This window comes from Chiroxiphia lanceolata, chromosome 3 (genome assembly GCF_009829145.1).
Source record: "Chiroxiphia lanceolata isolate bChiLan1 chromosome 3, bChiLan1.pri, whole genome shotgun sequence".
NCBI classification, from domain to species: Eukaryota; Metazoa; Chordata; class Aves; order Passeriformes; family Pipridae; genus Chiroxiphia; species Chiroxiphia lanceolata.
In genome coordinates this window covers 17459521-17581416 of record NC_045639.1, presented here as the reverse complement: position 1 = coordinate 17581416, position 121896 = coordinate 17459521, and the positions used below count along the sequence as shown (strand labels likewise).

General features: G+C 42.0%; 4 protein-coding genes and 2 long non-coding RNA genes across 14 annotated transcripts; 4 read left to right on the top strand and 2 right to left on the bottom strand.

Moving 5' to 3' along the window:
* Nucleotides 1–9870: 9870 nt before the first annotated feature.
* On the bottom strand, nucleotides 9871–10308 carry LOC116785037. Its single transcript, XR_004356355.1, has 2 exons — nucleotides 10127–10308; nucleotides 9871–10052 (listed from the first exon to the last, which is right to left on the bottom strand). It is a non-coding gene; the product is annotated as an uncharacterized LOC116785037 (long non-coding RNA).
* A 138-nt stretch (nucleotides 10309–10446) lies between these two features.
* Nucleotides 10447–17748, top strand: SRP9 (signal recognition particle 9). The gene is made up of 3 exons (XM_032683723.1): nucleotides 10447–10576; nucleotides 13297–13365; nucleotides 15226–17748. Exons 1-3 carry the CDS (start codon nucleotides 10505–10507, stop codon nucleotides 15343–15345), a joined length of 261 nt encoding a protein of 86 aa, XP_032539614.1. The 5' UTR covers nucleotides 10447–10504; the 3' UTR covers nucleotides 15346–17748.
* Nucleotides 17749–26028: 8280 nt separating this feature from the next.
* Nucleotides 26029–51760, top strand: EPHX1 (epoxide hydrolase 1). Of its 5 annotated transcripts, none has more exons than XM_032683243.1 (9): nucleotides 26029–26149; nucleotides 39251–39435; nucleotides 41268–41448; nucleotides 43603–43830; nucleotides 44872–45001; nucleotides 45708–45922; nucleotides 48022–48130; nucleotides 49090–49215; nucleotides 50658–51760. In XM_032683243.1, exons 2-9 carry the CDS (start codon nucleotides 39256–39258, stop codon nucleotides 50881–50883), a joined length of 1395 nt encoding a protein of 464 aa, XP_032539134.1. In that variant the 5' UTR covers nucleotides 26029–26149; nucleotides 39251–39255; the 3' UTR covers nucleotides 50884–51760. The 5 variants fall into 5 exon arrangements, with proteins under 5 accessions (XP_032539134.1, XP_032539137.1, XP_032539138.1 ...); XM_032683246.1 differs by having other exon boundaries at nucleotides 26148–26308; XM_032683244.1 differs by lacking the exon at nucleotides 26029–26149 and adding an exon at nucleotides 38671–38739.
* A 9575-nt stretch (nucleotides 51761–61335) lies between these two features.
* On the bottom strand, nucleotides 61336–94704 carry TMEM63A (transmembrane protein 63A). 5 transcript variants are annotated; one of them, XM_032683193.1, is made up of 24 exons: nucleotides 94620–94704; nucleotides 93388–93726; nucleotides 92507–92703; nucleotides 90197–90276; nucleotides 88609–88672; nucleotides 87189–87226; nucleotides 85924–86066; nucleotides 83400–83451; nucleotides 82128–82236; nucleotides 81674–81744; nucleotides 80823–80903; nucleotides 80048–80171; nucleotides 79544–79677; nucleotides 77216–77353; nucleotides 75269–75422; nucleotides 74400–74506; nucleotides 72596–72682; nucleotides 71905–71967; nucleotides 70831–70993; nucleotides 69614–69719; nucleotides 67574–67741; nucleotides 64073–64188; nucleotides 63047–63109; nucleotides 61336–62443 (listed from the first exon to the last, which is right to left on the bottom strand). In XM_032683193.1, exons 3-24 carry the CDS (start codon nucleotides 92690–92692, stop codon nucleotides 62273–62275), a joined length of 2418 nt encoding a protein of 805 aa, XP_032539084.1. In that variant the 5' UTR covers nucleotides 92693–92703; nucleotides 93388–93726; nucleotides 94620–94704; the 3' UTR covers nucleotides 61336–62272. The 5 variants fall into 5 exon arrangements, with proteins under 5 accessions (XP_032539084.1, XP_032539087.1, XP_032539083.1 ...); XM_032683196.1 differs by having other exon boundaries at nucleotides 63040–63109; nucleotides 94526–94627; XM_032683192.1 differs by having other exon boundaries at nucleotides 94526–94627.
* A 932-nt stretch (nucleotides 94705–95636) lies between these two features.
* On the top strand, nucleotides 95637–96924 carry LOC116784499. The gene is made up of 2 exons (XR_004356096.1): nucleotides 95637–95815; nucleotides 96653–96924. It is a non-coding gene; the product is annotated as an uncharacterized LOC116784499 (long non-coding RNA).
* Nucleotides 96925–110934: 14010 nt separating this feature from the next.
* On the top strand, nucleotides 110935–115223 carry LOC116784498 (left-right determination factor 2-like). Its single transcript, XM_032683197.1, has 4 exons — nucleotides 110935–111473; nucleotides 112391–112637; nucleotides 113445–113684; nucleotides 114001–115223. Exons 1-4 carry the CDS (start codon nucleotides 111209–111211, stop codon nucleotides 114338–114340), a joined length of 1092 nt encoding a protein of 363 aa, XP_032539088.1. The 5' UTR covers nucleotides 110935–111208; the 3' UTR covers nucleotides 114341–115223.
* Nucleotides 115224–121896: the final 6673 nt, after the last annotated feature.

The window sequence follows — 121896 nt, the reverse complement described above, 5'->3', positions numbered from 1 at the left end:
AGCCAGATAACAGCCAGGGGACATCAGAGTGCCATGAAAGTTGCTGAGGATGTAGGAAGTCTGTGTAGTGCTGTGGGACATAAGGGAAGTTGAATAAGATATGTATGTCAAGAAACGTCCCAGGGTGATACAAAAAACCAGAGGACACATCATCATGACAGAGTTGTCTGAGAAAGCCTCACAGTGCTATGAGATGTAAGCCTCAGGATGATGATGATGAAAACCAGAGAAGGCTGAGAATTGATGGGGACACAAAAGACAGTCAGCTAACACGAGGGAGTGTTACTGAATGCAATCACATCAAGAAGGGCTAAAACTGTTGGGTATAACCACAAGAATGTCAAAGTCAGAGTGTCCATATTTTATGAGGAATAACACATGCTGCTGGAGATCGGGGACCTATAAAGGTAAATGAAGAAGCAATTATAAATATGCCAAGGAAAAACACATCATATCACAAAATGGGGGGAAAAAATTTCATTGCTAGAGAGCATAAGGGAGAATCTGAAAAATGTTTTCAGCAAAAAGCTCCGAAGCCTTAGGAACCTTCTTGGAGCAGCTGCTGAGCCTGAAGAAGGCTATAGAATGTTAGGGAATGAGAGAGCAACCGTAAGATGCCAGAAAGAGTGAAGCAGATTGTGAGTTGAATGACAAATGTGTAAGCTGCTGGTTGCTATAAAGGGCCACAGTGTCAGGAAATGTTGGAGCCTGCTGTACTGCTTCTGGAGGCATCCAGGAAGAATGCAAGTTGAAAGAACACTATATAGGTTGAATAGCATCAAGAAACATTGGAGAAGGCTGTGAATACCTTTAAGCCTGTTCAGCAGAGGGATCCAGACTAAGGCAGTGAATTATTGGAGTGGTTAGCTATGCAGCCACATAGAAACCAAGGCGAGGCTCTGATCTCCCAAAGGCCCAAGATACCAGAAAAAAGCTTCAATAAGAATGCAGATTGTCAGGGGGACTGAAGAATCCTGCATATAAAGCAGGGACAACTGAAAAGCTGTGAGATCTGTCAGGAAGCACAGGGTAAGGTCACAGACTGAAACAACTCAGATGTCTGGTTTCACCATTCGACTAATAGAAGAAAGATGTGACCCAAGATAATCCTGCCTGCTGCTCTTTTGGAGTGCAGAACAGAATCCCTTTCAGTACTGTCTTAAAGCAATGAATGCTTCCTGCTGAACAACCAAGGCCATGTATGGAAAATAGCTATCTATCCTATGTCATTGTATGTTTAAACATGGGCCTTGGAAACCACATGAGGCTAGGAGAGGAAAATAACCTCTTTAGGACAAGGAAAACTCTTGAAGGGCTAAGTTGTGCTTAATGCAAGGTGCAGGGAGCCCTTCTACCCTTCTCAGTACAGTTAAAAGCAGGTAAATATCACTGGTCTTTCATCCTGAGTTAATAAAATGCTGATAGCAGAAAAATCAGTATGGAATATATGTTTTATTCATGCAACATCCAGCTCCAGAGCACGAGTCCTAAATGGAGTAACATGGCCAACGTGTTTATAATTCACAGTGCCAACCGGCTCTGGAGCAATGCCTTGCTGGAGCCTGGACAGAGCGAGGGCCTCGGCCCCCATCTGGCAACCTGGTTTTGCAGAGGAAACACTCTATCTGAAACCTGCCCCCTGCTGCACATCTTCCCCAGGGAATGATGGTCGGCACCAGCACTTCAGCAGCACATCTCCTCCCTTCCTCTAGCACAGCTCAGCCTCAGGAGAGCCATTCTGCAGCCTGCGTTTGGATGGGGGGGGCAAGGGGGAAGAAGACAAAGAGTTATTTTTCATGAGATCTGCTGCAGAAAGCTGAAAACAACCAGGCTTCCAACCTCTTCCCTTTGTTTGCCTTAGGTCTCTCGGTTTCTATAACAGGCTCTGGTTCAGCTTCCATTAGCTCTTCCTCATCAACATCATTAACAATGGTTTCCTCACTGAGGGTATCACTAGGATTATACTTAGTGCCAGAATCCTCTGGCACAAAATCACTGTCTGAGTCAGAGCAGAGAAATAATTAACCCTCATGATACTTCTCTGAAGAATGAACAGAATACCTAATAAGATTTGTGGGGCATCAAACTGATCCCGCTCCTAAGGGGAAAAGCATCCACTTGCTGAAGTTAACATCGCCACCAAGGTGTGAGGAGGTTCCTGTGTCAACCAGGAGACATCTTCACCTCACCTGTAAGCGACCTGCATTACCTTAATTGCTTTAGTTACCTTATATGCCTAAACAACAAACCACTTGTTTACTGCTCTGGCCCTGGATTAGATCATGGTTTCATTACCCAAAAAAACTATCAGTGTCAACAGATTCTCAGCTTCTGTGAAACTGGTCAGGCTGGAGTCAGGTAGGGCAAGACTTATCCTCCCAGAAATTACCAGCATTTGATTTGCAAACAGCCTTCAAACACTACTGATCATATTCTTGGTCTATAAGACTAGATTTGTCATTCAGCCTGCAACTCCAGAACTGAAATGGAATTGCTGGAAAAATTTGCCCACATATGGAGAAACGTGTTGCCCCACAGAAGAGAAATAAGCATCAAAATCTACACAAATTCACATGCTTTTGAGGTTTTCAGCTCGAGAGACGAGTTTTCCTTACCTCCAAAAAGTAATCAGTCACTTCAGTGGCAGATATCTGTAAGCAAAACTAATTAACTTTCTAGGTCCAGAAGAATCCCCTCCCAAAAGCTGTCTCAGTGGGACTGGAGAAGGATAGTACAGTCCTAGCTGACTGGGAAGGATCTCTGGAGAAGTACATATGATGCAGATTTCTGTCTGCAAAAAAAACAGTAGTCTGCTAAGATCTGGAAGCCTCAAAATCCTTTCACTTCTGCTGGGAATTTAGTTCAAAGCAGCTGCATGTAAATGTTGCATAGCAAATGCTATGCTGGCAAACCTTTCTCATGATTCTTGTTTTTAAATCAACAAGAGTAAGCTATATAGAAGATGAGCTAGCTTTAGGGCAGCCAGATTTACCCTGTTTTAAAATAAAAGTGAAAACAACCCTACAGAAAAAAAAAAAAGAAAGAGATTTGAAATATGTATGAGCAGCCTCAATGCCCTGCCTCATCTCTTTGTGCTGCATAAAGGGGACACAGATTGGCTGAATCCTTTATACATAGAGATGTGGTACAGAGATTCATCAGAAAACATGCAGCTACCATTTCCAGTTCCTCTCCCTCCCAACCAGGAGTGGGTAAGAGGTAGGGAGACAAAGCAGGAGGGTCAGCAGCAGGCTGGGAATTACCTGAAGGCCCCTCATCTTTCTCCGGGCCCTGAAACGGTGAGAGCAGTGAGCGTTTCCTCCTTCATTCACATCCACTGCCTGTGTGTTCCTGGTATCTGTGCGACCTCTCAACTTTTGTCTCATCTAAAAGAAAGGAGAATTTTGTCATTAATTCCTGAAAGAGGAAGAACACTTCAACCTTTGACCAACTTAGTGTTAAGAAAAATGAGATCAGTAGAAGTTGCTCATGGAGAGAAAAAAACACCGCAGCATGAATGCAATGGTTAGGGCACATTTCAAATCTTATTAGTGGTTATCCCTTCAACATAAAGTCACAGCCATAGAGTGTAATTTATATAGATATTCTCCCTGCCTCCACTCCTAAACACCACCTAGAACTCCTTTCATATATTTAATCTACTCCAAATCTTATGAAAATGCTAAACTTAGAGATTTGAGGTTAAAATTCCTCTGCAGATCCAAACCAACCAAAGGGTCAGGTAAATACTTGCAACCTCTGTGACAAGGATCTTAACAGCAGCACCATGTTGGAAATACGGAAGCTCTTCTCAGCACAGATCCTAGTTCTTACATATGTTTCATGTGGGCCTGCAAGCCCAATAGCTACACAAGGTCTGTATCAGACATCTTTTATAGAAAGCTGCCATACTGCAGACATCAAAGGAATGTGTGTGCTTGTAGCTGTTCCAGGAACTGGCAACACTAGAATTCACTTTGACACTAATTTGACCATAATTTGAACCTCCATCTCCACCAATGTTTGACCAAGGACAAAGACTCGGACGGGAGAGCTTGAGGAGCTTGCAGAAGCTCTATTCTGCTGTGCATTCTTGGCCACAGCTGCTTGGTACAAAGTTCTTCTACTGTTGTAACCATGGGAAGGGGTGTATGGGAGAACAGCTGCACTGCTGTGGCTTCCCAAGTTCCACCTGCCTGCCAAGCTGTCCAACAGTCCTGTGTGGGCGCAGCTGGTGTCCTCCTCTGCCTGCAGCCAAAGGATGGGAGAAGCTGCTGATTCAGATCCACTACCCCTGCTCAGCCCGTCCTGCTTCTTGTGCAAATTACTACCTCTTCGGATCTGCCTGCAGAGTAGGCTCGTGTGGACACCCCCTAACCTACTTTGGTCAACCTGAGCCAGACTTAGCTTAAATGGATTAAGTAGGAGGTTTTTGCTAACTCAGTTTGATTGAAGTGGGTTAAGGGGCACTCACACAAGCATCTCTGCAAACACCCCATGAGAAGGCATTAATTCCTGGGGAAAGGCAACAACAAGTGACTGGGACTACCAGCCTCTTTTACTAACACAGCTAAACCAAGAGTCCGCTGAACTAGGTCTTGCGACTTCAGGGACAGGCGTGAATTTACTTTGTAAACAGTAAAAGTTACTGTTTCCCACCAGCTTCAGGTTGCTTCCGCTTGCCGCAGCAGGGGGGAAGGGGGAGCGGGTTACTCTAACTTAAGCAAGGAGTTGGCAGGGTTCACTTGCCAGGAAAGTCCGGGCTTTAGCATTACAGCAGGCTAGGAACTGCTCATGTCTCCCTTTCTGCAGACTGAACTAAGAAGGAAGCAATTTCCATTTGATCTGGGCTGAGACATGTAGTTTAGAATTAGAAGCCAACTTAGTTAAAAAGTCCAAAAGCCTTTCCACCCCAGCTGCAGTTACACTGCTCCAGAGGCCTTGGGAAGGTATCGCTACAAGCATTTAATCTCACTTGTCTGTTCTGGTTGTTTGTACTCTTCAGTTACGTCAGCCACGGCAGTACGAACAGCACAGGTAAACCAGCCTTAAGTCATGCCTATCAAATAAAAAGCTTTTCTACTTAAAGATTAATGTAAGAAATCAATGTGCTTCCAGTGTGTGCCAGCAGATGATCTAACCCCGTCTTAAGCAGGCTCAGAAAATCCACGTAATGGTGATACAAAATCTATGAGTGGTTAATGCTGAGAGTGTCTGTCTGCTTCCAGAGCGCTTCCAATGCCGGTTCATGAGCTGGCTACCAGATGTGCTCCTCTTTTCCCCGAAGGCCATCCCGAGGAGTGCTATTTCATTCTCAAACCTCAACAGGCAGTGAGTGTTGTGACAATATAGAGTCTGCTATCTAGCATATGTCTCTTGCACGACACCACATTCATTTGAATATGTTATTATGCTGAAGGGACTAAACTGACCACTTAACAGGAAGGGATGAATCTTCCTAGCTATCAAAACCAAGCAGCTTAACAAGAACACTGTCAGAATAGCATCCAAAAATGAAAGGGCAGTTTTCTGCTAAGGGTAGAAAATAGCCACATGCAGGAACGGCTCTCTTGCTACAGTAATGGCTATTGACATCCACACATATAAACTCCCTGACAGAAAGTAAGATCAGATTAGACCATATTAAACGACATTTTCTTTTCTAATAGTTAAAGCAAACCAGGAAACAATGCTGCCTTGGGCAAGGTCATCGCTAAAAGGCATGGTAAGTGTGTGAGGCTGTGGGCTCCCCAGTGGCCCTGGTCAAGGACATGTTTGGAGTGTGCTTCCTTTCAAAAGAGCAAGGGCACTGAGGAAAAGGAATGAGGATAGCAACAGGCATCCAGGTCTCACCCTGTCTTTAAGCTGTGACTTGGCCGTGACAGACACCAGGATAGGGCCCCAGGATCCTGCTGTCCACATACAGCCTTAACTGTCGTGAACTGTCTTTTAACAACAAAGTGACACCACTATTGTATTACCCTGTTATGACAGTATGAGCCTGAATCACTCAGTAAGTGCAAAAGAAATAGAAAACTAGCACTGATGTAATTAACTGTGTATGGCTCAACCTGGCAAAACCATTAGCCAAGCTGTGTAAAACATAAAACCCACAGAAAGGAGACTCGTGTTTTGTGCTCCTTCAAGAGCTGTGGAGTGAAACCTGCGGCTCAGTTCGGCAAGTTATAACCCATCCAGAAGCAAATCCAAACTGCTTCTGACTGCAGGCTTGGTTCTCATGGGCACTGAGATGCAGAAGCCGGTGAGATGTCAAAGACCTTGGATCTTAGTGTATTCAAGATTTATCTGCACCCCTATGCACATAAATGCCCTTTCAAAGCAAAAAATAACCCCGTGTGATTGAAGTCTGCATCAGTACAAATCCCAGGCTGGTTCAGACACACAAGAATGGAATGTATAATCACAATGCTCGGGATTCTCCTCAACTTTACTGAGGGCTGGGTTGAAGCTATTTTGAAAGAAGCAACTATATCTCCTTTAAGCACTAAGCATTCCTGGCAGTAGTAATTGCCTTGTAACTAACTCCTCATTAACACTCTCTTAGACCTGAATGATTGCACTGACTTTCTGTTGCTCCTAGTCCAAGAACAGGATTAACATCTCAGCACCAAAGTCTGCTCTTAATTACACTGTTAAAGACACACGCACACAAAAAGCCAATCAAATAAACGGAATAACTCTGGATTTACAGCAGCATTACTGAGATCATGCTATTGTTTCCCATCAAATCCATAATTTAGCTTGATAAAGCCCGGTGTTCTATACACACCTTCTTTTATCTGGGCAGACCAGCTAAAAGCTTTTTATACCCATGGTGATAGATAACTATTTTAATGAATTTAATACTCTTATCTTAGTTCCTTATCCAGGAAAGAAAAGTAGTTTTGCAAATAAGAATATGGCACCTGCTTTGGATCGAATAAATACATGAATGTGAAGAACAAGAAACCAAATGTCTGACCCTGAGTGACGCTGAGCAGCTGTAACTTCCACAAACTTTGTAGGAGTTGCAAGAACTCAAGATCTCCTTGGATGATATTTTAAGATATGATGCAAGGTCTTTTTCTGCTCTTTTATTTCAGTTTGTCATTTATGCAAAGGAAGATTCTAGATAAAAAACCTAAAGAAATCACCATGTGAAGTCCAGATGCCTAAATGTTACTTTACGAAGCAAAACTTGCAGTGGCAATGCATGTAGAAGCTTGATCAAAGAGAGGTCATTAATCATGTACATACAGGTTGGATGAGGGGAAAAGGCCTGAGGAAAAACCACATGAAAAATCTTCATCACACAAGTACTTACGTTATTGCTTCATAGCTTTTTATGGTCTTAAATCCAAGCAAAAAAAGAAATTATCTAGGGTGGTCTAGGGAATACAGCAAGGATATACAATGAGAGACTGAGGAAAGGGTAAATGAGGTTTTATAGCATTCCAGATTTCACTTGCAAGTGATGGAATGGCCATTAAGACCGTTGGAATGATTTCTTGCATGGCAGAAAGTAGAAACTCAAGAAAAGAAAGCAAGATAAGTATGTATGTTTTAGCAGAATTCTTACTAACTACTAAATTATTATTGGCTGCATACCAAACACTCCACACAGTGATAAACAACTGTTCATTTTATTTCACTAAACAGAAAGCCCATTGAAAGATTTCTACTATTACTGCATTCACTGGAGCTCACTTGAAAAATACAGTTTTGGACATACATCAAGTACAACTTACAGCTGAATAACTGCAGTGGTCTAACTTACTTTCCAAACATGTCAAGAAAATGTTCTGTTCTCCAGGCAAGAGGAGAACAACAGAGCAAAGCAGCACACTAACTACAGGTATGAGACATTCCCCGAGGCTCAGAAATAGCTTCTCTAGTTAATTGCTGAGATTTCAGCAACTGGCCTTGCTTTCAGGATAACCGGGAGTGGGGGTGGTTTCACATACAGTCCCTCTTTTTTGGTGGCAAGCCAGCAAAAACAGTAGGAATTCCCATATCCTGTCTTGCCACCAAAAAAAGGTACGTTTTCAACAGCTGTGTCAGCACAGCAGTATGTAAGGCCACACAGTAAACTGGAAAAACGAAGTGATCTCAGTTAAAAAACCGTGTTGCTAAAAACGGTGCTGCTTTTAATCCCAGCACTGGTTTGATCCCCAGTGCAGTTACAAACAACTGTGGCAGCGCAATGTGAGGCCATAGGTGGTGGTGGCAGTGGCAGGGAAGACAAAATCCTTAAGATCTGCAGCCAGGAACCAGCTATGCAGCACTGTGTATTAGGCTGTATATAACTGTCATAGTGACACATCACATTTTCCTCAGAGGCAAGGCCAATTACAAAATCCCTCTCTCTGTTCCTTGCCCTGGCTGGTGCAGTTTGTCACCTGCAAAGTTGTGCATACAGAACAGTTTTAGAAGCTGCATCCTGAAATGGATCACAGAAATAACCTAGGTTAAGGAAAAAAAATACCAAAATGGATTTGGATTTGTTTTTTAATCTTGCTCTGTTGCATTAGCTCAGCTGCAGACATGGTGAATTACAGGGCTAATGACTGGACATTGGCAAGATCCTAAGACAGCTCTGTATCAACACATAAAAGATCCTGAATGTTTAAGTCAAAACTGAAATCCTCCAAAAAGCAACTCTGAAGTGCTTATGACTGGACAGCCCAAAACTGAGACTCTTTTTTCAGAAAGAATATCCCTCTCCCACTGGAAAACCTGAATCCAAATTTGGTGAACAATGGTTCTGTAAAAAGTTATACCTGTTACAGGTTTGTGCTCCCCTACATCTTTCATTTTCACATATTTGCATCTTCTACATGTTTGTAAACCTCTACCAAACAGAATTCCCATTTTGTTGTTATAAATAGCTACCCAAAACCTAATGTAGTGAAGAAACACTCCCTCCAGTGCTTCCAGTGTTTGGGCTGATTGCTTTAGGCTCTGTCAATGCCTCTATCACCTGAATGAGATCTGTTGATTATCAGCATCTCTGAAAGACAACTCTTATATTTCTACAGCTGAGTTCTCAGACACAAAAGCATCTAAACTTTGTGAGCTAATCTAGAAAGAAAAAAACCCCCAAATTCTTAAATCTTTCCACTCTCCATAACCTCCACTCATTGGTGCAAAGCCCTTTAACAGAATTGTTTAGGCCACAGAACACCCACAAGTTGCAATTTATGAAGTTTGGCAGCCTAATCGCTGCAGACTTTTTCAGAGTTGATCCCCACAGTAACAATTATTTTCTGCTTTACTGACTCAGGGAAATTCATTCTAGTTTTTCTCCCCTTACCTCCCATCCGCCCTTTTATTTCTATGCCACATTTCTTCGTTTTCTCTTGGGCCTATTGTGCCTTTTGTGGTCAAAAAAAACCTCCAGCTATAGTATTTCCCCATGTTGCTAGTGGAGACTGCAACAGCCTGCATAATTCGTCCCCTCACATGCAGATCTACCCTAAACCTTCCAGTTTGTTTGTTTGGCCACACTGCTGAGGTTTGAGGCATTCAGTAAAACTAAATTGAAGTTGTGAGTCATTATCAGGAGCTTTTGGGTTCTCAGTGTGTCCCCATGAAACAGAGAATAGAGACTGCAAGTTTTACGTGTTTATTGTCATCGCAGCAGTTACACAAGCTGTGTGACATGATCAGAACTTAGCTCTGTGGCTGGCTACAAGCTTTGTGCTACGAAGGCACAAAAATCACTTCAGGAAATGGAATTTTAAAATATAATGGGAGAAATCTTGGAATTTTTTTCCCTCTCCCTCATTTCCCTTTTGAAATGAATTTTAGTAAGTTTTATGTAAATGCTTTACACACACACACACACAGTTGAAAAGCAGAGCTCCCCAAGACCTTATTTCATAATTTTATTTTATGCCGTTGAGCCTCTTTCCCAAACCAGCAGCTTTAGTTCCAGTGCAATCCCTTCCTGAGCACCTCTCAGCCAGGACCAGGGAAACCTGCGAGGGCTCCTAAATACCCTTTTTGTTCCATACGAAGCCAACATCCAATCTCAGAAAGGACCTCGCAGCCTGGGAAAACCCGGGAATTGATGCAGTTGCGAGGGCCGGCCGAGCTCACACACGGCCCGGGGCCCTGCGCTCACCTCCCGTCATAACCTCCAGGCTCCACGCCGGCTCACCCGTGTGTCCGCCGCCTCCGTGGGCTCAGGGTGGGAGGCTGAGGTGGACAGAGCCCGCACCTGGCCTGGCCTGGCCTGGCCGAGACCCACAGGTCCGGCCCCGGGCAGCCGCTCCACCGGTGGCGGGGCTCGAACCCGGATCCCGAGGCCGGCAGCCCTCCCGCTGCCGCCATGCCGCCGCGCCTCCAAGGGGCGCTGTGGCGAAGAGCGTCGAGTCACGAGCATCGCGATTGGGCGGTGCTTTCCCGCGGGCCAATGGGAGGTGCCGTCTCACGCGGCCGCCCCCCCTCCCCGCCCCGGGCGCCATCTTTCCGCGGCCGCGGGAGCGGAGTTGGCCCGGCCATGCCGCACTTCCAGGCCTGGGAGGAGTTCACCCGCGCCGCCGAGAAGCTCTACCTCGCCGACCCCATGAAGGTGGGACAGCCCGGGTCGCGAAGGGAGGAGCGCGTCCCGGCCGCGGGAGCGGCGCTCCGTATGCGGCCCCGGCTGCGCGCAGCTCGGCGGGGGCGGCGGGCGATGTCGGGCTCGGGGGGGATTTCTGTGGTACAGGGCTGGTGAAGGCACGGAGGAGGCAGAAACACAGAATCACAGGATGAATTAGGTTGGAAAAGACCTCTGAGATCATCGAGTCTAACCTATGGCCTAACACACCACCACGTCAACCAGACCGTGGCACTCAGTGCCACGTCCAGTCTTTCCTTAAACTCTTCCAGGGACGGTGACTCCACCACCTCACTGGGCAGCCTGTTCCAATGTCTAATCACACTTTCTGTGAAGAAATTTCTTCTGATGTCCAACCTAAATCTCCCCTAGTGTAGCTCGAGGCCGTGTGTTCTCCTCCTGTCACTGGTTGCTTGGGAGAATAGACCGACTCCCACCTGGCTACAGTCTCCTTTCAGGCAGTCGTAGAGAGCGATAAGGTCACCCTTGAGTGTTCTCCAGGCTGAACACCCCTGATTCCCTGCGCCTCGTAAGACTTGTGCTCCAGACCCTTCACCAGCGGTGTTGCCCTTCTGTGGACTCAGTTCATCACATCAATGTCCTTCCTGAATTGAGGAACCCAGAACTGGGCACAGCTCCGGAGGTGTGGCCTCACCAGTGCTGAGTACGGGGGGAAAAGCAGCTCCAGGGACAGGTTACTTGCTGGTGTTACACCTGACTGTCCTTTTCTATGAAACGCAGGGCGGTTCTCATTTATCACCCCAAAAACGTGTTTTGGGTGGTGGTGTCAGCAACTGGGATGAACCTTGAGAGCCTAACTTCAGAGCCATTGTGCTTCTTCGCAGTGTACCTGTGTGATAGAAACCGAGGTTCAGTTCTGCTGAATGAAGAGCGAATCGAGAATTGGTTTGTTTTATGAGTTCGCGTTTAAGACTGTATCATTTGAATTTGTCTTCCTGAAAAAGTTAAAAGAAAGCTTTCATTAGCTCTTACATGGCGTTGTTGCCTGCAGTGTTTCAGACTGGAAGGTGTTTGCTTCCCAAAGAGGAATTGCTCAAGGATTTAACTTCTTGGTATATATGACTGCTGCTTGTTTTCAGTGACTTTTTCTGGAGTACTGTTTTTATGCAAATATTAAAAGTAACCTCAGTCTTCAGAAAAGGCATTATAATTCAGCTACAAAGGAGCACAAAAATGTAATGTGGAATTCACACCTGAGAAAACTTCAGTAAAAAAGGCCTAGTTTCCTTCACCAAAAATAGGTGATGTGGAGTAACCTTCAGAAGATTAAATTACCATCTGATGATTTAAGGCAGATGAACATATGCCTTTTAATTAGCACAGAGACACCATATGTAATTGCCACCCATCTGTGATAATAAAATTGCCCAGTTTTGCCTTCTTGTGCTCTCTGACATTCGATTAAGTGAAAGAGGAGGGATGTCTCTTCAGCCAGGAGTTGCTCTTCCCCTTTTCTTAAAGGAAATCTCTTTTCATCCATGGCAATAAACTCATCTATTTACAAATGAGTTTATGCGGGCCCCAGAGTCATAACACAAGTACCCTCCTTTTAATTTGGCAAAGGATTAGCCTGAGGAGCTTTTGTATGTAATTGAGCTTGCTGGGAAACAGAAGGAAGAAGAGCTGGGGGAGGTGGGTGAGTGTTCTCCACCCAGGCAGTGAGTGGTCTTGCCTTTGGGGTGAGCAAGTTCTCATTGTATCAACTCTGTGCCTGCTGCTTGTGGCAGCCTCTCCTGTGTATTAGGGCCTGCTCAGCAGGGATGTGTGCTGTGGTCAGAAGGTGACAGCTTGTTAAACAGAAAGGGTACATCTGTGATGAGATCCATCCTGGAGCAGGAATTTCCAAATGTGTTTTACAGTGAAGGAGCTGGTTGACTATTAGCACGAGTCACTCCGTACAGCAGAGTCCTGTTAACAGTGTGAGTTCAGAATGTTCTCAAAGGCCACCTTGCTTTGTTTCTGGTTACTGGTGCTAGCTGAGGCTAGAAACAATAGATACAAAGTCTCTGTGGCTGTCTGCTCAAGAGGAAGCATCAGTCAGAATCTGAGGGTATGGATTTTTATCGCTGTGGCTTTGGGAACTTTGGTGATTTGAGGGTCCAGAGGGACTGGGTAGGTTTGGGCTCAGGGCAGGTGGCTGCAGGAGGAACTGTGATAACAGTTCAGGTACTGTAGAAAAGTGGTGATGTTGAGCTTACCTCAGTCAGTTAATCCCTTTCAGGTCTTCATGAAGAGGTACTTTTTTTTTTTTTTTGGAAGTATTTCAAGTTTATAAACACAAGCTTCCAGTTAGTTTTTCTGAAGTGCAATACATAGCGAGGGGGTGTCTTGTATTGACTGGCTCTCACAGTTTATCCTGCCTGTCACTGAGGTCTCTGCAACTGCCCTTGCTGTTTTGACTGTGCTTTTGAATGTGCCCAATGTTAACTTTGCTGATGCTGCTATAAAACCAGTTTAAGGCTTTAGGCAGGGAAATGTGATGGCTCAACTTCCACCCCACCTTGGCTGTAGGGTTAGTGGCCACCAGAGCTGAGGACCACCATAGAGGTGGTGAAAACAGGAAGTAGTACATAATTATAATAAAGATAGTCTGAATGTGGGCAGATTTCCTTCAATATGTTCTGAAGATTGTTAGCTCTAGGTGCTAATTCTTGAAGTGTTTGTCATTTCAGGTGCGGGTTGTTCTGAAATACCGACATTGTGATGGGAACCTCTGCATCAAAGTAACAGATGACGTAGCTGTAAGTACAGAAACATTCCTCTTTCAGGGTTTGTTGTACTCTTATAGACTTGCATTTTGCTGTCAGTCAACTTGGGAGCTCTTAGCCACTGCCTTGGGAGTGCCTGACAGTTTTCTAAAACCTTTTGCTCAACCTTCCCTAGTTGCTGTGTTTGTGATTGACACTGACCTGTGGTTCAACTCTGTGCAGTCCAGGAAAAGTTCTAACACTTCAGTGTTCTTTATGGATTTCAACAGAATTATTGTAGGATTCTGTCAAATCAAGGAAAACGAGCGCTACAGAAATCTTGGACTCACTCCATCTGAACTTGCTTCATGGAACAACATTGGTAGCTTCTACTGAAGCAATTCAGGAGCATTTTCAAACATATGTTTACTTGTGTGAGTGTGGGCCTTATTTGCTTAGAGTGGTGACAGCTTCCAACCACAGGTTCAGCTCCTTCTTTGTGATTTCGAGACTGACCAACAGCGGTGTTATAGCTGAGGAGCTGTTTTCTGCAGTCCAGGGTGGGCAGCAGTATTCTGCCCTTCTCTTCAGACTTGGAAAAAATCAGGTTTCTTCTTTCCTTGAAAAGTAGTCTGGCATTGGTATTTCAAGTGCCTGGGAGAGATGTGAAACTACAGTAATGGCACTTCTTGGTAGGGTAATAGGACTTAATGTGGGAGAGATGTGGAGTGTGGGGTGCTGATAATGGGGGAAAGTGAAGGGCAATTTTGTCGAAATCTTCCATAGGGGAAGTTGGAGTCAGGTGATTCACAAATGTGAACTCTTCTGGGGTATATAAGGCTACCTTACCTGCTTCCAGTCACAGATGTTACACTGGGTGGGGGGAAATGGGGCTTGGTTTTGGTTTTTTGGCTTGTTGGGGTTTTTTTTTGGTTGGTTGGTTGGTTGGTTGGGGTTTTTTGTGGTGGCTTTGGTGTTTTTTTTGTTGTTGTCTTTTTTGGGAGGGGGGTTGTTTTGGTTTTTTTGTGTTTTGTTGTGGGGGTTTTTTCTAAAGGTGGTAAAGGAAGTTTCCTCGATGCTCAATCTGTAGAACTAATATAGCTGAAGGAAAAATAAACTGTTTCCTTCTGTCTTCCTCTGAATTAAAATAGGAATTCAATGCTGACAAAAGTCGCTGAAGAATGGAGTATTCTGGGTGGTTTGGGTTTTTTGCTACATCAGCCTGGGCAGTCATATTCATGCTGTACAGGTATAAGGAATTGCTTAGTCTCCAAGCAAAAAACAAACTACCACAGTCTTTCTGTGATAAGTCACTGGCATATTACCCTTGTTCCTTGCTATTAAAGGCTTGTCACATGAAGGAGTTTCTTTTTATCCTAATCAGATGCTATGTTCCTTATTTAGGCTGTCTTAGAAACAGATCTTGCTTGAGGGAGGGGATCCCTTTCAGTGGGAAATACTATCTGATTTTATGTCCCTGGCAGTGTAACATTGAGGACTGTGAAAGGCAAAATGAACTTGCTTTCAGAATACAGAGAATAGGGCAGTAACTTCAGTTTTAAAATCTGGCTCGATGTTTAGACAACACAAAGAGGAGTGTCTTTAAAGACAGCTTTAAACCCCAATCTTTTAACAGTTTTTTTGAGCTAGAAGAAATTAGTATAAATTATGAGCTTCCCTGTTTTCAAAATGGAAGGCATGAATGTTTAGGAGAAACTGAAATGTGAACACTGATAATGTGTATATTTTGAAACAGCGTGGATGTGTTGCTGCTGCCTCATGGTAACAACATACCACAAGTGAACGTTTAAGTGCTCTCCTTGTTTTGTGTGTTCTAAGCACAAATGTGTTGCGACTATAAACAAGATAAAACAGTTCAAGTGAAATCTGATACTCAGCAACTTTCTCTTGCAGTGTTTGCTGTACAGAACAGACCAGGCACAAGACGTAAAGAAGATCGAGAAATTCCACAGTCAGCTCATGCGGCTCATGGTGGCCAAGGAATCCCGCAGTGCTGCCATGGAAACAGACTGAATTGCTGCAAATAAAATGAGTGCTCCGGTCGTATTTCACTGGAAGAAAATATCTCTTGGATTTGAACGAATGCTGGGACAGGAGATGCTTTTATGTACTGAAGTGGACCGATGACGTGTCTGAAGCGTTTTCGCCCCTCAGGCTCCGCTTTGGAAAACTCGGAAAATAAATGCTTTCAGTTGAAAGCTTATATTTATTTTTGGGTATCAAACAAGCAGCTATTCTTACACATTAGGTATGCTAAGAAGACAAGTAAATATTTTAAATCTGCAGTATGTTAGTATGAATTTGATGGGCCACAAGCGTATCTCTGTAAAGATACTATAAAAGTTCATATAGATTTCATTGTGTTCATACCTTATGCTGGTATATTCTTACAGTGAGACGGTTTATTAACCTAATACTGTAGCATGATGACTGGACTTAATAAATATTTGCATAAATTATATTAGTTGGTGGAGTTTAGAGGGACAGATGTTTTCTGAACTGAAGTGGTGAAATTGCCAATCTGTATTACCACAGTCACTAGCAACATTTTAGCTTTTAGTATTGCTCTTGATCATAAGTTGTGCAGCATTATCTGTGATGCAGTTTACAGAACTGTTACATTGGCTAAATAATTAAACTTCTGTATTTTAAAAATTAAAGTAGAACTTCACTTGAATATTGCTAGAGATGGGTGAGAAACTGAAAGGGGTTTTTTTCTGCTTATGCAAATACTGTTACTAAAAAAATAGTCAGTTGCTTTTTAACATACTTGAACTATTTTGTACTAGCAGGGGTACCTTTTCCCATCCTTGCTTCAGGCAGGATTGAAGTGTATCAGCAAGATAAATTCCAGAAGCTCTTGCCTATTATGTTAATAGAAAGAAATCCAACCAAATGCTATCCAGATTCCTTAGTTAAGCAGCTTGTTAATTGCATTTTCAAATGTTACATGTGGCAGATGGATGTCAGCCAACTGAATAAATGGATGAAAACCAGCTTAATAAATACTTAAATACCACTGTCAAAAATAGACCAATGCTCCTGTGGCTTAGACTTGTTTCTCATACTTACCTCTGGTAGGGTGATGGAAGCCTTAATTGTCTCTTGCAAAGGCTTTTTGCTTCACAACCCAGTAGCTAAAATTGATACTTGCTTTGACTACTTAAGACCAGATGAACACTGTCATGTAATGAGGCCATTGGTATAACTAGATGTTTTCAGAACTAATGTTTTGGCTTAAACCAAGCCATGAAAGTAAAGCAGAGCCATACATGTAGTGGCATTTATATATAACAAAACAATCTATTTAAGTAGCTACCTGCTGGCACTTACATAAAAATAATGGAGCTACTCAGAAGTAGTGCTCCATGTGGAGTTTCCACATTTGCCAAAGGCTTGGAAAAAACCCCAGGCTGGAATATTGCATTAGAGTACCCTTTTAGCTGAACGTAAAATGTTGCACGTTGTTGGAAAACACTGCAGTGCTAAATTCCCAGTGACTACTCAAGTTCTAGTCTACAGGAGTGACTGGTATGTATGTAACATTTTTGTATAGGCTTTTGAAATGCAAATAAATCCAGAGAGAAGGCTGGACTGTGTTCACTGTTAAACTTTTATTAAGATACTATAATTCTGATTTTTTTCCTTGATGGTCCAAATTACTTTCTTAACATTTTCGATATAGTATATGAAGTACTTAAACCACTTTTGTCTAAAGCACTGTTCTGCAGTATAAGTGGTTGCTACACAAAGTCACAAAAGTGGAGCTGTTAAATTGGCAGATGAAAAGGCTGCAGCAATTTTAGTGTAACTTCTGGACCTGTCCTGTAAATTGGTTTGGCAGGTTAATGTGTGAGCTGAGATACAGGAAGCCTTCAGTGGTATTGCTTCTGCACAGAGGATCAAATAGAGACGAGACTGTGGACAGGCTTGGTGTACCAAGTGGCTGAAAGGCTTAAGCTTTATACTTAAGCAGGTTTTAGAGAGGGGCAATTACAATACTATTTAGCAAAACAGGCAAAGAAGTATATTTCTAGTTTTCTAAATTGAGAAATTATTTCCATAAAGCCATAAGGAAATATTGATGCTATTTCTGTAAGAGTATGTGTTGTTAAGCTTGTTCTTCGTATACTGACAGAAAAATTAGAGTGGTTCTGTGCCATCAGAATACACAAGAAAATACGATAAAGCTGCTGCTTAAAAAAAAATAAATGTTTTGGAAACTTCTTTAGGAACAGACAGGTGCTTCTTTACTTTGTCCTGGAATTTTCAGCAACTTCAGTACTGTGTTCATGGAGCAGTGGAGAAGCTCCAAACTCCAAGCTCTGTCTTTTCATGCTTAAACTGTTGTTGAGAGTGTGCTCGTGCTTTTGTACACAGATCGCTGTCCTAATAAACACTCAATGAGTTAGTCCATCACATTGCCAACTACTTGAATGTATCCCCTGGTATGTGATAAAAAAATCAGTTTAATGTGGCTGCTGCTCCGAAGGGGTGCTTGAATGCCTGTGTTGGGCGGCCCAGCATGTCAGCGAATGCTTCTGATCACCAGCCAGGAGCTGGTGCCAGTTCCAGGCTGCAAACAGGCAGTGCTGGAGCAGATGGGCAACCTGTGCAGTTACAGACAGGTGACCTTGGCAGAAGTGAAATGTTGTTGAAAAAAGTGGGACACTTTCCTCTGCTGTAGCTCGTTTTGTTGCTGCATGTTAGTTATCTTCAGCAATTGTTCTGTTTTGTAGGGATAGTTTAACAAAAAAATACAGGCATTGTTATTGTGCAAAGGAATTGGGTTAGTTTACCCATGGAATTTATTCTGTTTTTCTGGTGTTCTCATTTCCTGGATTCTCTGAGCATTTTGGTTTCAATTCTTCCTTTGTGCACAGTGCTTAAGCTGACTTTGTGTCTGAGCTCTCTCTTATGTGCAACTACACCACTTCTGTTTTCCATTTTAGGGTTCTGAACCCTGAGCTTCTCTGTATACAGTCTGTTGTGGAAATGTATTCTGGATTACAGGAAGATTTAAAAATTATTTGTAGAAGTGGGAATTTGGTCTCAGGTCTTTTGTCTGAGAGCCTTATGAAAGAGACCTTTCCAGTAAAGTCCTGACTTAACACTTTTAGGAGTCTGTCAAAATGGGAAATGGAACTGAAGCCAAGCAGGGGCTTTTAAAAGTGTTTTAACATGTCAAAAGAATTATATTTCATCTCAGTAAGTTCCTTCCTGCAGTATAAAAGTGGGTAATATTCAAAGTGAAGAAACTCTGGTTTCTGCCAGGTGCGGTCAGTAGGACTTGGATGATGACTTATTCCCATAGGCTGATCTTAAAGAATTAGGTCATCTGAAAAGTGTGTTTGCTTCCTGCTATAGGCAGAATGACTCCCCTCACTTCAATTACCTGGAGGAAGGATGGCGACACAGTTATCCCCAATACACCTGGGCTTTTTTCTCTTCTGGCTTAGGGGAAGACAAAACTAAACCATGGAAATTATACTGTAACCACCTTTTAAATGAAGTTTGAGATCTGAATTGGACCAGATCTCCCCCCACCATAGCAAATAGGTGAGGGTTTTTTCTGTAAATTTACCTAGTGTGCAGATTATGCACAAGTCCAGTTTCTTTCAGGAGTCTGTGAGCATTAGCATGTGTCCTCAGGGAGGAGGAGCAGCTTAGCTGAAAACTATTTTTCTTTGTACAGAGCTCTGTGTTGAGGTAACTTCTAATTGACTGAAACAAAGCAATTTTGATCAAACAAATCTAAGGAGTCCTTTTGATAGATTACTTTCTTAAAGGTTCTTCACTTTTTTTTTTAATAGGAAACTAGTCTGTGAAGAACTATATCTAGATTTTTTGCTTAGGAGTGATTTGCTTTTCAAGACATGGGGGTGTCTATTCTGAAATGTCAATACTCCTTTAAAGGTGGATGCTGCATGACTCAGATGTTTGTTTATAAAGATACTATCTTTTAGGAAGGCTTTGAGAGTTCAAGGATTGTTTAAGTACTAGCAGCAGTTGAATTGTCTTTGTTGCTGGGGAGGACATAAAAACACGCCTTTCATCTCTTACTACTTTTACATAAGTAGATCTTTAGACTAAGTAGACTCTTTAGACAGGCTTCCAGATAAACATCCCCACCATGGTGCTGGGCTGAAGTATTTAATTTGAATCACTGCAGACTGGAGGCAGATGTGGGCTTTTTAGACTATAGAAATATTATCTTCGAGATGAGAATGATGCCACAGTATTTTAGAAGCGGATTAGTTACTCGGCAGAATACAAAGCGTGGTAGTTTGTTAGCCCCTGCTTACTGTGCAAACCTATGTGTGTGTCCTGTAACTATTCTACTGGACTAAATGCTCTCAGGAGAATGTGGGCTTAAATTGGACCATGTGAAACTGAAGTCTGTGGGAACTGAACAAATAAAAGCATGGTCATACCACGATAGCAGAATTAACTGCCTTCATGCAAGTACAGGCCCATGTCTATGTTGAACATAGTCTTTGTTCCTGGTGTGTAAGTCCTTATTTTCTTACACTGTGCCAAAGTTAGTTACAAGGGTGTGTTCTCGGAGTCCTGTAATGGGAACGCAATTACTCTCTGCCATTCTAGAAGCATCTTAAGTTCTGAGTGCCATCTCTGAGTGCCCTTACGTGGAAATGGCCAATCTTCTAGCAAAAACCAGTGTACTTGACCCATTATTACTCCTCAGACAGTTTCTAGGTGTTGTGAATATTGGTATTATAAAACTAAAAGTATAGTGTTTCTCTTAAACTGCACAATATGTTGGTATTTCTGAAAGTGTTTTCTATTTAAATCAAGACCAGCTCTGATGATATTTTGCTTTTTTAGCAAGTTTTGATTTTGTGCTCACATTCTTCTGTCTCTCTTTTTTTTTTTTTTTTTTCTTTTTGTGGTAAGTCTGACTAATTTCTTTTGAAACTTAAAATATCAGGCATACCAAGAGGTCCAGGACAGATTGATCTTTTTATTTCCTTTGAAGTTGTATTTGCCTGCTGGGTTCATTTTTTGTCTAGAAGTGATATCTGTTCATAAAAGGACTAGTCTGCATTGTTCTGCTTCTACTGAGCAGAACCTTCCTGAGTACAGGCAAGTGTTCATAGCAAGATTTCAAAGACTGGTTTTGGGGAGAGGGGTTTGAGTTTTCTGAACACCTACTGAACGGCTGTGCTGGCTGGTAGTGAGCAAAGGAGAGTTTGCTGGTGCTTTGGCCAGCAAAAATACGCATTTTAACCGGATTGCTCATGCATGTAAATACAGCCACCTCTAATGCAGTTCTGCTATCATTATGTGGCTGAAAGATGAAAGGCTTGCCTCGGGGCGCTGACAAATGAGCTCTGGCAAACGGTGTGTGGCTTAAAGATGTTACTTTCCAAAGGCATCTGCTCCGTTAAGGAGTCAGCAGGCAGGAGGGTGAACTAATGCCTCAGACATGCCCGTGTGAAATTCAGTGTCTTATTTTAAATTAACTTAAAAGATAGTTTTTAAATCTGGGGTCAGGAGGGAAACTGACCTTTTCAATGAGCGATTGACAGCTGGGGAGGTGTTATTTATTTTTTGAGCACATTTTCTGTGGCAGTGCTACCATATAGCTGAGGGCAGTAACCAAAGAAATAAACAAGTTTCATCGGGAATTGTTCGTTTGTGCCCAGAGGCAAACCTTCTGTGCTTGGTCACACAGCAGACCCAGGTAACACGTGAGTAAAAACGTGCAAATGACCAACCATAATTTTTAGCAGAGCAAACAGCTGCTTTGCAAATAGCTTCATAACCACCGCAGATGTTGATCATCTAATAAATGTGCAGACTGGGATTCCACACCAGCCTTGGTCAGTATAACAGCTGGCTCCTGATTCCTGTTGCCCCTTGCATGGATTCCAGTGTGCCTCAGAGCCTCAGCTGAACCATTTCTATTTACCCGTGCATCAGAAAACTCCTCCATGTTCTGAGGAGCTGCTGGTTTGGTATTCTGCCTGGTTAGCGTGCTGAAATGGCTTCACAAAAGGTCAACTGAGTGCTGCAGGGAGTGAATGTTGAGAGCTCCCAAGAGGGGTGAGGAGAATGATGGGAGTAAAAGAACCAGCAGTTAGATTGGCTTGGGCTGCCATGGAACCACAACCTAAATAACTTGCACTTTAGAGTTTCTCTCACTTGCTCGTAAAAACCTCCCATCTGTCCCATTACATACCCTGTAATGTTCATGCTATACAATATTAACCTAAAAACTAGATATATCTGAATTGATTTCTGTATTGTTCTAGTTGGTATGGATGATACAGAAAGTGTGGAGCCAAAGGTTGTAGATTTTATTCTTCCTAAAAGCCTCTAACACCCTGGTAGTCTCTCAAACAGAGTAGCCACAACTGAACACGATACAAGATGAAAATTATATCATGGATTTATCAAACTGAGTTTTAATTCTTAACATTCTTAAAGTGCCTATGTTGGGGCAGGGGTTTGAGAAGGGATCAGCATGTTTAAAGGCTTAAGTGATTCCAACAGTAATGGTTCAGTGAGCTGTAGCTGCTCCAAACCAATAAATTCTTAAGATGCCTCCAGAACACATCCAGGTGGCCAACCCTTGAAACACAAATCCTGAAACACCTCGTGGATAGGATTTCAGTGGTGGTGAGAACAGACTATTCTGATTTCACAGAAAAGAGTTTTTCTTTACTCATTCTTTTGACTTCTGTATTAAGCTTCCTTCTTTTCTGATTCTTCAGTACTTTCTTCATTTTCATTTGTTTTAAACTTATTCTTTCTCTTTAGATCTTTCACGCTCCTCTTATTTTCCTCTATATGGTTGATGATAGTGCCTTTTTAGTTGGCTTAGGAGAAGAGGATTCTTACACAGTTGCATCTTTACCACTTTCTACTTGTGGGTTCTAACAGAAGATTTCATTCTCAAAGCTGATCTTCAGTAGAGGGAGATTCTGCATTGTCACACTTGTGAAGAGCATGTGTGTAGGTGTCACAGAAACATTAATAGTAAACAGGATGACCACCTTCCTTATCCAATAATAGTATAAGAAAATAGTTTTTCTGGATATAAACAAACAACACTTGGACATTAGCAAATAAAAAGATCCTTCAGCTCACATGATGTGTTGGAGAATCTACCTAGATTGTAGCAGTTCATTTACTTTGCTCTAATGCAAATTGCATACTTTACTGGGCATTATTTTATTTGTCTGATGACTGTCCACCGGTCTACAACTTGTAATGATTAGATATCAGCACTTCTCCATAATAATTTCTCATCAATATCTGTCTCACAATATAAGGAATGATTTTAGAGATAAAAACTCTTCTCCAGCCGCATCTGTTGTTGTCAGTTTCTCTGTGCTTATATGAATCTTTGTTTGAACTCCCTGCAGTTCCCCTCACACCAGCAGTCCCATAAGGTTCTATAATGGCCACATCCTGCCCTTAATTTCTGTAACAAACTCCAGCTGCGCTAAAGGTGGATATAATGCCGTGTATTGTTGCTCTACCTCAGCTCGACTCTAAAGCAAAAATAACTTTGAGGAATGCCAGACCATGGAGTTGCTAATGTTTTCCATTTCTGTTATTTACAATAACAGAATATCTCAAGTTGGAAGGAACCCATAAGGATCATTGAGTCCAACTCCCTGCTCCTCCCAGGACTACCTAAAACTAAACCATATGACTCAGAGCATTGTCCAGATGGTCCTTGAGCTCTGGCAGGCTGGGTGCCATGGCCACTTCCCTAGGGATCCTGTTTCAGTGGTTGACTACTCTGTGAAGAATCTTTTCCTAATGTCCAGTCTGAACTTCTCCTGATGCAGCTTCATTCCATTTCCTTTTGTCCTACTGCTGATCACCAGAGAGAGGAGATCAGCACCTCCCTCTCCACTGTTTCCTGTGAGGGAGTTGTTCGATTGTGATGAGGTCATCCCTCAGACTTCTCTTCCCCAAGCTGAACAAACCAAGTGACCTCAGCTGCTCCTACTAAGTCTTCCCCCTGAGGGCTTTCACCAGGGTGGTCACCCTCCTCTGGACACACTCTTAGTTTTACGCCGTGGTGCCCAAAGTTGCACACACTATTCAAGGTGAGGCCACACCAGTGCAGAGCAGAGTGGGACAATCACCTCCCTCGACTGGCTGGTGATGCTGATGACTGGCTGGTGACTGGCTGATGCCCCCCAGGACATGGTTTGTCACTTTGGCTTTAGCGGCATTTGCATCTCTGTGTTTTCCTCTGATAGGCTGTAGGAGTTGTACAATTTTCACAACGAGCAGCCCAACTAGTTCCAGCTAGGAGGAATGCATGTAGGAACTAAACCTTATATAATCTTCCTCCGTTCTCACTGTGTTTGAGGTACCAACTTTGCTCATTGCTCCTTACTGCTGCTACTGCTATAGGGAATCATAGAATTTTTTGGGTTGGAAAAGGCATCTAAGATCGTGAAGTCAAGCCATTAACCTAGCACTGCCGAGCCCACCACTAAACCATCTCTCTAAGTGTTCGGTCCTGTTAAAGCACAGAAAAAAACTAATATTAAGTGAATTGGCAATTTACCAGGGTGGGCACCCACAGGAAGATGTGTCAGAGGGATATCTGCACAATACGTACTTTAGGTACTTTGATTGACCCTGTCCACTTCAAAAAAGGAAGAACTGTAAGGCCATCAGAGGTAACAGGGTACCTTTCTGGATAACTGAAGACACCTGTTTCCAGAACATGGGACAGCCTGGATAAATATATGGCACTACCTCTTCAGCAACCTGCAGAGGCTGGAGTTACTGGCTAACTAGAGATTGGAATTGGCATCTTTATAACAAATAGGGGATAGAAGAAATGCAATTTTTCAGTAGTTAAAACAGTGCAATAGAATATTGTGCTGGTTTTGGCTGGGGTAATTTTCTTCACAGTAGCTAGTATGGAGTTTTGTTTTGGATTTGTGCTGGAAACAGTGTTGATAACATAGAGATGTTTTTGTTATTGTTGAGCAGTGTTTGCACAGCATGAAGGCCTTTTCTGCTTCTCACACCATCTTACCAGTGAGGAGGCTGGAAGTGCACAAGGAGTTTGGAGGGGACACAGCCAGGCCAGCTGATCCCCACTGACCAAAGGGATATTCCACACCAAATGGCATCGTGCTCAGCATATAAAGTTGGGGGAAGGAGGAGGAAGGGAGGGGCATTTGGAATTACTGTTTTCCCAGTAACTGTTACATGTGATAGAGCCCTGCTTTCCTGGAGAGGACTGAACACCTGCCTGCCTATGGGAAGCAGTTAATTAGTTTTTTGTCTTGCTTTTCTTCTGTGTGCAGCTTTTGCTTTACCTCTTAAAGTGTCTTTATTTCAATCCGTAAGTTTTCTGACTTCTCCTGGTCTGATTCTCTCCCTGATCCTGCTGGTGGGGGAGTGAGTAGCTGCATGGTGCTTGGTTGCCAGCTGGAGTTTAAACCATGACAAGTATCTATACAGTAGCTGTAATAAAGTTTAATGACAGTGGCACATAATCCAGTTGCATTTTTATCTGTCATCCCATAAAAGTTATGTTTACTGTGAAATTCAACATAGTCTTATTTGTATGTTTGTGAAATCCCTGTAGTCCCACAGAAGAAAGATGGATTACTACTAGCGCTTTTGGTGTCTCAAGAAAAGTAGTATGGAGCTGCTTGTGAAGACAGATGCCCCAGAAGGGCAGAACTCAGCCAGCACATTTGGTGTGGAAGAAGAAAACAAAAAAAAGGGACAAACTTTACTTGCAGAACAGTTTAGGCACAGGTTACTTTTTAAATTTAGCTACTGTTGCTGCTCATAGCAAAAGATCATGAGAACTACACCCAATACTCTGGGCAAAGGACTACTTGAGCAGACTGGGATGATTGGATACAAGAGGTTGAAAAAGATGTGAAAGGAATCATTATCTGTGATCACAAGTCCATCTGTTGAGCCTTCCACAATACAAACAAGAAAACTGAGATGACATGGAGGTGATGAAAAGAGGAAGATTGGAACTTAGGAGCGAAATGACAGATGAAAACTGAGATTGAATGGAAAACCCTTGAAGAGTCAACCAAGAATTTAACATTTTCTTGTTATGTTTTTACTGATAGGCTTAGTTGCTACAGCTTGACCTTCTGAGGCTTGCTGAGATCTCTCTGACCAAGTTTGGAAGACAGGCCTTGAACAGTACAGGTTCAGAAAAAACCCACCCCTGTCAGATGCATTCTCGGTGTGTTTTCTGTTGGGCACGTAGTCATGCTGCACAGCACAGGAGCTGGGGAGGTGCAGCAGTCTAAAACGTGATTCTCTCAGTCAGCCCTACTACAACAGTCTAAAATGCGATTCTCTCAGTCGGCTCTACTCCAGCGCACCGGGCGCGGGTGAGATTGGCTGGGAGGCCATTTAGGAAGCTCACAGGTGGTACCACTTGATGGCTGCCCGGCCGTGCCCCAACCCCGGCATTGCAATGGTAGGTCAGTGTTTGCTGGGCTGGACTCTCTAACCCGCCGTGAGCCCTGTGCTCCGGAGGCCAGGCTGAGCTCCCAGCTGCCTGAGCGCTCCAGGGATCCACCAGCGCGGTGGACAAAAGGGGACAAAGCCTTCGCATCCCTGGGCTCGTCCGGGCGCAGCTGCGGCGGCGGTGGCCGAGAAGAGTCCCGGTCAGTGCCCGGGTCGCCCCGGAGCTCCCGCCCCCGGGGCAGGACTACATCTCCCGGCGGGCCCGGCCAGGGCCGTGCCCCTCTCCCGGCGTGCCGGGGGCGGCCCTGGCGGCAGCGAAGGGAGGCGAGGGGAGGAGTGGGAAGTGCGGTCCCGACCGCGGCAGGTGAGAGCGGGCGGGTCCCGGTGTCCCCCCGGGGCGGGTCCCGTTATATCCCTGGGCTGGGAGCGGGGGGGTCCCCGCGCTGCTGCGGGGGTTGTGAAGTTCCCAAACGGGAGGTGAACGGTGTCCCGGCAGGCGGAAGAGCCTAAAACTTCCCATCCAGTAAGTGGGATTACTTTTCCAAGCGATTCCGCGTGCCGAAGCCTGCGGGCATCGAGCTGCGGGAGAGCGGGCGCTGCGCCTGCGTGCCGAAAATGCCAGTGTTTTGGAAAGCGAAGCATCCAAAGCATTAACATATCCACGCATTAACAGTGCGAATTACTAAAGTCTGGATAACGCCGGGGGGGGATACTTAGGTTGATTTGGGAACAGGAGGGCCCTAATCTGCGTTTCTGTGGGGGGCGTAGATGTGACATTCCCGAGGGCTTGCTGCAGCCAGGGATGCTTGTCCAGGTAAAGGTTCCTGATAAGCTGGCCTTAATGCTGACACTGCTTACGGCAGCAACGATTTTATTTAACATTCTTTGGGAATGCGGCCTGGTTTCCCAGTTTAGTTAGAGTAAGTTGCTTAAACTGTTGGCATATAAGTGGGTTTGGTTTGGTTTTGTTGCTCATCTCAAAATGGGGATATGAAATTGAACTTTTATTTATTTATTTTGTTTATGGGTAATTTGCCAAACCTGAAAATTGTTTGACTGAGTACTGTATACATAGTTCCCTTTGCTGAGCAAGGCTTTTAGGGATGAGAAGAAAACCTTTTAAGTTTAATGAGCATATTTTGTTGCCTAACTGAGCAATCTGCAAAGACTAAGCAAATGATGTACTCCCCTCAAGTTTGGCTCAGTTTGTCAGAATTCAGTTGAGATTTTGACTGCCCAGCAATTATAACATACCATAATCAAGTACATTGCTTAATTTTCTGACTCTGTTGAATTAAGGTGCTCTCTCTTCTCTCTTCTCTTCTTAGCAAAGCTTTATCAAAACTAAGACAACTTGCCTAGTTATTGTAGGTGAACCCACAAGATAGGATCAGTTTTAGAGGCCGGTGTCTCAAGTTTACTTACAGAGCGACAAGTGCAGGGTTAATATTTTGATTGGCATTGCTCCTTGGAGAAGCCATGCCTCTCCCCTGAAGCGGATATTACTCCTGTGTGAAGTAAGCTAAAACTGAGACTTGAGTGCACAAATTGCTAATGGTTACTGAAAATCGATGGAAGATAGGCCCCAAAAGCAATTAAGCAGCTTTGAAAATCAATGCACAGTTGAAGTTGTCCAAGGACAAGGATTAGATCTTTGTCAGGGCTGAAGTCCTTGTGGGGAAGGTCCTGGCACAGTGTCAAGTTCGTGGCTCTTTGTTCTACATCTTTTCCAGTCTGAATTCATATATAATAATGTGCGTGTGATCTGCTTAAACTCTGCTTCGTTGTTTTTTCTTCCAGAGTTTGTTATTTTTTTCATAAGTGTAATCCTGGTGTTGAAGTAAAGAATTTGAAATAGAGCACAGTTGGTAATAACCAGTGCGGCCAAAATCCACATGCAATTTGTCTGTATGAATTGTCCAAAATAGATTTTTGATTACTGGATGTTTTAAAAGGCCTTTTTCCCCTCCCCTGTTGGTCTGCTGTACTTTATATATTTGATCATTCTGTAGGGCAATACCTTGCTTTCAGCCTGTTTGTTTATTTGGGTTTCAGCAAAACCTTCAGACTTACCTAGTATTTTTAGGCATAAAATGGCAATGTTTTAATCTGGTAAGCACTGTGAAAGAAGCTCAGGCTCCTTAGTAGAATATACATGGCCAATTTGTTCTGAGTAATTACAACGGGTAAATAAAAGGTTTGGGGTAATAATTCTGGAATGGTAATACTCCCAGAAATTCTTGTTGCTTCAGTAATAGTTTGTCAAGTAATTTGTCAGTGGAGAAGTAATAAAGCAGGGATGGGGGTGGTAGGTGAAGTACAGCTTATAGCTCTAGGCAAAATGAATTGATTATCTCACATTTTCCTATGCACATTTCATGTATTTTAGTTGGAGTAGTCAAATTTTGTGGCCCTATGAGCAGAGGTAAAGCCTTACCTTTGTGGCAGAGTGTGCACTGCTTCATTGGGCTTGCAAGAGTATTTTCTTCATGCAATGCACAATCTCAGAACCAGGGCAGTCTTCTTTAAAGTACAAGTTCCGAATGTGGCAAATACTTCTCTAATTACTGTGTGAGTCCCTAAAGAAAAGTCACTTGGAAAGTAGAGCATCTTGCTTCTCTCTGAAGAGCTTTGGTCTGCTTGTAATTAATGTTGAAAATACTTTTTTCCCTTCTGAATACTACTACTGGAAAAGTCCTGGATTTTTCCTCTGAACACATTATTTTTAATTAAAAGCATCATTGTGTGTGTAAATGGGTATTTACATAAATAGTAAAGCACAAAAAATCTACCTCCAAAATGACATTTGCTTTAATATCTTGGTCACGCTAGACATAGCAGGATGGCTGACAGTGATTTGAATATACCCTGGGGTTTATGGTTGTTTTTCTAAAGCAGCATTATCAGCTTTTATATATATATTTAAGCATGTTGTTATTGATTAAATGCTTTCTGACTGGCAGGGCTGGGAATATTTCTGTGGGAATTGCGGTAGCCATGCTTTTTTAAGGTGCTTTTTTCGATAGTGTATTTGCCAGAATGTTTATGAAGAGATCATAAATGTTTATGAAGGGATCCTGCTGGGTTAAAGAAGAGGAGCTGTTTTCTGTGTTTCTTCTCTGAAAGAAACATTTTTTGGAACGTCCCTGTTGGAGATTATTAGGTGTAACCCACAACACAAGTAAATGCTCAGCAAACTTTTTTTTTTGTTGTTTCTTTATCTCAAGCAATTCTTCTCATATTTATTACGCCCAGCAGTAAAATTTTTTAATCTTGTGAATTCTGTATTGAAGACACATAATTATTGCTCTCCCAGTTTTTTCTGTGTCTGTAGCCTGTGTATGTTTTGCTCTCTGATAGAGGACAACTCTTTCTCAGGTTAAATGGTAATGCATTATGAATCAAAACCAAAGCTCTGTTGAAGGACCTAGTATTCTTGGTTGCTTCATCAAGAGTGTTAATTGCTCTAATCTGGTGGGTACAGGTAGTGCACTATTCTAGATGAAGCCAGTAAATCCAAAAAGAACTTAAATATTTAGTTGTTATTAAGAGAGAGATAAAGTAGCAAGAATTTTTCTTGTTACATGTTTACTCTGGCACATCCTTTTGGTGTTGCAGTTATTTGACAGAAAATGATGACTACCATCTGTTCCCCTCCTCTGTCATCATTCAGAGTTCCTTTTCTCATTGAGAATGAAGTCTTCATAGAGAGATAACAAATTTTGATCTCTTCCTGTTTCCATAGACACAATTAATAATTTTTTTCTTTTTACACTTATACCTCTGGGCAAAACGAATTGATTATTTTACATATTCTTATGTACATTTCTTGTATTATAGTTGGAATATTCAAATTTTCTGGCCAGGGAGTCTGACATTCTAGAAAAAGAGGAAATCAGAAATAATAGAGGAAGGAAGGAGTCTCATCATAGAGATAAGAGGAAGTCTGGAATCATGAAGGAAGGAGAGAGACTGTCATTGTAGATGCATGAAGGAGTGTGGCATCATAGTGGAAAGAAAGAGTTGGCATCATAAAGGAAACAGGCAGTCTGGCATCCAAGAGAAAAAGGAGGAAATCTGGAAAAACAGATGAAGGAAGGAGTCTCATCATAGATGTAAGAGAGACTGTGGCATAAAGGAAGAAGAAAGTCTGGCATCCAAGAGGAATAAGCAAGTCTGGCATCACTGAGGGAAGGAGGGAGTCTGTTGTGATAGAGATAATAGGTTGCCTGGCATCACAAAGGAAAGAAGGAGTCCAGCACCACAGAGAAAGAAAGGAGTATGACATCACAGAATTATTAGGAAATCTGTCTTCATAGAGGAAGGAGGAAATCTGGAAAAATAGAGGAAGGAAGAAGTCTCATCACAGAGTTAAGAATGATTATGGCATCGTGAAGGAAGGAGAGACTCTGACATCCAAGAGGAAGAAGAGAGTCTGGTATCACTGAGGAAGAAAGGAGTCTATCATCACGGAGGAAGTAGGGATTGTGGCATCACAGATGTAAGAGGGAATCTGGCATCATAAAGAAAGGAGTGAGTCTGGCATGATTGAGGAAGGAAGCAAGAAAGGAAGGAATCCGTAATAATAGAGGAAAGAGGGAGTCTAGCATCATAAAAAAAGGAGGAAATCTGGAAAAATGGAGGAAGGAGGGAGTCTCATCACAGAGGTGGGACAGAGTCTGGCATCATGAGAAAGGAGAGAGTCTGGCATGATTGAGGAAAGGAAGGAAGGAGTCTGACATCAAAGAGGACAGAGGGAGCACGGCATCATAGAGGTAAGAGAGAGTCTGGAATTATAGTGGAAAGAAGGAGACTTAGAAAGGTAAGAGGGATTGTGGCATCATGAAGGAAGGAGAGAATCTGGCATGCAAGAGGAAGAAGAGAGTCTGGCATCATTGAGAAAGGAAGGAGGCTATCACAGAGATAATAGGTTGTCTGGCATCATAGAGGAAGGAGGGAGTCTGGAATTGGAGAGGAAGGAGGGAGGCTGGAATCACAGAGATAAGAGGGATTGTGGCATCATGAAGGAAGGAAATGAGTCTGGGATCAGAAAGGAAGAAGATAGTCTGGCATCATCTAAAGAAGGGAGAAGTTGGTCATCGTACAGGTAAGAGAGAGTCTGGCATCATAGAGGCAGGAGGGAGTCTTGTGTCAAAGAGGGAGGAGGGAGTGGCATCAAACAGAAGGGAGAAGTGTGGGATCATGGAGGTGGGAAGGAGTCTCATCATAGAGGTAAGAGGCATTGTGGTGTCATGAAGGAAGAAGAGAGTCTGGCATCACTGAGGAAGGAGGGAAGGAAGGAGTTTATCATAATACATGTAAGAGGGAGTCTGGCATCAGAGAGGATGTAGGGAACCAGCCATCACACAGACAAGGTGTTTCTGGAATCATGAAGGAAAGAGAGGTTCTGGCATCATAGAGGAAGGAGGGAATCTTATCATAGAGGTAAGAGGTCCCTGGAGATTTTTAAGATGAGACTGGATGTGTTACTTAGTGCCATGGTCTAGTAACCACGGCGGTGTTGGATCAAGGGTTGGACTTGATGATCTCAGAGGTCTTTTCCAACCTGTTTGATTCTATGATTCTATGAAAGAGTCTGGCATCATAGAAAAATGAGGAAATCTGGAAAAATAGAGCAAGGAAGGAATCTAATTTAAGAGGGATTGTGGCATCCTGAAGGAAGGAGAAAGTCTGGCAGCCAAGAGGAAGGAGTGAGAGTCTGGCATCACTGAGGAAGGAGGAAAGGAAGGAAGGAAGGAGTCTGACATGACAGAGAATGGAGGGAGTCTGGCATCATACAGATAAGAGGTATTCTGGAATCATGAAGGAAATGGGATCCTGGCATTATGAAGTAAGGTAAGAGTGTGTCATCATAGATGTACAAGGGAGTCTGGTGTCGTAGGGGAAAGAGAGTCTGGCATTGTAGAAAAAGAAGGAAATGGGGGGAAAAAGAGGAAGGAAGGAGTCTCATCATAGAAGTAAGAGAGTTCGTGGCATCAAGAAGGAAGGAGAGGATCTGGTTTCCAAGAGGAATAGGAGAGTCTGGCATCATTAAGGAAGGAAGGAGTCTATCATCATAGAGGTAATGGGATGTCTGGCATCATAGAGGATCAGGGGAGTCCGGTATCATAGAAGTAGTAGGAAGTCTGAAATTGTAGAGTAATGAGAGGGAGTCTGGCATCATAGAGGGAGGAGGGAGTCTGGTATCTTAGAGGGTAGAGGTCATTTTTCATCACACAGGAATGATTGAGTTTGGCTTCAATGAGGGTGGAGGTAATTTGGCATCACAGAGGTATCAGGGTGTCTGGCATCATGAAGGAGGAATCTGGCATCACTGTGGAAGGAGTCATGGAAGGAATCCCATCATAAAGGTAAGTAGGAGACTGGTATGATAGAGGTGAGAGAAAGTCTGGCATCATAGAAGAAGGATAGAGTTTGACGTCATAAACGTCAGAGGGAGTCTTGCATCATGGGGGAAGGAGCACGTTTTCATTCATTCTGCTCTTTCTACCTGGAGTCATGATCCTCATTTAAATTCGCAGTGTGCACCTCATCTGTTTTGCCTGTTGCCAGAAAATTCCTCTGACAGTCTTTATATTCATCGTTTCCATCTCCACACCTTCTTTTAACTGAAAGATTGTCATGTACTTTCTTGTTATGTACTTCAAACTACTTGCACTCTTCCCCCCCCCCGCCAAAGCACCACATATACGTCAATTCTGCATGTTTTAATAATTGAAGGTTTTAGTAACACAGTTTTCTAACAGTTCTAATTCAAAAAGCTTGTAGATCTGCCAGTTAAAAAAGATCTTTCCCTCTCTAATTTCATGGAAGAATCTTAAGATACTTAGACTAATGGAAAATCCTGCAGGAAACAGGAGGACATGTGCTGTGCTGTACCACAGCGGTGCGGGATGAAACTGAATCTTATCTAGAGATCAGACTGGGCAAAACATTAGCAATAATACCATGGCAGGGAAGGAAGGTAACCTTTTACTCTTCAGTTCTGGACGATTTGGTGAAGCTAAAAATAGAGCCCTTATTTGCCTTAAGGCCTGAAGAACAATTACCTCGATCTCATTTCCTTATCTGTAATATCTTAGCTCTTTTGGTTCATCTGAGATTTTTTTTTTTTTTTCCTACCCTCACTGTAAAATGCAGATACTGGCATAGGATGAGGAGGTTAACCTCAGTATTGCTAGAAACTCTAGTGGAAAGCAAAACAGAACAATGTGTTATTCATCATTTCTTTTAAGACATTAGGTATGAAATGTTGAAGTAAAGCTCAAAATGTGTTTTGGACTCTATTTTGCTGGACTGTGTCATTTAGTTGGCTGGATACTGGCTAAGAACTGTTTTAAAAACTTCTTACTGGCATGATATCCTTCCCTTTTTTAACTGTAACATGCAATTTGAGAGAGCACTCTGTCTTGGAGACCTGGCTTTCAGCTGTGTCCACCCTCCAGTTGTATGCCAGGCTTCTGTGGCTTCTTTGCATGGATGCTAAAAACCTGTTCTTGTTGGAATATGAGGGACATGGAATAGAGTAAACGCTGAATATGAAAAATAGGATAAAATCTTTGCATGATCTAACCTTAATGCATTATTATGGTAGTTTAAACTACCATTGTTGTTTCATTCTGAATACATGTTCAGGGCATTCACATGGATTATCGTGACTGAACTGTGGTGATTTAAGAATCCTGTTGTTGCCTTTCTGTCTTAAACAGAAATTACTGCGGATGGAGAGTAGATCTCCTTTCCTCTGAATCATGCACAGTCATTAGGTCACAATAACAGGCATCACACAGATCCCAAGTTGGATTCTGCCAGTTTGCTTTTCTGTAACCCAGAGGCTTTTTTTATACTCTTGGAAGGAAGTGGGTTTGTTGAAGCATAATAGAAGCGAAATAAGGAAAATTGAGATAAACAAGACGTGTTTTTAAGCAGCGCAGAAGAATGTGTTGGGCATGGCTTTGAAAGAGCAAGTAATGTTGCTAAAATAAGTGTTCTTGTAAACTGAGTTTTTTCCTCTTAAAAATGTGGCATGCAGTATTTTAAATTATGATTGTGATATGAGCTTTGACCGGCCAGTGGTTACATAAATATGCTGACTCTGGGTGAGGCAAAGTGGATAACAGTGAACTTAGTCCCATACTACTTTTCTTTCATGCTTAGCTGGGTCTTGGTGCCTGTCAGCTTTCAGTGTAGTACTGGGGAGTTAACAATTGTCACAGGATCATAGGAATATATTGTCTAAGGTGCTCAACTACTCCCCTGGAATGATGTGCCTCAGGCACTAACTACCCTAAGTAAAACTTCGGGTTATGCATATGGGAACCTCCGGACCCTAAACTGGCTCTGTTGATTGTTCCTGTTGTCCAAGGGACAAAGCAGTGAAGAGCTGGCAGAGAGCAGTGCCTCAGTGCCACAGGTGTGGGGTGTTCCTCAGCAGCGATGGAAGTGTACCCCTGACCCTGTCCTGGGAGCAGCATACCCTGCTCCTGGGAGAGGCCTGACAGACTGTGGTTTCCCCTGTTTTGGGAAGGTGACCTCATTCCTTGCTTGTAGCCTTCTAATTAGGTTGCTACTGTACTGGCTAATTTCTGATTGTGAACGGTCTAGAAAAAGACTGTAAAATAGAATGATATCATCTCTTCCTGCTGTTTTGGAGATAGCATTGTGTGCCACCTCCCTATGGCAATAAAAAATGTAAATGCTAAATTTCTTATCAAGACAAGGCAGCAACTCTGTTGGATTTGTACTTCCTGTCTTTGATTCACTTCCCAGCGTAGGATGCTTTATTTCATCTGATGCCTACCTCTCCTCCTTTCCTACAGTGTTAATGTATCATTTTATGCTCACCTGGGAGATGTTATCAGTTGTATGCAAAACAATTTCTGTGTTGCTAAGCTATTTTGAAGCTTGTCATAATGCTCCATAAACTACAGAAATAGTAAGCTTTTCTTATACAAATGTCTTGACTTGATGATTTTCTGTCTGTTCCTGGTGCTACATAATGACAAAAACGTGATGCCTGGAGATGGTAGCAGATAGACTGAGGGTGAAGCTTTGGGGCCTGTGCCATGTGTTAGTCCCTTTCAAGCTGTCAGTGCTAAGGGGCCCTGTTACAGGTGCCATGGACTTTTGAAGTCCTTCAGTGGGTTGTTTTTCCTTCAGATCTCTTGAGAAGAGTAACCTGCAACTGCTGCTCTTCAGGCAAACCAATGTGTAAACAAACATGCTGCAGCAAAGAGTTGCCTTTTCGGTAAAACCTAATGGGGGGACTTTATGTAACAGAACAAAAATAAGCAGAAACATCACTTCTAAACTGAGCTGTTATTTCTCCTGCAGAGTAATTATTAATCAATAAACCTTGTGTCTGACAGCATCAGAGCGTGCCAAGTGCTCTGAGCTACCTTGCAGTCTGCTAGTAAACCAACCCTGGAGAGAAAATATTATTAACCTTAAGCCGTGATTACCTCTGGCATGTCTGAACGCAGCGTGGTCTCTCGTGTCTTTTGCTTCACCCACACCCCACTCCCAGGGTTTGATAGCACCACTTGGAGTTGTGGGTATCGTGCATCATTCAGGCCGTGGTAGCTGGGTTGCAAAATGGGTTTCCAGTGTTAGATTGAAAGTCTGCACAGTTGCTTATTTCTCCAGTAACACGTTTCAGATGTATTCTAATGCTGCAAGGCAAAGATGGATGGTTACCAGTAGGATGAGATGGGGATTTTACCTTTAAGCTATTTCAGAGGTGACATCTCCAAAGATAAATAGCACTGTTCTCTGGGGCATCTGCTGCTGGGTACTGATGAAGACAAGGTGTGAGACGGGACGTAGCTTTGATGTAAATAATAATTGCTCTGTTCTGTGGAGCTCGTAGCTCTGCTGTTAATGCGCGAACAGAGGACAGTGCAAATCAAAATGCAAAAAAGTGCTGAAAACTAAGAGTGTTTTCAAGAGGCAGCAGGATCTTTAGTATAAGAAAGTTTAGGGGTTTTCTTGCAAACGCATTTCTTGAGAAGCACTTGGCCTTCTTCAAGAGGAGCTAGTTTTTAGGCTATATACTGAACCCCTCGCATTTCAACATTTTTCTTTTAAAACATGTTTTTAAAGCAGCAAACCAAAAGCATTCTTCCTTGAACTCTTTAGGATAAAAGTACTGTCTAAGGTATTTAAGGGCTGTCTATAAACAATATCTACCCTGGGGTACAGCAAAGTCTCAGACCTAAGTACTTGACCATGGAATAAATGGAAATATTTTGTTCTAAGGTTTTGCCTTTGGTTGCATAAAAAGAGGAAAAAGCCAAACCAAAACATGAACTCCCTTTGAAGTACTCAGCTATAAAGGCAACATGCCAGTGTGGTTGCATGAAGAGACTTCAGAAAATAAAAACACCAGCACTTTGTTGTTGACATCTCTGAAAACTGTGAATATAGAAAAGTGTTATTGTACCTGTTTGTCCTTCCACATTTGCGGTTGCTGCTGTGTTGCTGCACCTTGGAACAAGTGTAAGGAGCTAATAACTTCCATTTCACAACAGATCTCAGTAATGATTAGCAGAGGAAATTCTAGTGCAGATGCATCACGACTGAGGCTGCTTTATGCCGTTCAAATAACACACAAGAGTTTTAGAGAACCAGCTTGAATAGCAGACTTGGGAAATCACCGAGTGCATTTGCTCTGAGTGGTCTCCTCTGGGCACAGGCTGGAGCGGTTGGTAGGAACATGCTGCGTTCCAGCAACTCATCACCAGCAAAACAATCCCTTTGAGTGTGCTGTGAACTGGTGCAAGTCAAAATACTGCTGACGCACTTGGCCCTTTTCTTCCTGTGCGCTCGGAAAAAGATGTAGCGTAGTTGGAGCTCTAGGCCCCTGTGCTTGTTCTAATCAGGAATTTTACAGGCGCTTTCAAGGGAAGTGAGGTTGGATATAGAGGGTCTCTCTGTTAGCAAAAAATAATCCAACCAATATCGGAGGCAGCTTCTTCAAGTCAAAATGACATCTCATGCAAATCAATTTGTCACCAGTCCCAATTCTCTGCAATAGGAGACAGAATTGTTGTGAGACCTGAAGATGATTTTGGCACTTATTGCTGGTTTGTAAACAAGCTCATCCTCAAGTCTGTTTGGAATTAATTGCAAAAATGGGTGTCTGTTCACACAGTGAATTCTTTCCACACAAGGTCCAGGGTGAATGCAAAATAAACATATTTGCATGCAATTCCTCCCATATCTTCTGCTGCAAAAATTCTGGTTTCTCAAGTATCCTTGAGAGCAGATGGGGGAAGCAGAAATGTTTCTGTAGCTCTGAGGATTCCGGTGACTTAGGATATAAGAGTTTCTTGCTAGAGAATGGGCTGAGATTCTGTTCTTGGGCAGTTCTGCATTAGGTGCTGTGCCTCTGTCACCGTGTTGGCATCAGCCAGGAGAAAGAATCCTCTGTTTTTCTAGGTACCCCAACCATTCTGCCTGAACAACAGGGCTGGCACTGACAGCAGCTTTTTTGTTTGTTGTGGGGCTTTGTAAACATCTTGAAGTTGGCCAAGAGTCTGAATTTTTCTGTGCGGTGTTTACAAAGTTATGCTGGTGAACCCTTGTAGTCTAGACATGGCCTGAGTTCTGTTGTGATTTCAGGGAAGTTGCTGTTTTTCTCTGTGAAGACTTAGTAGTAGAAATGTCATTAAATACTGTAGTAGGTATCATTTCTATGTGAAGTGCTTTGATGTTTCTAGAAGCCCCTCCAGTTGTTCTTTGCAGTAAAATTTAATTGTGCTCAGGATGTTCCTAGGCTACACTGGTTTATGTGTTGAGGCAAGCTGAAACTGGATAAACTTTTTAATTCTGGGGTAAGTTACAGCCTGAGTATGGTAGAGGTGGGAAAAGAGTGTTGTCTTGTGCTCCAGAGAACAGAGTGAAGAAAAACAAGCAACAGAAATTATGGAAGCACCAGTGAAACAAGTAAACATTAAGTTTTCTCAGTGCCCATCATTTCCAATAGCTCCAGCCTCTGAGGATTCAGGCACTATTCAAGGGTGAAGCACTTGCATATATAAGCAATAGATTTTTCTGTAGCTTACTGTCCTATCTGCACAGTTCCTGACTTCTGTGCAGATGTTTTAGTGGGTGCTTATTTTTACCAGTTATTAATTTGTTGTCAGCCATAAGAAAATTAAAGCCAAGAAGTTGACTAAAATGTGTCCTGTCACATAAAGGCACTTAACACACAGGTCAGCTTCATTCCTGCTATAATCCTGTGAACTCCCATTAACTTGTGTTAAAATTTCTGTTTTGATCCAGGAGTAAATTTGGTGCATTCTTGATGACTCTTTGAGCCACTTCAGAGCATCAAATTACTCTGCAGCAGTAAAACCAACAAAACCTTCTGGCTCTAGAGAGAATGAAGACATTCTGGGTCATAAAAAATCCTTGCCCTACAGAAGTTTTGAAATACTTCATGTCTCAGCAATTCCCCAGCAAATGAATGTTTGAAACACAACATTCTTTAAAATTATGCATTAAAATGATGACAGTACTGTTCCCCAAACCACTTTATAAATGTTTCTTACACTTAAAGGCATGCTTGAAAACATTAATTATTAAAGACTCTGAATATTTTTTTCTACTTGCAGCATAAACCCGTTCAAATATATTTAAAAGGGACTATTTTCTTTTTGCTAAGGTGTTCTGTTTGACTGAAGCACAACAGCCCTGCAGCTGGCTTATGCAGATGTGTTGTGAAATCAAGTTCTTCTTCACTTTGACAGAATTTTATCACTTGGGGAAGTGATCGTATTCTAGAGCCAGGAGAGCATGCATGTGCTTTTCTCTTTAAAACAGTTCAGAGGGAGAAAGAAAGGGAAGGTCCTATTACCCTTTGCACTGGTGTTCAAAGGTTATGCAAATATATCCCTGCCCCACTCTCCCAGGTTGACTGGGAGGTACAAGGTGGCTGCCTTCACGCTCTTCACTTTTTATTCTGTATATATATATATATATCTTGTTTTTCTTTCCCTACAGATTTATAGCAGTAGATATATAACCCTTACTGAAGAGATGCTCTGCATTTGAGTTTGTGGGAAGTATAGAGCTTCAGAGGAAGAGAAAGCATTAAACCTCCTTTACCGTTGAAGCTTAACTGCAGTTGTGGACCACTGAGGAAGCCAATGTGGCATGTTTCATCAGTGAACTATTTAATTATGAAGCCATCTCTTGACTTGCTTTGAGTTCTGTTTTTGTTATATGCGTTTTATTTAAAACAATTCTTCCCCACTTGAGTTGCGTGGGCTAAAACATTCTATTTCTGAAATTCTGCAGAAGTGTTGATACACTGTGAGTGACAGAACTTCATGTAGATGGAATCTTGTCTAAAAAGGGAATAACCTTCTATAGTCTTTACAAAGTATGTGTGTATTTATTAACTGATTAGGTTTATCCCAGTTCTGTTCTTCTCTTGCAGGCATTATGCTGCTTGAAGTATTCCTGGTTCTGGGGACAGTCATTATCTACTACTTATTTTCCAAGAAGAAAGAAGAGACATTGCCCTTCAAAGATGGATGGTGGGGCAAGGGACAAAAGCCTGACACTGAAGAAGATACAACTATTCGGCCTTTTAAGGTGGAAACTACAGAAGAAGAGCTGAGCGTAAGCAAATCTCTGGGCTGGGGAGAGAGAAATAAGAAATGGCCAAATAAATGCAGAACTTGCTTGGAAGTAATTTTTAAATTGAACCAATAGTTACACTTGTGAGAATGAGCAATGATGTCCAGGTCTTGGGGGAAGGGACTTCTAGTACTTCAGAAAATTGGTATGGATAGGCAGATTTTATACACTGCTGTACAATTCTGTTCTCAGCTGGCTGTAGCAAGATTGCTGGTAAATAAACCTACTCTGCAGAGCCTAATAAACATAAAAATCATATTACAGATTACTCAACTCTTGTTTTTCTGTTTGTGCACTTTGCTCAGTTTGTGTAGATGAGAATAAGAACAATGTCTTTTTTTTTTTTCTTTCTTTCTTTCCAAAGCAATTACAAATACCTCATTTTCTTGACTGCTTTATGTTTGCAGCTGTGTTGGATGCTGATTCTTCTGTAATTAATAGTCTACTTTGGTCAACACTAAATTACTGTGGTAATTACAGTAAACATACGTTGCAGAATTTGTTGGATAGAAAGATTTTGATTGTGTGTGTTTAAGCCAGGGATTGAACAATTTCATAGATCTGTGTGGAGTCATGGTTTAAACAATACTCATGGGATTGCTCATATTATTCATTTACAATAGCTTCCTAATTTCTCAGAAAGTCCTGGTTTTTTTTAACACTTTGCTTGCCCTTCATAGTAATATCAGTGGACATTGATCTCCATTATGTTTTCCCTTTACACTGCAGACATTAAGCTAGATAATTTCTAACTTACAAATATTTTTGAAACATGCCATTCTGTATTGTGACAGCTCTTGCAACATAATCCATCGGTAGAAAACTCTGGTTTTAAATATAAACTAGGAGTTACAGTTATGCTAGTGCATGTTACTAAAACATTTTAAAAGGTGTTGAGCATAGACAAAAAGCATGTATGTAAAGACACATTAAAAACTCCATTTAGAAATCCATACTTTCTGTACATGGATTTCAAAAGAGTGAGTTTACATTCTGACATCTTGCCTAGGCTGAGACTGCCTGTTCAGTGAGGCGTGAGCCAGTGCTTACATTTAACTCCTCTTGGTCAGAGTGGGAGTTATCTCTGTTGCTTTATTGGAAAATGCTGTTCAGGTTTAAACCCCATGGAGGTTTGAGCAGCATTAGATTTCCAGACCTGCCTTCCACCCTCAACTGCTCTGTTCACAGTAGGAAGGGGCTCTGGGCTGTCCTTCCCTGTGGAGTGATTTTGGACTGATTTTTGTCAGCATCCCATGTAACCTTGAAGTGCAGTGGGAAGGTCACTTTCATAGTTATTCCAGACTGGGAAACTTTAATTTCAGTCTAGTTTCACCAGCTTTGTGTCCATGCAAAATCCCTCAGAGTGTTTCCCGATGAAAACATCTCACCCCTTGATTTGGGAAGGAAAACAAAAGGTTTGGGCCAGATCCTTGCCTTGATTGTGGCGTTGGGCTCACAGGTAACCTAGGGAACAAAGCACCCTGGAAAGGCAACAAGACTTAAACTGGGAAGCCACAGTAGTGTCAGCAGAGCATATTGCCCTCTGTGGTTATCAGCCTGGCAAACAGGTTATCCAGCCCTGCAGAACAAAGGCAGAGTGTTAAGAACAGCTGTAAATGGAAGAGGAAGGAGGCCATCTGGAGGAGGAAAAGAACTGGAACAGCTGATGGAGCATCAGCAAAAGGCACAGGTGTCTAATTAGAGATGTTATTTTCATTGTTCTCATTTCTCTTGGGAATTACTAGAAACCGTGCACAGGAGAGCCCAAGACAGCAGACACAAGTGTTTTAATGTCTCTTTCTTTTTCCCTGTAGGACTTATTTAGGAGACTTGACCAGGCTCGGTTCACTGAGCCACTGGAGAACAGTTGCTTCCATTATGGGATTAACTCAGTGTATCTCAAGAAGGTTGTCTCCTACTGGAAAAACCAGTTCAATTGGAAGAAACAAGTTGAAGTCCTCAACAAGTACCCACATTTCAAAACAAAGATTCAAGGTGTGTAGCTTTTCCCCTTAAAAAGTAAACAGTAATACTTAATCTTATCTGCAAGGGATCTTGGTGGTGAGAATGCTCTCGTTCTGTTGGATGGGCCTTCCCTCCCTGGCCGCCCTAGCATGGATCACTGGCATCACTGCTGAAGCAGCAAGAAATTCCTTCATTGTAACTGAAGCCTTTAGGACAAGGAATGACAAATGGAATTCCCTATGCATGAGTGGGTTGTCAGCTGGTGTTAACAGGAGCCAGGCACGGGCATTTGGAAGCAGAACTGGATCTTAAGACGTACACATGTTCCCTGACTTGCATGCAGTCATGCAAAAATACCCACAGATGTCTCCTCATGCTCCGTGTAGTTCCCCAGCTGCCGCTGTCGCAGTGATGCCTTCAGCCTGGCAGCTTCCTCAGCTGGGTGTGCTGGCCACTCAGGTTTGTCCCTGCTTGGCAGGGCAGATGTGCTCTGCTGCACCATTTCAAGCATTCGTGGACTAGGAATGCAGAATGCCTTTCCCTTGGGGTTGAAGTGCTGCCAGGTGTGAGAGAATGGTTTGTCTTTTTATTCAGAGCACACACACGTGTTGGAAGAGGTTGTTCAGGTAAGGTCTGCTGGTGCTGGAGCTTGGTCAAACTGGACATTTTAAGATGTTTGATTTAGGGTTGTGCTTGGGTCATTTGGGAGTGCAGCTGTAGACCTAGAGCACAGCAGGCAATTGTCTCACATGATGGCAAAATTCAAGCTTAAGAGTATGTTGTACACTTTTGCATCCATGATTTTGTATGTTATTTCAAGTAGTGCAGTTTGCCATAATATTTAAAATGGATTTGGGACAATAAAAGGTTGTTACATAGTGGTTAGATCATAAAGCTTTTATTTAAATGTATACAACATGGTTACTGCTGTAAAAGATATAACAAAAAAAGTTTTCCCTTAAAAAAGGAAAAAATAATATCTGAGACAAGAAAGGGAGAAGCAGCTAAGGACATTGCACTATGTATAGCAATGGGAAGAGCAATTTCAGTGTTAGGAAAGATTACAGAGAGGAGACATGAAAAGACAAGGTCAAACATGCTGTATATCAGATTCCTACCTTCTGTCATCACTTGAAAGTTCTTCAGAGAATACAGAGATTCACAGAATTGTCAAGGATGGGGAAATCTCAGTCAGTGAAAGAAGGTGGGATCACTTGTGAACTGGAGTTGATGTGAGTAAAACGTGCTTAAATACATCAATCAAATTACTGTTTCTTGGAAAGCAAAGCCCTGAATGGGGCTTTGGGAAGAGCAGTTCACCTGAAGCACATAGTGCAATGCTGTGTGAAGCCTACTGCTTACATAGAGAAAGGATCACAGAGGAAACTGGACTGCAATTTTTACCTTTTTACTTAACCAGGAAGAGACTGCTACTAGAACACAGTCTCCTGTTATGGTTTACACACTGAGAGATACTGAAAGCTTTGGACAAAAGATAGAAAAGAACTACAAAAATTAACTCTCTTTTAGGAAGGCGTTTTGTCAAGTCTTTGATTTGGCATGATTGGTTTATCTGGCTTGATTACAGGAGGCCTCCAAAGACAGAGAATTCCTTTTGCTGTAACATTTAGGATCAGTGGCTGGAGACAGAAGCCAGACACGTTCAAGTGTAAAGTAAGGCATGCACAAAACAAGGAAAGTGATTAACACCCCCACACAAACAGCTGCTAGTTGAGATGGATTCCCTATCTCTTGGTGCCTTCAAGTTGCAATTTATGCCTTCGGGAAGAAAAATCTGTGGTTGACTGGAGCCTATCCCGTGCCATATAGGGACATTTGGGTAAAATTTAAGGGCACTTGGACGAAATGATGTAATTGTCTCTTCTGCCTTTAAGCTGTGTGAGTCACTGTGTTACCGTTAGTAGATTGCTTCACTGCTATGTCTTAATTTGCCAATTTATTTTAAAACAGAAATACACCAACCTCATTTGGCTGCTGTGATGCTTAATTACCCATCATAAAGTACTCTAAGGTCCTTGGATATATGTATCCAGAGAAGTGCAGCGTGTTTGCATCCTCACCAAAAAAAGGACTTCAGAAAAGCTTTATTCTTAATCTATTCTGTGAATAGTTTCAGTGCCGTGGTAAATTTGAGCATGCTAATTAATTATTTTATTTTTACAGGCATTGATATCCATTTTGTTCATGTAAAGCCTCCTCGTTTGTCTGAAGGCCAGTCTGCAAAGCCATTATTAATGGTTCATGGTTGGCCTGGCTCATTTTATGAGTTTTACAAAATTATCCCTCTCCTGACGGATCCTGCAAGCCATGGCCTCAGTGATGAACACGTTTTTGAAGTCATTTGCCCATCTATCCCTGGTTATGGTTTCTCAGAAGCACCCCACAAAAAAGGTATGATGCATGAGAAGAAACTGAGCTACCACAAACTCAGACTCACAGTGAGATAGCCCCTGCTAGCAGCACAGTAACTCCTCTTACACACTTTTTGTTTTCCCACTGTAGAAACAGAGATCGTGTGTGTCATGTGGGAAGAGGGAGATAAGAGGGTGACTTTAGGTGACATCACTGAGTTGTTTCTGGAGCAACATATAGATAAGTGTAAAAGAACTATAAAAAGCTATGAAGTGACAACTCAGGAATTGTAATTGAGTCCATGAATTGTCTGTGAGTGAGCCGGCAGAGTAAATTTAATTTATTACTGTTCCTTTTGGGTGTTTTGAATTCAGCGTTATATTCAACAGTGTTATACAAGTAGGTGAGAAGCATCAGTTGAAACAAATCAGTTCATATTATCTACAAGGCAGACTGCAGCCTGCTCGTTCAGCTTGTGCTTTCAGTTATACAAACACAAGCTGCATCAAATTGAAGCAAGGTAGTATTTAAAGTCATACTGAGTTTTGTATTTAATTATGTGTGCAGGTGAATGATGTGGGGAAGGTTGGTTTTGCTTTTCTCTACTTCTCTGTTTACAGTTTATGTCGTCAGTGTCTAATGAAGTGGAGAACTGCATTACTAGTGGAAACTTAAGAGTTTCCAACTGTCATTAAGAGGAGAGTGTGCTCACAGTAGACAAAATAGAAACACACTCCCTGGGCAATGCTCTGTGCTTCTGATGGGGCTCAGCTGGAGTATGACCACAGTTTAGTTTAAAGGGAGTCTGGCAACCCGTTGGTGGGGTGAGTGCATGGGCAAGTGGTGGGATTAGAAGAACACTAGTCTGCAACAAAGGCTGGACTTGGTCCTTTCTGCTTGCTCTCTAGACCTTGCCTAGATGGTGTGCAAAGGCTTCCATATAGTCTGTGGGACAGGCAAGGAGAAACGGACTCGTAGCTTTTTAGGAACTTGAATGTTGCCTTTATGTGGAGAATAAATGCTGCAGGGTGAGCAGTGTAGGTGGAATTAATACAACAGTGTTCTTTTCTTTTAATGCAGACTTTAATTCTGTAAGTGCTGCTTCTGTTTTTTATGAACTGATGCTCAGACTGGGATTCAACGAGTTCTATGCCCAAGGTGGTGACTGGGGCTGGCTCATCTGCACCAACCTGGCCCAGATAGCTCCCAAGTGAGTACCTCTTTGGTGGAGCACTGCAAAGCTGTTTTATTCTGTGAGTAGTTATTTCTTGTGCACTTGAAAGTTCCTGTCCAAGTCCTCACACGAGCACTGCGTAATTTCTTTCATTGCTGCTCAGTGTTCAGCAGTGATCCAAAATTACATACCTTAATTTATATTATATACCTGTTCTTTCAAACTGTTGTGCAGTAGTTTTGTAATGGCCCCGCTGATGTCTGGAGTGGGATAAGTGCTTGTAAGTGGGGAAAAAAAAAAAAAAAAAAAGAGGATTTGTGGCTTAATGCCCAGGAGTGTGTGCTGATTACTGACTGTTGTCCCTTTGACTTGTCATTTTTGTGTGAAAAGCCACACTGGAAAGTACAGCTGAGGTCATGGTGTAATTAGCAGGTTGGAATTTAAGGGCACGCATTTTTGTTAATAACATTTTAAATGTCAGTGGTCACAGCACCAAGCCTGCCAGAGTTCAAGAAACATTTGGACAACACTGCCAGGCACATGGTGGGATTTTGGTTTGTTTAGTTGGTTGGTTGTTTTTTTTTGGTGTCATCCTGTGCAAGGCCAGGAGTTGGACTTCAGTGATCTTTGTGGGTCCCTTCCAACTCAGGATATTCTATGATTCTCTGATTCTAAATGTAACAACTTTGAATCCCGTTTTATTTTTGTTAATTTGGGGGGCTTTTTCTGTTTTTCTTTTTAGCCATATGAAAGGTCTCCATTTAAATCTAGCCTCAGTTACAAAGATGGGATTCACTCACCTGCTCTCCGTTCTGCTGGGCCGCTACTTTCCAGGGCTCTTCGGTTTCCAGGAGGAAGATATTAGGCGGATGTTTCCCTTCTTGGAAAAAGGGCTCTACAGGATCTTGTCGGAGTCTGGCTATGCTCACATACAGGCTACAAAGCCGGATACTGCTGGTAAAACAAACAAGCAAAACCCCAACCTTTTGAGCTCAGAATACTTAGTGTGTTCATTTTAGCTGTACTTCTGTAGAAACAAAATGTCCCATTTAAAATACGCAGAAAATATTTTTTTTTTTCTTTGAAATGGGAAGGTTGGAGTTTTTAAAAGGTGGGCTCCTTTTCTCTATCCAAGTCAGAAAGGGTTACATATGGGTATATAGCATTACACTCACTTCTGCATGCAGAAGCATCGTATCTGCACATCAAAACTGAGCATGCTCTAAGTGCCACTGACCTCATTTCTAGTTTTCATAAATAAAATAGATTGTTTAATACTTTTCCACTTCTGCTGCCACTGGGGACTGTAATTCCATTTCAAACACAGCTAGACTGAGAGCAAGAGTTTCTTCGCAGAGAATGGATCACATTCAAATGATGTAAACTATGAGAAGCTTTTAGCTATCTCAATACACAGTGTAACTTATTTACTATAGAGATAAGTAATACCTGAGAAGTGAAATCACATTTCATTTTCACTCATTGTTCTGAATCACTTGCAGACTTTCAAGGAAAAAAAAAAGTGCGGCTATGAATGTTCTTTCTAGATGAACTAGTCACTCTGATTGCTTAACTACTTTAAGTATCTGGGTATTAAGTGTTTCTATTTTAAAAATATCTTTTGTGGCTGAATTGGACAACTGAGTCAAGAATACTGACTACATTTTAGTTTAGTGCAGGACCAATTCACTCATGGATTTTACTAAAAACATAGCTAAGGAAAATATTTCTTAATGGTCTTCCATAAGCTTACCTACAGAGGCAGGTATGTTCTTAAAATGTGTAGGCAAAATGGTAATTTTATGGATTTAAAATAATTTTGCTTCCACTGAGTTTTGGTTTCTAAAACTTGCTAGTCTTTTGTACTTTAGGAAAGAGGGGGAAGCTGACAGCCATGCTCCCTCTGCTGTGCTTTTTTGGCTGATTCTTGTCCCTACCAGTAGTGTGTGATCTGTCAGAGCAGTCTGGGAACCAGCAGCCACTTCATGCTTTGGGAGCTGGAGCATTCCTGCAATTCTGAGGACAAAGGAGAGAGGAGTTGTCTGCAGTGGCAGGTTCCTGTAAGGAGGAAAACACTCTGAGGAAGGAGATGTAAGGTTGCTGGAAGAAGCTCTTTGGGAAACCTGCATGTCGAGTGGTTTCATTTTCAATTGAGGGAAATAGGCAGCACCTGTATTCCAAGTGCTGTTAGGATCAATGCTAGTTTTTCCTATATGTAAACAGATGTCCTCTTCTTTACTCACAGGCTATTGCTTTTTAGTTCAGCAGATCTGGAACACATGCTAAATAGAACTTTTTCAAATGCTTGCTATTTCAATTATCAATATTGGTTGTTTGGTAACTGAAATTTCACTGTCATGTTTAAATAGCAATTACTGATGACATTGTGCCAGCTGCAGTATTAGGCATCTTTCAGGAAGGTTCAAATATATTGCTGTTCCTTGGGAACAGCTTTTTCTTAGGTTTTACTGAGCAGCTCGGAGAGTTTATGGTCCCTGTATTTCACAGCACTAGACTGTGTGAGCAGAGTTCCAGGAGCAGGTGTGTTTTTTCTGTCCAAGCAAAACAAATTATAAAAACTATATTAATGCTTGTTCTACATGAAGGCAGTTGTTGCTAATTCAGAAGATGGACTTTTAGTCAAGTCTTGCTCTTCCTTAATGACTTTCTAATAATCCTTAAAATGTTTTTGCTGTTAGGTAATGCTGCAAATCCTCCTGGTCATGTGTAGGCATGTGGGGTTTGGCCCTACAATACTGTTTAATACATGACAACTTCCAGATTAATGGAAGCAAACCCTACTTGGCGCATAGAGCTTAATCTTATTAGCTTACAAGAAAAAATAAAAAGCCAGCAGAAATCCAGTACTGTTACATCAGTTCAGGATTAAGTGGTTCCAACTCATTGCACTGTTTTATTTATTTATTTAAGAACACAGCTGCTGGAAGACCTTTGTAAAGTTACATCTGCTGTATTGTAACAGGCTGCTTCTATAATAGTCTGAGTTCAGTAGCTGGATATCACAATTTCAGTTAATTTTTCCTCCTCCTTTTCAGGCTGTGGTTTGAATGACTCTCCTGTAGGACTGGCTGCATATATCCTGGAGAAGTTTTCTTCCTGGACTGATATGGAATTCCAGAATTTAGAGGATGGAGGACTAGAGAGGTAAGCCTTTTCTCTTATGCCATTTTGGATGAGGTGACTCAGCCCCAAGTCATAGCTAAAGAGGTTTGTCTGATTGCCTCATCACAGGGAGCCTGTGATGACCACAGATGGTGCAGGGCTGTACTACAGCATGCAGAGAAGCAAATAGGCCATGGAGTCTGATGTATTCCCTTCCCACTTTGATCTCCTAGAAAAGAAATACACCCTGCAACTTCGGGATATTAAAAACTGACTTAGGGAGAAGAATCTCATTAGGATGAAAAATCCAAAAGTTTAACTTACATTAAGATGCTGGGAAACAAAACTCTTGATTTATGTTAATACTAATAATTAACTCTCTATGAATTTGCTTTGGATTGATTGGTTTTGCTTCATCTACCTGCCATTTGCTAATACAGGACCACTCTTAGTGTGCAGCAGAAATCCAAGATGAAATCCCATTTGAGAACTACCTGGCAGGAATGGAGCGAAGTGGCATGTTATGAAAAGGCCCATTTGAATGGAATGTTTGCACTTCATACAGCTAATAATTATATATGAAACATGCACTGTTTACAGCACATGTTGGTGTGTGATGGCTCTGTTGAAGGCTCACGGTAGCATTTCACATTATCATTAATAAATGGCACAAGCTGTTCCATGTGCTCCCACCCTCCCAGTCTATGGACAGGATAGACAGCTATGCTGGAGCATAAGGTGCTCATTGGAGTCTGCCTTCCGTGTAGGAGTTAAAATGTCACTTCCCAGTTTGTGTCTGAAAGCCTTTAACATCCTTAACTGGTCACTGACAGACAGAGGGGGAGTAGTACACTTCACCTCTCCACTCTTAACCAAGTTAATTGTTTTTTTTTTCCTGTAACGTTTTTTTTCTTGCAACCAAACCAAAGTCAAGCCCCTACTAAAGTAATGCAAATTGATATTCAGTTCTAACTAAGCAACCTCTGGGCTTACCTATTCAGGAAGTTTAACCTGGATGATCTGCTCACCAATATCATGATCTACTGGGTGTCAGGCTGTATAGTCTCCTCAATGCGTTTCTACAAAGAAAACTTGCAGAAGGGGATAGGCACACAGAAACATGAAAAGTAAGTGGTTTTTTTTTTTCTCTTTAAATATTTTGCCCTGATCTTAATTTTATGGTTGCAGACAGACTGTTGCCTTATAGATGCTGCAGGTTTTTGAATGTATCACAGTGTTCCTCTGCAGGACAGGCCTGGTAGTTGATGAACTGTGTTGTGCTTGGAAAATGCAGTAATTAGGTAGGAATCCTGAACCATCAGTAAGAACACCTGAGTGGAAGTGCTGCTTGAGGTCCTCCCATTCATGGTGGATCCATGTACTTCCAGATTTTATTTCAGCTACTAAATTAGCCTGTGACTGAGTCATGCAGTCAGTTTTGTTTAGTTTGTTTGGTTTGTAGTTTTAGTACTTTTCTGGACACACTTTGCCTATTTCTGCAAAAGTCTTAAGTCCTGCCTTTGGAAGCAACTTCAGCATACTGACAAAAGGGGTAAGTCAGAAGTCAGTAAGACTGATGTGCCTGCTCCACAGACACTAAAGACAGCAGCTTGGTTGCATATACTTGTGTCAGCTTGAGTATTAGTGAAGGCTTAAACCTGCCCTGAGGTACTTGCACCGACAGCTTACTGCTATGGGATTCATTTAGCTGTGAAATGATGCTCTCAGGAAGCTGACTCAGTTCTTGGAGCTGTAGTGGCTACACTCTGAGCAGTATCTTGCTCTGGTTCTGCCTCCATGAGATGATGGATATGAGCTTCTATGTGCCTAGAGGACAGAGTCTCAAAGTCTTGTGTAAAATTAGGCACTCTGATCTCAGGCTTCTAGGGGTTATGTGCCCAACACTGTTTGTATCGACATTTTAAAGTCTGTCACTTCTGACAGTGCAGATGTGGCTCTTCTTATAACAAGCACACATCGTTTCCCTTTCTAAGAGACTCTTCCCCTCAAATCCATTTGCCTTCTTACACTTCCTAATGCCCTGAATGTTTTGTAGAGTGCATTTGTGCCACTTAAAAGCAAGAGCTACTTTACAGGGTCTCACATTCAGAAGCATTTCTTCTGATTTAGTCTAGATTTACTCTCTATTTTCTTCTCCTCCCTTCCACTTTGCAGCACTTTGAAGTAATTCTTCCCCTGCCTACCCTCCAAGTTGTCCTGCCAGGGTCAACATGTTTGAGTTGTAATCTTCACTGTAAATCTCTTGAGCATGAGTGCAGCATGAAGAAATTTGCTGCCCACCACCTCCTAGAGCTCTCTTCTCCATTTCCATGCTTTTAACTCTCATGCCCTTGAAAAATTGCCTTAATGTAAATGTATGCAAAAAAAAAATATTTTTTTTCCCTTCAGGAATTACAGTCTTGTCTTCAATTTTAGGATCTGGAAGTCAAATTTTAATTGTCTAACAACAGTGTGCCCAGCTGTTTAAGAACAACATTTTCTTGGGACTTTTCACTTCTTGCAGATTTAAGTGTTTGAAAGATTAAAACTATTTTCTCTCCTCTCTCAGGCTCACAGTACAAGTACCTACTGGTATTGCCTCCTTCCCTAATGAAATCATGCACACACCCCAGGCTTGGGCCCAGAAGAAATACACCAATATAGTTTCCTTCCATTTCATGCCTCGAGGGGGCCATTTCGCAGCTTTGGAGGAACCTGAACTTCTTGCTAAGGATATTCTGCAATTTGTTGGGAAAGTAGAGAAAGAGCAACTTTGGAAAAAGAAAAGGGAATAACTTCCCATACAAACAGCAGGGTAATTACTTTTAGCTTAGCACACATACAGGGCTTACTAAGACTACTGTAATCCATGTAATTAGATCTTATTACTGACCAGACATGAGAGAGGACAGCAAGAAAAATGGAGTATATCTCCATGAGATACTGCCATAGGGGCCTACTGATTTTGGTTGGGGTTTTTTTGTTTTGGTTTGGTTTGATTTGGTTTTTTTTTGTTGTTGTTTTGTTTTGGTTTTGTTTAGCTAGGCTAGGAAAGTAGCAGGAAGATTATTTGGCTATCTTGTAAAATGTGTTCTGTAGTATTCCTGCCTCTTGCTTTGGGATTAAAATATAGACCTTACAACATAACTAACAACAGTTTAATTGCTATGAAAGGCTTTTTTTTTTTTTTCATGGCAGCAGTAAAACTTGAGTTGCTGTAAGCATGAAGTTCCTCACATAAAGAATGGGGAGCAGCCTAGCAAGACTTAACTTGCATGAGTGCATCAGGTAATCAGCATCAATGATCTACAGTACCTTTAAATGAGCCCCTTGCCTACTGCTGGCTGCCTTTCTCTTCCAGCCTGGGCTGTTAAGCAGCTTCCTGGCTGTGAAGAAGCTCAGCTCCTCTGTGCCAGGCTCCTGGGATAGCACCATGCAAAGAGCAGCTGGAACACACAGGTGCCTGTAGGTCGGACCAAAAGGAGGGGCTGGGTAGGAGTAATTATAGCCCAAGCTACCTCTGCACTGAGTTCGTGCTCGTAACTTAAATCATAGCCCAGGGTAAGCTCAACACACTGTGGTTTTGCACTGCTTTTGCAAGGCATTGTAAATACTCTTAGTGAAGAATAAAAATTTGGTTAATTTGAAATTAAAAGAAATTTGCATTAAAAATTTGAATAATTTCTGTGTGTTTTTCTTGGAAATTTTTAATAACTGAGATTTTTTTTTGGTACCACCTAAGAGTAGCATCAGTTCAGAACCAATCAATTCTGTACTGCATCTGCCACAAAGATCAGATAGAAGGTAAACTACTTGAACTTGAAGAGCTGTATGGTTTTACCAGCAACTGTCCTTAGTGTGTGCAGGTGAGCTTTGAAGAGTCTTAAACCATATCCAGATGACTGATTTCAGTTTGGTTTTGTTCTGCAGTCACTTCTGATGTATTTCTCTACTTCTGCAAGCACAGGGAAATACAGTTTACTGATAACACTTGCATGGATTAGCATTATTTCACAATATGAATTGTAATGGAAGCTGTTAAATAAGAGCTGCTCCAGCAGAGCCCTGCTCCATCCCACAGGGCTTTTGACTCAAGCATGCCATGTAGTTTGTTTCACAGAAGGCCAGTGGAGACTCCTGCTGGACACATTCAAATCCTAGTGCTGAAAGCCACCATCAGCTAAGACAGAAAATTGTTAGGACAGACGGGTTATGTACCAGCCTGGATCAGTTTTCTGAGCAGAGAGGAGACCTCTTTTGCTCCCCTTCCTCTGCCTGCTGCACCTAGGTGCCCACAGAGCAAGGCAGAGGAGCTCTCAGGTCTCCCTATTGGTTTTAACCCTCAAGCTGTACTTGAATTCTTTAAGACTTCACCTGCTTCCAGATTAGTAGTGAGCACTAATTCTATGTTTACTTGTAAATGCTTTCATTAGTCAAAATATGTGTTCTCACTTGCAAAATATTGCGTGATTCAGTCCAGTCTGTTTTGAATAGTCAGGAAAAAAAACACAAAATCATTCACTTTGAAGTAGACTCTTCTCAGAGAAGAGCCATCCCCAGACTTGTTTCAGGTGCTGTATATTGAGAGAAGGTTGCTTATTCAGGAGGAATCAGCTCACCTCTGACTACGCCATCTGTTTACAGGCACCACTATGCACCCTCCTGCACAAGTCCTGATCTTTGACCATTTGGTTTTGCCTTTCCTCTGTCCCCTGTGCGGCCTTACATTTCAGAGCTGGAGACCATCCCCTCTCATCTTTAATGCACGTGCAGACATCTGCTGTGGTGCGAGGGAGCTCTGCCATATACTGATATAACTGAACACTTCCCCAGGGGCTGCTCAGTCACAGTGCAGATAAAGGAAGTGGGAAGGAAGCTTGCTATGTGATACCTGCCAAACCGATTTTCAGATGTGAGTCGAAGGCTCGAAGCGTTTTCTCTCTCCCTTCTGGAGCAGATCTGCTTGAAGGGGCCCAGCCTCAATGAGAGGAGGCACATCAGGATTCTCTTTTGTGATCTTATGTTACAGCAGCTCATCCAGGCTCAGTCAGTCATCAATGAGAGCTGGACAAAAAAACAACTGCCTGTAGAACCTTTCTATTTTTAAATATGCCTCTCAGTGCTCAGCACTGAGACAATGATAATGAACAGAGGCAGTACATAAGCATGTCCTTCCCCTGCTCTGCACACCAGGTAAGGGAACTTCAGCCAACTACAAACACGAGCTGTCCACACTGTTGGTATAACTGGGTACAGGAGATAGGCACCAAGGCACTTAAATCCAGCACAAAAATGGGTTTGATTAGCTACTGTCTGAGAGAGAAAAAATCTGGACCTAAAAGGTGTAGACTTTAGAAGCTTAAAAATTATAATTAAACACCTGATATAGAGCAAAGTTTGTTCTGAATTCTTACATTGCACTTCTGAAACCTTAAGCCCACAGCTATCAGCAGCTGTAGCTCTTCACCTGCTTACCTAACTTAGATACAAAGATACAGTGAAATACTATGACAGTGTGAAAAAGTGTAAAATTCAGCTGTGTGGCAGCTGTAAAACCTGCCATCAATTCCTCTCCCCTTTTCAAAGTAATCCTCTGGTTTTAGCACAACAGCCAATCCCACCACCTGTAGTGCAAGGTTTAATAGTAATGAAGTGTCTGTGGGCTAGTGAGAGCATCTGCATCTTGTCCTGTAGCGAGCAACTCTCCCAAGAGCCTGAGATTTGGATTTGACAACCACCTTGAGTGAATCCAGATTCACTCTGGTATTGCTAACAGGCAGTTATTTGGTACAGATAATCAAAAATAGTTTTAACATTTCTGTTAGCAAGTAACTGCATATCAGGTTACTGCAATAGCAATAAGCAGTACAAAAGGACTCCCCGCTCTGTTACAATTGTTCTTATTTATGTGAGCCAGCTGAGTACCTGCCGTTCAGACAGGGAGTTTTCTCTAACAAGGCTAAATGTGCTGCTGTTGGGCTGGCTCTGAGCTGTTTCTTGGGAATAAGGCTCTGAAAGAGTTGGTATAGCCTTCAAGAGAACCCAGAGACACTTTGACACTCAAAACATTTTGTTTTGCTCCAGAGCCATTTCTTAGTGAAGCTTCCATTTCTGGACCAAAGTTGCCCCCAAGTCCCTGCCCAAAGAAATTGCTGTCCTAAAAGCCATGCCATGTTAAGTTGCTCCAAAACATGCATTTATCCCACACTGAAACCAGAAGTAGCTGACTCATACTCTGATTTTTAATTACCCAGTTACAGTCCATGAAAGGTCTAGATAAGGGGTTTGGAACCATGGAGATGTCACTTAAAATAAACAAACTTGTACTCTGTCTCCCCAGCTGAAGTGCTTTGGAAAGTATCTGCTTCTGGTATGGAAAAACACAAGTAAGGTCATAATGCTCTCATACAGCTCCAGCTAAACTAACTTCCACTACACCCAAATTGGACTTCTGATTTTTAAACTACAAATCATAATGTTCTGAAAAATCCAAGCCACTGTATGCAGCCTTTGGACATCTTACACAACTACACAAGATAAGGCTTCATGTACATTAAACAAAAAAGTCAGGCATTACTCAAATTATAAATGAAAGAAATATGAATAGAAATCACACTTTCATATGAGAAAGGAAGTTAAACCATCATTTAGTGAAAAATAGAATCTGTTAAGCGTAGCATCAGCATTAGCTCTAGATCCATGAGAAGCACTATTCATCACCACTGAGTCAGCTGCAATTGCTTGGGGGCAGGACTGGGGTTCAAGAGAGTCAATCGAATATAAATTCTGGTTTACAGCAGGTACAATACATAATATGCATTAAATGAAGACACACGTTTGTCAGAAAGAGGAATGGAAAAATCCTTCTGGATACTGTGGAAAGAGACAAGGAATAAATCCATATTGATTTCAGGGTAGCTTATTTTAAAACACTGAGAAATGATGCCACTTGTTTTACTTGCTGTAATAGCACTTCAAGGAACATAATTCACACTAAAACCGTCTTGCTAAGGATTAGTTTTCTTTCATGGAAGAAATATCCTGTGCAGCGCCAGACAGCCCTGATGGTGTTATGCCAATGCTGGTAGAAGAATTAGCCCCATTACAATTGTCAGTTGTCTTCTGGAGAACAGTATTTATAAACAGATCTGTGCTGAGTGACAGCTCTTTCCCCTTGCTAGATGTAGTCCAACCATCAGTCTTTGAAATACCTCCCTGACTGGATTTAAAGATGCTGAGGATGCTCATGTTCTCCCCGTGTTTAATAACTGAATGTCTGCAGTTTTGAGGATATGATGAACAATAAAAGAGATTTAAATGATGTTTCCATCTTCTTAAATGAAAGATAATCCTCCTTTGCAGCAGTAGTTCAAACCACTGCAGATGATCAGTGTGGAGGGAGCACAGTAGAGGGAGGAGGTGAACAGAAACATGAAAAGACAAAATGTCCCTCAAGCTCCTAGTACTGAGTCACAGATACCAACATGACAAACATTAACTGTGTGTGAACAGTGACTCGTGACTGTTTGAGCAGCAGAGAGAGGTGCAAGGAGGGAGGCTGACTGCTCCACCTGGCCTGTGCTGCCCCTCCCAGCAGCTGCAAGGGGCCCAGCATCCTGCCTGGCCCCCAAGCCTCCTGCCCCCAGCCCAGCTGCGTGTCCATCACAGCACCAGCAGCTGCCACCTGCTCTGGGCCCAGGAAGGGCCCAGCCCTGAGGGCAGGTGAAAAGAGAAGACATACCTTTAGCTCTGAAACTCTTGCCAGATCCTGACTTGCCCCCCTCTGGTATCCACTCCACAGCCAAGGCAAAAACACCTTTTGCCCATCCTGCTGATACTGGCTTCCTGATAATACCCCATCCTTCCTTCTTAACCTGATCCACCTACTGTTCCTTCATTCCTAGTTGTCCACTGCAGAAGGGAACATGGATGTGTCCCACCTGAGGCATTCAGATAAGTGATGGGTGTAAACAACTTCCCTCTGCATAGGGGAAAGGCCTAGCCCAACTAACATTGTTCCCACTGTGCCTGTATGGCATTCCTTGCTCAGGACGATTTCCTGAGCTTGGGTTATAGCTCTGCTCCAGCTGTGCCAAAGTAGTCCCACTCACTTTTGGACTATGGCCATTGCTGCCTTGTAGGATCTCTTCTCTGCTCAGTAACCTTTCAACTTCCCCAAAGGCAGAAAAGTCTGAGAATAGCTTTATTTTCAGCGGTTCTTAAATTCTTTTGCAGCCAAGCCTGCATTGTTGGGGTGGTTTTGAATGCAAACAGATTTGTACCTCTTGAGTTCTAGGAATTCTTGTACGGACCCAAGGGAACTGAGGTCCACCCCTGCATTTTTGTCTCAATGGAAATTTTCTCGTTTCACTCCAAATCTTTCGTGGCTGATAAAGTCTTTTGCAGTGATCAGAAGATATTCATATTCTCAATTTTTGCCCTTTTTTTCCCATCAAATTCTGATTTCTCATCTCAGAAGGGAATGAATTTTTCTTATTTTATGAACATTTTTGAAGTTACAGATGTCAAATATAAAAGAATAAGAAAACCCTACTTCATTTTCTAATGAATCCTGTCATAAAAAAATTCAATGCCTGCAACCAAATTATGGTACTTAGCAATTCTTTAAATCACTTCTTTTTCCATTTCCATCAATGGAGATAGCTGCTGGTTTTATTTCTCTATGTCTATGGATGGAGGGAAAAAATACCAATAATTTGCCTTAGGAAAAAAACCCTATTTAGAATTAAAAATAAGTTTTGACGTGGAACATCTTCACTTGAAAGAAGCAACTTGGTGCTTTACATTTCAGGAGAGCAGGCTATAAAAAAAGCTAATCAGTCTGAAAAGCCAAGTATAAACCACCACCAAATGCATGAAACATCTTCATACAGAAGGAAGGCGAGCTGTGTACAAAAATACATCTCTCTTACGTTCCCTCAGCTCTCAGTCTTCCTCCTGTACTGCAACTTTTTTTAAAAAATGTCAATAAAGATCTGAGAAGCACAACAGATAGATACCTTTCAAAACCAGTCACTAACTTCCATCACAAACTTTTGCCCTTTTGTGTCACTACATAAAAATGGGAGGTTCACAACCACACAGCAGTAATGATATGAGACAGCAACAAATTCTGGCTCCTATTTTATTCAGGAGTACCTTATGACATACCATACATTGGACTTCCAGAACTCTATCTTCAACATCACTTTTGAGAAGAGTGCCTTCATTAATTATTAACCAGCACTTAGTTAACCACTGAGTCTAGGAGCAGATACAAAAATTTCCCCCTCTCCTTAGCTATTTACAGTTCCATTTCCACTTGAATATCACACATAAATCTAGGAGAGAACATTCAAGGATATCAGATCTTGAAACCACTGTTCTGTGACTTCTCAGAAAAAGCTATTTTATTTCAAGATCTAAACTTAATCATCAGTCTGGAAGATTAAAAGTGTTTTAATGCGTAAAACAACACTATCATGTCTGTGTTACATGTATCACATATAATTTCCCTAAGATGTGATAGATAAGATAGGATGAAGCTCAGGACTGCTGTAGAGCAGAAACTTTGTATCAGTAGACATTTCCGAACCACAACTTTAAACAGACAGAGAACGCCATCCCAAACTGAAGCTGGAAATATATTTAGCTCATTAAGTTAGTGAAATTCTTACTTAACACACAGAACATTACCTTCCACTAGCCATAAAAGTTGCAAGTCATGAGGTGGGACTTTCAATCCATTCAAAAGTGAGAAGATCAGATTCCTGTTACACTGGAACACACCTAGGAAGGCAGGAAATAAGCTGCTACAGAAGGGAAGCAATGTTTCTGTTCAACCAGGAGTCCAGAGTCAAGCTGTAATGGAGGCTGCAGGCTCCTGGTTGGAAGAGATTAGTAATAGAGGCACACTGAGTAGGGAGAAGCAGGTTTTTATACTATATCAGTTAACTTGTGGGGTCACATTCATTGTTTCGTCAAAAGAATTAAAAGCTAACTGTGGTACATATTCTAAAAAGGCAGCTGATCTTGATATATATTCTCCCCAAGCTACAAATGGTTAGACTCTTCTGACAAAGAAAGGTGAGGATAACTTAGGAGCTCTGTGTTTGAGCACAGAAAACTTGTGAAGTTGCCCCTGCTGCAGTTGAGATGCTACGTTCTAACCAACAGGATGTGTGATACAAAGCAAGAGCCAGGAGTTAACCCAAGAGCAAAAAGTAAAGGGAAGAATGTTCCATTATAACGACCCAATTTTCAGTCTCTACGCTTTGGTCATTTCCTTTCTGTTTTTATCCGTCAGACAGCTGGCCTCAGAAAGAAAGAAACCCAAATTCTATACCTCTGAAATATGTGAAACAAGCACTTGCAGCTGTTGCAGACAGGTGACAAGCAGAATCATTCAAGAAGTTTGTCTAGATAAGACAGAGAAGGAATTTGCAAGACCAGTTTAAGAAAATAAGACACATGACCCTGGCCATCATTTGGAGTTGAAATTGTGTATTTCCTTATATTATTGCAGCTTACAGACAATAAAGTGTCTTTTCTCTGTACTCAATAGACTTGGGTTTATGTTAGTGACTGAAAAAGATCCCTCCTCCCCAAATCTTCCCATGCCTCTCACCTCACTTTGGCTAAGACCCAGGGGAAAACTCTTGTGGTCCACAGCTTCTAAGACAAGCCCACCTTCTTGAAGACAAGAACAGTAAAAGACTTCCAAACACTCATAAACAAATTATTCGTAGAACAGACACAAGAAAGCTTTCAGTTGTGATGCCAGCATCTGTGGGTAAGCAGAGCTGGGAACTGGATTTCTGTGAAGAGACAGAAAGAACACGGTCTAGTGCTACACTAGAGCATTTGGAAACTTAGCCAGCACAAAGATCTGTTTTTGGCTCAGGATATGGGAAAAGCCCAAAGGAAAACAAAGCATGAACATGTGCACCTAATGCAAATGAGAAATTGCAATAATTTGGGTGTTGAGGATGTGTTGTAACAAGGCTGGAGGTGAGCCAGGTTGGCCTCGCATACAGAATAGGCTCTAACTGGCACAGGGCTCCGTATATCTAAACAAGCCAAGGTTTTTGAGTCTCAGAATACCATGTAGCATTTCCTTCACTATAGAAGAAATTCATCTTTACTGAAGCCTTTGCAGAAGAGTACTGAATTGTACAATATCAAATGAGCTCCATTCTTCAAACTGCAAGAGGTTGCCCCCTCAGCTGTGTCACAGAGAATCCTATCACAGACCATGCTGTAGGGCTGATTCATGCTTGAGTGTCAGACTTGTCCGGGATTCCTGCTCCCCAGGAGCACTGCTGGTGGCGGCTGCTAAAATGCAGGAAGGACTTAGCAAGGAGCGAGGTGGGGGAGGCGTTGTTCCAACTGAGCAATGCAAGGCAAGCAGCAGGCGCTGGATCTCAACAAATATGGCTTCTGGGAGCTACAATCAGTAACTCCAGCTGGGCCATTTGCTTAGGCTTCCTGCCAAAAGGTTTATAAAAAGAACAGTAAAGAATGTGCCATGGCTTTAAATATGAATTTCAAATACAGTGCAGCCAATATCCACATTTGTTGAGGCTTCCATCCCTCAGCTTTTCTCTAAGGCTCAGTAAGGAATGCAGGGAGTTTCTTGGGCTGATCTAATTTTATCCTCTCAGAGATATCCACCAGCATGGAGGAATGAATTAGAGCCAGTGCAGTTTCCTAATTACTTCCAGCTCTCAGAGAGAGACCCAAAAGGTACTAGGGAAGCAAGCACAACACAGCAAAGATGATAAACCAGCCTGTAATTTGTGTTGCTATACACTGAGATGTTGTGATAATTTACTAATAGGTGACCCCAGCCTCTTCTCCAACTGGTGCATGTCCTAATATCATAGACATTTCTATGAGCTTAACTGCAACAGAGTACAGTGGCAAGCAAGAATGGCTGCTACATGATAAGTGAAATAGGCAGGTGGTTTCCCCATCAGACATAAGAACTGGTTCCTCAAATGCCAACAATGACTATTTAGCAAGATGTAACGTTCCATTACCTGGTAGGTTTTCCATATTCTATATATGAAGTGCCTTAGCATGACTGGAGGTGGGTTTATTCAAGTTCACAGGAGAGATGGCCCTGCCTGTACTGAACTCGTGCCAGCCACAAGGAGCTTCATTATCACAAAAAGGAAATCAAATCATTCAAGGAGCTTCTGTCCTCAATATGACACATAGAACCTCACAGAGAATATCAAAAGTCATATCAAAAAGTAAGTTATATCACAGGGCATAAAAATCCCACAGTGTCAGCAAAGTAAACAGGTCAAGTGTGCTAGCTGAATCATTTATTTGTTTCCTCAATTAGTACACACACAAGCATCCACTGCTGCTGCAGACAGCTGTATGAGATGGGGTACTGCAGCTAGAAATGAGATGGAACAATTACAGACTTCTGATCTAATTAACACAATGCACTGCCTCTTCCTTCTGACCTCACATCTGTATGAGAAAGTCTGAGCCGAGTAAAGAATGTGGAATCTGTTGGTTTTCTTTTTTCTTAGTTTGAATATCAACCTTGAATTGCAATGTGTACCCAAGGTACACACCATCTCTATTAGCATCATGATTGCTAAAAATCAAAAGGCACACTCATATGCCCAATCCCCCAACTAAAATGCATCACTGAAGGGAGAGTATAAAGTAGTCTGTCACAAATCCATGACCCCCACTAAACAAGGCTCCTCACTTGCCTTTTAATAACCAGGAATTACGTGTACCTTCAAGTAAAAGATGGGCTTGTCATCAGGGGGATTGGAGCTCTGCAGGGTCCTTCTTCCAGTGGGGCAGATCTCATGCTCAGCATTTGTCCAGAGTGCTGGTCTCAGGAAGCTGGAGCCAGTTCTGCAAGACACTGAACATCTGCACACTCTTATTTATGGCACAGTCTCCTTCAGTCTCATGAAGGAAAGATGTTGCTGCTTCACAAACATGCTAGAAAAGGTCAAGTTCAGGAACTAACAGTTTAACGACGAGCAGGCAAACAGAGGGCTTGGCAGGGTCAAAACCTTCTCTTACAGAAAGGTCACCAAGATTCATCCCCTAGAGAAATTTAAAAGGATTCATATTTCTCATGGGATGAACTGTCATTCTAAGGCTCATGGCAGAGCTTTTATGAACAGTTCACGACCATGCTGTGAGGCAGATAGCAAAGACTGTTTCAACACACAGAGAAAAGAATAAATAAATCAAGACAGCCTGAATTTTTTCTGAACTCAGTGTTTTATTGCTCAGTGAGTATTAGTTACACTTTGACACATTGCACTTTAGAATAAATTGGCACCTATGACATAATTTAAAAACCTAGTATCTTACAACTCATATAATTGCCACTATAGAGAAAACCCAGAGATCTGTCATTTTGACCCAAGATTAAAAGAAAGATAAAATGTTTACATCCTTTGCTGTTGGCAGGTGAACTTGCATTGTAGAAGGCCCTTAAAAATAGTGAAGAGAAACTAACAACCTAAATGCCCTCCAAAAAAATTTATAAAAACAGTATCAGATAAATCACTCCCTTCTTTACACCAGTATTTTTGCTTTAGTACTTTTAGTACCCAAGTGCACAGTAATTCCCTCATTTCTTTCAAGGAAAAAAGTAACATGCTCAAGTCTATGCTGACTACTTTGGGTGACGAGAAACTCCCACACACCATTCTCAGAGCCCATGCAAACAGCATTTTCATCAAAAGTGACATTGTCTCAGGATTTAACACATCCCAAGAGGTTTATAAATAATAAATGTTGGGGTTTTTTTTAAAAAAAGGAAGAATTACTTTGAATAAATAAATGACAGCCATAATAGCTGCATTTGCTTTGGTGACCACTTATCTATATGCAGCATAAGTTATTTTCATAAGGCAAGTGATGAGATAGCATAAGTGAAGTCCCTGAGGATTGGCATCTCCCTGTTCAACACATTTGTTTCACAACACGTGTAGACAGTCTGGAAAACAATCAGTCCCAAGGCATCTGCTTTTTAATCTCTGAGCACAGCTGCAGACCACACAATGAATTATTTCTGTACCTCTTCTGCAGGCAGGAATACGTAAATAAAACAGAATACTTAGTAGGTGGTGGCAGGGAATCAGTTCTCCTAAAGCTGGACCAAGTGCTCCACCTTGTGTTAGTCCTCGGCGCTCAAAGCGAACCTCTCGACGCCTGCTCGATAATTGAAGGTTCAGCGGAAGAGTTTATGTCTCCTTCTGCCTGGGAACAAGTGTTGTCCATGGTGCCATAAGACTGCTGCTCCTTGTGGGCAAGCACCGTCCTTTCTGTAGGGTGAGGACGCAAAACTTGGGGGACGTACATCTGAAATCACAAGCGTTAAGGATTTTAGTCATCTCTCAAAGTATAATGCTGGGATAATTCACCCAGGGTAATTTTTCCCCTTGACACTCTTCCTTTCATCCTTTTCCCATTCTTCACTTTAACACCTGAGGCCTTTTGCACCCTGATGGAGGCTTCCTGGTGCAACACTCACCTGGCACTTGAGGACTGTGGCACTAAGGCCTTTCCTTCTACCTCCGTCCTACATCCTTTTCAGTGACATGGCAAGTAAGACCTGTTTAACGTCACAACTTTGAAAATCAAAGCAGTGGAACCCGACTGCATTTGGCAGCTGTCCAGATGTGAGGCTCTGTCTGGTGCAAGGCACAGAACACAGCATACAGAGCTGCTGGAAGGAGCGTGTCTCGACTACTCCTGAAAAGTCAGCTGAAGGTACTTCTGGAACACCACCTGGGAACAGTCAAGGAGCCCAGCTGCAGAACTCTCAGGTCCCACATGCACATATGGGAAAACACACAGTCCATTCAGCCTTATATGTCCTACACAAGCTCTTTGGTAAGTAGGGTGAGCAATTAAGTTTTTCTAGGAAATATAAGAGAATACTAGTAACTTTTAACTTCTTACAGAAGATGTTGGGACGGTTGGTACATCTGGGTCACTTCCTTTTTCACTTTGTGTGTCTTCTATCTGTAACCAGCAATGGGCAGAGAAAGGAAGAGAGACAATATCAAATTAGTGAGAGAAAGTAATACAAAGGATTATAAGTACCTAAAAACCTGCACAGACAGACCAGTGCTGGTACTCTCTCCTCCAATCCTCTTACTAAGAATCATAGAATGGTTTGAGTTGGAAGGGACCTTAAAGACCATCTATTTCCAACCTCTCAACCATGGGCAGGGACACCTTCCACTAGACCAGGTTGCTCAAAGCGCAGTCCAACCTGAGCAGGAACAATTCCAGGGATGGGGCATCCACAGCTTCTCTGGGCACCCTCTTCCAGTGTCTCAACACCCTCATAAGAAGAGGATTTCTTCCTAATATCTAATCCAAACCTACTCTCTTTCAGTTTGAACCCAATCCCCCTTGTCCTGTCATTACATGCTCTTGTGAACAGTCTCTCTCCATCTTTCTTGTAGCCTCCCTTTAGGTACTGGAAGGCTGCAATTAGGTCACCCCTAAGCCTTCTTTTTTTCCAGGCTGAACAAACCCAATTCTCTCAGCCTTTCCTCATAGGAGAGGTGCTCCATCCCTCTAATCAACTTGGTGGCCCTCCTCTGGGCTCACTCTGACAGGTCCATGTCCTTCCTGTGCTGGGGACCCCAGAGCTGGAGGTGAGGTCCCACCAGAGTGGAATAGAGGGGCAGAATCACCTCCCTTGACTGCTCATCACACCACACTGCTTTGGATGCAGCCCAAGATACTTCCATGGTTCTCTTTGCTCTCAAATTCAGTTCCTGCAGACACTGACAGACTTTCCACTGTGCTACGCAGCCCACCCCTACTACAAGCCCTCTTTAGCCATCCTACCAGATGGACCTTTGTGAACACAGACATTACCAGAGAGAAGGCATGGACAACCCAGCAGGAACAGCTGGTGCTACATCAAGCACAGAGGTAGGTGCTGAAAGGCATCAGGCATCCATCACTTACCTTATAATTCAGTGGACTCAGGTACTTGAAACAGCCAAAACAAGTGTAAGCCAAGCAAATAACAATTGTGATGTTGACAACGAGGAAGGTAAACATGGTCGTAGGTGCTTTAAAGCCTAGAAAAAATATCCAAAGAATACAATATAAAAATATATAGCAGAAAAAACCCCAACAAACCCAAAACAAACCTGTATTTATCCTCCCCATTTTCACAAGACTTGTGGATTTTTTTTGTCCTTGTAGGACTGGGCAGCCCACTTCCAGCCACAAACATGAGAACCTCACTAGGCATGAAGCTCCTCGACTGGTAAAACTGCCAAGCAAGGTGTTCTCCCAGCTTTCTTAGAGGCCAAGAAAGGCTGCTGCAATCCTTGAACCATAAACAAGACACAGAGCGATTTTTCTCCTCCTCTCAGTGATCCATTCTGGACCCACTTCTAAAATACTTTCATAAATGATCCGTGAGATGTAATATTAATTACATTTATTAATAATGATGACAGCACCAAACTGGATGGCTTGCAAACAGCTCAAAGGGCGGGGGGAAAGAATCAGAATGATCTTGGTAGATAAGACCACCCCACCTCCTTTCAAGGATCAAAACAAATAACAAACAGTAACATAAAAGTATATGTAGAAAACTGCAAATAACTACAATTTGGAAGGAAAAATGAAATGTAGGTGTGAGGGATAACAATCCTGTAGTGCTGCAGAATACAATTAATGATTACAAGCTAGAAAGCAGTCAACAGTGTGATGTGATCACAGAACATGGGAAGAGAAGAAAATGAAAAAAAAAACAACAACAAAAAAAACCAACCTCCCCCCACAAGTCCCTGGTACCTATAGAAAATAATTTGATGCCACCGAGCCTTCAACTTGAGCAGCCTTGTCTACAATAAAATATGAACAGAACTAGAAAGAATCCAAGGAAAATGAACAAGAGCAGAAACTAAGTAAATACGAACTAAACTGAAAGGTAAGTTTCAGTTCAGAGAGACTGCAATAAAACTATAGGAGAGGGCATGGTTGCAGCCTCTAGTATGGAAAAAGCTACAATGACTTCTTATTCTCCAGATTCACTATGGAAATATTCTGAAAAAATTAATCTCATTTTGCAGCAAAGATGACTTGAATAAGATATTAGGGAAAAATAAACACCACCACAAAACCTAGCTGTTTCCAAGCTTCTTCAGTCAAAAGACACAACACCAAGCATCAAACATTTTTGTGGCAATCCCAGCATATGCAGTGACACAGAACAGACAAGTTTTACATTTCAGCAGATTATATAAGCCCTGCACAGGTCCGTTCACCAGAGGAAAAACACCATGCACATGTGAAAAACATAACAAAAAAACCCCCTACAAACATGTCACTCTTCAAGTCAAAAACAGAAATGAAAAAACTTCCCTACAGGTATTCTGGAATGTCCTTCAGAGGAGGTTGTTTTTATAAGCATAGGTAACACCAGTATTTACCAGCTGGTGAGGCGTGTCTACATCCAAGCCAAAGTACAGTGTGAACCACAAGGCAAATAGCAGAGATCAGGGAAGAAAAAGTCTCCAAGATCAGTTTTTCCTGCCCTGGATCCTCAGGGTTCTTCCCTGCCAACAGCTCTAGAGAACACGAGACTCAAGTGACTAATCCCAGGAGACAGGGGTTGAACTGCAGATAGTACTGTTGCCTCCTCTGTTGTGAGAGGCCCAGTGGTGCTGCAGGTGTTGGATGGATGGATGGATGGAATGAGAGCCAAGGAAGAAAACAGTAACTGAGAAGGAAATAAATGACACCAGTAGAGCCTATCACCTTCTGCATGTAGTCAAGTGGTATTTGATCCTGACTGAGAACTGGGAGAAGGGTCTTTCCAGCTTTATGTTGATATCAGGAGTGAGAAAACAGAGTATCGTCACTGGACTCTGCAGCCAGACTGAAACACCCATATCAGGCAAACTATAAAAGTCAATGACTAAGCAATCAAGCTTTACACCATAAACTGATCTATTTTGCAGATAAAGAAGCAGAGCACTCTTACCCTTCCTTCCTTCTCTTTGGCACAAGAAGCAGCAATGAAATCAATGGCAATGAAATAAAAATATCAAGTTCCTCCCTCTCAGACTGCCCTGTACACTGACAAACCACCAAACAACACACTGTAAACAGGATCTTCTACACTGACCAAGCCAAAAGTGATAATCCAGACTGTATTTTCCATTATTAAGGTGTGTGACAAATGATGGTTTTACCACAGATGCAGAACTAGAAAACATTATTATAAAGATTTAATTTTTACCACACCAGGATTTCCTTCATTATAATTAGAGGTGCATCAGTTGCTGTGTGTTTGGAGTTGATTTTTCTAAAGCATGCTCTAGAAATTCTCCTGTCAGAGGACACAGATTTGTTGGTCTTCCTGGTTTCAAAGGCAGCTTTGAAAACAAGGGAAAAAACAAGCTCTCAAACATACCAGTAATGCAGGAACATCTGCTTAAACCTAAGGACAGCCCAAAGCAGTAGTTCCAAACAACTTTCACATCCACAGGGAGCTTTCCCTATAGCTTTAGCTATCCCTAAAGTTAGATGACAGCCTGCCAACAATACCTTTCTGACTACTGGCATGCTAGAAAAACACAATGCATGGTCATTTGTCATCAGGGCACAATATGATTAGATATCAGGAGCTTCCTTCCCAAGAAGGGAAACTCAATTCCTTCCAGCACCACTGACATCCCCGTTCCATGCCAAATGCTTCCTCCTGTATCATGGATAAAAAGCCATAAGCTGTCTCCTACCTTTCTCTGACATTAAAGCTGTTAATACACCACAGCCAATAAAATCAATGCCAAGTATTTGCAAAATACACAATGTCCCTATTTTTAAAATAAACTTCACACAAAACACAAGTTTAAACTACAATATGGGGAAAAGAGTCACCATCTCACTGCAGTCTTCCATGTAAAGTTTGATGGATGATGTAGAACACTGTATGACTAGCAATAGGAAGAAAAAATGCTAAAATGTTGGCTAAGTGACACAGCTGTACAACCAAGGCAGTAGCCAATTTGCACAGGGCAAATTAAACTTATGCACAGGCATAAGTAGTACAAATGCAGGTAGTGAAGCCAGAGGCCATCCTACTACAAAGAGCTAATTCCGAACAGATTTTTTAGTTTATGTAGTGATTTTTACTGTCTGTCACTCCAAAGCCCAACTGGCCAATTCCAACTCAACAGATTTAAGGAATCTCCTGCAAACTGAAGAAACAGGGAGCTCCACACTAACAGTTTAAGTTAACATATCAGCCATCTCCACCAAAGGATCTTATGCAAACTACTGTAAGCTGCAAGTCTTGTATAGTTCAGTGACACAGGTAACACCATGAATTCCCCTTTATGGAAGCAAAAAGAAAAGCCCAGAAAGCTTCTGAAACTGCACATCTAATTTAGGGGGGCTGGCAAGAGAGCTGGGAGCAGCTTCTAGGTGGAAAAAGGTAATACTTACCTAGCCGCAAAAATGAATAAAAATAGAGCCAGAAAAGGCAAAGAATTGGAGCTGCAAGGGCCTGATTCACAGCTGCAAAGTGCATCTTCTTCTCCAGCTTGGCAGGGAGATATGCATAGTAAAGGTTATGGCGGTCAACCATGTGCTTCAGGAGTATGTATATTAAACCTGGAAGGGAAAATGGGAGAGCCAAGGAAAGGTTGTTGGAAACTTTACAAAAAGCAGCAATTCTGTGAGGAGATCTACATTAACCAAGTGACTGAAAAATCTAGATACCAGTGGTGGATACAGCCCAAATATGAATGGGGTACAGCTGCATGACAGCACATGCTCCTCAGGTTGTTGCATCCCCATCCCTCCCCTCCCCACACACTTCTCTGTGGCGCCTCTTGTGCTCCCAGGGAGAACCCAGAGCTCCTTTCTAGTGCTGGCACATGAGGCCAAGCCAGTAGGGAAGACTTGCTAACTCCTCTATCCCTGTAGTGGTAAGGAAGAAAGGTCTGTCAGTGGCTTAACTTGCCACTCAGCCTTCAGCACTTTCAAGTCAGTTATTCCTTATCCCAAAAAACAGCCAGCAACTGCTGTGGCAGCTATGAATTGCAAGAGCTCTGGTATGCAGTAGCACATTCAGATATTTACAACTGCACACAAAATGAAATGTAAGTAAATATCAATTACATTTGTTACATAAAAATTGGCCACATTCTCCCCATAATAAGGTTGTTGATTAAACCAGTTCTGAACAATATCTAATTTAGATAATTATCTTGTATCTAGCTCTGTGAAGATTTGAATTAGAAAACAAAAATACCAACTATATAAAATTATTTAGTACTACTTATGTCTGATAAACAGATCTCAAGTGGAAATATCTGTAGCTGTTGAAATGATTCTTTATACGTAATTCTTATGACAGTCTGTAATCTCTGTGAATGAAAGGCGAATGAAAATAAGACATAGCTCATGTCACAGTCACTGAAGATGGACAATTGTACACGAGTTCTAGACAGATGGCTAAGTTTCTTGCATACCCATACAGCATTTAATGGCTGATACAGGAAGAAGGAGGTAATCAAAGCCAGATATATAGGCAACTTGAGGCAGAAATGTTGTTTCACTCATGGGGCAGAGATAAACCAACTGAATAACTAGAAAAAGGTCTGTGACTCAGATCTGGAGACCTTCTCAAGGTCCTACAGGACTGTAGCACCATCTACACCACAGGGCAGCTGTGTTCCACCCATGTGCCCTGAACCCCAAGTTAACTGGTTTTCTAAGCCAGGAAATGTACCAGAGTGTCCAGCATTTCCTTTTTGGTCAAAGGGCAGCTATGGGGTTCACCTAGACCATGTCCCAGCAAAGCAGCCAGCAAGTTGTTAGGTCACATCCCCGTGGTCAGCACCATGGATCATACAGCTGTCCACAGCACAGTGATGACCACAGCCTCTTTCCTCATTCTCATTCAGAATGTGGAATTTTAGATAAATGGTTTGCAACACAGAAGAGCTGCAGTAGTGTAAAGAACAGGTAGCTTTCTATTCTGTTGGTGCTGGACCAACACACTTATTTTTGTGTGTTGGTCCAGCTGTGATGTACATACATCAGACAAACTTTAGGACAAAAGCTTAAAGGATTTGGGGATCAGAATGACTTGAGTCAAGTTTGGCTGTTTAGAGTGGACTTCCAGGCTCGGTATCCTCTGCAGCTTGAGGTCTCCCAGACCTCAAGAACCCAGAGCTAAAAATAATTCCCTCATCCCCAAACCTACCTAAACCCCTAAACACCACCACAGCCAATACATTCAAATTTGAGAAATAAAATAAACATCTAATAGACATTAAATACACTCTCAGCTTCTAAAGAGCTATGTAATTCACCATCTTCTGCACTCTTTTTCCACAAGAAAGGAAGGAAACTTGGATCCAAGTCCTAAGCATTATCAGTATTTGAACTGGAGCAAGAATGCAGAGCTGGGCCTTGCAAAACTCCCACATGCCCCATCTCACTCCCACAGTGCCCACAGCTCATCAGAAAACTTACCAAATGGGACAATGATGGGACACGTGATGCTATAGGCCATGATGACAGTGAACACACACAGCATCCAGGCATACATTGCTCCAAATTCATATTCAAAAGCTTGTTGCTAGGAACACAAACAAAACACCCAAAACTCTCAAGTAATCCATCAATGTGTCAGGAGTTAAGAATAGATTCACTAACACAACAATTCACCTTCTCTTATTCTCTCTCTGCAAGAGATCAGTTATCTCCCTAAGAGGCATAAATTACATAATAAGATGAAGTATTATGCATTTTTAAGTATCTGCACATACAGAAAAGACGCTGCTTCTTCAAATGCCTTAAAGTAATTCCTCAGGTAATCTGTTTGCATCTACAAGAAGCAACTCCTTAAAACCACAAGGCAGAAAATAATAGTGCCAAACTCAGAACTTTCTTCTCATGGCAGATTCCACTGAAACTGTATTGTTCCTTGCAGTAGGGAAAGCTCAAGATATCAAAGCTTTAGTGTGGTAGTATTCCCACTTTCTCCTCTTGGGATGAGGAAATCAGTGTAAGCCATTTCAACCAGAGTAAGGGTTAACATGGAACAGAAGTGAATGTTTAAAAGAATCTTTTAAAAATGGAACCCACCAATCCATTAAAAAAAAAAAAGAAAAAAGAAAAAAACAAGGAAATAAGAAAAGGAAGAAGAACAGGGGCAGCTGTATACATATTTAAGTTCCCATTGTAACACCTGGAATTTCAAGCTGCAAGATGACACATCACCTGGAAGTGAAAGTCCACCACTTAAAATGGAATATAGGCAATAAGTATTTAGTTTGCTAGGTGTATGTTCAGATAAAGGTTGTACACACCTGCGGGCTGAAGAAGAAACGAACTACAGACAGATTTGAAATAAAAAACTCCCCGAAGTTTAGACTGTAAGATAAAATCAGAATCATCCTATAAAATCCAAATCATAAACTCTGACTTAGGGCTATGAAGAGAATAATATCTGAAGTTCAGAGCTTGGGCTTTGATTTTTAACCATCTCTGACTTGAATAAATACCTCCCCATTATCTGTGCTGCAAATGAAGGGAATATGAACCTGCCATGGATAAGCGAAACAAAGGCCAAAAAACCCCCCAAACAACTGTCAGGAGGTGAGAATTAATGTTATGAAGGATGGGGGCTCCCACTGTTTCTGATAAGGATCAAGCCTTTCATTTTCTCTAAGGAGGGGCTCTCATACCTGTTTAATATTTTTCCTTTCTGCTGTGGACTTGGCCATTATCATGCGTATGGTGTAAAGGATGAGGCCGGGCAGGCGCAGCAGCTCCATCCCATTGCCAACGAAAGCAGAGGCAATGACATAGTTCACAAAGAAGGCTCCCTGGTCAGGCAGAAAGACACACCTGCAAGGAAAGACATCAGACAGTGAATGGAAAGCAAACAAGCAAACATAACGTGTGCAATGGAGCCCTAAGCACTAGACACTATAGAAAGTGGCTAGAAGACTTCTGATAATCTTGGGATTATCAGAAAGATTGGGAAAGATTACTGCACAGCTATAAATACAGTGAGTGTAGTATGTAAGAGCCTAGTTGAGTTGCAGTTCAGGTGAGGAATAAACTGTTCACAAGAAGATTTAGCAGTCTGATGGGTGGCTGATAACAGATGAGTATTATTTGATGTCTGCAACAGCAACCTAACACAAGATGAGATAAGACTGCAATAGAATAATTGTCTCTCCTAACTTAGTCTCTCCTATTTGTCTTCCTGTTACTGATTTTGCAACAGCATTTGGAAACCTATGGCCTATTAGTTGCATTCTATTCTTTCCCTCCAGCCACAGTCACAAGAGCTTAAAATAACCAGTATCTGCAAATTCTCAATGCTGGTGTAAAAACATACATGTTTGTTAAAATCAAGAGCCATTTGGCTTCAGAAAGAGAACTGCTGCAGCTATTCAGTCTCATTGTAATCCTTGGGAAGATCCCCTGTCCATGATATGCAACAATCCTCAGTACAATTTCTGGTCCCCTCTCACTTGCATCATACCATCCCATCCTTTTCTGTCACCTACTAAATTTGTAAAGTTTTGGGAAAATAACTGTCTCTTTATCGAACGTTTGCATAAATTTGGTAGCAGGAAAAAAGTATGGATTTTTGCATAGCAAAACCACTTGCATTCTCTTCCCCTTATTCAGAAGCTCAGCATCATCCCACAGAGTAGCAACCTTGAGTAAATCTGAACAAACACTAACTAAGGCTAGTTAACAGCAAAAAAATTAAAAGTTCTAAGTGAAGAATTGCTAATACTTACTCCAGCCTAACTGCAGAATCAGATGATTCTCTGTCAAACAGCCAGCGGAAAAAAAAATCAAGGCTGAAAGAAAGATGATTATTGTAATTCAGTCTCCAACAGATTAACACTGCATAAAATTGCTTCTCTTTTTAAGTAGTTAAAATCAAGATAGTGCATAGAGAGAATTTAATCAAATCATCTGAACACTACTTTAGCTTTATCACAGTTACTGATTGCTAGAGATAAGAAAAAAGATACAGAATCAAGCAGAACAAAAATATCTACTTCATACTAAAGTTCTAATAAGTCTTTTTTAGCAATTATTATACAGATAGGACAAATACATGTCACCCAGTTGGGCAGGGAAACAGTCTAGAGGTGGAACAGTGTAGAGGTGGAAAGAAAAGGACAACTCTAACTCAAAGACACAGTCAGGAAACCGGGTTCTCAGCTATGATGGTGAGTACAGGCAACTTTCAATTATTCACTGAGCTTACAAGTCTCACATTTCTTTGTAAAAAGTCAGGCTTTGGGAACTTTAGGTGCTCTGATGTAAAATGAATTGAAATCTAATGCATAATGACAATATAACCACATGCAACTGGAGGGGAGTGGAGGTACATCAACTATACCTCAACTAGAAAACACAAGTAAGATGCCTCATAATAAAAATATTCAACCATTACTTTGTTGAACTACAATTCTTTACCTGGTCAGACCAAGGGAGGGCAGAATCAATACCATGAAGATCAAAAATATGTAGACTTTATGCATCATTATTCTGTTCTCTGCAGATCTACCAACATAAAAAGTCACTGAGTAAGAAACTCACATGAAACACTTCCACATATGAAGGATCTTGCCCAGAGAATGTCAGCACCTGTCAGACTTCCAGCTCCCCTTACCATATCACATTGCTACAACATGCTCACAAAAGAAACATCTTTTGAGATATTCCCCAATTTGGACCAAGCAGACTTTCAGTATCTTCTTGAACATTAAACTGGACTCTGGATTAGCACCACTACAGGTCCGTACCACAAGCGCGGGGATGTGCGACAGCCACAGCTGGTCTCTTGTCCACAGAAACTCAATCCTGCAGCAGCTTGTAAACAAACAGCTCTTCAAGTGTCATGCCAAGAGGGATTAGGCAGTTCATAGAAGGGCACCACTGCCAAGAAACCAGACACTTACACAACCTACTTAACTGTCCTTGCCAAGTGGCAAGTCTTCAGGAACAACATGACACTGCTCAAGCTATACCCCTACTACAGTAGCAGGAACATCGATCTGGTGACACACTGTTGCCACAAAAGTGGAGCCATCACTATAAACAATTCAGACTGTTGAAGGTGGAATCTGATAGGGCTTTAAACCACAGAGGTTTTGTTATAGGATCATGTAGCCCTTGGGCACTGCGAGCCGTGTCAGTGTAATTATACCAATGCTGGAAATCAAATCTGTGATCACAGATGACAAATTTTAATAAAGTCACTAGTGACTTTGGAAAACTATTTTAACTGATTGAGAAGGGCTCAAAGTTCATGTGTGTAATGTAACTACCCCCCCAAAAAAAAAACCAATTTCATGAAGAGCATACAACTGTGATGAATAAAAGTAGATTCTGGACACTATGTCTTAGAAAGGAATGGTACAAAAAGTTCAAAAGTGAAAAATAATTGACCTTAGAATATAAAAACAAACCAAAGAAATGGCTACAAGCTTTGTGGATAAAGATTGAGTGAAGTTTGAGTGAAGCAGGGATTCAATGTGCAGTACCATGCTTTATCTGACTGCAGGTAAACTGGGCATCAAATCCAGTATTCCAAACCAAGCTGTGCTGAGTATTCCAAGTTAGCAGCACATCAGTGGGCTTAATGTCTCCGGAGTGCTCTGGTTGTATTTGAAAATCTTGTCTTGAGTTTCTGTGGACAATATCTGCTGGGCCCTGGTCCCATAGATCTCCTCACCACTAACAATACCCAACAGCAATTGAGTTGTGCACCAAGAGTTACATCCAGACCATTTTTGTCATGCCAGACAACAAAAAGATGGATGCCCCTTTCATAAGTAGCATGTTAAGAGTTGGAGCACTTTCTGTCAAGTGGGATTCTAGGGTTCTGTGATGTACTCAGTCCGGAGGGTATCCAAACCCACATGGCCTATCTACCCAGAGAGCAAGCTAGTTATGGGATCAGAGGCACTTCCCATGCTCCTGTTGAAGCTACACATCCTGAGCCTGATCACACATTCTTTTTTCTGATAAAACAGAAAGAGAAGTGGGGTGGGGAGCAAGGGGAAGCATAAGCAAGTCATGTGGTTAGATTACACTTGCTGTATGGGTTAAAAATCACTTAAACCCCAAAGTGTGGTTGTAACACTAGAAAGACAAGAATATGACATTCCCTGCTATGAGAGGTCTGTGGATTTAAGAGCTCCATGAAAGATAAACAGTCTTCATTTCTTTTAGTTATTCAGCTGGTAAGGCAAAAACAGAAGAAAAGCTTGCTTACTTTGTCCAGTGGGACTCCAGTAAAGTTGAGTAATAGACAATTGTTGGTAGCAAAGCTGAGAAGGACCAGAGCAAGAGCGTTGGGAAAAACTGGCTGACGATGGGATTCTAGTAGGGGAAAAAAAGAAAGAGTAAGTATTAAAAGCATTTTAATGCAGTTGTGGTGGAACAGAGGCTGCAATATTTTGCTTTTTGTAAATTATAGCAGGATGAACTAGGGAAATTATACTCAGGTGGTCTTAAACTGAGCCATGAGTGATTAGCACTGCTGTGCAAGACAAAAAAACAAATTAGGATTGGGAATTAAATTCCATGAGAGTCCAGTCTCACAGGCAGTCTTTATGTCATTTACGCTATCCTGGGGAAGTATTTAAAAAGAACAGTTTGCAGGAGACTTCAGCTGCAGTCAAACTAGGATCTGAGAGATATATATGCTATGTTAATTTGAACCCAATAAGCAAAATAAAAACAACATTTTTACCTCAGAGTTTAAAATCTGAATTCCTCCCATCTTATCATAAAAATCAAAATACAAGTTGGACTCAAAATTCCATTTTTTGCAAAGGTTTTTGATTACAACATTTAGAATTATGTAAACATGGAATGCAAATTTTTACCACAAGCAAATAAATATTTTAATAACATAGAGTTTCGGGTGAAATTACTTCAGACTGCTATCCAGGAATAAAAGAGGGCTAAAGATCCAGTTCTGGTTGTATGTTTTTCAATAAGCAGCTACATAAAACAATCCTGGGAATTTCAACTGAATTTGACTTAAAGGTGCATAGTAAGAAAATGAAACTATGTCTATCAGTTTCCCAATATTTTGGTTTGATACAGGGGTATATCCAAATGTATGGTGGTACTCACATTCAGGTAGTGAATAGGTTTAGTGACATTGAACTTGTCCATGGTTGAGATGATTATAGAAGGAGTAGTGAGAAAAAACAGCACAATAAAAAGAAGCAAATTAATGCACACCCATCTAAACCACCATTTCAGTCCATGCACTGAAAGATTTTTCCTGGAGAAAAAAGTAAAAATAAAGAGGCCATTAAAACAAGCAGTAAACATTTGCTGCTAAAAAAGATATATCCTATCTGTCAAGTAGCAGGTGGCACTGCTTTTTGTAAATTGAGCTTTCAAAGTTATATAACAAAGCACTACACAAGTTCCAGTTGCTATTAGAAATAAAGAAAACTGCAACCTCTCTTGAATGATAACATAAATTGTGCTTGCAGAAGGACGTACTCAGTCTTCCATTACAAAAACATAAACGTGTAATGTAATTAAGGTTTGGGATGAAACACTTCTCCTGTTCACTAATACAGAAGCACTAAACAAAGAACAAGAAGAGACAGAGATAGAAGGTACAGAGAACTTCTGCAAGAAGAACAGCTATCAGAGGTAGAATCTACCAAGAAATTGTGATTTGAAGAAAAAATAATTTACAAACATGGCATCTCTTCCTGCTATATTAAAACAGTAACTGCAGATTTTAAACATGTAAAGTTCTTAAATGTTATCTGAAATGGTTCCCAAAAAGACTGGAATGATTTGAACTCCAGCCAAAGCCAAGTATTTAGAACAGACAATACTTCAGAACAGGGATACAGAGGCTTAGTAACTTCCTAATTATGACAAGTCTTTTTGTGAACTTGGAAAATCCCTGTGCTTCCTCTTCTTCAAGGGCGAGGGGAGAGAAGAAAAAGAACAGGAAAAAAACCCAACCCAAAATACCAAAACCCCACCATCTTCCCCTCTTAGAGATGTTTAGAAAAAAGTTTTGAAGGGCTTCAGTCCACTGAGTCTCACAGAACAATTCCTGTGTCCAGTGCTTGAAGAAAGGAAGAGGAAATGAAGCACATACACATGGAAGAACCCTTTCATGAAAAAGACACATTAAACCGACCCTACCTGGAAAGCAGCTTGCAAGAGATTTTTAATTCATATCTCAAAATAAAACTGCTGCAAAAGACACAGCTAAGAATCACAGTTGTTTACTTCTTGGTTAAAGATTCTGTACTTTATTCCCAACTGCAGAATTGTAGTCCTAGAGAAAACCTCTCAATTATTAGAAATTGATGGCATAATTACCTTAAGAGTCATTTTCTGTTAAAATACTTGAGAAAAAAGTATGCTTTAAAAAAAAAAAATTACATGCAGGTGAAACACAGCAACTTGTGCCTATCTGTGTCTCACTTGCAGTTTTGGGTTGGGCAATGGAAATGTCACAACAAGTTCACTATTACATGAAGAAAGGATTATATTGACCCCACCCGAAGTTATTTGCAAAGCAACTGGAAAATGTTTAGATCTTTTTTAGCCTATAAACATGACAGAAGGCAGAACAGGAACAGTTTAATTCAAAAAGCACTTATCTGGGAAATGTACTGGATTAATAAAGATGATGTTAGAAGACAGACCAAAGTTCACAGAGTAGATCAAGTTATACTTATCACATGTCAGCTCCAAAAACTTGGAGGACACTTAGCAGTAACATCAAGTTGCTTTCCTCAGATCTCAACAGCAAATATGCACTAGCCTCCAAAAACAGAAACTCTGAGAGACAGACACTAATAAGCTTAGGGTTTTTCTAAAATCTGGGGTGGCAAAACTCTAGTCAGCCTCAGAGAGGCCTCCCCAAGGTCAGTGAAGAACACCAGTAATGAAAATAAAGAGGCAGATCAGCCACATTCAAACACTACATAAAGCCCTAGTTTAGGATTAAAGAAAAACGCACTCATCCCTGTTTCTCCTATGTCCATTCTAAACCTACATTATCATCAATAAATAGATGTAAGACAGGATTCTTACCAACAAATATTCTCAGGATAAGGAGCATATGTAACCTCCCAGTCTGACACACACAGGTCCTTGCTGTAGGATGATGGCTGGGGCTCTCCTTTACACTTAATACTCTGACATTTGCAGGCATTGAAGTCTTTGAGGATGCTGTAAGGAAGAAGAGGAGGATTTTTTCCAAATTTTTATACCTGAAAATGCTGAATATGTAATGAGAAAGACTGGGAATAATGAAGAAGGTTTTTTTTATTTTAATAACCTGTGATCAAGATAGTACTTAAAAGGCAATGTAATACTTTTTGCATTAATGACAACTATACAAACAGTTGCTACTAGAGGACTATGAGATCTGTTTTGTTGGAAACAAAAAGCAGCCTTGGTTTAAACTGTTCACTGCTTCTACCAATGTGAGCAATTGTATTAAAAAAAAATTGTAAAAAAATAAATCAAAGTCTGAGAGCACTGGAAAAAAAGACAGACAGCTCCCTAAACACATCCTTACATAATTACAACTGTTTTCAAATCAAAGTAGACTAATTAAATGAGAGTGCAGACTAATCCTTTACAATAGTATCAAATCCAGCCAATTCTCAGAAAAATTTTTAGCACGCTGCTATTCCCACAATTCAAAATATCAGCCTCTTTCACCCACTCCAAAAATAATCACAGTACTTAATTCTATCTTCTAATATTATGAGTTGACTGACACTGAGTGTATTTAAAGAAAATTTAAACATGCCCAGAATAAATGCTTTCAAAGATTTCTCAAAGGACAGCAGTAGAAGGGCTAGGGATACATTCAGAGACTATTCTATTACACCAGCATGGAAACAGTATATTTTATATTTAAATGGGTAGACGGTAAAATCTATGAACATGCTTGTTTCTCAGTTGTGCTCTTAACATAAAGAAGACAGAGAACCACATACATGAACACCAAACAAACAAACACAACCCCCAAGCCCCAGATCTTTACCTTACCAGAATTCAAGCAGTGATGTCAAATTGCCAGCATCTTGCAGCAGCAAGTATTTAAGAAAGTTAATTATTCTTTGACAGTTGATTTTAAAAAAATACATACAGAGCAAGCTTTAGCTATCATAAAACAAGCTTCTACAACCTCCTGACATGAACCTCAGTTCTGGCTTCCTGTTTTCCCATCCTATTTCAGGATTCTGTGGAGCAGAGAGTACTAAGGGCAACAAGTAACTTTCTAATCTGATGGGAGCCTCAGCTTCACATATAATCTAATCTAATTTGACAGGAAATGGAGTCCACCACATCAATTCCAAGCTAAACAAATCAAAATCTTCTCAGGTCTTGATAATTCAGCTCAAGAGATGCCAGCAGTGCAACTCAGGACACATGCCCAAGGAGAGGCTAACCCATCAAAACTGTACACAACATATGAGCAGCTAGACAAGGAACTTCAGTGCTTATTTCTTCTTTCAGTTTCACATCTCAAAATCTTATTTCGTTACAAAATTAGGAGAGGAGGCAGATTTCATCACACCATCACTACTCAATTAAAGAGCAGCAAGCAAAACTTTCTCCAACCTATCAAATTCTTGCAAGAAATTCTACACCCTGAACTTCCTTGAAAAGAAGCTGAAAGACTGGCTCTCTAACATGACTTGAAGGCCAAAAGAACACAGACAATTTAAATCAGAGAATAAAAAAAGCATGATGTGTTACACTGTAATACAAATATTACTCTGCTTCCTTATACCCACTTTGTGATAGCGAAAGATGCTCCCAGTGTGAACAGAAAATGAGAGGCTACATGCATTTACCTCTACAAATAACTGAATAAAAAAATACTGAACAACTTCTGGCATTAGGTCCACACATATATCTGTAAAAACAGGTAACAGAGATACAGAATGTGTATCTATCACCTATGGCCAGGTCAGTCACTGACCCTACACTGTTAAGATGACTAACTAGCAGTGTAATTTGCACTCACTGATAGTTTGGTCATTGTAACATTTGCACAGTAGAAAATAGAGGAATCAGTAACTTGTATTCAAGAGCCAATTAGTCTGGCCTACTATTAACCTACACTGATGGACAGGATCCCACACAGAAGAGAAAGGTTCCTCATCCCAATAAATGTCCCAAGCCTTTTAGTCTCTTAGATAATTTCTTCACTCAAAGCACAGAGGCTAAAATGCACACTTAAGGGAAAACTTACCAGAAAGCAAAGCAGGCCAAATCCATAGAATGGTGAAAGAGAAGAAAGGAAGAAGAGCCAATATAAGCAAACAAGGGACGCAAACAAGAGATCAATTGTACTATTACAGTTAAAAGAGAACAAACAAAACAGAAGACAAAACTTACTAGGTTGCCATGGATTTCTCTTGAAATGTTACAAAAGCCATTCCCAGTGGGTTATTATGAACAGCTTGTTCCTCTTTCGAATATTCTTCCATCAGTTCATTTCTAACTTTGGTATAATAATCTACAGCATCCTCCTGTCAGAAAATTGATGACTGTTACATCCAAGCACCAGATGGCTAATATCCTCATTAATTAATATCTTCATACAGCTTACACAAACCATAGTCTCTCTTCCTCAGACTACTTCCACAAATTACAAATGATGTCGCAAGGCGAAGACAAACAAATGTAAGATTTTCCTGTACTTCAATTTTTTCACTTAGATTACATTTCAAAAGTTTTGGGGAATTCCTTTTCCCTCCAGTGTAAGAACATGATAGATGAGCTATTAGGAACGAACAAATACGGAATTTTCTGAAGCTCAATGAGATGTCACACAAAACCTATTCTCCACCCTTCTAACAATCTACCTGGCCATAACTAAAACAGAACACAATCTCTTACCCTTTCACATCCTCTCATTTCACAACAGCAGAACTGACCACATGGCTTAGGGTTGATTTGGACCCGCTTGCCATACTTCTGATGCAGGTGTTCATAGTAAGTCAGGCTTTTTTCTGCCTGTTTTCTGGACAGAAAAAATAAATCTATAACAATTTGCAACAAAAAAAGTATAAACACCAAGCTTAGGAAGAACATAGTCCTCAAGAAAAAAAGTTATTATAAGGATTGACAGCGAATGAATCAGTCATCAAAGTTATTTGCATTCACTTTAATTTTAGTTACTTATAATATATATGAGTATAATTTATTTTCAAGTCAGTAATAGCTTTATATAACCTACACTTATAGTGACATTCCAGATTAAAAAAACGAAAATACAATGCTATTCTTGATAGCCCAGAAAATAACACTTGTCTCTCATGAGATCATCAATCTGGCCAAAGAAGCAGGGTTAACAAAGTTATTAATTTAATAATTCAGTTTTTCACTTTGTACTGCCTGACAATAAGTAACTAACTATATACATACATACAGAAATAAATAATCAGCCAGTCAAAACTTACCTTATGCAACACACAACATATCACACCCACAAGAGATGGGCTGAACCCCACAACTCACTGTAAACCACAATGGAATCTAACTAAAGTCCAGACCAGAACTTTAGGAGCAGAATTCATCCTTAGTGCACGGTTAGTACTGCTGGTATGTGTTAAGGACTAGCAAAACATTTGTAAAATTACGCTAAAGTCATGTAGATTACAAAATCAAGTACCTTTTTTTGAATAGATAAATAAGCTTGGCTACATCATAACACAGCTGGACCTCCAGCACAGTGCAGCTTGGGTAGGCATCCCTGAAAGGAAGCAGCACATGGGAACAATAAGAACAAAAAGTACAAGGAAGAAACTGTTTCAAAGAGCACCACTGATACCTAACTGACACCTCAATCACTCATTTGATTTCTGCATGATGTATCATAGAACAGAGACTTCCAGAGAGACACTGCTGAAAGTTACTTTAACACGAGATGCACAGCATTATTCCAAGTAAAGGTCATGTGAGAGCATGAATGGAAAGTGTGGATACACAGCCCGTCTTATCTTCTGATTTTAAGATCAGCTAACTAACTTCACTGAAATATAGTCTTTTCTCAGCGCTGGCTAAGGAATAAGATATGCTTTTAGAACACAGATATACTATAACATGAATTTTAAACAGTGCAAAATTCAAAAAACATATCTGCTTGGTCAGGTAAAACTACTAGGACAATTTTAAATCTCCTGTTTTTCATAAAAGATGGAGAGAGGCTTTTTATCAGGGCATGTACTAATAGAACAAGGGAGAAGGGCTTTAAACTGAAAGAAAATAGGTTTAGATCAGATATGAGGAGGAAATCCTTTACTGTGAGGCACTGGAGGCACTGGAAAAGGTTACTCAGAGAAGCTGTGGACTTCCAGCCCCATCCTTGGAAGTGTTCAAGGCCACATTGGATGGGGCTCTGAGCAACCTGGTCCAGAGGAAGGTGTCCCTGCACATGGTAGGGGGGGTGGAACTAGACGACCTTTAAGGTCCCTTCCAACTCCAACCATTCTATGATTCTAATTACTCAAGTATGGAACTTACATGAAATGGCTTTGTATTATCTCTTCATTGGTGCTTTTTGGAATACCAGTTATAAACAGTGTGCGCTTAACCTGTGAGAGAAAATGCAAGTCAAATTTTGAGAAATCACATCACAGAAAACAAGAATATAAGGAAGGCAGTGACACAGCACAAGCAGCTGTGTGGTAGAGGGGGAAAAAATGTAGGAAATGTTGGTTTTGGTGGGAGATGCGTGTATTTAAGACAGCACCTTCCACACTGATAATAGATAACAGCAAAATTTCACAAATCCTTCCCCAACCCCCTCCTCTCCTTCCATTTTCACAACTGACTCAGTATAGCATTGCTTTCAGTGAATTCCTTCACATTTATGTCACAGTCTAGCACACAGGAGCCTCTTAGCAATTTGCTTTTTTAGCATTATCCACTGGCAAATATGCTCTACGTTTTCCTTCAGCCCAGTACAGAAACTTACTATGTTTTCTTCTTTATATGTGACATACTTCATGTGATGTCTCATGAAGACAACAGTCAGAATCAGGTAAACAACAGCAAAAACCGTGTGCAGCCAAAGAAGATTATTGCTGTCAGACAAAATGTTATGAATATGAAAAACAGGAAGAACCAACTGTCCAACTGATACAAGTAGCTGTCAAAATGCTAATCAGATCAGAACCTTTCACTGAACACAAAACAGGAAAAAAAAAGCAGTTACTGGTAGTCAGTCATGCCTATGCAGATGCCTTGGACAGCCAACAGGGAGAGTTACTTGCTTATCATACTATTCTGTGGGTAGTTAACCTACAAAGAAAATAGTTATTCTATGACATGGACATATTTAGGAAGTGTTTGGCTGGCACCTTCCCAGCCAGATGGCCAATAGCACACATGATGCTATTTGGCAAAATGGTTTTAATTTGCCTTATTATTTACTGTGCTGAGTGCATAATTGAACTCTCCTTGAACACAGCTGAAAACAGCCTCAACATAAATTCTTTTCCTTGATAGCTCCTTCTTCAAAGCTTAGAGATGTTCTGTTCTGTGAACAGTTCTTCAGTTTTGTGAAGAGCATTAATAATTATAATTAACCTAAAATACAGGAACCTATTTCACAGATTAAAAAAAACCAAGCACCAAGCAAAAAAATCCCTACTAGTTACTAAGTTTCATAACATGGTTATAAAAGCAAAGTGCATTGGCAGAAACTCTATTGGACATTGTATCATGGATGGATGCGGATTGATCAAGTAATAAACCAGAAGACTTATACAGCTTTGTATTTCAACTATTTTACAGACTGTTTTTAAAACACACAGAAGCAATTTTAACTGCAATCTCAGATTAGAGAGATATGCACACACAGAAATCTAAGGTAAGGGAATTTATATCATCCAAGTTACACATTCTAGTAAAGCTGTCAGCTTTACTTTCTTTATGAAACATGGTTTCTTTCAATGTGGAAATTTCTGAAAATAATATCACTAGATGTGCAGTCATTAGCCAAAAGAAACGTGGTGTAAGAAGTAAGAGCTGAGTGAGTAGAAGCCAAGTCTCAAGATTTCTTATCAGCACTGTAAGTGCACAGCCTGAAGCCAAACATATCCCAGTTTCAGTCAATCAAGTGTGAATAAGTTGTGAATAAGTTACTCTGACCCCAGAAGCCACCCTGCAAGTGTCAATTCTTGTGTTTAGAGACGGTGGCAGAAAACTAACACAAGCATAAAGGTACTCTGCAAGACTTACTTACCCAGTTTGTAAGTTCACTATAGTTGTTCTTCCAAAACTGTAGGGATCTTTATCTAAGAACAAAAAAATTAGCATAATTTGCTGGTGTAACATTCACAGTAAACTATCAGAAAGTCAGCTTTTAGTCTAGTTTTTAAAGATGATAATATATTTCCTTTTAATGCTGAGCAAGTTCATTGATAAAAAGATTCAAAATCACAATCAATGCTGGTTTACTCTCTATTGCATTTTAAAGTAGGAAAAAAAACCCCAGGATTACACTACATTCAAATCATCAAGAGAAGTAGTAGATTGTTTTAAAAATCTGAACAGTACATCTTTGCAGCAGTTCCCTTTCTCCCTTCAATCTCCTTTCATGTCCATTAATAACATTGTTCAGGGATTGAACATATTTCCTTCACATTTTTCTTCCATCTTAACTGATTTCTTATCTCAGGCTTTTAAGATGCTTTAATTCAGTGTTGACAGAACAGTGCTGATAACCTTGCTAAGGTCAAAAATGAGAGAGTTTGTATGACATTATTTCTCTAAACTGTCAAGTATTTTAAAAAAATGATAAGGCAAGTGAGTGAAAATTGAGTAAATGTTCACAAGGGAAAAAGAGGTAAGTGTATCTGGAAAGGTAAACAATCCTCTAGCATAGATTGTTAAACTACATTTCAAGTTAAGTCATCACAACTGAAAGAACTGCAAATGCACAAAAGCAACTTACAGTGGAAGGGAAGGAAAAAAGGGAGAGACACTAAAACTTTTTTTTTCAGCTGTATTTCCTAGGATCACAAAAGCTAATGGAGAAAAACAGAAGCCGTACTCTCCTGCTTTACAAAACAGAAAGGAACAACAGGAGACAGTCCAGCTAGACTGAAACAAAAATTCAAGTCATGGCTGATGATTTTATGATCAGCCAAATGGAAAACATTTCTCATTAATGACCAAATTAATTGGTCTGGTTTACAAAAAAGAGGAAAAAGCCCAGAAGAATTTATAACCCTCAAGCAGCTACAAGGATTTTGTAAAGAAGAAAAGAATAATCTATTATCTCCAGTGACAGGTCAAAAAAGTGATTTTAAAATGCAGCAAAAGAGGTTCAGACTGGATACTAGAAAGAGATTTCTCGGCTGTGACAACGGTTTCTGCTGCCAATCATCACCAATAAAAAACACAATGAGTGCCTAGATAAACACCAGGTAAGAGGGCATAGGTAAAATTAATCCTGCCTTGAGCCTTTTGAGTCTAGCCATCTATGTCTGCACGTGTTCTGCAATCTTGTTTCTGGCAACTGCTTAAAGAACACTCTGTATTCATATAAATTTCACATCAGACTGAGGGGATGTGTTAGGTTTGCTTGGCCAGGTTTTGGTAGAGGGGAGGTCACTTCTGTGCAAAGCTTCTAGAAGCTTCCCCCATGTCCATCAGAGCCAATGCCAGCTGGCTCCAGGATGGACCCACCTCTGGCCAAGGCCAAGCCAAGGAGGAATGACAGTAACACCTCTGTGATAACAAATTTAAGAAGGAGAAAAAAAGTTCTTGTGCAGATGTAACTGCGGCCAGAAAGGAGCAGAGTGGGAATACGTGAGAGGAACAACTCTGCAGACACCAAGGTCAGTGGAGAGGGAGGGGGAGGAGGTGCTCCAGGAGACAGAGCACAGACTCCTCTGCAGCCCATGGTGAACACCATGGTGAGGCAGCTGTGCCCTTGCAGCCCATGGAGGTTAATGGGGGTGCAGAGATCCACCTGCAGCCCATGGAGGAGCCCATGCCTGAGAGAGGGTTGTGAACCCATGGAAAATCAAACTGGAGCAGGATCCTGGCAAGAACTTGCAGACCTGTGGAGGGAGGAGCCCACACTTGATCAGGTTTGCCGGTAGGACCTGTGACCCTGTGGAGCACCCATGTTGGAGCAGGCTGTGCCAGAAGAACTGCACCCCGTGGAAGAGTAACCCATGCTGGAAAAGTTCACGGAGAATTGTCTCCCATGGGAAGGGCCCCACACTGGAGCAGAGGAAGGACTCTTCACCCTGAGCAGTGGCAGAACGTGTGATGAACTGACCATAATCCCCACTCCCCACCTCCCTGTGCCACTGGGGGGGAGGAGGTAGAGCCCAGAAAGGAGGGAGGGGTGGGGGGAAGGCGTTTTTAAGATTTATTTTACTTCTCATTATCCTGCTCTGATTTTGTTATTAATAAATTCAGCTAATATCCCCAAGTTGAGTCTGTTTTGCCCATGACAGTATCCAGTGAGTGATCTCTCCCAGCCCTTATGTCAGCTGAGGAACCTTTCACTGTGTTTTCTCTCCCCTGTCCACTCATGGAGGGGAGTGAAGAGCAGCTTCAGTGAGTGCCTGGTGTCCAGCCACGGTCCACCCACTACAGGCAGGCAAACACAACACCACCTTATAAAGTTTAGCAAAAAAAAAAAAAAAAAAAAAAAAAAAAACAAACTAAAAGCTTTTACAATGATATAAAAATATAAAATTCTTCTCAGAATAACAAAAAAAAAAAAAAAAAAAAAAAAAGATTCTTACCAAGGAGATCACCCGACAGGTTGACAGGTAATATCACACACACAGACAAAATGCTGACAGTAATCAACAAGCAGATGATGTGGCGCTGGAAGGCAAGGTAGTGAATGGCATCTTCACCACATCTCTCGTGAATCTCGTCATCGCTGCATCACAGACAGAAAAGCACGTGGTCAGTCTGCTTAGTCTCTTTGGGGGTGGTTTATATAACAGTACACTAAATTCTCAGTCTACCCAGTGACATCCCCATCAGTCCCTACTGGTTTTCAACATGGCTGTGTCCTTTCATGCACAATTTCAGGTTCCGGAAGCGTCTTTTCTTGTGTATCACCATACAAAAATTAACACGAGGGAATTTAAGATGGAAGGACATGGAATTCTTTTTTTATCAGACTAAAAGGGGACAAAGTAAATTTCTGTGACCTCTTGTTTTACGATAGTCACAAGTCTAGCTCTCAAAATTTAAGATCATGCTGTGACAGTATTCACTCAGCGCCGTAAAGGCTCCCCACGAGGAAAATTACAACAGAATCACCTCACCCTTATGACACTCAGTTAACAAGATATAACAGGCTTTGGAATTGACTCTCACCATCTCTCCACTGTCAGCAGAATCAATCATTAAAATAGGAGAGGAAGGAAAAGGAAGGAACTGAACTAGTGAAAATGGAGACAGACAGGCTGAATCCCCACCTCTTTTTTATCTAAATATACCCAAGCTCTAAATTGATTTTTAAACACCATGATCTACTAAGACCCAAGAGATACAGAGAATGAACATCACATCTCTAACAGTCGGTTTCTGGGAAACAGTGGGATGGACTTTTCCTAGTTAGTCAATCCAGCCCCAAATAAACCACCAGTTCTCCATAGAAACCCCTGCAGGGAAATCCCATTTCCTGCCCTGGACCTTGGGCCTTCAAACAGGGGAACACCCAGAAGGTACTCTTTGAAGAGGAAAAGTCTAGAGCATAATTATTAGCTCTGAATCCATACAAATCCCATAGATTCACTTAGGTTCACACACTGTCCTAAAATCAGGAAGTCCCTGGGCTGCTAGCAAGACAACTATATCCTGAAAAAGTATTCCCATAAGTTGACCTTGTTTTCATTTGCTTTTCTCTCCCAACCAGACGCACCTATATAAGTGCTTGTATTAAATTCTATCTATCTAAAAAAAACCCCAACATTTTTTAATGAAAACCACCATTTTAATTAAAAAAGATCGAAGCAAACCACAGCTGACTATTTCTGTTTCATATACTTACTGCATTCGAAAAGCAGCTGTTATCCAAGAACAAAACCCCTATAAATAAAGAAAGAAGTTTTTAGGAGCTAACTTATTAAAAAATAGAGTCTCTAATCTATATAATAAAGAGAAGAGTTTCTATTAAACCAACCTCTTCCCTAAAAAGCTGGTAGTTTGTTGCTCTGAAACCATCATTTAGAAACATACAGAAAAATACCTAATACTCTACATACTTTTCACAAGGTATTTAATGTGTCTGTCTTCAGACAGTATTTAAGAGTTGGGTTTTTTTAATTACTTTCACACTTATCGCTTGGGCTTCTTAAATTTATAGAAGTCTGCCCAAATCCCAGTGAACACAAGTTAAGATTGAGGCTTCTAAAGAATTTTTTTAGTGGTTTGTTTTGGAGCAGGAGAGGTGATTATTTTTCCAAAACCATTTCCAGAGACTCTCCAATTTCAAGGATAAGCTCCATGAGTCTAATACAAGTTAATCAGTTAAACAGTAATTAGAAACAAGTCTGTTTCTAATTACATTAACAGAAAGGCTTCTTATCTAGGTTTACAAATCCTCCTATGAAACTGGACAGAGAGCACATCTCACTGAATGTTCCAGTATGCTTCAAAAAACCTTCCCTCTCTAAAGGCCTCTTCTTTCAAGTGAACATTATTCAACTAAATAGAGACATTTTATTCAACCGCTAAGGTTGCTTTAGGGTTTTAAAAAGATGAAGAAAACTACACAAATAGCAGAGCAATCCTGATCAGACACTAGTATGCTTTTGATGCTTACGCAAATAATTAGTTGCAAGGCTAGATATTAAGCTGATGAATGTATAAAATGCTAAAATGTAGGCTACCACCACTGGACAACTCTTGCGTGGTACGTTCTGAAGCTGCAACACAAAATCACAGAGATGTACCAGCTCAAAGACTCCAGAAAGGCCGTGGAGGAAGCAATTAAAAGTTTAGTCAAAAAATTATCTTCCAGTCCAAACCAGTTTGATTATTAAGAGTACAGAGCAGTATAATCAGCCTCACACTCACATCCAGTTTTCTCAACTTTGTGAGGAAAACAACGTACTATCAAGAGCAACTAGGTATTATTTGCAATGTGAACACAATGCAACCTTTTAAATTCTTATCTAAGTACAAATTATATACTAGTCTTTTTTCTTTCTCCCCTCCCCCTTTGAAACTCTTAACATATAGTCCCTCTCTACGTTAAAACAAAACAATAAAACTGAAGAACAATAACACAAGATACTGCTAATGATATGGCAATAGTTTGTCAGGAAAAAAACCACAGGGAACAATGTTTTATTAATTTTTACATATAGATGGTCTTCCAGTTTAATGACTGGCTCACTGGGCTACATGGAATGGCAAATTAGAGCACATTCCATTAAAAAGTATTATCAAAACTCTAGAATACTTACCCTATCATGTTCAAGATCTTCAGGTATTGATGAAGATGTTGACAATCGGCTGTATCTGGATTCACTAAAACACATTAAATGACGCTCTTAAGTATCTTTAATAACAGTTGATTCTGCAGAACTATTTCCATTTTAAGAATTCTGAAGTAACTAGGGAAGGAGTACAATCCCACTTTTTCACTTATGAAAGCTGTGGTTTTCAGCTTGTAGCATATGCCTAATAATTATAGAAACTTGTGTATGTCTTATGTTAAAAAAGGAGGACACGTGAGCTCCTGACATGAGAGCACATAACCGAACTGGAAAGAAAACATTTTATGAGGATATTAAAACCACAGTAAAGTAAGAGAGTGCAACACAGGTTTGGGAGCCTAGCACGGATCAAATTTGTAAGCTGGCTTCCTGTTCAGACTTTCCTCATTACAAGACATCGCCTCTTTTTCCTCCACCTTTCTTGCTCCATCGTAGAGCCACTAGTCAGAATTGCTCCTCCCAATTAAATCCCTCACCTGCAAGGCCACCTCCTCACACAAAGAGTTCCACAGCAAGGCCAGAAACATTTAGAGACTCTGTAGGCCTCAAAAATAGCAGAGTACCTGTTTTCAGTTTGTTGCTAAAAAGAAACAATCAAATGTTGCAGTGGTGATGTGCCCATAATTACAGGACAACACATGTTAAAATGGAGTGCATTCACAGGTATATCTATAATTTTGACTGTCTGGCTCAGGCCACAGTCCAGCAGGGACAATAACATGGGCTCCTGGGTGTCTGACTGCTCAAGGGCCTCCACAGCCCACGTGGAAGTCTATGCCAGAGCACCTTCATGCTTGCTGCCTGAGCTATCTGGATTAAAGACTTCTCAGTTATTGCCCATCTTATTTTACGTCATCTACATTTCACAACTGTACATGGATTACACCTAAAAACAGGCTTTGAGTTCTCTGCTGTTGCTCAGTTGTGAGTTTACCACAACTTGGTTACACCAGTAATACCAGGAAGAGGCTCACTGTTAAAGTTTACCCACTTCATAGATAGCTTAGCTTTTAAACATCACAACAAATCACCCCGCAGAAAAAAAAAATACTTAAAAAAATAATAGTCAAAAGCTCATTTGTAGTATTACTAAAAATCAGTGAAGAATTTCAGAAACCTGCAGTGATATATTTTTATTTTTGAATCCTTCAGAAATTTTATGGCACAGGCTACACAAGGAGCTCTGGGAAAGATATAAGTCTTGAGCCAAGATAAACAAAACAGCATCCTTCTGTGACAGAAACACACTGCAAACATCAATGTGCAGCACTTTAGCAGACAAGCAGCCTATTTTCTTACCTCCACTTCCTTAACTCACAAATGCAGAATGAAATTCATGACAATGGCAGACACACAACTTCACTGAAACCACAAACTAACTCTGTGAGTGGGATGTGTTTCACACAAAGCAGCATGAGGACATTTTTAACAAACATGTGCATGTGATTACAAACATATCTAACTGATACAAATGCACTTATTTTAAGCCATTTACTGTACTTCCACATTCCCCAAAAGGTTTCAACAAATCAGTCTGATTGCATAGCATTTTTACCTTTCAACTTCTGACACCAGAGCAACACGACCGTAGTCCCAGAATCTCTTTCTTATAATGGAAAACAGTAATATTAAAATCTAGAAAAATAAAAAGAAATACTTTTGAATATTTATTTTTCCTATTTCATAATAATTATTATAAGAACTGTCAAAAAATGCTGTCCTAGCTCCTAAATCAATTATCACATGCCAGCCAACACATCACATGCCAGTCATGCTATAGACCAACCCATTTGGGATCAAAGGATCAGGACATCTGCCTTCCTGTTCTAATTTAAAAAGGAGGAGAACTGCATGCAAAACTAGTTCTGAACTGCAAGTGCATGAAGGTTTATGACAGGAAAAGAGCAAGTAGCACTTGAGAAGAAGTAAAAATTTTCATGCACACACTTTTACTATTATTCATCACTTAATGACCAGAACTATGATGGGAGACTTGCAATTTTACTTGATTTTCAAACAGTGATGTAAACAGGCTGACGGGAGCTCAAATATTTTCGCAAGTGTAACAATTATTTTCATCCAAAGTAATATATTATTATAACTCTCAAAGCCCAGTAACTTATACTTGATCTCTGCAATGTATTTTTTAATCTCCTCCTGTATTTTCGCTTTTTGAAAGTGACTAAGAAAACAAGGAGAAAACCCCATCATTGTGTATTTCATAGATACATTTCTTTTTTTCTTTTTTTTTTTTTCAAAGAAAGAAGTTGCTCTACACAAAGCAACGAAGCTGAAGTAACAAGGCCTGTTTTCCATGCATATGTAGCCTATGCTCTCACCTTCCAGTTCTTCTTACATCCCATACCTGTTTGGCTAGAAAGTGGTGTTAAGTGATATAACTTACTGGGATCAAATACCAACCGGCCAGCCAGGACACATGTCAAGATTATCTACATATTAAGATTACACAGCTAATTTCCACATTTCACAGTGAATACAACCTTCTTATGAGAGCCTTCCACCAACAGGGAAGATTAATTATCTTCCTCCTTCATCTGACTATTAAACTTGATGCAAGCAGGAAAGTTCTCTAGACTCTGTGACAACTGTAGAATACTTGGCTACAGTATTCTACAGTTATGAGGAGGGACTGACAGACAAAAATGTGAAGAGAATTCAATATATAAAACTCACTTCCTCTGGAAACCAGCCTACTTCAGAAATCAATCAGCTGACAGTTACTAAAGGGATCTGCATTAAATGTGTCATGAAAATAGAAATACAAGAGTTGCAAAATAAATTGCAGTACTCGGTACTTGAAGAAGAGAGGAGCCTTCTACACTGCCGGTAACTCTCTGCCTTATGCTGTTGGAGAGCAGAGTTCAACAGCAAGGAACTCTAAAGCTGAGACTCAGTGTCTTAAAATTCAGTCACAGCTTTAAAAAAAGAAAGTCTCTCCAAACACTTCAACTAAATGTTATTAAATGCTGTGCCATGAGGCACAGAGAGCTGTAAATAATGTACATCCTCAGAAAATGGATTTATGGTAGCATGCTGCATACACTAAATCAATAGCAAAGAATCCCATTATGTAACTTTTAGGAACATTCTCTACATTCCTACAGAACTACCAGCTCCAACCTTACACAGGTACTTTAAGTTTCTCTACAGTAGCTTTCTAGAACTCAGGAACTATGTCATCCTTTTAGTCTGATTTTACTACCACAAACACATTTATCAGGCCACTTTGCAGCACGTCTGCAGCCCTGTTTCTGGGGGCTTAAGACCACCTAGGCCAAACTTACAGAAATAACCATAAGTTTTATTGCAGTCTCAGGCCTGGCCTGAAGCTCCAGGCAGCAACTCATCCCATTCTGCCTTTTGTCAGAATTGAGCTGATCAGTACACTAGTTCTTCAACAGCTTCATGAAATCTAATTTTAAAAAAGTTGGTGAAATGACAGATTTCCCACACTTTATTACCTTTTGAACAACAATCAAGTTAGCAATGGTGTCCCCTTCCTGGAAAGGTACCCAGTACTTAAATCCAAATGTTCTTGCAGTTAAGATAAAACATAGAAATTTAAGCTACCACCACAAAGCTCACCATGACTCCACATACAGATGTTGCACTCTCCCTACATCTACACGTCCAACACACAGTAACACTGTCATCCCACCTGTATGCAAACATTTATCAACACTTGAAAAGTGCTCTGATGTTCCCAGGATGGCCGTAAGCTCATTTCTTATTCTGAAGACTCTCAGAAACAAATCCCAACCTGATAAATAAGAGAATTCTGAAAATTTTAACTTTTGAAAAGGCCAGAACTATTTTCAACACAAGAAACAGAAACTGGGCTTACAAAAAAGAAGGTTACGTCAAGCAGCAGGACCGTCGGGATTCCGCCAAAAGTTACTCCTTGGAGCACCGTGCTGCCCTGGGCAGTGCTGTAGCAGTAGGTCTCATTTGTTGAGTTGAAAAGTTCACTTCTATTCCGGAAGTGGACCAGGTGAGAATGTCCAAAACCCAGAAAAAAGAAAGGGTTCATTTTGTCTTTCCCTTAAAAAAAAAAAAAAAAAAAAAAAAGAAAAGAAATGAAAAGGTGAAACAACCCTGTGAAAAGCCTGATTGGTACCTGTGAGATGTACTAATATTACAAGTATAACAAGTGCAGGAAGATCCAAGCATGACTACTTCAGAAGAGAAGGTGTCTTTGACAATCTTTCCCCTTCACATGTAAAGTATTTTGCAATAACTGACAGGTTCAGTTACCAGCAGTGCAGAATTCCAGTGAAGAATTCCAGACATCTAACAAACCACATCCTCTATAGACATCTGAGGAAGACTACAGAAGACTTCCCCCTCAAAAAACCTTCTCTATTATTTAATCCTTAACATCAAACTACTTATTCCAGCCTGGATTCTGATTCTGGGAAACACACAGGGCATTAGATATTACACCAACAGCAGTTTGAAGATTTTGTGCCTAGTTGATGGGCATGTGAATGCACCTGATTGTGAACTTTGTATTCAAATGTCAAAATCTTGTGATTATTGACAAATAGAAAAGAACTACTACACAAATACATATGGCCCTATCTGTTCTTGAAATCCTGCGTGATTTTCCTTTCTCAAAATAATTTGACTGAAAGAACAGCACAGTAATTACAGCATATCACAAACAAGAAAGAACAAACAGTATTTCTAAGGGAACAGTCATCTACCTCACTTTAGTCAACTGACCTGCTCAGATAATGTAGTAACAAGAACACACAAGATTTGCCTATTGATAGAAAAGGTTTTTTGGCACAGTGAGGGCAATTTCTTGTTAATTTGGGGGCTTCTCACTTCAAATATTTCTTTTCATGGATCTCATTAACTTGATGATTCCCATGTAGCGCCTCATGTAGAACAGACTTCTGACTGATAAATTCGTAAGGAAACCATTCCCCCAAAAAACTGAATCCTTCAAAAGCAAATATTGTAGGTCCTCATCACACAGGTCCCGGGACACTACTTTTGGGATACCATGCCTCTGTAAGAGGAATGCACATGTCTCTGACGACAGCACTATTCTGGACACTGAAAACAAAACAAAACAAGAACACCAATAACTACAAAATCTCCTTTCGAACAGCAGAAAACAGTATGGAATACTCCTCTCGAAACAGCATTTACTAAATGCTAGACTGTGCGACACGCTAGGGAAAAAATTTTGTCCCAACTGATGTGTTTTATCACAGAAAAAAAAAAAACAAGAGAGAGGGAAAAAAAAAATCCCACACGAAAGTTGTGCCGTTGCTTTCTAAGCGCTGAAATTTAGTGCTGACGGAAGAGAAGACATTTTCGAAGAGACTTTGGAAATGAGCACAACGGCAGAGCTCGTAAGTAACACATGGGCTCTTATCAGAGTTTATCAGACCCGGCTTCCAATTCTCGAAAGCCATTATTTTTAAGCAAGCCAGCTGCCGGGAAGATAAAGGGCAGGGGAAGACCTCCCACGGGCGGGGCTGTGCAGCAGCAAGGGGGGTCCAGACACGGGAAACCGGCTCCCGCTTTGGGCCGGGACCACGGCAGCGTTCCCGGCTCCCGCAGGGCGTGCAACCGGGGCGGGCAGGGCCGGTTTTCCCAGGCGAACACTGGAAAGCCCCGGGCTCGCCACTGGCGCAGGGACCGGTCCTTCAGATCCAGCAGGAGGGTGGGCTGGCTCAGCCCCCCGCGGGGAGGGGGCGGCCCGGAGCTGCCCCGCCGGCGCTGCCCGCCCCGAGCCCGCCGAGGGCCGGGGTCCCTCTGCAGAGGCCCCGGGTTCGCTTCCCCTACTCCCCTCCTATCCCGTACCGTCCCCGCGGCCCCGCAGAGCGCCGCTCCCCCCCTGCCTTACCTGCGCCAGGGCGGCCTCTCCTCTGCTTTCCCCTCCCCTTCCCTTCTACCCGTCCCGTCCCGTCACTGCACGGGCGGTCCCGGCCCAAACTTACGATCCCCGGCAACAGGACTCTGGATCCGCGCATGCGTGGCCGGGCCGGGCCCCACCGGGCCGGCTGTCAGCGGTCACCGGCCCGCAGCCCTCACTCCCCGCCGCCCTCACTCACTGCTGCCCTCGCCTCCTGCTGCCCTCACTCCCCGCTGCCCTCGCCGCCTGCTGCTCCCGCTCTCTGCTGCCCTCGCCGCCCTCGCCGCCTGCTGCCCTCACTCCCTGCTGCTCCAGCTCCCTCCTTCCCGGCCCCAGGGGTCGCTGGCTGCTCCCGTCGGAGTGTTGCTGCCCCTGCGCCTCTCCAGCCTTCTGCTCCTAGACCCTCAAGTGCTTCCCTCAGGGAAGGGACCCCCAAATAACCCCAAGTAACAGGGAAAGCTGCTCTTCAGCCTGGAGAAGGGGAGGCTCCGGGGAGACCTTGTAGCACCTTCGAGTAACTAAAACCAGAACCAAACAGAGCATTCTATAAGTCCCTGCCCCCTGCACTCCCCCCTACTGCACCCTCACCCCCCCTCCCCCAAAAAAATATAAAAAGAGGTTTCCAGAGAGATTTCACAATTCCAAATCTGATAAAGTGGGCAAATGTGCAGTTACAAGTGGAGCAGGCCACACACTATGGTCATACAATCATGGAATAGTTTAGGTTGGAAGGAACCTTAAAGATCATCTATTTCCATCCCACTTGCCATGAGCAGGGACACCTTCCACGAGAGCAGATTGCTCAGAGCCCCATCCAGCCCATCCTTGAACACTTCCAGGGGTGGGGCATCCACAGCTTCTCTGGGAGACCCGTTCCAGCACCTCACCACCCTCACAATAAAGAATTTTTTCCTAATATCTAGTCTAAACCTATCCTCTTTCACTTTAAAGCCATTCCCCCCTGTCCTATCACTACCTGTTCATGTAGAAAGTCCCTCTCCAGCTTTCTTCTTGGCCCCTTTTAGGCACTGGAAGGTGCAATAAGGTCTGCGCAGAGCCTTCTCCAGGCTGAACAATCCCAGCTCTCTCAGCCCGTGTTCATAGGAGAGGTGCTTCAGCCTTCTTTCCTGGCCCTCCTCTGGCCCTGTTCTGGTAGGTTCACATCTTTCTGCTGCTGGAGACCCCAGAGCTGGATGCAGCACTCCAGGTGGGGTCTCATAATGGCAGAATACAGGGGGAGAATCACTTCCCTTGACCTGTTGACCACACCTCTTTTGATGGGTAACTCTGAAATACATTAATTGTAGTAATATGAATGTTCCATGAAATATGTAAAGCCCCTTGTGTCCACACACCTTTGAAGCTAGAAATTCCATTCAAATGTTGTAAATTGCAAAAAAACACATAACCTAGGGAGTTTAAGTTAATAAGTCTATAACAGACCTGGGATGAGACCAATTCCCAGACATCCATAAGGACATCTTGTCCTTTACAGGGGTTAATTGCTTCCAGACAACAGGTCAGAAACACTGTACAGCAGGTCTCTGCTGTCCACCTCTCCTCTACTCTTTATTTTGGTGTTCCCTCAACAGCCATTTGATACCTAGCATTGCAAACCATCCTCATTGCCTTCTGTCTTCATCCTTTGTCCCTGGCTGGCATGACCTCAATGAGCAGTGGTCATATGAGGAAGAAGAAGATTATAATAATAATAAAAATGTAACTGGTCACAGGGAACTAGGGATCACTTGCCTCCAAGGGTTTGCACCCTACCTGCAGTCTTGTGGCTGAAGCAGTGGTGATGTCTCAGAACAGCAACCCATTCTAAAAACAACTGAAAATAAATAGGACATTGCAAGGTTAGGTCTGAAAAAAACCTCTTAGTTATCTGTTGACTTTTACGTTTGAAAGAAATTAGTGTTCCAGCTGCTAAGAAGCCAATCTCTCCTCCAGCTGACCATCCTGATCCTGCCTCTCCATCTTCAACTCCTCATGTTCCTGTGTATTCAGACGATGTGGATTACTTAGGGCCCTGCATGAAAAGCTGCTTTCCTGCTCCCTGCCATTTTATTAATCTACAATTGTTTTACTCTGTCAAATCCTTGTTTCACTTTTCAGGAGTGCCTGCTCAGTGGAGAGCAGTGTTTGGCTGTGCGTGTGCTGTGTGCCTTTCTCCATTTCATCCAACAAAAAGGCAGAAGTTCTGGTTATCTGCAGCCACTGAGAGACATTTCAAGACAGAACTTCATAATTTATCTAGCAGATGCATTGTGGATAATCTGTGATTTTAAATTGTCTGTAACAGTTATGTTAATTAGAAAATGGCACAAAAGTTCTCAGCTCAAAGCAGAGTGGTTCAGATTCACTGCTGGAATAAAGAAATCCCACTGCTGTTGAAGGGTGTTAATTATTTGAACTTTAAATCGCACTCTCTTCTGCTTAGGGCTATATTGGTGGAAAAGTTGTTAGGCATGAGTGTAGTAGAGTTATTATTCCATCCTGCCTTTTCTGGAAAAACTCCTGTGGACAATTTATTTTGAAGCAGGATTTCAAAGTGATACAGTTATAATCACGTTCCTTTAAATTAAATTTTACTGATGTAGCTGCAACGGAGTAGCCCTGCCACTTAGGTGAAGCCTCAGTGTATGCTTGCAGCTCTTGCACCTCTAGGACCAAAATCTGCTTGGTTGATTTTCTCACTGATTTCCAAAGCTGTTCATACTTTTGATTCTTGCCATGTTTTTCAAAATTAGGAAGGGCTTGCTCCGGCTGGACTGTCTTACTCTGTAGTGTAAAATAGGTGATATTCAGTAATCTTGACATGGTAATCTTGACATTTTTCATTCTGAAGACTTTTGCCTAGCTACAAAATAATTTTTCCCCCTCTTTCTCACAAGAATAACATCAGGCTTTTGTAATTTGTTTTTCTTCTTCCTCTGTCTAGACAGGCTCTTTAGCTAAGTGGTGTGATTTTGTTTATCTGTAATTTCAACAGCAGAGCCACATTTCCCTCCTTACCTCTTGTAAATAGGGTTTTGTTTACCACTGTCTGTTCTTTTGGTGACAAAAGCCACATACTGTCATTAGTTCCCAAATGTTTAATTATGTTGCTAGAGCAGATGGAAAACCACCCTCAGACCTAGGGAGCAGGTCAATAGAATTTGAAATTCTTCCATCTTTCTTTTATTTTGCATCCTCCATATCCACTTCAACAGCTCTTTAGCACCAAGTTGAACAAGCGTGCGGGGCGTTTACACTTACACGTGTGACTCTTCCCTTACTTTATTAAATGACCTTATGGCTGAGGAACTCCACTGTCACTTTAGTTTGATTTATCACAGCAGGACATCCCTTGATGGGTGAACTCCTAACAGGACATCAATAGTCTCTGGAGGTGAGTAGCAGGTGGCCTGATGCTTTGCCATGCGTGGCAACTCTCACCGTGATTCCTTCTCTCTGAAGAAACTCATCAGCCCAGATTGCCCTTCCTTACTTATCTGCCTATTCAAATATAACTTAATGGATTTAATTCAGGCTTCTGGCCTGGCAGCCTTTTGCTATCTTTTAATCTTTGCCTTCATCTAGCAATGTGTTTGCAAGACTCAGTATAGCAAAGGATGCAGTATGGGCATTATGGAGTCTTTCTTTGAAAGGTCTGAGCATTAATAAGTTTATAATAAAAATAAACAAATGGAAAAATCTAGACAGATAGATTTAAATGAACTCTAATCATAACACAAATCAGCAAGCAGCCAGTATTGATTTAAATTAATGATCTATACTTATTAATTATTTTTGTAGTGCTTCTTCTCCTCATAGATAGTATGTTTATTTTCAAGGTAGAAATAGCTTTGCATTGAAGTTGGAATGTATTTCTATTGATCAATGTAATTGACCATTATACAAAATATTTAACAAAATATATCTAGCAATATATGATAGTAATTTGTGTTTTGGGTTTTTTTTCCTGTCAGGTGGGGAATGGTGAATGGAACATTGGTATTGATGCTTGAGCATGATTCATTTTTCCTGTCATCGTCAGCAAGTTATACTTGGATGAAAACTGGAATTTTATTAAAATGCACAAGAAACTGCAATCTAAAACAGCAATACTGAAAAGTACAGGGGGGAATAGTAAGAATATTGCAACATATTTTGCATTTAAACTTGATATATGAAATGGTGAATTATTGTCCCTATTTTGTGCACGGAGGTCATTGCTTTTGATCATCCTGGTTGTATCTCAAGAGGCTGTGTCACAGAGGTCCCTATGAGTGCTCCTGGGATTCTATGTGGATATCCCAGCTAGAAACACTGCCAAACCCAAGTGCAATAACTGCCAAACCTTGCCATAGGGTGGCTGATGCTTACCAGGGGGCAATGCTTACCAAGAGATTCCTCATCACTTACTTCTGTGAAGAGAAAGATTTAAACCTTATTCTTTAGGGTAGTTGCAGCTGTAGAGAATCTCTTACTGATATATAGGATTTTTAGGTTTATTATTAGCTTGTTGCAATGCAACTGCTATTGATGTGACACACTTTGGTACAAAACTAGGGCAAGGTGACCTGCAATGTGGATGACTTCATTGTTTTCTGAATATACTTATTATCTTAATGCCTATGTGTATGGAAGCTGAAGGCAGTTAATGCATAGGTGGCATAGCACTAACTATAATTAAGGGAGCTCCCCAAGAGAGAGGGAGATGGAGGAACTATCTGTCACAATCTGGTCTCTCCCAGCAGCTGGCCACCTGACCCATTGGATTTACGTGCCTCAGGGAACAGGTGTGTTTGTCACCAGTGTAAGATATCAAACCACTGAGAGCTTGTACAGTCTTCCCATTTTTGGGTACAACATATGTTAGAACTCTAGTGTCCTCAAGAGCTTCTGTGCTCCATAGCTGTCCTGACTGACTCTTGGTGCCCCAGTGCTGAGGTGACACCTGGACTGACGTTAGCATCCTTGCCTTAGGTTTTGCTTTCCCTGGAGCAGAAAGCTGGATGATTGATTGTGCAGGAACCACAAAACACTACAGGAGTTCTTGCAGTCCAAACCATTGGAGGGTTTGCTGGAACCTTGGATTGAGAGTAAATTTTTGTTAACAAAGCTCTTAAATCTTGGTTTTGTTCAGAATAGATCAGAAGAGGAAAGGTAGTTTTCCTTCCCCTCTTTTTTTATTTTTTTCTTTCCAAATACTACTCAGTTTGACAACTTTGAGGAAGCTAGTTATTAAACTGGTTGGTGTGCTATATGCACTCTATCTGCAAAGAGTCCAGTGAGATCCCGAGCTTTTAGATGTAAGAACGGAGTTCCAATGCCTTGGTGATGACCCTTCCTGGTTAACTGGCTTGACTTTCCTTTAAATGTCAGCATCAAACACACTCTTTGAGCATTTATAAATGTGTTTTACAATATTTTGAGGTGTCAAAAGCTTAACCATTATAGATGGTTATATTTACAATAAGTATATTTAAAAAAAAATAATATATTTTAATAACACTCTAGATTAAATAATTTTTTAAAGGACTTTTAAAATGAGTAATAGTTTTTTTCCCTTGGGCAAGAATTCCTCCTTCCCACTTCTGGATTTACAAGTGAAAAAAATTCAGAGTGCCAACTATGAGGATTTCAAAGAGCTTTGATTTCATTTTAATCTCAGGTTAAATCTCAGAATAGCAGAACTAAGTTATTTTTTTAGCCTCTGTGTTCTGCCTGGGAGTTTGCACCAATACTTATCTCTTGTTGATTTCTGTGTCCCAGCCTCTAGAAACAGATCTGATCTGTTAAATTCAGATTTTGGCTTTGCAAGGAGCTGAGAAGATCTCTGTTACAATTTCCACTGCAGCAGCGACTTGACTCCTTTGCAGTCACACACCCCAGCGGGCGAGCACGGGGGGCCACTAATGACAGCAGGATGATCCTGGTGAGCCCAAGCAGGGGGTCAGGTGCCAGGAACGTGAGGGGCAAGTGTCCGGGGCGGATTGGTGTCAGGGTGAAAAGCGGCTTAAGGCAGGAAACTGTGAAGAGCTATCGCAACAGCAAACAGCCACGACCAAGGGCAGTGTGGCCTTTTCCAGCACGGAAGTTCCTGCATCCAGGGCCTGGCTTTAACAGAGCATGACTGGAAATGGTGGGAAGCAGCAGCATACAACCAGTTCCAAGTGCATGGCTTCTGCTCAAAGCACACCACAGGCATGTGGGTCATTGCTGTGTGCTTTTTGGCACCTTCACTTTAGGGAAGCAGAAGAGTTGCCTAAATCTTAGTATGTCAGACATATTATTGCCATAACTTCCGACTTTCCCATTCTTGTGCCTCCGTATCCAGTCTCTCATTCCTCTTCCTGTAGTAGTTTATTTTCTCCCCCCCATTAATCCTTTCTCATATTTCCTTTTCTGTGATGATTTCGTTTTCTCTGGATCACTTTCTTTTTTTCTGCTCCATTTTTCTCCTTTCATGTGTTTGCAAAGGGTATAAAGGTATTCCCTCATATCTCTTCCAGCTGGACCTGGCATGTTTGACATTGCCTCATGAGTGAAGGCGTGGCCTTATCTGTGTAGAAAGGAAAAGTATGTAGTCACCGTGAGCTGAGCTTGAACACACAGGTGATCTATGGATCAATGGGCAACTTTCTTCCCTGTAATTAAGTAGTAACAGATGGCAAGAGGAATATTGCTTGTTTTAGTTAGATATTTTATGTACAGTAATTGTTAGAGTCTATTGGTGATTAGAGTTTTGTTGATAGAAGCTGTGGTTGGCTGGTGCCCTTGAAAATCATCTTATTTTTTTCATGTCTAAATATGGACCTCAAATTTTCGCCAAGGCAGTTTGCTCAAGATAATAATCTTGAGAGAACAGAACATGGAAGGCAGCCTGAATTTTTTCAGCTCTCCTTTCCTATTGGTGTTATGTGCAGTTTTAGTAAAGCAGATGTTTATGTATTTAGATTCACGAAAGCAGATATTCAGATTATATACCAGATTATAATTAAGTGAGTGGTCAGAATTAATCTGGGAGGAGTTAAAAATAGGTCTTGTAAAGTGGCACAGCCACTTTGTGGAAGTTTCTAGAATGACTCCAGGACAGAAGAAAGGTTCAATGTTACATGGGAACATCTTGGCAAACTATTTCTGCCTTCAAAACGTGGTACACCTTTTCTGGCCCCGTCTGGGTCAGTTGCTGGGACTTGTATGGGCATTTCTCAGAGGATGTCCAATTGTGTTAAAGAACCAGTTCCCATCCACTTAGCAAACAAGACAACTGTGTTCTGTTATTGCTGTGGTTTCTAGATCCATTTCAAGGCAAGCCCAAGCAATAGTATATTTACATATCCCATTGGGCATTGAAGTATTTTCTCATTTAGTACAGCATGTTTACCAGCCTGGAACGTGGTGAAGGTCAGAGGTAAGCTTTCCTACCACAAGGGACTTAAAACAAATCAAGTGGTGCAGCCTCCAAAGAGTTTTAAGAGCCAGTCTTCTGAGTCTGCTTCACATTGTGATTGTCAGATTCCTTCCATTGGATTCGCAGAACCTGAACTTCATTGAAAACACCATTTTCCTGTAATCTGCCTTTGAGATCTTCCAACAGATCTGATTGATTAAGTATCTCAAATTAATTCCCAGGTCATTTTTGTCTCTGCTCAAATTGTAGTAATTATTTCCAGTTTCACTGTCACAGAGGTAAAATATTCCTTGTTCTGTTTTAGAATCAAAGAAGAGAAGAGGGACTAGGCACCCAAGTTTTGCTCAATAAAAAATAGACTCTGAATTTCTTCTCGTACCTTTGAAAGTCTTCTCCACGTGTATGATTTGTCAAAAGACCCTGGAATCTGCATTGGCAACTGGTGAAGCTACCAGCCATGCTGCTTAAGTAAAATGAATTTTGGACATCATATCTTTACTCTAGTGATTCAGCCTGGAACACTGACAGATACCAGGTTCAAATGCATGGCATTTCCTGCGGAATCATGTGTTGAATGTAAAATTAAGGTTTGGAAATGCATTCAGTTGCTATATGGAAATTCTGACCACTCGTGGATTAATGCTTTTGCATAAGCAAATGGTTAGGTAAGAAAAGTGAAAAAAACCCCAAACAACTGAAGTTTGTGTTTCACGCTTCAAGTGACCTGGCCAAGTGTGGCTAGATTCCCTTTTAAAATCAAATGACCATGATGCATCTCCCAGGGTCCTGTAGTATGAATGCTAAAAGGATTAAAACTAGTCAGGTCACACAGCTTTATTTTGCTTTTTATAAGGGCCATGTTATATCCGAGACTTTATACTCCTTGTTTACATAGATATGAGTGCATGACAGGAAATTACATAATTTAACCTGTACCATGAAGTAAAATACCCTTTTGTGTTCTGTTTTGAAGTCAAATACACAAATAACCGTATTTTCTTTTCTACTGAAGTCTTTTTCATGAAAAAGTAATAGCATTCAAAAAAAGTTACAAAGGCAATATCATGATAATATAAATATTTAAATGAAAACACCTTTGTAGTAACTGCTTGAATAGAAGCAGTCTATCTACACATCCTCCTTTCTGAACACTGCAGTACTGTTTGAAAACAGAAGAAAATTAGAGGGATATTTTGATATTTATTATTGTGTAGTTCTCAGAGCTGTAACAAGGTATCCAGTCTAGACAGAAGAGGAATGGAATAAACAGGATAAATAATGAATCACCATAAATAGTAACCAGATCACTAGATTTTTAAAAACTATTTAATGAGTTAATGTTAACAATTTGAAATTTTATTAACGGATCTAAAATCTTTTAAAATGCATTTCAAATAATCTATGTCCCTTTAAGACCATTTTCGGAAGAGACATCAGAACTTTGAAGACAAGGAAAAGATGTCTGTGAAAGTTCAGTGCAGTGCTTACAGCCAGTCAAGCCTGCCTCTTTCTGTTTGAAAAGAATGAACATTAAACATCAGGATGAGGGATTATAGTCTGATCCAGATCATAACTGCCAAGAAGGTTGTTTTGTTCAGTCTTAAATCTCCTGCCTCCCCCAGAAACCTCACAGACATCTTCCCCCAGTATCAGCCCAGCTCACTCAGAACGCAGATAAGGCAGGCCTGGTGTTGTTGCTGGACCCGTTCATAATTCCACTTCATCATCCTCTTGAACACAGCACTAGTGTGCTGTTAACATCAAGGAGAAAAGCCATGTGCAAATAATTATTTTGAAAGTGAATACATCTAAGTTCCATGGTGTAAAACCCCCTGACATGCAATAGCCCCAAAGCCACTTTACCAGCAGATGCTACAGATGGAAAACAACTGTATGAGTAGTTCAGCTCATTTTCCTGTGGTTGCAGATATCTTCTTGCCAACCAGTGTATTTTCTAAGGCACTGCCCAAGTTAATTTTAAATATCTCAGTGAGGACTAGCGGAAGCCTTTGCAAAGCTACTCTGCACTCTACCTGATGTACCAAATTAGAGACATCTAAAGTATTTATCCACTCTATCTTGTCATCTCTGTGCATTTTATGAGGTAATTTTGTCTTCTACAATCTTGCACTGGGGTTTGTAATTTTCTGTGCAAGGAACAGCCTTTTTTCTTTTTTTGTCCTCTAGTAACAAATTACTATTTTGCACAACAGCTCATCATGTTTAGCAGAAGAGGTTTCTTTTAGATCTCACTCATCTTGACCTTTCATCTTTATTTTTGGCCTGCAGAAAAAAAATATCTTCCAGCAAAGTTAGTAATGCAAATTATTCAACTTGCATTCACACGTAGTTCATAATCTTTCCACCTTTGCAGCTTCTCCTGGTAATAGAAATAAATTTCAGCAGCTAGAATATAGAATTTTTCTTTTTCTACCTATCTGAGCTGGGAAAAAGTGATTAATTTTCTCTCTTTCTTAGCAGAAGAGGAAAGTCTGTTCAGTGAAGCAAAAGTTATTAAAATTAAAATTAATTGGAGGAAATGCAATCCATAATTAAGCCAGGCTACTCACTGCCACAGATGCAATATGAATAGCATTCCAACTGTATTAGCATGACAGGAAAATGAGGACATTTCTCATGGTTTTTTGTGTAGCCACTTGCTACACAAACTTGGCACAGAATCGTTTAGGTGGGAAAAGACCTCTAAGATCATTGAGTCCAACCACTAACCCAGCACTGCCAAGTCCACCACTAAACCGAGTCCCCAGGTGCCACATCTTGGCCTCCTGGGCACACTGCTGGCTCATATTGGTGGACATGCACCAGACTTTCAGAAGCCCGTAGAGCTGAGAGCTGTGTTGATGTGGAGCCCAGTTCTGTTCTTAGCACCATGTGCATTAAAACCTTTGGCTGCCACACTTTGCTCCAGCGTGCCCGACGCCTCCCTTGCACTCAGGTTCCCTTCTGCTGGACGCACGTGCTCTGGGACAGACAACTAAGAGGGTCACATGTTGAGCCCTCACGGTGACATTCACTGGAACACGTTGGTTAAAGCCCAACTTGGCAGCAGTCACTGCTAAGGGCATGGAGAACTTGTGCAACCTCTCCTCACCAGCCTGCTCAGCCTAGAGGTGGGAACTCACTTTCTCATTAGGGCAGGAGAAACACACTCTTAAAAAAAGCTGATAAACTTTTGCCGTGTTAAACACACAGCTGCAAAGAAAAAGTATCATTTTAATTAGGCAGATGGGTGAGCTCTTATTAGAAAATTAAGTGGTGCTCCAACAAAATACAGCTCTTTCTCAGAAATGGGGACATTCCTTAATGAAGTGGACTATGGTGTAAAGCAAGCAATTTAGGGTCCTATGCTTGTTTATCTGATTCAACTGCATTTGCTAAATGTCAGCGGTTTTGCTTAGCAGCCTATTCTGCAGCCATCTGGGTGATAACGAATCCTGCTTCCCCAGCTACAAACAAGGCACAGACTAGGGCAGTGGGGAGGAGACTGCTGAGGGGACAGAAAAGGCTGTATTTAAACAGTTGTGTTTGCTTTTCTGTAAAAAAAAATAAAGAATCTTGAAGATCTCTTTTCTGCCAGAACACTGGCACTTTGCAAACACTGCCAAAACAAACCCTGCAAGTGAGCCAGCTGAGATCAGCTGACCAAGAACATGGTGGTACTTTGGACATTTTATCCATCTCTCTTCAGACACACAGCCTTTTGTCTGGGCCATTTGAACAAAACAAGCCCGTGAGTGAGAGCAGAAGCTGCCTATGGAAGATGTGCTTAAGTCAATAAAATCTGAGATACACAGCACCAGAAATCAATGAATTCAACTCAAGATCAAACCAGGTTTTCAATATCTCTCTCAAATAAAACGGTGGCTTACAATACTGGATACATTGTGGGATAGATGCATAAGGGAACATTATCCCCATTGCTGCCTGGGGCTTCAGCATTTGTGAGCAGAACCCAACAGGACATGATATCTGTAAGATATTTCCTTTGGAGATCCCCAGTTCAGTATGGCCTATACCAGTGATGAGGAAAAACATGCTTGTGTTTTTACCTAGATTAAATGAACTGAGTACTTTCTGTATAGCTCAAGCAGATTATTGTTTGGACCACAATACTTGCTAGTGAAACTGGCTCCTTGGTTGGCGGCAGAGTAAACACTAAGGACTGAGGCTGTGGTTGCAGTGCCTTTGATAGAGATCTGTGCACTATCAGTTCAGAGTCACCATAGTTCATCTCAGACATGGGACGTGAAGTTCTCTTTCCCAGAGTCATGTTAGTCAGTGCTCACAACACAGATATAAAGTCCCTTTTATGATTTTATGCTCACTGGAGGGTGGACAGGGATGATTGGAAGGCAGGGAAGTCATGTGATACCTTATTGAGCATAAAGCCATTTGGCACAAAAGTTAACACAGCCAAATTTTTGCGACAAATCACAATCAGCATAAAGGATTTAGTGCAGATCAACACACTACGTTGAGTGGCTCTCCTGTTTTCAGTCTGGCCCTGGGAGATAGATAAAACTGGATGTCTTGCATTATCAGGATATATCTTCTGAAACTTTTCCATGACACATTCTTGTAGAGCAGGCTGAGACCATGGGGAGCACACACACAAACTCCAGTGAGCTATACTGGCCCCACAGAAGTCCTGGGTGCTTTTATTCTGTCTCTGTACACTGAGCAAGCTATTCATGCTCTCCCAGGAAGACAGGGTGAGAGAACTAGGGGTTGTTCATCCTGGAGGAGACTGGGGAGACCCTATAGCACCTTCCAGTACCTAGAGGGAGCTTACAAGAAGGCTGGAGAGGGACTTTTTACAAGGGCATGTAGTGATAGGACAAGGGGTGATGACTTCAAACTGACAGATGGGAGGTTTGGATTAGATATGAGGAAGAAATCATTTACTGTGATGATGGTGAGGCACTGGAAAAGGTTTCCCAGTGAAGCTGTGGATACCCTATCTCTGGAAGTGTTCAAGGCCAGGTTGGACAGGTCTTTGAGCAAATTGATCCAGTGGGAGGTGTCCCTGCCCATGGCAGGGAGGTTCAAACTAGATGGTCTTCAAGGCTGCTTCAAACCCAAATTGTTCTATGATTCTATACACTAACAAAAGAGTATCTGTCTCTTGATGTAGAGGAGGATGGAAAGTCATTGCTCTGGCAAGACAGTTTCCAGTATCTTTCAATAGGCATATGCCATTTTCAAGGAACAAGTACAGGACAAATTAGTGCATTTCTAGACCAGGCCAATGGCTGATGGTGTTTGGAGCTAAAGTGACAAGCCAATGTGATAGTAACCCTGTGGCCTGCTCACTTGCTTTTTGTGTCAGAGGAATTTCTCAAATTTCTGAAAGGTCTTGCCTCTGTGGAGTAACAGAGTCTCACTGAGTAACTACCACTGGTCATTTTCCATTGTCCCTGGAGTCATACAGGGTTGTTGGAGTGAGGGATACCTCACTTTTCTCTCCTTGTAAAGGCACTATGGGCACACAGGGCTGCCTCTCTGGCAGGGGGCCGAGTGTTGTGCTGTGTTGCCCCCCCAGCCATGCTTGCACCAAGGGCAGGCTAAGCCACCAACCCAGAGAATGTCACCTCCAGCTCTTGGTGACACCTCACTCTCATCCTGTGCTGAAAGGACTACACAGCTTCAGAGATGCTTTTTGACTTGGCCACTATTTAGAAATTGGTCATAAACCCCTTTTGTGTGAAATCGGGCTGCTGGCAGTGGGACAGCTTTCCACTGGTGGGCTTGTGAGCTCCATGCTTGCTGTCTGGACCTGTTTGACACGGGGCCAGTTCCTGCAGAGGAACAGGGGTTCCACCACCAGCACAGACCATGCCAGTCCAGAAAGAAGCCAAAGATGCCAGTGAAATTCCACTTAAATGTGTGTAGCCTGGGTTTGCTGGTGGGAATATTCAGTTTGAAGCACTGTCGGGTGGCTGGCGGGACACATTGATGAGGCAGTGTGAGAAGGGCATACCTTCATACATAGGTTGCAGTTCACTTCCAGTTTTGAAATTCCTAATCCAGCTCTTCACATGACCAGCCTCTTCTGCAGTGTTTTGTTAGCTAAATAAAACATGATGTGTTTAAGGCTGGAAAAGAATATCAAACAGAACTTATACTTGAATTATTTTTAAACTTGGTATGTTTATTTCGGCATCTTAACCACTACTATTTTTACTTCCACACTCCTAGATTTAGAAGGCCCTAGCTTTGGGGAAAAGCAGACTAAAATCTCCATAGATTTGTGCTCCCATCTCTGTACAATAAACTTGTTGCACAAATGTGGGCACGTCTTGGCCCACACAAAAATTTTTATCTTTCGCATCACTCAAGCAAGGGCTGTTCTCATATGAGCCCAGCTGCAATACAAAAGAGTTGTGTCCATGGCAATTCAAATCTTGAAAAGTTAAATATTCAGATCCTCAATATTGCAAATACATTTGAAACATTCTTGTTTCCCAGGATAATAGCTACATAATTAGGGTAAGCCTTCGACACTTTGTCTTTCAACCCACTGGATTTATTTACCAAAAACCATTGCATTGGATATGCCCAGCAAATGTCTTAGAGAACTGCTTGTAACAAAATTTAAAGCTTAGAGATTCCCTCTCCACTAGGAACTAACTGGCTTTTATTAAAACCAGGAGTCTCTCATACTTCATCCCTTGCAGCCTCTTCAAATTCTCTGTTTGACATTTTGAATATGCCATGCAGGTTCTAATACACATTACACAAAAAGAGCTATTATAAAATTCCTGACTTTTTCTTGTTTGCATGACAAAGGTGGAATGGCAAATCCTCCAATTGGACCAGATAATCACTCTCCTGTGAAAAGCCTGCAATCCACATCCTCTGTTTTCTTCTTAGTTGATCTTCTTAGCTTCAACTGTGTTTGGTCAATAATTTTATTTTAGGTGTGAAGTCCATAAATCACCTTCCAATACACATTGGACAGTGGAGAGTCCTGGTAGATTTGGCATCAGCCACGGGAGAAATCACATCCGGATACCAGAAAGCTGAGTGCTGCTGGACCAATCAGGCACTTTCATTTCATGTTATTGTGGCTCTTTCAAGAGCGCTCACTGCACAGCAGGACCACTCTCTGGAGCAAAGACTAGTTGGATGGATAAATAAATATGAGATCATATCTTTGTGACATAAGAGAGAGACCATTACAAATCCATGACCTGCAGTTTTATCCAGGTGACTCTAATCCTATGAACATAAATTCATTCCTGGAACTGAGCTGGCCAACACTTATAGAATCTAATATAAGAAACTTTATCAGCTACCTGAACATTGCTCGGTGGGGTTTCCAACCCAATCTTCTGATGGGGTTCATCACTGTGGCTGCATTTGTCCCAGCCCCTGAGGATCAGTAATGTGCCATTTAGCTGGGGAAGGGGTCCTGAGGGAGGGAACGTGGAGTGTGGAGCCTTCCAAAGGGGCTGAGAGGGTCACAAGGATTTGAGGAAAAAAACCTTCCCTCCTCTTATTTGCAAAAGCAGGAGTTTTTTACGTGAGTTGAAGCTGAAACGGTCAAATAAAGTGGGTATTTTTCACTGCTATCTGTGTCTTGGGAATGAATATACTTTGAATGAATATACAAACGGATGTATAAGATTCATCCACAGAGAAAGATGCTACACAAAGGGCAAGATTAAAGAATGCACTTCCTTGGGCCATGCACAAGCTGCTAGTTTGTAATCTGTTCCCATTTTAGCCTTAAAACTCGATTCAGCTAAATAAAGTACCCTTTTAACATCTAGCAGAGGCTTTATCATGTTTAAGGAGACAAGTTTCTTAAAAGGTTGTAAAGACAAAGTGAGCTGTAAGAGAAGTGTTTAGTGAGGCTCTTTCAGGTTTTATTGCCTTCCTCTGCTACAAAACAGGCTGCCTCGGCTGACACTTGTTTTAATGAGGGATGAACCTCAACAGGGGTGCTTTTGTACAAGTTCATTACACTGAATCCTCCAGCCAGACTGTCCTCAGGGCACACCATTGGATGAAACTGGACCAATTTTAAATCATTTACAGAGGTATAAAATCCAAAGAACATCCGATGCTGAGGACATCTGTATGTGTGCTCAGGCATGTGACTGCTGGAGAGGATGAGAATTTCAAGTGCCATGCTCCTTCGTACTTTTATTGATCACATTCTATTTTTTCTATTCACTTCTCCTGGGATTGGTGTCAAAAATAGATTTCCACATCTTATGCCAGCAAAGGCCAGGGAAGAAAATGATGTGAGCTTAACGTTTAAAGGTCGACTTCAAGGCAAACATGCAGCCTCCCCATGCCAACCTCCAGGTCAGCTTCATTCTCCAGAGCCAGCATTCTATTGTGGTTGTTAACAGCATCCAAAATACCAATATTCCTCATCCATCTTGTGAAAGAGTGGAATGGTTTCTCATATTCACTGAAAGGTGATCTGCCTTTACATAAAAGCTACCTTCTTCTAGGCACAAGTATTTATTAAAACCCACAGGAATCCATAAAGAATGATGGGACATTTTTCTAAAATGTCATGCCTGTACATCTTCCACCTTCTGTGATTCAGAAGCAGCATAAAAGGACATAAATCATTCAACTGCTGTGATTCACTGCCCTGATTCATACACTTGATACAAATAGCCAGAGATCAAAGTGGTACCTCCTTCCTCCCTCCCCACCCTCCAAGATTTAAATAATTTTTTTAATGCTTGCCATAAAAGTGGACTTCCAGCTAAAGCTAAAGCTTCTCCTGATTGATATTGGCTATTTTAGGTATCAAGTCTCCTGCAGTAAAAATTGACTCTTCCTTTAAGAATCATATGGTGCAGTACCTAAAGCAATGTACTCTGCACATGTGTTTCCTCCCTCACCTAGGCTGAACAGAGGACACTGATAGCTCAGGGGGGTTCTGGGCAAACATTTATAGGGAATTAAAAAAGATGGAAACTTCTCCCCTGTGAAGGAATCTGGGAGCCCCCCTATACCTTCTTGTATTAACTTTGCAGTAGATGAAGGTGTTAAACTGGCATGTGTCTACCAACAGGGGAGTGATCCTTTCAAGTCCTCTGCTTCGTCCCCACTTGTGAAATTTGTTGTGCCAGTGGGACGAGGCTGGCTATAAAACCCCAGTGCAGGGGATCTCTGTCCAGCTCAGGCAGCCTGCCAGCACATCTCTGCTGAGAGCAGCCCCAGGGAGATCCCCCCCTTCATCTCTGCCAGGCGGGCAACTGCTTCGCTGACGGAGGAGGATGGACCTGAGGTGCGCCTGGATGCTCTGCATGTTCTACCTGGTCATCACGGTGCAAGCATTTACCCAGGAAGGGTTCAAGGAGGCGTTCCTGAAGCAGCTGGGGCTCTCTGAGATCCCTGAACTTCATAAGAGAGACTTGGTGGATCTGGTTATCCCAGATCACGTCAAGAACAAGTACATCTCCATGCTGAAGCGCCAGAGGGTGAAGCGCCGAGCTTTGCCGAGCCTGGCCGGCATCCTGAGGGGGATCCCTGGCAACGCAGGTAACGTTTCTGGCGTTGGGAGCGTCTAAAGCACTGTGCCGCTGGCAGGGGGAGCTGCCCACTCTCTCGCTGCCGGCCTCAGGATCGGCAGAGGCAAACCCACGGGGAGAATGAGGTTTGGGTTTGGCTCCAAAGCTCAGCTGGGTAGAAGAGGTGCATATAACAGCACCTTAAAGATAAGAAAGCACTAGTAACTCCTTGCACCTGGACAGGGAGTCCCACAGACCTTGCAAAAGGCAGGCTGCTGCTGGAGCTTAATAGAAGAGAAAAGCCTTGGTACCCAGCATCAGTCAGGTGTAAAAACGATTAAGAAAAATAAAGGCAGTAGAAACTGCAGAACTTGCAGGTTTGGGGTCAAATCTACAGCAAGTCCTATAACAGGAATCACATCTCTTTGAGGATGTTTTGCTCTCCCTCATGAGTTTTTTAGATTTTTTTTTTCTTGGCTGGGAGAAATATGAAGGAGGCAATCGGCTGTACAGGCATTATGGTGTACAATGGTGGCTGTACAAGGACACTTAGAGCTTATTTTGCTTTCAAAAGACATACATAGCACTCTAGGCAGCAAATGAAAATACTTCTTTATTTCAGGTGGTGCAGTTTCCTGCTTTTATGTCCAGCACTGGCACAGAGATGCACACCTTTTGGGGTCTGCTCAATTTGGGGTCAAATTACGTAGGACATTTTGTTCCTCCAGTTTGCAGAGAGACAGGAGAAGAATTAGGGCATTTGCAAGACATTGGATTCAAATATGCATTAGAAAAAGTGTGCTTAGTGGCTGGCTCTGCCACAAGGCTCAATGCGGGACCATGGAAGAGGTGTGTTGTGTGTTGTGATGATAACTGTGTATGAAATGTGTGGCCTTTGCTCCCCAGGATGGCAATGACAGGCCACCTTTTTTGTTCCCAACTGCACAGGTATTCCAGGAGAAGTCCTCTACTCAGACACCACCACGCGCCAGAACCTGATCTTTGACATGGAGGGCAGAATACCTAAAAACAGCGAAGTCACAATGGCTGAACTGAAACTCTTCAAAAAGCCTCTGGACAGAGCAAACCTTCCTGCCAGGCAGTCTCACAGGCCTGTCTCCAATGCCAGAGTCAGTGTGTACTGGGTGCAACGGCAGCACGATGGTACCAACAGGACCTCTCTGATAGACTCCAGGTAAGAAAAGGCAGGAATCTAGTTAGGACCTAGGAATCTAGGTCCTCTGGGCTGGATTTGGGTATCACATAGTTGTGGCTCAGGTCAGTCTGACAGGGTTACATCTGTAGAATCAGGCTCTGTAGCCTCTAAACCCAGAATGAGTTTATAAGAGCAGATATTATACTAAGGCTGCAGTATATGAAGATTCATTGCAATAATCTAGTTCTGTGTCAAATGATGCCATGTACTGCTAGGTGTTCCCATCTAAAACCCTCCACCTTGTTCATTTCTCTCTCACTCTAACTCATGTGTGTTAGGCTGCTGGTATTCTTTCCATTGACCGCTTCATTGTCTCGTCTAAATAATTAAATTGGGCAAAAAGCATCTGATTCTGTAGCCTCAAGCTCTGTGGAAGTTTTACGCTCCCTGAAGGCATTTTCTGGGTGGGTAGAGACTTAAGTTCCTACTGCAGCTAGGACAGGAGCAGTGGGAGATAGTGGTGTTTAACAGGCTGTCATCACTAGTACTGAGGTTGCATGTAATCCTGCACCACCCCATTTCTGTTTGAGCATGAATGAATACCTTGACATGAGCATGCACAGAGGGTTTTATTTAACCCTTCGGTGTCTGTTAGATATGTATACTTCTTTTCGAGGTGTCAGTTAATTGCTGTGGGTGCTTGCCCAGAGCGCTCAGCAAAAATGATCGTGCAATCAAGGCATGTGACGATCTACAGGAAGCAAATTATTCTGCTGCAGTAACAGCTCTGCAAGCCCAGGCTTTGTCTGATGGGCTTTTCTCTAATGCCAAGCCCTTGTCGTGCAGGCTGGTTCCTATACGCGAGTCGGGCTGGAAGAACTTTGACGTGACACAGGCTGTGCATTACTGGCTGCGAAACAAGAGGCGGGAGCCAATGTTCCTGGAGGTCTGGATCGAAGGAGAGAGAGTGGGCAGCTATGCCTCGGAAATGGCCAAAGCCGTGCGTTTCACCTCTCAGGACCCCAAGGATAAAGCCCTAGGCAAACCTGAACTGGTGCTTTACACCCTCAACTTGGAAGACTATGAGTACGTATGAAGCCTGAATCTGTACTGTCTCTGAAGTAATTTTGCCCCTGAATTATTTTGTGTGCCAACCCAGGGTGGGCAACTCTTGCTCTCGCATGTGTTAGTTAGAAAGTAGGAGTTAGAAAATTGCTGCTGAATCACCCCTCTCCTCTCCCCATATTTGTTGTCTGAATACTCAAACGAACCCTGAGCTTGGGCCAAGTTTCATCTCTCAGAGCCCATCTGTGCTATTGACAGGGGGGATTATTTGGATTATTTCCCTCACTTCACCGTTTCCAGTTACAGCATCAGTTCTTGTTTCTCCCTTGGTGTGCAGGGGCCCCGGGGACTGCAGGGAGGAGGCGATGTTGGGGAAGTCCACCTGCTGCCGGCAGGAACACTACGTCAGCTTCCGCGAGCTCTCCTGGGCACGGTACTGGATCATCGAGCCAGCAGGGTACCAGGCTTACCGGTGCTCAGGGGGCTGCCTGCAGCCCCCCAGCCCCCTGTGGCACTTTGGCTACGGAGAGCGCACGTGCGCCGTGGCGGAGAGCTCCTCACTGCCCATGATGTACCTGGTCAAGAGGGGCAACCGCACCGAGATCGAAGCGGCCGAGTTTCCCAACATGATCGTCGAGAGGTGCAGCTGCGTCACGAATGGCATGGCGCTGGTGTGAGAAGTGGGTGGCATGGGGTCTCACCCAGTCCCCCATTCCCTGCTGGCCTGCCAAGAGCCACCCTGGCCCCCAACCCTGGGGCCAGTGATAAAGGTCTTGGGGGGGACTCCTGCCTGTGAGGGTCAGCAGCAGCTGGGGCTGGGGCTCCCCCCGTGCCCTGCTACTCTGCAGAGAGGGTGCACTTGAAGGTGCTGTCCATACAGATGGGCTCAGAGGACCATGCATCTTCACATATACCTGTGTAAGGGTACCTATGGAGCATAATGCTTCTCTTGATGCTAGATAAATTTCACTGAATGTGGTGGAACTGTGTCCAAGTTATTTCAGTCTCCACTCTGGAGTATTGCAAACAGCTACAGACAAAGTAACAGTGACCATCACCAGGTGAAAAAGTAATGCATGGGCTCAGCTTTTCATTCTTAGGCTCCTGGGTTTAGCCCTTGTCTGTCCAAGCCATGTTTATGGTGAATTGCAGAGCAGAAGCACTTACATGTATATAATCTATACACACACACATACACACATGCACATAGTATATGAATATGTGTATGTATTGTCTACATTGTGGATATATACACATTGACTACATGCATATATGTACATATATGTACACAAAATATTGTCTACAGCTCAAAGGGCATATATATATATGTGTATGTATTGTATGCATATATACATATCTACACGTACATAAAATATTATCTGGAACTCAACAGTTTATATTTTTGGTGCCTGCACAGTTTTAGGCAGAATTTAGAGTCCTGGAATCAACAGGAATATTAGGACTTAGGTTTGCTCTCAAGAGTAACAGCTTATTTCTCTGATTCTGTATTAGAGTTACTTCAATTTAGGGATATTTTCCAAGTCTTGTGTGCTTTCAAACTCAAGGAAATAATAAAATATAATTACTAAAGTAGCCATGTGTTTGCTTTTATTTATTTTTAGGTCTAAAAATGGAGGGAAAAAAATCTCTCAGTGTCCAGCTCTTATAAATATACACATAGTAACAGCTCTTCTCAGCTACCTATGTGATCCTGCCTGCTTCTGGTAAAGCTTATCTACTCACATGGGCACTGGGACTGGACTGAATCAGCAGGTGGAGCAAAGCCCACACAGCCAGCACTTCTCCCTGAGCTGCTGCGGAGTTTAAGTCAACACTTGCTTTAAGAGAAAACCTAGAATCTTATCTGACAGCAAGAGGTGATACCCTCCCCTTGAGCTGCAGCAGTGCCAGAACCTGCAGGCTCCACTGCAGCTGTAGTGCAGAAAGAGATGAGCTGCCTCCCAGGCCCTCCCTCTTCAGGAGAATATTTTAACTCCGACCCTTCCTGATGGACATCTGAGCAACACATCCCCTGGAGAAACACAATGATAATGTGGTTTAATCCCTTCTTGAACTGTTCCGAACTGCTGACTAGGGGTGGGACCAATGATAATGATTTCCACTTTCATGTCAGACTCCTCTCCTCAATTCCAAAGCTACTGAGATACCAGCAGTTCTGGGGATGAAGTGATGGCTGCTGTCCATCTCTGTGGGTCTGTGGGATGTGGCCCCTGAGGCTCTGGCTGAACCCACTGCTGATAGAAGGACGCCAAAATGAGTTTGTCTGGCTAGACAGGATGGCCATGGATCAGGTGAAAAGAAGGACCTGTTGGACTCTGCAGTGGCTTTGTGTCATTCATCAGGAAGGCTGAGATGTGAAGTGCTCCTGCTGCCCTGCAGGACACCACGTCTGAGGTCACCCAGACATCCCTGCTGTCACCTTGGCCTGTGGGCAGGCTGGCACCTTGCACTTGTGTAAACACCTGTGGCAAAAGGCTTTAAGGGCAGAAAAAAAGGTAGAAGCACAGACTCACCATTCACCAGCACTGGGCTACAGCACCATGGATTATTGGAATCAGAATTGGATGTGCCCTAATGATCTCTGGTCATTTCCTTCTCATGACTATGTAACATCTATCTTAATGGCATTGGCATTCCTCTCCACCCAGATTGGGGCAGGGCATAGCCTGAAGGCCATGAGATCATCTGTCACCAGGAAGAACAAAGCCGATGATTTAGCCACACACTGCTCCTGGGAAAGAAAGTGTTTGAGCTGGTTGCTGCCTGAGGATGAAGAGCATTAACCCTGGTTCCCCTCCAACCTTCATCACTTGGATTCCAGACATCATCCATCCCCCAGCCCTGGAGAAATCCCGGCCAGTGCAACTGAGGTCAGGCTGCTACGGGAAGTGGGGAGCAGAGTATCACAGCAGGGATGGACAGTGAGAACAGCTGGGTGGACGAGGCTGCTCCTCTCCACCAGAATCCGGTACTGTGTCTGTCTCCCCTTGCTTTGCATCTGGATCCCTTTGCTCTGGTGTCATGAGGACACAAGGTACATAAAACCAAATCGTGGGGGGAAAGGAGGAGGGGAGGGGATGGCCAGGGAGGCCTGGTTTTACTGTGAGGAGAACTGTGGGTGTTGCAGAGCAGAGACAGGATGCAAATCTGTGAGCGATCAACTGCTGCCAGCCCTGCTGCCAATATGGGTTCTTGTATTTATTGCTAGGGCAGCCACACAGATGTCACAGCACCTCTGCTGGGGCTAGTTTCTAGCCCACATTTGGATTGAAACTCCCCACTTTTGGGGAGACATCACACCACCCCTCTAAACTCTAGCTGGCTTTGCAGTGAATATGCTGCTGGCTCAGAGTTTAGGCTGATGTGGGGAAGGTTCCAGAGATTTCTACAGTGGAAACTCCTAGGCAGAAGGCTGTGGGTGAAATACTGCCACACCTGAGGCTTCTTCAGACACCAGCCCGTGCTGCAGGAAATGATCTCCCAGCCTGTCGTTTTCAATTCAGGCTGCATTTGCTGTGATACCTTCTGTGTGTTACTTGTATGAGTACAACTTATAACACATACAGAGACTGCCAAGCTGTCATGTTCTCCTTTCCAGCTGAGCAGCACCACAGTCTCCAAGGAAAGGCAGAACGTACCTTACATACCTGGCAGCAGCGTGGTTCAGCATTAACTTTGATGCTGTATTGTAGAAAAATAAACGGAAGAGCAGCACAGGGGCATAACGAAAACATATAACCAGAAACGATTTCAAAAAATGTAAAGGTGTTTTAAGGCAAAACCAGCATTAAAACATTGGGCATCCTCCTGCACTACTGAAAGTGTACAGCCCTCTGGTGCTGGTCAAGGAGAAGGCGGTGTGTGCTCTTCACATGAAGGACTTCAACAGCCCTGTTAGTCCCGCACTTAAAGTTGAACCCCTGTGTGAGTATTCACAGTGGCAGTACACCCGAGCTAAAGCTTATCACAAGTGTGAGCTCTGGCCAGCCTTTGTGGAACTGCTCACAAGATGATCTGTGAAGGCCTGCAATAGTCAGTGGAGCTGGACATGGGGTCAGAAGCTGGACCTACTGGTCTCAGGAAAGCTTTCTTTAAGAGCGAGGCTTGGGCATGCTAGCAGCACTTTCTCTCTCTGTTATCTTTTAGTTATCTTTTATCTCTATCCATTATCTCCATTTTAGGGGAGAGAACAAAAGTTTCAAGCCACATTAAATGCCACTGCTAGCAGGGCTATATTACCCTGTCTGATGTTTCCACCGTTTCACTTGAACCAAGGCTGCTTTTCAATTTTCTTTTCCGTGAGAAGTTGCAGCTTTTCCCTGCTGTCAAGACTCTATTTCCTCTCTCTCTCTTGTTTTTTCCCCTTTGCATTTCACAGACTCCTATCAAGAGTGTCTGACACTTTGCCTTTCAGGCCAGCCTTCTAATTGCCTGTAGAAGTGGAAAGTCAGATGCCCAATCCACATCCCGACAAAGGTGATAATCAGGGAACTCCTCTGGCTTTGGCTGGAAACAGCTGGAGGCTGGGAAAGGGGAACCCAGGACAAACAGAAAAGGGGGGGAGAAGCACTGGGTGGCAGAGATCCTGCAGGACTTTGATATTTTCAGAAGACTTGAGCTCCTCTGTCCATTCCTGGAGCAGGTGCAGGACAGCAGCGTGCACAATGTCTGTGCATTTCAGAATAAAACTGAATAAAAAGCCAATCATTGCTGCTGCCTCTGGCCTGTGTTCTGGGGGTACATGGGCACTCCAGAGCTGTTGGGGTGCCAGGGTTTCCTACAGTTAAACCAGCAGGTGCAGAATAGCTCAGAAACACCATGGCAGGAGATAAGTTATCTGGAGATACTGGGCACTGAAAGGTCATGTCAACAGTCCACAGCTCTTGGCACACTTTTTTGATAACTATTAAATCAGGGGGTTGGAGTTTTTTTAAAGCTATTAAGTAATCTCATTTTAAAGGTACTCCTAATGTTTATTTGTGGGGGTTTTTTCGCTTACAATTTTCCTTCTAATTTTCTCGGTGATGACAAATCTACCCCTTTGCAAGCCCCCGTACCTGTATCCCCTTTGAAAGTCTGTTTTCTGTTTGTTGAAAATGAATGCAATCAATTTGTAATCACTACTTCTCAGGGGACTGCCAACTTCCAGCCCAGTGGTCAATAACTCTGTCACCCTTAGGAGGTCTCAGCTAGTTGCTGTATGCTGGGTATAATATCACACAGGCCAAAAGTTACCATCTGTAACCACCAGACACCACACAATCATCTAGGTTGGAAAAGAACTCTGAGAGCATGGAGTCCAACCATTAACCCAGCACTGCCAAGCCCACGACTAAACCATGGCCCCAAGTGCCACAGATACACAGTTTTTGAGTACCTTCCAGGGATGGCAACTCAACCACTTCCCTGGGCAGCTCATCCATGTTTTCACGGAGATGGGTAGTGTTTCCAGCAGATGTTTCACAAGCCAGATGGCTCCTTAAAGACTGCTCTTCTTTCCTTACAGCCCAGGCATGTCTTTTAAGAGCTTCTTGCTCCTTTTTGTGCTCCAGGTTTTATCCAAATTCCTGATTCCCCGTGCCTGGTTAGAGGCACACAGCAAATGCAGAAGGGAGAAGCAGGACAAGGCAGCATGTGCATTCAGGCCACCGAGACACTTCCCAAGCAGGCACAGCTGCTGGCTCTAAACCCAGACTAACCATCCTGGATTAGCCAGCCCCTGCCCAGCCTCCAGCAGTGTAGGAAAGCAGCAGTGCCTGCCCATCCCCTCCTCAGCAGATGGAGGAGGCCAGAGCAGTTGTCACCTCTCTACCTTTGGGTTCCATTTAGCGTGTTAATCTGCAAAGCCCCTCTTACTCCTCAGCTGTAACCAAAGGAAAGCCAGCTGAGGTGGCTGTGTCAACTAACAGGCGTGCAGTCATTACCATCTCCTGTTAAATGCCTCAGAAGAAGCTTTAAGATTTAAAAATAGCACCTTCCTGAGAATAGGCATTGCTGCAAACAAACCTTTCAAATGTCAACGTTGTCCAGAAAGCAAAATCTTGGATAAGAATTAGTTTGGGGGGGATTACAAGGATTAATTGTGACCGTTTCTGGCATAAGCAGAATTACATAAACGTGACCCAATATCCCTGATCCGCAGCGGCACCGTGTGCCTACGACCCATTGAACAGAGCCATGGCTTCGGGTCAGAAGCTCTGTGCAGAGGGCTGAGGGCTTGCAGCGATGCTGGAGCTGGACACATCCTCCACGTTAGCTCAGTGCCACCTACAGCAGCAAGTGCAGAAGCTCTCGCACTCGGCAAGCCAAAGGGAGCAATTCCCGCACACTCCAGCGGGTGGCGTGTGGGTCAAAACGCTTAAGTGTTTTTTCAGTAATTCGTTTATTAGGACCATACAGGTGAGGACAACGGGAAAGAAACCTTTTAGTTGAAGGCCGGCAGCTATTGTGTCTGCTGGTGATGATCTTTCTAAACCTCCACAAGTTATTTCTCTCTGTGACCCACTCTGTTCCCTGCTATGTTTTGCGTATTAGATGTACTTATCTTTCTTTCAAGGGAAGAAATGGATCCATAGAAGTGAGGAAAAGCCCCTCCTTAGGTTTGTGCCAGTGTTTTCACTAATTACTTCTTTTCAGTCAGCAACTCTGAAATGCCAATGAAACACAGGCAGTGCTCTAGATCTTCTAGACGGTTGAAATAAATGCATTTAAAATGACACTTCAGAAGAATTCTGTAAATCACACCACTTGCTTGTTGGGGAAGTGTTTGTGTGGGAGCACGAACCTTTTCTCTAGGAAGATGTTCACAGTTTTGGTGCATTTACAACCAGAAACATCTTTGAAATCTAAAGCTGCATTAATCCTTGGGAAAAGAAAGACACAGGTAGGGTGCTGCAAACTCTGCATTATCCTCTGGCCCTGGACTAGAAAGATCACCTCTATTCTCAGGCCATTCTCTCCTGTGGAAATAGCCCATATAACATTGGAACCATTTGTTTATATATTTCTTTTAACTGTTGACTTTTCTGTTCTTGTCCAAATTCTTAAGAAATCTTAAAGCACTTCACCTACTTATTTCTCTTCTGCTGGCAGATCAGTCTGAGTCCTGTTTGTTGTCCATCTGTCTTCCAGTTGCCCTAAGGGCACATGGAAGTCCAGAACTGCCTTATGGCTCTCTAGACACAGTAGACACAGTATTGCTCCAGACTAATCCTTCAGATAGGCATAGCCCAGAGCAAGTGTTTGCTCCTGTTTAGTTCAGCAGGAGCTAAGCAATTCCCAAATAAATGTGCCAAAGGGTGGAGCTAGTTCAAGGTGCACCTATTGTCCTTTAAGACAGATGTAGAGTATTTCTTTTAATTCTGGCACTACTGAACACACAGTTGATCAATAAAGTGTTTGGTACTACTGCTGGCTTAAAATATTCCAGTCCTCCTTCACGAACCACCATTTATTCCCTACTTTATGTAATGCTGCTTCAGTTGTGCTGGCACAAATTTGCTAGAGCCACATCATATGCCCCATCAGGGAACTGATCTGGCTTAACCAGGAACCCACAACAACAAAAAAAGACAACTAGGTGATGCAAGGGGTAGGCTGGGAAATGGCTGTGTCACTGCAGCTGAGGCAAGAGCACGATTGCAGTGAGGGGAAATAACTTGGCCGAGAGCTGTTGTCAGAACATGTCATTAAAATGGCCCATTCATTTTTGGCCCACGCTACCCTTGCCATGCTACAGAGAAGCTCGAGTGTGTGTTCATAGAGCTGAAGGCCCTCCTAACCCAGGCACTGTAGGAGAGCTTTAAGAGAACTGGCAGTAAGCACACAAAGGTTTGCCACCCAAGCGGGGACTGCTGCCGGCATACAACATTCCCAGCTGATGAATTTACACCAGCAAAACCTCATCATGCCAAGGTGATCTCCGAGGCACGCTCCATTCCAGTTTCCTAATGAAACACATTCAGTAAACAAACCTATTTCCTTTCTATCCAGGGTCCACTTGTCCTGTCACAACCCCCATGAGATGTGATTAGCAGAACCTCCAAGTCTCTTTCATCCCTCCCTCTCCTTTTACCCCCTAAATTTTCCAAGACTCCCTTATAGATTAAACTGTCAGCCATGTCACGTGCTTTACCTCCACCAAACATTTTCTTACCACCACTTGCTGCACTTAAGTCACTGCTCATCATATAAACCAGATTTTACTAATGAT

Excerpts from the sequence above, each read along its gene's own strand:
- LOC116784498 (XM_032683197.1), top strand. The coding sequence starts at position 111,209 with ATGGACCTGAGGTGCGCCTGGATGCTCTGCATGTTCTACCTGGTCATC. Across the intron at positions 111,474-112,390 it reads GGGGATCCCTGGCAACGCAG|GTATTCCAGGAGAAGTCCTC; the intron begins GTAACGTTTCTG and ends CCAACTGCACAG. Across the intron at positions 112,638-113,444 it reads ACCTCTCTGATAGACTCCAG|GCTGGTTCCTATACGCGAGT; the intron begins GTAAGAAAAGGC and ends CTTGTCGTGCAG.
- TMEM63A (XM_032683193.1), bottom strand. The coding sequence starts at position 92,692 with ATGAACCCTTTCTTTTTTCTGGGTTTTGGACATTCTCACCTGGTCCAC. Across the intron at positions 88,673-90,196 it reads CTGGTGTCAGAAGTTGAAAG|TGAATCCAGATACAGCCGAT; the intron begins GTAAAAATGCTA and ends AATGTGTTTTAG. Across the intron at positions 81,745-82,127 it reads CATATAAAGAAGAAAACATA|GTTAAGCGCACACTGTTTAT; the intron begins GTAAGTTTCTGT and ends TTTCTCTCACAG.
- EPHX1 (XM_032683243.1), top strand. The coding sequence starts at position 39,256 with ATGCTGCTTGAAGTATTCCTGGTTCTGGGGACAGTCATTATCTACTAC. Across the intron at positions 41,449-43,602 it reads TTTCAAAACAAAGATTCAAG|GCATTGATATCCATTTTGTT; the intron begins GTGTGTAGCTTT and ends TTATTTTTACAG. Across the intron at positions 48,131-49,089 it reads GAGGATGGAGGACTAGAGAG|GAAGTTTAACCTGGATGATC; the intron begins GTAAGCCTTTTC and ends TTACCTATTCAG.
- SRP9 (XM_032683723.1), top strand. The coding sequence starts at position 10,505 with ATGCCGCACTTCCAGGCCTGGGAGGAGTTCACCCGCGCCGCCGAGAAG. Across the intron at positions 10,577-13,296 it reads ACCTCGCCGACCCCATGAAG|GTGCGGGTTGTTCTGAAATA; the intron begins GTGGGACAGCCC and ends TTGTCATTTCAG. Across the intron at positions 13,366-15,225 it reads AAGTAACAGATGACGTAGCT|TGTTTGCTGTACAGAACAGA; the intron begins GTAAGTACAGAA and ends TTTCTCTTGCAG.